This window comes from Schistocerca cancellata, chromosome 7 (assembly GCF_023864275.1).
Source record: "Schistocerca cancellata isolate TAMUIC-IGC-003103 chromosome 7, iqSchCanc2.1, whole genome shotgun sequence".
NCBI lineage: Eukaryota > Metazoa > Arthropoda > Insecta > Orthoptera > Acrididae > Schistocerca > Schistocerca cancellata.
The window spans coordinates 329019093-329163271 of record NC_064632.1 but is presented as its reverse complement, the minus strand read 5'-3'; the positions used below and the strand labels follow the sequence as shown (position 1 = coordinate 329163271).

At 43.8% G+C, this 144179-nt stretch overlaps 1 protein-coding gene across 1 annotated transcript; it reads right to left on the bottom strand.

The window, feature by feature from the left end:
• Positions 1 to 59643: 59643 nt before the first annotated feature.
• Positions 59644 to 115690, bottom strand: LOC126092752 (uncharacterized). The gene is made up of 3 exons (XM_049908478.1): positions 115477 to 115690; positions 78800 to 79089; positions 59644 to 59724 (listed from the first exon to the last, which is right to left on the bottom strand). Exons 1-3 carry the CDS (start codon positions 115688 to 115690, stop codon positions 59644 to 59646), a joined length of 585 nt encoding a protein of 194 aa, XP_049764435.1.
• Between the last annotated feature and the right edge of the window lie 28489 nt (positions 115691 to 144179).

The following is a 144179-nucleotide window of genomic DNA, read 5'->3' as shown; positions in this document are numbered from 1 at the left end:
GATACAGTTCCCCACAGTCGTTTAATGAACAAAGTAAGAGCATGTGGACTATCAGACCAATTGTGTGATTGGATTGAAGAGTTCCTAGATAACAGGACGCAGCATGTTATTCTCAATGGAGAGAAGTCTTCCGAAGTAAGAGTGATTTCAGGTGTGCCGCAGGGGAGTGTCATAGGACCGTTGCTATTCACAATATACATAAATGACCTGGTGGATGAGATCGGAAGTTCACTGAGGCTTTTTGCAGATGATGCTGTGGTGTATCGAGAGGTTGTAACAATGGAAAATTGTACTGAAATGCAGGAGGATCTGCAGCGAATTGACGCATGGTGCAGGGAATGGCAATTGAATCTCAATGTAGACAAGTGTAATGTGCTGCGAATACACAGAAAGATAGATCCTTTATCATTTAGCTACAAAATAGCAGGTCAGCAACTGGAAGCAGTTAATACCATAAATTATCTGGGAGTACGCATTAGGAGTGATTTAAAATAGAATGATCATATAATGTTGATTGTCGGTAAAGCAGATGCCAGACTGAGATTCATTGGAGGAATCCTAAGGAAATGCAATCCGAAAACAAAGGAAGTAGGTTACAGTACGCTTGTTCGCCCACTGCTTGAATACTGCTCAGCAGTATGGGATCCGTACCAGATAGGGTTGATACAAGACATAGAGAAGATCCAACGGAGAGCAGCGCGCTTCGTTACAGGATCATTTAGTAATCGCGAAAGCGTTACGGAGATGATAGATAAACTCCAGTGGAAGACTCTGCAGGAGAGACGCTCAGTAGCTCGGTACGGGCTTTTGTCAAAGTTTCGAGAACATACCTTCACCGAAGAGTCAAGCAGTATATTGCTCCCTCCTACGTATATCTCGCGAAGAGACCATGAGTATAAAACCAGAGAGATTAGAGCCCACACAGAGGCATACCGACAATCCTTCTTTCCACGAACAATACGAGACTGGAATAGAAGGGAGAACCGATAGAGGTACTGAAGGTACCCTCCGCCACACACCGTCAGGTGGCTTGCGGAGTATGGATGTAGATGTAGATGTAGAGACCAGATACCTCTCGGGCAAAAGCCGTACTTATTGGAAGACCTGATGGTACCCATCCAATCGGAAGACGCAGGAGGCGATGGGAGGATGAGCTACAGAAAGCTAGGACTCCGTGACAACTGGTTCCAAAGTGCACAAGATCGCCGTCTATGGAGGAGGATTGTGAGGTCGGCGCATGATCTACAGGGTCTTCGATCGCCTATTTGACTGATTGATAGGGGATGACAACAAATACCTAGCAACGTATGTAAGGCTTTACTGCCAGAAGTATCACACTTATTAAAACATCTCTGATTATTATGCCATGGTCGGAAGAATTTTTTGTTGAAATCCATCTCCAGGTGACATCATCTAAGGGGATTGTAGCTTTTTCGAAGATCTGTCACACTCCGAAAAAGTTCGGCGTGTGAATTGTAAATCTTTAAAATTTTATTCCAGGTAATGAAAAAAGAAAGCGTAATAATCGTGTTTCGAACATGGGGTGCTAAAATGGGACATTGCGACTTTAGCCACTGGGCTACCATTTCTCCTGAACGATTTTCCCGTAAAGCTTTTACCGCCCCCCTCAGAAACGGTCGAGTATCTACACATAAGCGGAGATACGTGTTCGCTTATTATGAATCCTCTTCTATTGAGCACAGTTTATAGGAAATCGGACATGTCTGACAGAACAGAGAACACTCAATTACATTAAGAAAAGATTCAGCTGAAATGAAATATTTGGGCTAAGCTGAACAGTACTCCCAATGAAAACGTTTGACAAGAAGTGTGTGTTTTTGCAGTGAATGACAATATAGGAGGATATTAACAAATCTCTGAGGGACATTGGGAGTGAATGGAAGAAACAAATATTGTGACTGACAATTTTTCACAAACACAACTTTTATTGATGTAAGTTCACAAGGTTGATGACTGAACAACAAACGAAAGGTAACAATAACAGTTCTAGTAAAAGTCTCCCAATTGAGGTAAACAAAAGTTCACTTCCAATTTTCCACAAAGGTTTGTGGTAACACACACACACACACACACACACACACACACACACACACACACACACACACACTAGTAAGAGTCCAATTAAGAGACGAAGACGTAATCTTCAGCAGTCGAAGTACACGAGGTCGGCATCTGGAGTGAACTTAACTTTGGGGCTGGTTCTAGCCCCTAAATAGCTGTCTCCAGCCAATCAAGTTTTGGCGTAGTGATACTTCCTGCAGGCTGTGGCTCGAGCTCCCCTTGCAAGAAGTAGTGCTCCGAATGTCTGTTTCCATTATCTTGTATGTAAATAGCCAGTGTTTACCATGGTGCTTTAGGTACGCCTTGGACATAGACAACCTCTTCCTCTGTGATGTAATATGGGTTGCCGGCCGTCAGGGGCTACCTTGGCTCCAGCATAACAACAAGAGGGATATAGCACGACCAGTTAAAAGACGGAACTGAAGCCAGGTCGAGGGGACTATTCTGTGAAAGGCAGAAGCTGAAGAAGAAAGAAGAGGAAGAATATTTAAATTAACGGCGCGTGAGATCAGTCTGTTTTACTGTCTTTTGTCGCTGGCTAGTGTATCTGCAGGTAGGCTCCTGCTGTCCAGCTGTTAACGCAGTACGTTGCTGCAGATGGCGACTTGCGGAAGCTGTGTAGCAAGCGAGCGAGCGAACGGACTCCTGTGGCGGCGAGCAGCTGGGAGAAGGCGCGCCTTGGCAGCTTTTGCAGCGCTGGCCGCCCTGCAGTAATTACAGTTTTAATTAATTCATGCGGGGCGCGCGGGGCACGATTTACATAAACAGCTGCCGCTGCCGCTGCCGCAGCCGGTGCCCCCAGTAATTGTGCCGCAAGGCCCGACCCGGAGCGGCGCAGCGCCAGGCGGCCTAGCAGCATCCTCGCCAGCTGTGGTTCCGATAAATAGCGACGGCCCGGGCCGCTTGCCACGTAACCGCTGACCGCGCGTACATCCGTCTCTCTCCAGACCTCGCAGCTCCCGCAGCACCGGGACCCTTTCCTTCGCTATTCACTCTCCAGAGGTACTGGAAGGAAGGAAGATTATGAGATATTGGTTCAACGCTCCATGCACAGTGGGTAAATTAGAGTCTTCGTACAAGTTCGCATTACAGAAGGATAATTAAAAGCAATAGCCACGTCCATTCGAAGGACAAACCCTGGACCTTGCCGCTGGTGGGGAGGCTTGCATGCCTCAGCGTTACAGATGGCAGTACCGTAGGTGCAACCACAACGGAGGGATATCTGTTGGGAGGCCAGACAAACGTGTGGTTCCTGAAGATGGGAAGCAGCCTTTTCAGTAGTTGCAAGGGCAGCAGTCTGGATCATTGACTGATCTGTCCTTGTAACACTAACCAAAACCTCCTTGCTGTGCTGGTACTGCGAACGGCTGAAAGCAAGGGGAAACTACAGCCGTAATTTGTCCCGAGGGCATGCAGCTTTACTGTATAGTTAAATGAAAAGTCGTTTCTGAAAGTATTTGTATGGAGTGTAGCCATGTTTGGCAGTGAAACGTGGACGATAAATAGTTTAGACAAGAAGAAAATAGAAGCTTTCGAAATGTGGTGCTACAGAAGAATGCTGAATGTTAGATGGGTAGATCACATAACTAATGAGGAGGTATTGAACAGAATTGGAGAGGAGTTTGTGGCACAACTTGACGAGAAGAAGGGACCAGTTGGTAGTACATGTTCTGAGGCATCAAGGGATCACAAATTTAGCATTGGAGGGCAGCGTGGAGGGTAAAAATCGTAGAGGGAGACCAAGAGACGAATACACTAAGCAGATTCAGAAGGATCTAGGTTGCAGTAAGTACTGGGAGATGAAGAAGCTTGCACAGGATAGAGTATCATGGAAAGCTGCGTCAAATCAGTCTCAGGACTGAAGACCACAACAACAACAATTGGATGGAAATAGTCCGCGTCTTTTAAAAGGACAAAGCTCGGATTGGAGAAGGATAGTGGAAGGAAACAATGTTCTGTCAAAGGACATAGCTCGGATTGGAGAAACGTAACAGAAGGAAACAGGCTGTGTTCTATAGAACAAATATCTGACTGAAGAATAATAATGGCAGTAAACAAGCTATGTCTTTTGAGAGGACAACGCTCGGACTGGAAACGCATAGTAGAAGGAATAAGGTCATGTTATTTCAAGGAATAAAGCCCGGATTGGATAAGAATAATGGGATAAAATAGACTGTGTCCTTTGAAAGGACAAGGTTAAAATTAGAGAAGGATAACGGAAGAAAATAGGCCATGTCGTTTCAAAGGGCAAAACTCGGATTGAAGAATGATAATGGAATGAAAAAAGGCCGTGTTCTTTCAAAGGACAAAGCTCAGATTGGATATGGATAATGACAGGAAACTGGCCATGTCCTTTCAAAAGCCAAAGCTCAGGTTGGAGCAGGAAAATGGAGGGAAATAGGCCACACCCTTTGAGTGGACGATGCTCGGATTGGAAAAGGATAGTGGAACCTGATAGGCCATGTCCTTTCAAAGGACAAAGTTCAGATTGTAGAAGAACACAGGAAGGTAACTTTTGTGAATATTAGATTGCATTCTCTATAGACAACTTTTATGATAAATCTGAATGGCTGGAGAGGGATTTGAACCATCGTTCTCCAGAGTACTAGTCCAGTGTCTCACGACTGCGCCATCACCCTCAGTCTTTAAGTATTGGAGACTATACAGTAGTGTTGGCACGTGCGAGAACCGTGAAATATCATTTCCAACGTGCTCTCCGGAACAGATGTCAAATAATGGAATACTAAATCCAAGAAGAAAACTTTCTGCGAAACTTGAGTTTCTCTCGTCCTTGTAATATATTAAGACAACTTTCGGTAATGTAGCCAGCCACTTCAAGGCAACTTGACTTCCAGAATTTCCAGAATTATCTCCCGCAAGTTAGTGTAAACAGTTCTTGTATCTTGCTGAAACTACTCCCCGAACTTGCCAGCTGCTGGAAGTTTTTCTCAAACTTACAGAAGTTTTGTGTTTTCATTATCTGTACGAAAACGCCTGTGTCGAAAATGAGAAATGTGCAAGGACAGATGGGCCTGAACAGAGGTACCGCATCTCGTGGTCGTGCGGTAGCGTTCTCGCTTCCCACGCCCGGGTTCCCGGGTTCGATTCCCGGCGGGGTCAGGGATTTTCTCTGCCTCGTGATGGCTGGGTGTTGTGTGCCGTCCTTAGGTTAGTTAGGTTTAAGTAGTTCTAAGTTCTAGGGGACTTATGACCACAGCAGTTGAGTCCCATAGTGCTCAGAGCCATTTGAACCATTTGAACAGAGGTACCACTGGAAACTCTGAACATACATGATAGGCCACCGTCAGCCAAAGAAATGCGAACTGAATCTACGGTTAACTTATCTTTACCAGAAGAAGAAGTAGAATAACAGTGCAGAAAACTTTAAATTGTATCTGATTATTTCAACTGGGTAAACATAAAATTAATACATTACATTTGTAATAAAAGTTACATATACTGTTCGCAAAAATCGAAAAGTAATTAAAAGGCGATCTCCTGGTGATATGACTGGTTGTATTATTTTCTGTTTCCGAATATTTTCCTGTAGAACAGACAAGAGATGTCTGAAACTGGCATACGACGTTCAAAGAAAATTTTTAATCTAAGCGACGTCCTCTGATTTCATTTCACTCCATAGTAGTTCTTGATAATGTAAATATGTATGCCTCTGTATTCGTTTCATCACCCAGACATTTATTTTTCTCAACTTTTTGTTTTCCGTCACGATTTTTCTTCAATAACGGTAATAACGCGAAAACTGTGGCAGCTGCTCTGGTTTCGAAGCTCACCACTGTAAAATTTTCTGTTCTGGAGGGACTTTCAAGAAGTTCCTGAAATGAACTTGCCTAAACGACTTGCACAAATAAACTTGCGAAAAATTTTCTTCTAATGTAAACACGTCACAAAGTGGCTGCAAGTACTTGCGGGAGTTACTTGCTATTGGACACACGCCTTCAGAGGTACAGCGGATGACACTAAATCTCCCAGTATGGACGCAGGCCCTGTAGATGCAGCGCAGAGTTTTACGTTCAAAATGGGCTGCTTTGCTGAAGCGCACAGTGTCCCTGGCAACTACGCTATTTATTGTTCGTAAAATTCTCTGTTCTCTGATGTGTATTCGGTTCCTTTGGTTGTGGAGAACAGAGTTCTCGATTTCTCTATGTTCTGTATTCTACGCGTCTGAGCTTTACTTCAGTGCCCAAGAGTGAAAAATAGTAAAACACATTTTCAAAACTTTGTCACAAACATAACAAGACAAAGCTTTCAAAAAGCACAGAAAAAGCTTTAAATCAGTGCATTGTCTAAAGTATAGGCTGCCCCAAAATGATTTTTACATCTTTGATCACATATTATTCAGTAATGGCGGTAGGTACGAAGGTTCAGTTTGCCGCATAGTGTTCACATGCACCTAACATTTTAGAAGCCGTACAGCGGAGTTCTGTGTGTGTGTGTGTGTGTGTGTGTGTGTGTGTGTGTGTGTGTGTGTGGGTGGGTGGGTGGGTGGGTGGGTGTGAGGGCGCGCGCGCGCCTACGACCTGATTAATAGCTTATTTGTCCGTCTTTGGAACGAAATAAACCACTGATTCTGCGCAGCAAGAATCCGACCGCTTGTCGGTAGGTTTATGGAGCAACAGTATGTGATGAAAAGTATCCTGACACCCCCAAAAACTTACGTTTTTCATATTAGGTTTATTCTGCTGCCACCTACTACCAGGTACTCCATATCAGCGACCTCAGTAGTCATTAGACATCGTGAGGGAGCAGAATTGGACGCTCTGCGAAACTCTCGGTTTTCGAACGTAGTCAGGTGATTCGGTGTCACTTGTGTTATACGGCTCTACGCGAAATTTCCACACACCTAAACGTCCCTATGTCCACTGTTTCCGATGTGATAGTGAAGTGGAAACGTGAAGGTACACGCACAGCGAAAAAGCGTACAGGCTGACCTCATCGGTTGAATGACAGACCGCCGACAGTTTAAGAGTGTAGTAATGTGTAATAGGTAGACATCTACCCAGACCATCACACAGGAACTCCAAACTGCATCAGGATCCAATGTAGGTACTACGACAGTTAAGCGGGAGGTGAGAAAACTTGCATTTCATGATCGAGCGGCTGCCCATAAGCCACACTTCACGCTGGTAAATGCTAAACGACTCCTCGCTTGGTGTAAGGAGCGTAAACGTTGGAAGATTAAACAGTGGAAAAAGTTGCGTGGTGTGACGAGCCCTGTGAACGTCTTCTGCCAGCGTGTGTAGTGTCAACAGTAAAATTCGGAGGCGGTGGTGTTATGGTATGATCGTGTTTTTCATTGAGAGGGCTTACACTCTTTGTTGCACTATCACATCACAGGCCTACATTGATGTTTTAAGCACCTTCTTGCTTCCCACTGTTGAAGAGCAATTCAGGAATGGCGACTGCATCTTTCAACACGATCGAGCACCTGTTCATAATGCACGGCCTGTGGCGGAGTGGTTACACGACAATAACATCGCTGTAAAAGACTGGCCTGCACAGAGTACTGAACACCTTTTGGATGTTTTGGAACGCTGACTTCGTGCCAGCCCTCGCAGACCGACATCGATACCTCTCCTCAGTTCAGTACTTCGTGAAGAATGGCCAGTCATTCCGCAAGAAACCTCCCAGCACCTGACTGAACGTCTGCCGGCGAGAGTGGAAGCTGTCATCAAGTTGGGCCAACACGATACTGAATTCCAGCATTACCGATGGAGGGCGCCACGAACTTTTAAGTCATTATAAGCCAGGTGTCCGTATACTTTTGATCACATAGTTTATGTGGCATTGGGTTGGTAGCGCTGCACAAGGCCACACGTACGGAGACAGAGCTCTCGTGAAAGATAAGTTATTTAGGTTGTAATTAATTGTAGCTGAACACTTTTAACTAATTAAATACGTTCTTTAGTGTACTCTTCAAGCTCACCATTAAAAGTTTTTCTCTCCATTGCGTAATGTTCTAGTAATTGCGAAAAGTTCGTTTGTTTACTTACTGCTGCTTAGGCCTAATTTTTCGAGTGTGCATATTTAGCGTTATACCGCAATTGAAAGTGCATTTGCTGTAGTTTAACTAATTAAATACGTTCATTAGGGTGCCTTTCAAGCTCACCATTAAAGGGTTTTCTTTATTTGCGTATTGTTCCAGTAATCGCGAAAAGTTCGTTTTGTTTATATTTCGCGGCTTTGCCTTACTTTCCGAGTATGCATACTTAGCGTTATACCGCAATCTTAAGTGCATTTGGTATAGATTAACTAATTAAATACATTCATTAGTGTGCTCTTCAAGCTTGCCATTAAAGGTTTTTTCCTTTATTTACGTATTCTTCCAATTCCTGCAAAAAGTTCGTTTTCGTTACATTTGGCTGTTTAGGCCTAATTTTTGATAGTGCATATTTAGTGTTATACCACAAATTTAAGTGCATTTGGTAATAGCTTACTTACATATTAGTTTCCAAAACGTACTTAGTGTCCTTTTGCATCTGTATTTAATATATTATCGTTATCACTTAGTATATCTCTTTAACTAATTTCCAAACTACCATGGATACTAAGTGCGTGAGTTGCAGTAGGCAATTTAGTTCAGGGGTGTTGTGCAACTGTTGTGACAGGTGGTTTCATTGGGGAAATTGTAGCGGCGTGGGAATAGGGGAAGCAAACGAGTCCCTTCCATTCTCTTGCAGGGTTTGCTCAACAGATAGGATTATAGCTGAACAGGAGGAGAAAATTAGAGCCCTTCAGGCTGATTTGGACAGAGCGAGGGAGGAATTGAAGAGGCTAAGGGGGGAGGAGCACAAACAGCGGTGGGAAGTGGTAGCTGCGAACAGGGGCCACAGAAAGAGGACAGTGTCTGACAGTTTCCCAATTGGCACAACCAATAGATTTGCCTTGCTACCACAGATAAGTAAGGAAGAGGCTCCAGTAGAAGTAGATGTAGTTAAGATGCAACAGAATCTCACTAGGAAACCACCTGTTTCAAAAAAAGTAGAAAGTAAGAGGAAAGTTCTGTTGCTAGGTAGCAGCCATGGAAGAGGTGTGGGCCAGATTTTGCAGGAAAAATTAGGTGACAGGTACCAGCTCACAAACTTTTTCAAGCCAAGTGCAATTCTTAGCCAGGTGGTAGAGGATATAGGTTCATTGTGCAAGGGATTCACAAAGCAGGATCATGTGATGGTAGTGGGTGGAGTGGGAAACAGTATTGATAGGGATCAGGGCTACAGCATTGAGTGTGACCTGGTGAAAATAGCCTCAGCAACGACCCATACCAGTGTTGGGCTGGTGCCTGCTTTCGTGCGGCACGATCAGCCCCAGTTGAACCGCTCTGTCAGGAGGATAAATATGGAGGTGGATCAGTTGCGTAGGATGGCCATTCTGTCAGACATCGGATTGGTTCCTGTCGAAGCTATTGATAGGAGGGATTTCACAAAGTATGGCCTACATCTCAACAGGAAAGGAAAGGGTAAACTGGCTGGGTTTTTAGCGAAATCTATAAGGGGGACACTAGTACTCATGGATGTACCTCTTTCTTAGGCTAATATCAGTGTCCAATGAGAAGTTCAGGCAGGCAGGTGCTAAAGAGGTCCAAAACTCACAAAATTCTCACAACATAAAATTAAATAATAATTTTACCATATTTAACCAAAATTTTGGTGGATTAAAGAAAAAAGTAGATTCTCACAAAAGTAAAGTAAAAAATAATGTTACCATTTTTCACCAAAATATTCCGGGATTGAAGAATAAAGTAGATGAGCTCCTGGTTTGTTTAGATGACATTGAATCTAATAATGTAATAGATATACTATGCCTGTCTGAGCATCACATTGTGTGTGACATGGAAAAGGTAAATATCAGTGGTTATAAAAGAGCTGCACATATGAGTAGAGAGAATAAGGTGGGAGGAGGAGTTGCCACATAGATCAAAAGTTATCACTGTGTAGAAAGCTTAGATACAAAAAAAGTTTAGTCTAGCGCAACATATAGAAGCATGTGCCTGTCAACTTAAACTGAAGGAGGGCTCTTTTATAATTGTAACAGTATATAGGTACCCTTCAGGAAACTTTCATTTATTATTGGAAAACTTGGATGCCTTGTTGTGCTATCTTTCAGATAGGGGAAAGCAAATTATTATTGGTGGGGACTTCAATGCTGATTCATTGAAAGAGTGTAATAGGAAGTATGACCTGGAAGTCTTGTTCAGTTCTGTTAATTTGACATCTGTCATTAATTTTCGTACTCGGGTAGTAAAGGACAGCAGCACATTGATAGATAACACTTTTATAGACGAAGATAGGTTTAAAAACATAAATTCTTGTCCTATTGAGAATGGGCTTTCTGATCATAATGCTCAGCTAGTTACAGTATATGACATAGCTCCATTCAGTAATTCAAAAGTACCCTCCAAAGTTGTGGGTTCAATTAATGACTCAACAATTAGAAATTTCAGAGAAAATCTTCAGCAGTTAGACTGGGATGAGGTGTACAAGGAACCCAATGCTAATTTAAAATATAACTTATTTCATGATACACTTGTAAGAGAATTTGAAAACTGTTTCCCCAAGAAAGTAGTTAAATCTAATTATAAGAAACTATGCAAAGAAAAACTTGGCATACTAAAAGAATAAAAATATCTTGTAGCCACAAAAGGGAACTGTATCTAACAACGAGAAAGGGTAATGACACAGAAACAGCCAAATATTGTAAAAACTACTGTGCTACATTAAGAAAGGTTACTGAAATGGCCAGAAGTATGTGCATCATATCCGAGATTAATACCTCTGATAACAAAATCAAAACAATTTGGAATATTATTACAAGGGAGACAGGACAACCAAGAGTACAGGATGACGACATCACCATCAAAGCGAATGGAAACTTGATAAACAACAAGCTGGAAGTCGAAAACGTTTTGTATAATCATTTTGTAAATGTTGTAGAGAAAATAGGATCTAAATGCTCATCAGAAGAAGCAAGGCAGTTAATGGAAGAGGCCTTACCCACACCATTTGATACAATTGAAATTCCACCCACCTCTCCATCTGAAATTAGGAAGATAATAAACTCTCTCAAGAATAAAAGAAACATTGGACTGAAGGCATTTAGCAGGATAATAAAAGCTTGCTCCCAAGAAATAAGTGGGATTCTTAGCCACATATGTAATAGCTCTCTGAAGCAGGGTATTTTCCCAGATAGACTGAAGTATGCCATTGTTATACCACTGCATAAAAAAGGGGATACGTCTGATGTCAACAACTACTGTCCAATCTCTCTTCTGACTGCCTTATCCAAAATTCTTGAAAAAGTAATGTATTGTAGAGTAGCTTCACATCTTTGTAAAAATAAAGTTTTAACAAAATGTCAGTTTGGTTTCCAGAAGGGTTTTCAACGGAAAATGCTATATGTACTTTCACTAATGAAATATTAAATGCTCTGAGTAACTGGAAGTCACCCGTTGGGATTTTTTGTAATCTATCAAAGGCTTTTGATTGTGTAAATCATGGAATACTTCTAGATAAGCTCAAGTACTGTGGTATGAATGGGACAGTGCTCAAATGGTTTAAATCATACCTAACTGGAAGAGTGCAGGAAGTTGACATAAACAGTTCACATAACATGCAAAAACCTGGTGATGTCTCAAACTGGGGAACAATCAAGAATGGGGTGCTGCAAGGTTCAGTCTTGGGTCCTCCGCTGTTCTTAATATATATTAATGACTTGCCATTCTATATTCACGAAGATGCAAAGCTGGTACTTTTTGCCAATGATACAAGTATAGCTATCACACCTTACAGACAAGAATTAACTGATGAAATTGTAAATGATGTTTTTCAGAAAATCATTAAGTGGTTCTCTGCAAATGGGCTCTCATTAAACTTTGACAAAACACAGTACATACAATTCCACACAGTAAATGGAATGACACCATTAATAAATATAGACTTCGATCAGAAATTGGTTGCTAAGATAGAATATTCAAAATTTCTAGGTGTATGCATTGATGAGGGGTTGAACTGGAAAAACCACACTGAATATCTGCTGAAAAGTTTGAGTTCAGCTACTTATGCTACTAGGGTCACTGCAATTTTTGGCGATATACATCTCTGTAAATTAGCTTACCACGGCTATTTTCATTCTCTGCTTTCGTATGGCATCATATTCTGAGGTAACTCATCATTGAGTAAAAGAGTGTTCATTGCACAAAAGCGTGTAATCAGAATAATTGCTGGAGCTCATCCAAGGTCATCCTGCAGACACTTATTTAAAGAGCTAGAGATCTTCACTGTAGCCTTACAATATATAATTATAATCACTTATGAAATTTGTTATCAACAATCCGAACGAATTCAAAACTATCAGCAGTGTACATGACTACAACACTAGGAGAAAGGGTGATCTTCACTACTCAAGGTTAAATCTAACTTTGGTTCAGAAGGGGGTAAATTATGCTGCCACAAAAGTCTTTGGTCACTTACCTAATAGCATCAAAAGTCTGAGAGATAGCCATATAGCATTTGAAAGGAAATTAAAAGAATTTCTTAATGGCAACTCCTTCTACTCATTAGATGAATTTTTGGATATAGTTAGAGGGTAATTTCCTAACCTCCACAAAAAAAAATTATTGAGTGTCATGTAATATATTGTCTAATGCAATTTCTTGTATAGACACCTTTTATTAACCTGACACGTTCCACATCATTACAAAGTGTCGTATTCATGATCTATGCAACAAGTACTAATCTAATCTAATCTAATCTACTCTAATCACGAAGTTTAGGCACAGGTCATGTAAATTACGTAAGTAACGGGCCACTGATTTGCCTATTCGGTGATGGTGCCCGATAGCGGCCCACATGGGTTCATACGATTTACATCAGGAGGATTTGGCAGCCGAGACATCAACGTGAGTTCACTATCACGCTCCTCAAACCACAGTAACACGGTTCTACCTACGAAACACGGACGGTTATACTGCTGAAAATGACATAGTCGTCGGGGAAGATATCAAGCATTAAAGAAGACAGGTGGTTCGCAGCTGTCAGCGTGTCTTCGATTACTTCTACATGTTCTAGGCAAGCGCAGAAGAAAGTCTTCCCACTAGGCTGCGTCCGTGGTGCACTGCACATTTCGAGCCGCTGTTCACCTCTATGCCAGCGTTTGTGCAGACGCCCATCGACCTAGTGCAGCAAAACTGTGTTTGACCCGAAGAGCCGCCACGTTTCCATTGATCGACCATCCAATCCAGAAGGTCCCTTGCCCACTGCAGTCTTAATTGACGATGTCGTTGGATCAACATTGGGAACACATAGGGGTGGTCTGTTGCAAATCTCCATGTCCTACAATGTACCCTGAATTGTGTGTTCCGGAACACTTGTGCGTGTACAGCATTGTGCTCTTGTGGCAAAGATGCCACAGATCACCATCGGTCCTACTTTACAGAGCAAACAACCCTAAAAACGCCACGTTCTGTGAAGACTCGTGGACGTCCAACTATTTGGCGCCTAGTGGTAGTTTCACTGTCTTTCTACCTCTACTCGTAATTTACCAGCACAAAAGCACTTGAACAGGACCAGATTCGCCGTTTTCGAGATACTCGTTCATAGGCTCTGGGTAATAATAGTCTGCCCTTTGTGAAAGGCAATTCTCTCAATGGATTTCCCCATTTGCAGTCTGTATCTTAACTAGGTTGAGCCCCATGCTTGTCTGCTCCGCTTTCGTACTTTTGTTACCGCATCACGCGCCCGCAGCGCTACCAGGCGGCATCCATCGTTGCCGTGCGCAGTGGTCATAATGTATTGGCTTAAGCGTGTATGTAGCACGCAGCATGTCTATGCGATATTCACGTTTCTCCTGAGCCGTGCCAGCACGTCACTGGGTGTCGATATCTGAGAGCCTTGCCGCGAGTGCCCTGTGGGGCTTGTTATCTGCGCCCTAGGCGGAAGTGCGGAAGCGTGACCTGTTGCGGACTTTCAGGCTGAAGTCGGCCTACGAGCGAGGATGGGAACACGTGGTGCGCTGGAGTGCCTTGGGTAGCAACCAGCTTGTGTGCTAGAGTTGTGACGATGATCATGAGCGATGAGGACTGCCCTGGGTCTTGCCCACCAAATGCGGACTGCTGGTTTGTGTTGGTCTGCCTGCCATTTCTCAGTGGCACGCACGCAGTACAGAGCCCGTATGGATGTTATGTAATCAGCATTGAATGCAGACTATCTGCCTGTCATGTGAGGTGGAATCCAAAATTTTCGGGACTGGTGCTGCCATCTGGAAAGTAGGAGTAGTAGATCTTTTCACCGCCAGGGGCGAGAGCTGCATATCTGATGAGTCAGTATGCGGAGTGGCATTCGGCTGGGAGAACGTGTTGCGTGTCCACGGTGATTTCCGTAATACTCTGTGTTTTGTGTATGGCGATTTTACGATGGATCTGCGAACAGAACAGTGTGTGTGTGTATCAAATTCTGTGGGAATCTCGGAAAAAGTGCTACAGAGAACAGAGCTGGATTTACGGTTATGACCCACAGACAAAGCAAGAATCGTCCCAGTGGAAGAGCCTGGGCTCTCAAAGACACAAAAAAGCGAGACAGGTCAAGAGCAAAGTGAAGAGCTTGATCATCGTTTTCTTTGATACCAATGGAATTGTGCACAAAGGATTCGTCCCACCCACCCAAACAGTGAATTCCGCGTACTACTGTGACGTTTTGCGACGGCTCCGTGAAAACGTGCGGCGACGACGGCCCGAACTTTGGCGTTTAGGGAACTGGCTGCTGCATCACGACAACGCGCCGTGTCACACGTCCTTGTTCACCAGTATCTTTTTGGCAAAAAACAACATGGCGGTTGTACACCACCCACCATACTTGCCCGATTTGGTACCTTGCGACTTCGCGCTATTCCTAAAACTGAAACTCAAGTTGAAAGGCCGTCGGCTCGACACTCGAGAGAGGATAAAAAGCATCTCTGGTGGTGATAAACACCCTCAAAGAACAGGACATCCAGAAAACGTTTGACCAGTGGCAGGAGCGCTGGGACCAGTGTGCACGTGCAGACGGGAAGTCCTTCGGGGTGCTTGTGACCTTTAGTCCAAAGGTAAGGTTTTCAACAGATGGCAGCACCAGTCCATAAAATTTTGGATAGAACCTCGTAACTTCAGTGCCGTGTACCAAATACGAGCTGGGACGGACGCTGCTGACACACTGGTAAGGGGTGTAATCTGCCGGCCTGCCATTTTCTCACTGATGTGTGTGGGGTATGGCACCTGGATCCATGATACGCCTGTCACGTCCCTATTGGTGCTGATGATAAACTGACGCCATCAGATTAGCATGGTGCTCGCTACGGCTATAGGAAATGGGTCATGTACGTGAGCGATGTTGTTTGTCGCCCATTGTGATTCGTACAGCGTCGCGATTTTTTTTATGATGTCTTGGGTGTCATGTTTCTCTAGTTTGAGTTCTGTTACTGCTCCCTGCCACGCCTGAGCTAGTGTCCTGTATAAACTGTGTATCCCAATGCGTGTGGGATCTGCTATAAGTTAGTGGAATGTTTTAGAATATGAAACACTCTTGCCGTTTGCCCCTGTTGGTTGAATTTAGTGTTTAGGTTGGAATGTCGTTGGCTGCCAGTATCTGTATCCGTGAGTGTTTCGTGCTTCAAACGACACTCAGGTTTTATTGACGCGTTAAATTTTGAATATTCCCGACATTGCAACACCATTAAATACACTCCAAGACAAAAAAAAGAAGACGCACCACGAAGGAATCATCCGAATGGTACGCAAATCGGTAAATGTGATTTACGTGTGCAGATACAGACAAACAAATGCTTACAATTTTCAAAGATGGATGATTTATTCAAGAGAACAAGCTTCACAAATTGAGCAAGTCAATAATGCATTGGTTCATCTCAGGTCCTTACGCAAGCAGTTATTCGGCTTGGCATTGATTGACAGAGTTGCTGGATGTCTTTCTGAGTGACATCGTACTAAAGTATGTCCAACTGGTGCGTTATATGATCGAAATCCTGAGCTGGCTGGAGGGCCCTCCTCGTAATGCTCCTAACGTTCTCAATTGGGAAGAGATACGGCGACGTTGCTGACCAAGGTGGGTTCGGCACGCACGAAGTGGAAACTTTCACCCTGTGCAGGCGAACATTACCTTGGTGAGATGTAACCCAGGATGGTTTGCCGTGAAGGCCAACAAAACGGGGCGCAGAATGTCGCCGATGTATCGCTGTGAGGCTTCAGCTAGTGACAACAAAGGGATCCTGCTATTGAAATAGAAATGACACCTCAGACTCCTGGTTGTCGGGTGACAGTCAGGCTGATATCCCACCTCTGTCCAGGGCTCTCTCTGTGAGAGCTCAGTGACTGGGTAGAACTGTCTTGAAGGATGAGTCCTGTTTGGAATTGAGCCCCGAAAAGCAGCTAGACTTGTCTGGAGACCCACGTTCCCCCCCTCCCCCCAACTGGCCACTCCCCACAGAGAGTGATGGGATACTAATCTGACCGCAGCCCGATTACTATGGTATGGGGTTGTATTTCTTTTAACAGCAGGCCAGCTTTTGTTGTCATTCGCAGCACCCTTACAGCACAGCGATTTGTCGGCGATATTCTACACCCTCCATGGCAAGCCTTCCTGGGAGTACAGTTCAGCAAGATAATGACCGCCAAGGCATGGGGAGAGTTTCTACGACTTGTCTTCGTACTCGCCAAGCCCTACCCTGTCAGCAAGTTTGCCGGATCTGTCCCCAACTGAGAACACTTGGAGCATTATGGGGAGGGCATTAGAAATATCTCGCTATTTTGACAGTATGTCGGGCCAGTTGGACAGAATTCGGCATGATCTCACTCAGGGGGATACCCAGCCATTATGACAGTCAATGCCGAATAACTGCTTGCATAACGCCAGAGGTGGACCAACACGTTTTTGTCTGGCTAATTTGTGAATCTCTTTCTCTGGCCTAAATCATCTAGTATTTCTGAAATTGTAATCACTATTGTTCTGAATATGAGCATCGCATCTACCGCCGACTTCCGTCCCATTCAGGTAATTTCTGTGGTTTGCTCCACAGATTTCTGAGCATTGTCCGAAGAATAATCCAGGTCGGTTTATTGTGTCGTTGTGAACATATATTGCTTAGAGTGTATTTATTACTCTGGTAGCGCTGGGGTTGTGTATTTCATGGTTCCCAATATGTAAAGCATTGACCTCAGGTTTCTACAGCTAGATTCTATAAGGTTTAGTGCGCCATTTGCACCAAGGCTATCTGAAGACTTCGATGTGATTTAGACTAATGAATGCACGTGTAATGCAGATCCTTTTTTGTAGAGTTTTATGTTTGATATTTATTAAATAATTTCTTGTCTGAAACTTCCTGGAAGATTAAAACTGAGTGCCGGACCGAGACTCGAACTCGAGACCTTTGCCTTTCGCAGGCAAGTGCTCTACCAACTGAGCTACAAAAGGTACTGGTGGAATTAAAGCTGTAGGACGGGGCGTGAGTCGTGGACGGGTAGCTCAGTTGGTAGAGCACTTGCCCGCGAAAGGCAAAGCTCCCGAGTTCGATTCTCTGTCCGGCACTCAGTTTTAATCTGCCAGGAAGTTTCATATCAGCGCAAACTTCGCTGTAGAGTGAAAATTTCATTCTAGAATTTCTTGTCTGCTTATAATTTCATCACCAGTGGTTTTTTTTAAAGTTATTTGCACCATTTGTTCCAAGGTCAATCTAACTGCTGATGAACATGAGTTGTGTGTGTAATCATTCTATGAATTTTTGACTTGAATATTTAAAACATTTGGTGATTGCTTGTACATGCCTTTCCCAATTCAAAAGCATAAATTGTCACTGGCTGCGAAGTTGCAGTAACTGCTGATTTAAATATTTCTCATAACTGCCTTTCTTTTTTTGTATTGGTAACTTAACATTCAGTTTTGTAACCACGCTTCGTGAATCATTTTGCCTTAATAGTATGCGTCTCTGAGTTTTGTTATGTTTTTTTCTATAATGTCCTTGAGACATTACAGTCTCACATATTCTGCTATCAGTTTTAAGGCCACATATTCATTTCCTTCTAAATAAATGTCATTAAGTACGTTTAGACTTGAAGTTGTGCTGTTAACAATTCCTGTCTTACAGTCAGGAATGATAAAACGTACGTTGAGATCAGCAAGTTATGAGCAACCAGGGTGAAGCCGCTCTTATAATCGTGGGTAGTGTTCAGATGAGGGCTTTTATTAATAATTGATGAATTGAAGTTTGTCAGTTAAAGTATAAACACCTTCCCCTCCTCCACTCGTCCGCTCTCTGCCGTTTCACCTCCAATGTCAGGTTGGCCCGTCCTCATTAAAGAGTGCAGATGCTGCTCCGACGCGAGCTCGCAATTTCTACAAGTCCACACTGGGGTCTGATAGACAGCATCCTGCGCAAACTTTAAAAGAAATATGTCTGGAGTCCTTGGGTGGCCAGGAAATGGGTTCTTTTCTGCCAATCCAGCTATCTGGACACGTACTGTCCAAAGCCTTCCTAGCGGTTGAATCCCAGTGATGAGAGCACCATCCTGCTGCAACGCAATATCAGGTTGTAGTTCTTCGACCTGTGGAAATGCAAATTGTTCCAACGTACCCAGGTAGAAAGTCGAGGATATTGACGCCTCCGGAAAGAAAAACTGTCCTACCAGGCGGTCATAAAGTACGCTGCACATTTACCTTTGGACTCTTGCGTACAGTTTCCATGCAGACATCAGAGTATTCGACACCTAGATCACCTCCTGTCAATTTGTCTTCCTGGACACATGAAACAGAGTTTCTTTCATGAACATCACCCTTTGGGATAGTCCGGGACATCGTCGATGTGAGTCAGGATCTCATTTGCAGATGCTTTGGGTTGGCCTGTCATCAAGTTGAAGCGGTTGCAGCAGCTGCACCTTGTAGCAATGAAGATTCAGGTTGTTGCTTGCTAACGATTTCCCACACTTTATTAGGCTTGGTAATGATTTGCGTTCTTTATGTTCCCATACTTTTGTCCACCAACTGTATGTCACTCTTTCCTATGTGTTTATATTGTAAGGCTGTCTTTGGAACCTTTTTTCTTCAATTCGTTCCTAATGTCCTTCCTATTTCATTTATGTCCCTCTCTCTTTCGTCATTTACTACAAAATATTCAGTTCTGGTTTAATGTAACTAATAGGAATCCTGTCCAGATTAGTTCAGACTTTGATATTCGTAAAAATTTTCTACTTGCCTGAAGATGACTGGATGCTTTTCTCTTAGTAACACAGGAATCAGTGGCAAACAGCAGAATAGTAGAACAGAAAGAGGGGTCAGGTAACAGAACTAAATTCTTTTTATATTCTGCTTATACTAGCCTGAAATTTAATATCTACGTCCTTACCTTCGTTAAAAGTACTGCAGGAAGATAACTGAAGTTATGAACTTTTTTCAAAATTTCATATCGAATTACAATTTTTTTACATACCGTGTGTTTCCCATGGGATTCCACTGTCTTATTTTAATTTGCTAACTTAAGACTATAATCCTTCCCATGAAAGATGGCATAATTTTTGTAACTCGTCTTCAGAATTTTCCATTTATACGGTATCGTCAGTATGTAATAGTATGTTTCTCATATTAACTGTTGTTTATATGGATCCCTTCTGGCGCTCTTTCTTTTTATTTCATCCCAATCCCAATAACATTGCCAACTCTTTCGCTGCTGCAGGCGTGCTCTCTACATTCCGTGCTGAGTGCGGCTTTCTTAATGGCTGTACTGCTCTCCAAGTGCTCGTGCCAGTGCAGATAGACGGCGTTCTGGCCGATCTGGAAAACTTATCATCCGATTTTCTTTTCGTTATCCGACATACGTACTGCGCAGCATAAAATTAAGTAAAATATAAAATATGACGAAATTTTAGAGAGCTTGCAGAGGAGCAGACGCATTGCGTAAATTTTGCGTATGGTTGATTTTAGCTGATACGTTGCAGCGAATAAAATGTAGGTAACATATCGAGATTTTATATAAAATTGATTGCATAAAATTGGAATAAAGATCAACATAAACATCATTTCCGTCCTTTTTATTGCTCATGAAAACCACACATTGCATTTTGTACCACCATACAGTGAGACCTTCACAGGTGGTGGTCCTGACTGCTGTACACAGCGGTACCTCTGATACCCAGTAGCACGTCCTCCTGCATTGATGCATTCCTGTATACGTCGTGGAATACTATCCACAAGTTCATCAAGACACTGTTTGTCCAGATTGTCCCACTCCTCAAGAGCAATTCGGCGTAGATCCCTCAGAGTGGTTAGTGGGTCTCGTCGCCTACAAAGAGCCCTTTTCAACCTATCCCACGCATTTTCGATAGGGTTCATGTCTGGAGAACATGTTGTCCACTCTAGTCGAGCTATGTCGTTATCCTGAAGGAAGTCATTCACAAGATGTGCACGATGGGGGGCGCGATTTTTCGCCATTGAAGACGATTGCCTCACCAATATGCTGCCGATATGGTTGCACTATCGGTGCATCGGATGGCATTCACGTATCGTACGGATGTTACGGCGCCTTTCGTGACCACCAGCGACCACACAATAATGCCACCCCGAAGCAGCAGGGAAACTCCACCTTCTGACATATGCTGGACAGTGTGTCCAAGGCGTTCTGCCTGACCGGGTTGCCTCCAAACACGTCTCCGACGATTGCCTAGTTGAAACCATATCCGACACTCATCGGTGAAGAGAACGTGATGCCAATCCTCAGTGGTCAATTCGGCATGTTCTGGGGCCATCTGTACCGCGCTGCATGGTGTCTTGGTGGCAAAGATGGACCTCACCATGGAAGACGGGAGTGAAGTTGCGCATCATGCAGCCTATTGCGCACAGTTTGAGTCATAACACGACGCCCTTGGCTGCACGAAAAGCATTATTCAATATGGTGGCGTTGCTTTCAGTATTCCTCCGAGCCATAATCCATAGGTACTGGTCGTCCACTGCAACAGTAGCCCTTAGGCGGCCTGAGCGAGTCATGTCAACGACAGTTCCTGTCTGTCTGCATCTCTTCCATATCCGAACAACATCGCTTTGGTTCACTCCGAGATGCCTGGATACATCCGTTGTTGAGAGGCCTTCCTGGCACAAAATAACAATGTGGACAAGATCGAGCCGCGATATTGACCGTCTAGGCATGGTTGAACTACAGACAACACGAGCAGTGTACCTGGTGGAATGACTAGAACTGATCGGCTGTCAGACCCCTTCCGTCTAATAGGCGCTGCTCTTGCATGGTTGTTTACATCTTTGGGTGGGTTTAGTGTCGTCTCTGACCAGTCAAAGGGACTGTGTCTGTGATCCAATATCCACAGTCAACGTCCATCTTCAGTTCTGGGAAACAGGGTGATGCAAAAATATCTCCGCGGCACTTTTGAATCGAGAATTTTAACAAACATTAATATTTTTAGATATAAATGAATGGAAATAAATGTGCGCCAGTGGTCCCAAATCTACATTAAAAGACAGAATTCATCTCAGATTGAATCTTTAAAAATAATGCTCACAGCACGTTACGTAATACCAATTTCTTATTTGCTGATGTATGAAGCCTAACTATTTCGGACGATTTACATGAAATATTTTAATATGAGACACACGTCAGTGTCGTGCGCGTGTAGTATTTTGTGACTAAATGTTCCTTTTGCTAGAGAAAAGTGCTTCCATCTTAAGTAATAGTTGTGTAAAATCTGATAAATGATATGCAATCTAGTCCCACTCACTCTACTTTACAACATTTCTACACAATATCAAGTGGAGTTTTCTTTAGCAGAGTGACAAATATTAGCCGGGATAATCATTTTTGAGATCAAACGAATTGTTACGCTGGCAATAAGTAACTGGTTTTATGTTTTTTATCTACCTGAAATATCATTTATAAATAATTAGTCACGAAATACGATAAACCGGTTCCGCCACAATGAGTGAAAAAATCAGAAACATGGATGAGGTTTTAATAACTACCGAGCCACTCGTACATTCGAGTCAATGAAATTCCCGTCACTTGACAAGACTTTTGAAAGTATCCAATTGCGAAGCACAAACGGCTGTAGGCGAAAACAATTTCCGTCAACAGAGCTACGAAGAGGCGTTGCGAAATCGCGTTGCAGTCACGCGAAGCAGCTGCGCCCAGCCTACAGAACATTTGTAACAGAAAATTGGCAAAATGAATCCCCCGGGGCAACGCCGGGTTTGTCAGACAGTCGTTTATATATAACAGGAACAACAGAGCGGCAGTTATCGACTGTATCTGGCTCGCAACTAACATTGTTTACGAAATGGACAGGCATAAAATTTCTACTTTAGCTCTATTGAAACGCACTTTTCCTCCCTCCGTACGATAGTCATGTTGTTCTGATGTAGTATACACAAATAAAAATTTCAACATCCACGTTTGAAACCTACGGTTACGGATAAGGGGGTGTAAGGCGGAAGATTAGGGGACCATGTACCATCACGTGTCATTTCCTGTTACTACCTTGTTGACATAATGCCTCAAACGGGCAAGCCTCTGGCAATCACAATTTCAGTTAATTTAATCAAAAAGGGAACAGGCAGGGATTCAGTAATAACAACTTTAGTTAAGCTACCGAAGCACGACTCACGCCCGGTCCTCACAGCTTTACTACTGCCAGTATCTCGTCTCCTACCTTCCAAACTTCACAGAAGCTCTCCTGGAGACGAGATACTGGCAGAAGTAAAGCTGTGAGGACCGGGCGTGAGTCGTGCTTCGGTAGCTCAGATGGAAGAGCACTTGCCCACGAAAGGCAAAGGTCCCGAGTTCGAGTCTCGGTCGGGCACACAGTTTTAATCTGCCAGGAAGTTTCAAAACAGCGCACACTCCGCTGCAGAGTGAAAATCTCATTCTGGAAACTTTAGTTAAGTGAAACTACCAAATAGAAAAGAGGCAGGCCTCAATAATAAGAGCTTGAATTAAGTAAAATTACTAAACAGAAAGCAAGCAGGCCTTTTTTAGTAACGTCAGTTAACTAAACTTACTTAAAAAAAAACAGGTAGACCTTCGCTAATAACAGCTTCAGTTAAGTAAAATTTACGAAATGCATACAGGCAGGCCTTCAATAATAACAGCTACGACCTCAAAATCCAAAATTTAACTGGATTTCACGAATCGTAGCTGAAGCTTGCCGATTGCAAAGGGGGCCGAGAATTCAACCCAGCGAAATTGGCTTCAGCTCTTTCATCGGTGTGCCACGTCCAAGAATTGGCTGGCTGGGCTACGCACGAAGACGACACTTGAAATCAGCCGCGATTCAAATCGGCCCACGACTATGCCCAGCAACCACTCGAAGGACCCCGTGCCCAACAAGCTTGCGCAAGTCTCCGCCTTGCTCGCCGGGCGGACGCCTCACACCGCCCTCCACTCCCCAGCTCGCCACGCCGCAACACGCCCCGTCGACATCAACAACCTCGAGCAAAGATCTCAGTGGCCTCAAACCAGAGGGACACCACACGGCAGATCGAAGTAGTGGCGCCATGAACTCTAAAGGTGACCTCAGTATTCCCGCCTCGGCTCAACGTTGTAGGCAGCCAACAAGGACATCGACTTCCAAAGTGTAATTCCAGAGAGTGCAACTCTAATTTACAATAATTCTCCACATAACAAAAATTATTTCATCATCTCACTTTTTGATACAAAACTAACATCCTTAATTGATCTTTGTGCTCTACGACAAGCGAAATACAAGACTTTAACCAGTAAAGTGGAAATATCTTATTTGGAGTAGCTCGAGCTGTCCTGCTGATAAGGCCAATCGAACAAACTCACTCCTTAGAAAAAACACACTTACTTACACATAGCATCGAATTTTACAGTGTGTACTTAAACTAACAAAGTATGAAAGCCTATTAGCAAACACGAAGGTTATTAAATAATATTTGAATCCAGTGAGACGCGAACAAGCACAGGTTACTTCAAAAATCTGCGTCTCTACTCATTACGCTACGCCGACCGGGAATAATACCTGACGATACTTTGCATCTTAAAATTTCCTGTAAGCTTTAATTGTACATACATTTAATTATAACGAATTGTTGAATCCTCAATGTGTCGTTGCTTCAGCAAAATGTTCAAATGTGTGTGAAATCTTATGGGACTTAGCTGCTAAGGTCATCAGTCCCTAAGATTACCCTCTACTTAACCTAATTTATCCTAAGGGAAAACACACACACCCATCCTCGAGGGAGGACTCGAACCTCCGCCGGGACCAGTCACACAGTCCATGACTGCGGCGCCATAGACCGCTCGGCTAATCCTGCGCGGCCGTTGCCTCAGCATAGCGTACTTCCATATTACGCAAGTTACAATAATTCTTTAACCACAAATGTGACGTTTCCCGTCATTTTATTACAAGAAATCGTAAAATTATCGACGGGTTTTCGATAGATCCTTATTTGATGGTGCTTTGAAATTGCATATATACATATCTTCTTCAACTGAAAGCCAATATGGCGTCTCGCGACATTTTGTGGAAGAGCGGTGGTAACATGTCCTTCCTCTCAGTCTACGTTCCAACGCACGTTCAGACTATCTGACAAGGTAGTGGTTGCTCCGCACGTTCGGAAACGCTTCCCAACATGCTTTTGCCACTCTATAACGTCAGAAACACGGCACACTCAACACTGACGTTCGAATGCACGGTCCATGTGGCGACGGCCTTAGGGAACGTTTCCGCAAGACAATACAGTTCCCTTACAAGAAGTCGTGGTAGTACCAGAAACTCAACATCCTGGGACTTCGACACAAAGCAACCGCAATGCCATACCTGTTAGGACGGTATCCATTAGGAATTTAAAGATGCAGTTAAAGGAATTACAAGGAATGACAACCACATGTAGACCTAATGCACAAATAAATGACTAAACACAATGGAAGACAGATCAGGAAGGTTATGGGCTTCAGCAGCAGATGGCAAACGGCGGAACACCCTGGAAGGATGTCCTACTGCTTCATAGCATTCAGTTATCTGAACCTGATCAAAAATACAGGGTTTTTCAAAATGAATACACGTGTTTTGAGGCTTTTTAGGATTTATTACATTCAACTTATAATTATAAATCATACATAAAATGAAATACCGGATCACACATCCTCGTTTGTACACTTGTGAGGAAAGGGAAGAGGACTGGAACAAACAAGAGCGACTGAAGAACGTGTTGAATTGGTGAGAGGCTTTCACACTAGCCCCAAAAAATCAGTTAGAAAGGCTAGATATGAAATAGCAAGTACAGTAACGTCACTATGGAAACTGCAATTGTCTGCAATTGTCATAAGCTCTAATACCTACAGCCTACGGTTTACGTAACAACTTGCAAACGAAATGCTGGTGCATGACGATGAAGATCTTCTGGATCGTGTCATCTTCGGTGGTGAATCGACGTTTCACTCAAGTAGAAATACGAGCGCTTACAATGTGAACATCTACGGTTAATCAGATTGCCACAAGATGACACAGTTGCAACGAGACTCACCTAAATTTCATGTTTTTTGTGCCACATCGCGGAGGAAACTTTGTCTTTCATTTTCTGGTGTAGCAATTATAACAGGTCTTTTTTATCTTGGTGCAGTAGAACTATGGCTCTTCCCTAAGCTGGAAGAAGCTGCGCACAGAACTTTATTTGGCAGCAAGGTGGTGCGCTGCCTCAATAATTCAGTAAGCTGTTGGTTAAATTACGCTGTACACGACCACTGGATTGGCACAAGGGGTTAAATGACAGCTTCTTTTGCATGACTTGCACATCCACACACCACCTGACGCTTTGCGATTTTTACAGTTCGGGATTCATAAAGAATCATGTGTATGTGCCTCCGCTAGTATCTGATCTACCCGACTTTAGAAACCGCATTCTTGCTACAGTTACAGCAGACACATTTTTCAAGGTTTGGGAAGCAGTCGTCTGTCGACCCGATGTGTGACGAATGGTGCTCTCATTGCATGCTTGAAAGAGAAAGTGTGAGTCGATCTTTCGTTCGATGCATTACTTACAATTGTAAGTTGAATGTAATAACTGCTAGAAAGCTTCAATCCTGTGTAATCAAATTGAAACACAGTGTATTGCACTTAAAGACCATGCCATTTGAATTCCGTGTCATACCAGTAAGCCCGAGATGATTTCATTATATACACTCCTGGAAATTGAAATAAGAACACCGTGAATTCATTGTCCCAGGAAGGGGAAACTTTATTGACACATTCCTGGGGTCAGATACATCACATGATCACACTGACAGAACCTCAGGCACATAGACACAGGCAACAGAGCATGCGCAATGTCGGCACTAGTACAGTGTATATCCACCTTTCGTAGCAATGCAGGCTGCTATTCTCCCATGGAGACGATCGTAGAGATGCTGGATGTAGTCCTGTGGAACGGCTTGCCATGCCATTTCCACCTGGCGCCTCAGTTGGACCAGCGTTCGTGCTGGACGTGCAGACCGCGTGAGACGACGCTTCATCCAGTCCCAAACATGCTCAATGGGGGACAGATCCGGAGATCTTGCTGGCCAGGGTAGTTGACTTACACCTTCTAGAGCAAGTTGGGTGGCACGGGATACATGCGGACGTGTATTGTCCTGTTGGAACAGCAAGTTCCCTTGCCGGTCTAGGAATGGTAGAACGATGGGTTCGATGACGGTTTGGATGTACCGTGCACTATTCAGTATCCCCTCGACGATCACCAGTGGTGTACGGCCAGTGTAGGAGATCGCTCCCCACACCATGATGCCGGGTGTTGGCCCTGTGTCCCTCGGTCGTATGCAGTCCTGATTGTGGCGCTCACCTGCACGGTGCCAAACAAGCATACGACCATCATTGTCACCAAAGCAGTAGCGACTCTCATCGCTGAAGACGACACGTCTCCATTCGTCCCTCCATTCACGCCTGTCGCGACACCACTGGAGGCGGGCTGCACGATGTTGGGGCGTGAGCGGAAGACGGCCTTACTGTGTGCGGGACCGTAGCCCAGCTTCATGGAGACGGTTGCGAATGGTCCTCGCCGATACCCCAGGAGCAACAGTGTCCCTAATTTGCTGGGAAGTGGCGGTGCGGTCCCCTACGGCACTGCGTAGGATCCTACGGTCTTGGCGTGCATCCGTGCGTCGCTGCGGTCCGGTCCCAGGTCGACGGGCACGTGCACCTTCCGCCGACCACTGGCGACAACATCGATGTACTGTGGAGACCTCACGCCCCACGTGTTGAGCAATTCGGCGGTACGTCCACCCGGCCTCCCGCATGCCCACTATACGCCCTCGCTCAAAGTCCGTCAGCTGCACATACGGTTCACGTCCACGCTGTCGCGGCATGCTACCAGTGTTAAAGACTGCGATGGAGCTCCGTATGCCACGGCAAACTGGCTGACACTGACGGCGGCGGTGCACAAATGCTGCGCAGCTAGCGCCATTCGACGGCCAACACCGCGGTTCTTGGTGTGTCCGCTGTGCCGTGCGTGTGATCATTGCTTGTACAGCCCTCTCGCAGTGTCCGGAGCAAGTATGGTGGGTCTGACACACCGGTGTCAATGTGTTCTTTTTTCCATTTCCAGGAGTGTATATTCCGTGATGGTCCTAAGTGACAAGTTAAAGCTCCTTACCGTACAGCACACCTATGATCAACATGTACCACACAGTTGTTTACAGCAAACCCGCAGCTGTTCGTACTACGTGGATTACTGCGAAATTACTGCCTCCTATGTTTTTTACGTCGAGTATCCGTGGTAGATCAAGTCGATGTAGTACTAATTTTTGAATCTTTCCGCTAATGCACTGTTGCTTCTGTGTTCTTATGACAGATAGCAGCATAAGGGAAAGTTCCCGAATGGCTTATGATACCGAGGTGTGTATAAACTTGCTGCTGAACAAATCGCTTCAGTTGAAATCGATCGACTCTTGCCAAAATGTCTGTGGATGATTGAGTGAATGTTAACAATTAGAGGCAGTGGGTACTGCGTTTCACTAGTAGTGAGAAGCAGGTGCACGAGAAGAGACATCCCAGAGTATCGATCGGTGGGTTATGACCAGCTGAATGGTGGCCGTAATGCTTTGTCCAAGACATATTGCATGAAGTCTTTGCGAGATGGGACCCACTCATGCTTACACAACACGAAAAAGATCATGGAATGGAAATGTGTCAGGATCTACTCGTTCCATACTAGGCCGACGGTGACACTTTTGTAAACATCAATAGATGGGACTTGGCGTCACCACTACGAGCCAAAATCCAGAAGACTGCCCATGGAGTAACGACATGCGAATTCCCAAACACAGAAGTAGTTCAAGACAGAACTATCTACAGCAAAATTACGTGCGCAGTGTCCTATGATAGGCGAGGGTACGGATCTTTCGAATGAGTGGAAGCATGAAGCAACTGCTTGCTCACAATGCAAACAGACGGCACTGACTTGGTTGAGAATTATGCCACAGACGGTTACTAATTTCTGCTTGTAATACTATAACCCCAGGGTCCCCAAAAAGTTTTGCGACCAACGAACTCACTGCAAATTTGGGAGGACTGTTCTACTATACCAACCGTACAGTCCCGGTTGACGCCTGTTCCGTTTGTTCGAGCCGATGGACTAATTGGCCAAGATCTCTCAGAATCAGATGTTGTCGTCAAAGCTACAAAACTGGTTGATATGTCTGAAACGATCCTCTGTTTAACTGCATCATTTTAGCTACAATATCTCGTGCAGAGGGTGGTCCTTAGGTCCGGAATCATCCTTCACATAACTATAAACAGAAATTTAACGTCAAGTAGTATGAGATGGTGTGACGGACTGAACTGTGCGACCGTTAACATCCATTTTGAAACCTTAAAATTTACCGTAAGTATAAAAGTTTATCGAACGAAATCACCGCTAAGCCAACAGGCGCTACAAGTGAGGGGATTTATTTCTACTAATCATAGGAACAATAATGTTGCAGAAGTTCTGTTGTTCTATGAGCCAGATACTTCACGTTGGTGCTAGTGGGATGAACAGTAGCTGATACCTTAAAGAGACGGGCGCGACAGCGAGGATACCATCTTCCGACGGCCAAAGAACACCCGGCAACATCGGCCGAAGAATATGGAACACTAATATCCAGTTCTTTTTTTTTGGATTGTATAACGAAAAGGTCGATGTGCCAGACCAAGACATTCATTGAATTAACTAATTTTGCAGTTGCAATAATTGAAGATACTTACGGTTATCCAGGGGCTGAAGAGACACAATATCTATAATTATCTTTGGACAATACATTGAAAAGCCAAAATGTGATGACCACTGCCCACCGCGACATTGGATGCCCCCTGGTAGCGTTGTGGGCACGTGACTCGGTAGCAAAAGTATGTAAGCGGAGCAGACAAGGACGGGGGATCACCCTAGCATGGAGAAATCCATTGGTATAAGCGACTTTGACAAGATCATTATTACACAGAGCCTGTATCTCGGAAACTACGACGCTGGTCGAATGTTCACGAGCTACTGTCGTGAGCGTTTACGGAGAGACACAGGACAGTGAAACTACCATTACACGCTTAATGGTTGGACGTCAACTATTCTTCACAGAACTTAGGGTTCGGAGACCTGTCTGCTCTGTAAAATAGGATAGATGGTGATAAGTACCATCTCTGCCGAAGAGCACAATGCTGGTGCACCACAACTCTTTCGAAGCACATCGTTCATCGAACGTTCTCAGCAGACCATCCTCACGCGTTCAGATGTTGATCCAACGACATCGTCAATTACGACTGCAGTGGGCGCGGGACCATCGAGATTCGACGGTCGATCAATGGAAACGTGTCAGCTCTTCGGGTAAATCACATTTTTTGCTACAATATTGTAAGGGGTTCACCAGCCTGCTGGAGCAAATGTAATCTCGATGTAGAACGACAATTCACAGGCGCTGCCTGAGACATAAAACTTTTTTCCCCCTTGTTAAAAAAGATCTTCAATAGAGTTAGAGGTCAGAGGAGTCTCTGCCGCAGTGGCAGTCGCTCGCTGCTGCTGTGTAGTTGTAGCCTGTCGCTGGTACAGCGCAGTTTACAGTTAGTAGTTGTTTAAGTTACAGTGCAGAACAAATTGTAAAATTTTATTATACGGGACTGAATAATAATTGTGACAGCCGCAGAGCTAAAAGATACCATGGAATGAGATGATAATGAATAAATGAATAATTGTTAATGTAATGAATAATCAACAATGTAATTAAGTCAACCATCTTTTATAAGGTAAATTTTATTATTTTTACTGGCATGCGCGTAGTTAAGTCACTTATCTGACATGTTAATATGAATTTGTTTCAATCTTTTTTTTTTTTTTTTTGATTCGTCAGCAACAGTTGACCCAGATTTGTAATATATTCAGTTTTCCCGTGTAATGCATTGTAGATCAATAACGTAAAAAATTTTCAGAATGTAATTTTTTACCAGTGAATTGTAAAGGTATAATTTCCCCTTTAAGTCATTGCCAGTCCCGATGCAGTCATTAATGTAAATTAAAATATTCCAGAATTTTTGTCAGATCATAGTCATGTGTTTATTTGGTAATCAGACGGCCAGCTGTGCAGCTGTGTCACTGACTAAAGTCAGTTTTTCTCGTGATTCAGATCCCAGACAAATGTTATCCAGTATTATTCGATAGGCCAGCGTCGCACTAAGCTGTGCCATTTACGAGCAGATATATAGACAGCGTTATCCGGCGACACCATCACGAGGTAAGAATTTTTCAGTTTATTTTTCACGGGGCAGATTCAGACTGATTTCACAGGGCCATGGCGTAGCGCTGCTTACGTCAAAATTTATTAATTTTTCATGAGTAAGATTTATCATTTTTTCATACGTCAGAATTTAACTATCCAAATTCAATTATTTTTATTTGTTGTTTTCTGTTCGAGAAGGTTATACATCATTATTTTATATATTTTTTTATTTATACGGGAAGGTTACACTATGTCTATGTTCGTCTCCACAAACGCCGTCATCGAGGTGAATGGTGGCTCGAAACGTGCAGCGCGCCACGGACGCAGGCTGGTTGGAGCAGTATTGTGGTGTGGGAGACATTCTCCTGCGCTTGCATGGGACCAGTGGTAGTAATCGAAGACATGCTGACTGTGCGAACCACCTGCATCCCTTAATGCTTGATGTGTTTCCCGACGGCGATGTCGTCTTTCAGCAGGATAATTGTCCATGTCTCGGATGCAAGGGATCTTTATAGTGAACTAACATTGATCCATCGGCGACCAAATTCGCCTGATGTAAATCCTGTGGAACTCATCACGCAGAATCAGTCATGTATTGCGTTCTGAAGACCGACAAACAATTAAGTAGGTACTTAAAATGTTTTGGCTCATCAGTGTATGAGATATTGAACAAGAACTGTTGTGACTTCGTGATTTGTAGGCTTACTCTTGCGTTACTGAATTGAGGTCATTCTGCAACTGATCATTGGTTGGAAGTTTGCCTAATGAACAGTGCTATTTTGAGTTAGACGTGATTTTTGCTGTACAGCACTTATTATTAGAAATTCATATAATCTCCGTGTGTACTGAACTTAACTGTCATCAGTTACGATCTTTAGCTCCACACAGTTAGATGAAAAAATTTCTGTCACGGCCATAATAATCACTAAACATCGCGCATTATCTGCGGATTTATGCAGGTCCATCCAGGTTCGGAATGGTGGGTGTTATAACCAGACGAAAGTACATATTTCTGGTCGCAACTATGGGTTCTCTGATTGCTCTGTAAAATGGCTCATCTGTACAACAACAGATGAAATATAAGTTTACTTTATAGCACGAAATATTGAAGGTTTACTTAACTTGATACAATCGTTTGCCAGATTAGTGCGTGATAATTTACGTCTGCCATTGACTATAAAAGCATTATATGATGCACTATTTAACAAACTCTTCTCTTGGAGTACAACGTCCAATATATTCAGAAAAATATTTTAGTTTGAGGCTTGAATAACTCTATAGTCCTATTCCATGACGTTTACTGCTTCAGGTGAGGTCTTGAACTGGGCAGAGCGCTTCTATATTGACCCCTGTTAGAGGGTGCTGTTGTGTGGAGAGAGAGAGAGGGCATTTCTTCTTCACCCTCTCACATTTCTCACTGCAGATAGCACTGGTACATCGTTAACGTCTGTGGTGTCGATGTGCATTGCCAACTTTAGTGTGGCGTTGCGATTTTTGGACAATACCACAGTGGGAAACTGAACTGACTTCATAACACCGGCTACAATAGTCACCTCCCATTAGGAAGTCCATCACAGTGGGAGAGCGGGAAAGCATGGCGACAATCGTACAGTCCACCACCTTGGATGCAGCTCGTGGGTTTTATATGGAAAGAGCTTCACGTAACAAATCAAACACATACAAAAACTGCTTTCTTCCAGGGGTGCTGGTCCTGCTAGTTTACCAGGAGAACTTCTGTGAAGTTTGGAAGATAGATGCGGACGTGTCGTGAGTAGTGCTTGAGTAGCTCAGTCGGATAGCACTTGCCAGCAGAAGTCAGTGGACTCGAGCTCGAGTCTCACAAGGGGACGTCGCGGCGTTGGAATCAAGGATTTACTTCAAACTTTGTACGCCTTTAGTAGACCATTAAAACAACATAATAGTAAGGTGCACTATTCTGCTAGTTCCGGGAAAATTGCAAGAGAAGCTTTACACGTCTGTAACATGTATCGCTGCGTAGGTGCCGGACGTCTGCGTTCGTGGTGGTCAAGTCGTTAGTGTCCAAGCTTCGTAAGACGGAGGTAAATGAGGCGACGGTTCGACTTCCGCTAACACTTTCATTTTTGAACTAAAAGAGTAAATTCTGCGATATTCAAACAATTTGCATCTACAATATTCGCTGTTGCTACATTAGCAACGTCTTAGCGCTACACAGGTTAACTGTCAAATAGGGCCTGCCTCTATGTGTGCAGCTCGAAGCATCGAGGTGCGTGTATAAGGGGTTTCGCTAATCGTGACAGGCATACATTTTGAAGAAAACTCTACGGGTTTCTTCGTTTACTTATCGATAGTTATAAATATTTGTTCTAATATTTTAATTTAATTAAAACTTTTAGTTAGTCGAATAACATGAAATTCATTAAAACGTCATGCAAATACACGTGGTTTTTTAAATTATATTACCTCTCAAAGGTCATATAAATTAATTAATATGACGAGTGATGAAAAAACATAGATTAATGATTAAGTGTGAGAGGGAGCCGAACCGTCGCCTCATACACGTTCGTCTTACGAAGCTCGAACCCTACAAACTTTTTTTTTTTTTTGTAACTCATTTTGATCGTTATTATACTTGATCAGGGCGGACATCCCATGCCACCGATTCCAGTTCATCGCTGATCCATTTACTCAGTATTTTTGTTGCAGAGTGCAGTTAACCCTCTGACCGGACACGCTTTTTTCCGTTATGGTTCGTTGTATTTCGTCGTAGAGGACGTCACATGACATCCGTTTAAGTTCGCTGTTGATCCTTTCACTCAGTTTTTATTTATTTTTTATATTTTTTTATTTTTTTATTTTTGTAATTGCGGAGGCCAGCCAGTTCTGATCGAACACGCTGAGCTACCGTGCCGGCTAACTCTAACGTACAGCACCTACGCACAGATACATTAGTTACATATTAGATGCGTAAAACTTCTCTTGTTATTTTCTCGGAATTGCCAAAGTAGCGAACCTTAGTGCCTGCACATTATGTTGTTTTAATGGCCTACAAAAGGTGTAAGAAGTTAGAAGTAAATCTGTGGTGATGACAACGTCGCAGCCTCCCCCTGTTAGTCCGGCACACAGTTTTCATCTGCCAGGAAGTTTCTCACTGAGAAACTGTCTGTGGCAGACAAGCCGAAAGCTCGACGATCAGAAACGGCCATTGGTGCAGCAACATCAGCTTTTGACGTAGCGTCTTTAACTAGAAGTCCAGAGCAGAAAACTCGCTGCATCTCGCAGGGAATTTTATTCAGCCATACATGAAAAACGAGAATTTTTGCCCTATGTAAGTGGGATCTTGGCAAACTGCAAATGTTATAAAAAGTCACCGAGGTCAGTCCAGATCGTTGTGCTCTGATTGCAGAATGGGTGACAAGCAAGCTAGACAAAAACTTTCATTTCCCGTATGAAGTACTATTTGCGTAAGAAGCTGATTTCTAAATGAACAGAGGCGTAAATAAATAGAATCGCAGATGCTGGACCGAAGCCAGCCCCCCTGAATGGATTCATCGAATTTAATTGGTGAATTAAAGTGATGGTTTAGTGTGCAATGTGAGGATCTCGAGTAGTTAGGTCCTTATTCAGGATGCACTAACAGAAGCCTATTATCAGCAGTTGTTGAATGAAGATCCGCTGCAGTCGCTGCTGATAAATACGGGGCATTCCCAACTTTCTCTCAGTACGATGGTGCCCCACTTCATTATCTGGGCACATTTGGATATCAAGGTTACCTGGAGATAAATAGGCCGTAGACGTCCGTTGGATGGGCCGCCGTATTCCCCTGGTGTCAGTCCATTTTAATTATAAACTGCGGGAACGTGCGAAGGCAACTGAGTATTCAGTGAAATGTTAGAAACGTTGCATTCGTCAGGGAGAAAATTGTTCAAATGGCTCTGAGCACTATGGGACTCAACTTTTGAGGTCATTAGTCCCCTAGAACTTAGAACAACTTAAACCTAACTAACCTAAGGACATCACACACATCCATGCCCGAGGCAGGATTCTAACCTGCGACCGGAGCGGTCTCGCGGTTGCAGACTGCAGCGCCTAGAACCGCACGGCCACTTCGGCCGGCGTCAGGAAGAGGATTGTTCATGTTTGAACTCGCATATTGATACATGTTGTGACGTTACCTACACCTGATGTCTAAAATCAATTAAACTCTGAGCTCCCATAAACTAAATGACGCACAAACGTATATAACGGTCTCCAACGATGAATTAAACTGACTGCAGTCCACTCCAGGGGATTGGCGAGCGAGTTCATCTGCGCTAAAAGTGCTAAGTTCCATGTACCAATAACTATGACAAATCATTTATTCAAACTACATGGTTTATTAGTAAACACAGAGAAATCAAGATTCACAATATCTACACTAACAACCATCGGCCATGTTTTTTCATTGTTTCCAGTTAAGTTCTGTAAGCTTCGCAACAGACGAAGTACTCGAGGTTATCACGACGTACCCCAACACAAACTCATAACGGCCTTGGGGCGACACTTATATATATAAGCATGCCTTTCACTACTAGTTTAGGGGATATGATGCCACAAAAACAAAGTAAAAACATGTACTTCGTAGCGGAAGCAATCTGCCTTGTACTTAGCATTGTTTCCATTTTTTAATAAAACAGCTTGTGCATGTATGTTACAATAGATATAACGTACATTAATGCGGTAGGAAAATATATTAGTCACCTATTCATTCCACTAATCGGTCTGCCGTCTTAGCGAAATAAAATAGATGTAATTTTTACAATTTGAAACTACTATAAAATTATGTGTAAAGTTTCTCAACACAAGGAAACTGTTGCTCTGATTCCGAAATTGGTGTTGGATTTTCTGAGACAGCTCTATTTCCAAATTTATAGCTAATTTTATACTGTGATTAACATTTCGTTTATATAAATTCACCTGGGGTGCTTGGATCTTTAGCATTAGTTAAATGAATTTTACTTATGAAAACATGGTTCACTTTGATATTGCACAGCGAATTCCTTTCCCAATACATGCACAGTTTTATAATTAGCCAAAAGTGCGGGTCACACATGGAACCTATTATTCTATCGTGATTACAGATCCTCAATTCGTGTAGCAAAATGTGGGATGATGAATTTCTGATTTCAACACTCGAAATATGGACTTTTTACAGGGAACTGAAAATTCCATTTTACAAGATTTGTTTCGTGTCTACAGAATAGCAGGCAATCGTCAGTGTTGTGTTGTTATAGAAAACATGTTTCGTGTATAACAAAAAATATAATTGGTGTCAGTCAGGCCGCAGTAGCCGACCGAGACAGGCACATGATCAGGGAAATACACGGCTTTTGTCATTTACGAGTTCCTAACCAGGAGCGAATTTTATTATATCATCTGTGTGCTTTATAGTTCAGTTTCTTGTGTTTCTTAGTCTAAATTTAATATCTAATAGCCACAGTTGTCGCGTTCTTGTTTGCGTCGGAAAGTAAAGCGATTTTGTGACATATTAAAAGTTCCTAGTCAGGGGCAAAATATTTAGTTTGACCTCAGTGCTTCGTTAGATAAGTTTTTGAATATCTGCGTATTACTAGACACAGTTCGTGCGTATTCGTCAGGGTCTACAGTAGAGTTGCGCAGCACGTGCCGATAGTCCGTTTATCCGCATAGTTCAGTTTTCCACGGCCTTTAGTATGGACACGGACTGCGATTGTTGAGTGCGGATGCGAGCCGAGTTGGTGACGCTTCGCTCCCAGCTTCAGGCTGTGATGGCTTCGGTTACACAGCTTGAAGCTGCAGTGGATGGGCACCACTGTTGTTGGTCGGCTGTGGGGATCCAACGGACGTCCAGCACGTCAGAGTCCTCCGATCGGTCCTCACGGATGGCCAACCCAGTTACTGCCGGCACTGAGGCTGACCCCTCACCTGTGGTCGAGTGGGAGATCACCCCGGGACAAAGCAGGTGGCGAAAGACTTCCCAGGCGGCCACAAGTAATGCCTCCTCGGTTTTTCTGACAAAAAGATTGCAGGTGCTGTCTGTGGGTGACACTGTCGCTGAGCCAGATGCTGTCGCCTGTCCTGTTTCAGGGGAAACCACTTAGCCTGCAAGGTCCAGGCAATCGCAGAGGGTGGGACCATTGGTAGTTGGGAGTTCCAACGTTAGGCACGTTATGGGGCCCCTTATGGACTTGGCTGACAAGGAGGGCAAGAAAACCAATGTGCACTCCGTGTGCATACTGGGTGGAGTCATTCCAGATGTGGAAAGGGTCCTCCCGGATGCGATGAAGAGCACACGGTGCAGCCAACTGCAGGTGATGGCTCACGTCGGTACCAATGATGTGTGTCGCTTTGGATCAGAAAAGATTCTCTCTGGTTTCGAACTCCTAACAGAAGTGGTAAAGGCTGCCAGTCTTCCTTGCAAGATGAAAGCAGAGCTGACCATTTGCAGCACAGTCGATAAGACCGATTGCGGACCTCAGGTACAGAGCCGAGTGGACGGTCTGAATCAGAGGCTCCGACGGTTCTGCGACCGTGTAGGCTGCAGATTCCTCGACCTGGGCCAAAGGGTGGTTGGCTTTCGGGTTCCGCTGAATAGGTCAGGTGTCCACTACACACAGCAGGCGGCTACACGGGTAGCAGGGGCTCTGTGGCGTGGAATGTGCGGTTTTTTTTATTATTTTTTTTAGGTTAAAGGGTCTCGGGAAAACACAAGAAGGGCTTCAGTCACACAGTGTGCAGACTGAACACAGGTAAAACGTAGATACAGGAACCATTGGTATAACAGTTGAAAATTGTCGTAGCTGTGTTTCGAAAGTATCAGAGCTCCAAGCACTAATAGAAAGCACTGATGATCAAATCGCTATAGACACTGAAAGCTGCCTAAAGCCGGATATAAGCTAAGCCGAAATTTTTTGCGAAGAACCTAACGGTGTTCCGAAAGGATAGACTAAACACGGTAGGCGGTGGCGAAATCGAAGTAGATACTTGCTGTGAGTTAGTATGGGCATTGGTCATTGTTCACAACCGGAATAAAATAATACCTGGATCCTTTTACCGACCTCCCAATTGAGATGATACAGTTTCTGAAAGGTTCAAAGGAAACTTGAGTCTGATTTCAAACACGTACCCGGCTCGTACAATAATAGTTGGTGGTGACTTTAATTTACCCTCGATATGTTGGCTAAAATACATGTTTAATTCCGGAGGTACGCAAAAAATATCATCCGAAATTGTGCTAAACGCATTCTCTGAAAATTATTTCGAGCAGTAAGTTCATGAGCCCACGCGAATAGTAAATGGTTGTGAAAACACATTTGACCTCTTAGCAACAAATAATCCTGAGTTAATAACCACCAGAAATACCGATTCAGGGTTCAATGAACACAGGGTTGAATTAGGGACATGAATACTGTAATCCCAAAATCCTCGAAAAATAAGCGAAAAATATACCTATTCAAAAAAGCAGATAATCATTCACTTGACGCCTTCCTGAGATAAAATCTCAACTCATTCCAAATCAATAGTATAAGTGTAGACCAGATGTGGTTTAAATTCAAAGAAACTGTATCGGCAGCAATTGAGATACACTCCTGGAAATTGAAATAAGAACACCATGAATTCATTGTCCCAGGAAGGGGAAACTTTATTGACACATTCCTGGGGTCAGATACATCACATGATCACACTGACAGAACCACAGGCACATAGACACAGGCAACAGAGCATGCACAATGTCGGCACTAGTACAGTGTATATCCACCTTTCGCAGCAATGCAGGCTGCTATTCTCCCATGGAGACGATCGTAGAGATGCTGGATGTAGTCCTGTGGAACGGCTTGCCATGCCATTTCCACCTGGCGCCTCAGTTGGACCAGCGTTCGTGCTGGACGTGCAGACCGCGTGAGACGACGCTTTATCCAGTCCCAAACATACTCAATGGGGGACAGATCCGGAAATCTTGCTGGCCAGGGTAGTTGACTTACACCTTCTAGAGCACGTTGGGTGGCACGGGATACATGCGGACGTGCATTGTCCTGTTGGAACAGCAAGTTCCCTTGCCGGTCTAGGAATGGTAGAACGATGGGTTCGATGACGGTTTCGATGTACCGTGCACTATTCAGTGTCCCCTCGACGATCACCAGTGGTGTACGGCCAGTGTAGGAGATCGCTCCCCACACCATGATGCCGGGTGTTGGCCCTGTGTGCCTCGGTCGTATGCAGTCCTGATTGTGGCGCTCACCTGCACGGCGCCAAACACGCATACGAGTATCATTGGCACCAAGGCAGAAGCGACTCTCATCGCTGAAGACGACACGTCTCCATTCGTCCCTCCATTCACGCCTGTCGCGACACCACTGGAGGCGGGCTGCACGATGTTGGGGCGTGAGCAGAAGACGGCCTAACGGTGTGCGTGACCGTAGCCCAGCTTCATGGAGACGGTTGCGAATGGTCCTCGCCGATACCCCAGGAGCAACAGTGTCCCTAATTTGCTGGGAAGTGGCGGTGCGGTCCCCTACGGCACTGCGTAGGATCCTACGGTCTTGGCGTGCATCCGTGCGTCGCTGCGGTCCGGTCCCAGGTCGACGGGCACGTGCACCTTCCGCCGACCACTGGCGACAACATCGATGTACTGTGGAGACCTCACGCCCCACGTGTTGAGCAATTCGGCAGTACGTCCACCCGGCCTCCCGCATGCCCACTATACGCCCTCGCTCAAAGTCCGTCAACTGCACATACGGTTCACGTCCACGCTGTCGCGGCATGCTACCAGTGTTAAAGACTGCGATGGAGCTCCGTATGCCACGGCAAACTGGCTGACACTGACGGCGGCGGTGCACAAATGCTGCGCAGCTAGCGCCATTCGACGGCCAACACCGCGGTTCCTGGTGTGTCCGCTGTGCCGTGCGTGTGATCATTGCTTGTACAGCCCTCTCGCAGTGTCCGGAGCAAGTATGGTGGGTCTGACACACCGGTGTCAATGTGTTCTTTTTTCCATTTCCAGGAGTGTATTTATACCAAATAAATTGACAAACGACGGAGCTGATCCTCCTTGGTACACAAAATGGGTTAGAACACTGTTGCATAAACAACGAAACAAACATGCCAGTGGCCGAGCGGTTCTAGGCGCTTCAGTCTGGAACCGCGCGACTGCTACAGTCACAGGTTCGAATCCTGCCTCGGGCATGGATGTGTGTGATGTCCTTAGGTTAGTGAGGTTAAAGTAGTTCAGAGTTCTAGGGGACTGATGACCTCAGATGTTAAGTCCCATAGTGCTCAGAGCCATTTAAACCAAACATGCCAAATTTAAACAGACGCAAAATCCCCAAGATTGGAGATCGTTTACAGACGCTCGAAATTTAGCACAGACCTTAATGCGAGATGCCTATAACAGTTTCCACAACTAAACTTTGTCTCGAAACCTGGCAGAAAATCCAAAGAGATTCTAGTCGTATGTGAAATATGTTAGTGGCAAGAAACAATCAATGTCTTCTCTGCACGATAGCAATGAAGATACTATCGAAGACAGTGCTGCCAAAGCAGAGTTACTAAACACAGCCTTTCGAAATGCCTTCGCAAAAGAAGACAAAGTAAATATTCCAGAATTCGAATCGAGAACAGCTGCCAACATGAGTAACTTAGAAGTAAATATCCTTAGAGTAGTGAAGCAACTGAAATCACTTAATAAAAGGAAGTCTTCTGGTCCAGACTGTATACCAATTAGGTTCCTTTCGGAGTATGCTGATGCATTAGCTCCATACTTAACAACGCTCGACGAAAGACCGGTACCCGAAGACTGGAAAAGTTGCATAGGTCACACCAATATTCAAGAAAGGTAGTAGGAGTAATCCACTAAATTACAGACCCACATCGTTAACGTTGATATGCAACAGGATTTTACAGCAAATATTGTGTTCGAACATTATGAATTACCTCGAAGGAAACGGTCTATTGACACATAGTCAACATGGGTTTAGAAAACATAGTTCCTGTGAAACACAACTAGCTCTTATTCATATTAAGTGTTGAGTACTATTGACAAGGTATTTCAGATCGATTCCGTATTTGTGGATTTCCGAAAGGCTTTTGACACTGGACCACACAAACGGCTCGTAGTGAAATTGCGTGCTTATGGAATATCGTCTCAGTTATGAGACTGGATTTGTGATTTACTGTCAGAGAGGTCACAAGTCGTAGTAATTGACGGAAAGTCATCGAGTAAAACAGAATTGATTTCTGGCGTTCCCCAAGGTAGTTTTATAGGCCCTTTGTTGCTCTTTATGTATATTAACGATTTTGGAGACAATCTGAGCAGCCGTCTTCGGTTGTTTGCGGATGACGCTGTCGTTTATCGACTAATAAAGTCGTCAGAAGACCAAAACAAATTGCAAAACAATTTAGAAAAGACATCTGAATGGTGCGAAAAGTGGCACTTGACCCTAAATAACGAAAAGTGTGAGGTCATCCACATGAGTGCTAAAAGGAACTCGTTAAACTTCGGTTACACGATAAATTAGCCTAATCTAAAAGCAGTAAATTCAACTAAATACATACGTATTACAATTACGAACAACTTAAATTGGAAGGTTCAAATGGCTCTGAGCACTATGCGACTTAACTTCTGAGGTCATCAGTCGTGTAGAACTTAGAACTAATTAAACCTAACTAACCTAAGGACAACACAAACATACACGGCCGAGGCAGGATTCGAACCTGCGACCGTAGTGGTCGCTCGGTTCCAGACTGTAGCGCCTAGAACCGCACGGCCACTCTGGCCGGCAAATTGGAAGGGTTGGGTTGTTTTGGGGAAGGAGACCAGACAGCGTGGTCATCGGTCTTATCGGATTAGGGAAGGACGGGGAAGGAAGTCGTTCGTGCCCTTTGAAAGGAACCATCCCGGCATTTGCCTGGAGCGATTTAGGGAAATCACGAAAAACCTAAATCAGAATGGCAGGACGCGGGAAAATTGGACGGAACACACAGAAAATGTTGTGGGGAAGACTAACCGAAGACTGCGTTTTATTGTCAGGGACATTTAGGAAATGTAACAGGTCTACCAAGGAGACTGCCTAAACTACGCTTGTCCGTCCTCTTTTAGAATACTGCTGCGCGGTGTGGGATCCTTACCAGATAGTACTGACGAAGTACATCGAAAAGGTTCAAAGAAAGGCAGCACTTTTTGTATTATCGCGAAATATGGGAGAGAGTGTCACAGAAATGATACAGGATTTGGGCTGGAAATTATTAAAAGAGAGGCGTTTTTAGTTGCGACGGAATCTTCTCTCGAAATTCCAATCACCAACTTTCTCCACCGAATGCGAAAATATTTTGTTGAAACCGACCTACGTAGGGAGGAACGATCACCAAGATAAAATAAGGGAAATCAGAGCTCGTACGGAAAGATATAGGTGTTCATTCTTCCCGCGCGCTATACGAGATTGGAATAGTAGAGAATTGTGAAGGTAGTTCTATGATCGCTCTGCCAGGCACTTTAATGTGATTTGCAGAGTGTCAATGTACATTTCAAAAAATGGTTCAAATGGCTATGAGAACTATGGGACTTAACATCTATGGTCATCAGTCCCCTAGAATTTAGAACTACTTAAACCTAACTAACCTAAGGACATCACACAACACCCAGTCATCACGTCCATGTATATTTAGATGTATATATGCAGACTGAAGTGACGAATGAAAGTTTGTACCAAGGCCGACATTCGAACTCGGGTCTACTGCTGCGCTACCCTCTGTGCACCAGTGGCTTTGGACAGCTGCTCGGTCTATCCTGGCATGCCTCCTTCTTCCGCGGTGGCATAGCCGTTAGTGCATCTGCCTAGTGAAAAGGTTGCCTGGGGTTGAATCCCGATCTTGGTGCAAATTCATCGCTGCAGACTACAAGTATCCATCATAGATGTTTCAGAGTTGAAAAGGTGCTTGGTATCAGTTTCATTTCATTAAACCTCCTATTCCTTGGTTTCAGATAGGACCCCTGTTTCATTCAATGCTGGGGTACTATTCTAATGCAGTTGTCAAGAATATCTCAGAGCCTCCATGTGTAATCACCAGCATTTGCCTTGTCCCGTCCAAAATATGGCACAGCTCGAGAATGAAACAAGTTATTCTTAACTGAAAGGAATCACTTTCTTTTCTCGTGTAGTTATCCTTCTGTTTTATTTGTGACATGAGCCCATCCCATTTGAAATTTATGAGTTGCATCCAATATGGCGACTTCGAAACTGGCCACCATGTTGGTAACATTGTCACGGGAGAGGTTATTCACACTTTTGGTTTACTCGAATCTGACGTCAGAATGACATGTACGTGTCCATCAGAACATTTCAAATAAGCAGAACTTCGTACTAACAACGGCTTCCCCTGTGGGTGAGTGGACCCTCGGAAATCGCAGAAACAAAAAAAATGGCTCTGAGCACTATGGGACTTAACATCTGATGTCATCAGTCCCCTAGAACTTAGAACTACTTAAACCTAACTAACCTAAGGACATCACACACATCCATGCCCGATGCAGGATTCGAACCTGCGACCGTAGCGGTCGCGCGGTTCCAGACTGAAGCGCCTAGAACTGCTCGGCCACAACGCCCGGCTCGCAAAGACAATAGCTAAATATTTCACCAGCAGCAGTTTAAGCTGTTAGCTTCGGTTCCTGCGTAACCACGCCCTCGGAAATCGCTACATATTCGGATATAAATAACCAAACATTTGTGACAAGCACTCGCAGCAATTTCAGCCTTTGTATTACTTAAGTGTTTATTCCGGGCATTCCAAATTTCGCAACCATACAGCACTACAGGTCGGCTAAGTACAGCTGGAGGTTAAAATTCCTTGAGAGACTGCGGAATTTAAAAAGATGACTCAGACTGATGTGCGATCGGTTTGAGGCTAGGATCCTCGCTTTTAGTCCTGCCACACACACACACACACACCCCAGTCCCCCCTCCCCCTCCCCCCTCCCCCCTCCCGCGTTGCGTACTCTGTAACCGACATTTACAATTATAAACCCTTTTGTTACACGATCAGGTTCCGACTACCAGCGGCTGGAGTGTGCTTCCTGAACAGGTACGAGTACTGCTTCTCATGAGACACTCGGCCTTCGGTTGATTGACAAGGAGACCAATTCTGGTTCTGTCGTTCATACGCATAAGTTCTTCCTTAGATCTGGACAACAGAGCCACATCATCGGCAAATGCAAGACGTGCGATTTTCTCGCCCTCTACTTCGGTCCGCAGAAGTTTTTATGGAAAACGTTCATCATTATCTCTTCGAGCACTATGTTTAACAATATCGGTGGCACACCATCTCCTTACTCTAACCCTGTTTTTATGTGAAAGCTCCCTATTAGTCGGTTCGCGAACTTCAATTTGCCTTCGGAACCAATGAGACAAACTCCAACTAGGGTGACGAATTACTTGGGTATACCAAACTCGGTTAGGCAATCCATCTCGCTATCCCGGTGGATGAAATGACCTACTGAAAAGCGTAATACAAAAACGGAGAAACACGACAAAATCAATATGGTGACTGACACATCGAGTGATGATACATGGGGATGAGCTTGCCCTACTGTTGGGCAACGAGAGCTTCGCTCGTCCAGACTTCCCCATAGAGAGGAGTGTCATCTACGCCTCCTGAAACTACCGCCTTGTAGTGCTGAGTGACGTCGCTTCCTAGTAAGACGAACGTGTCCTGGCTTCTCCCCATGCTCACAGGTTTTCTCCCTCGCCAATCTCATATACAGGGTGTTGCAAAAAGGTACCGCCAAACTTACAGGAAACATTCCTCACACACAAAGAAAGAAAATATGTTATGTGGACATGGGTCCGGAAACGCTTACTTTCCATGTTAGAGCTAATTTTATTACTTCTCTTCAAATCACATTAATCATGGAATGGAAACACACTGCAACATAACGTACCAGCGTGACTTCTAACACTTTGTTACAGGAAATGTTCAAAATGTCCTCCGTTAGCGAAGATACATTCATCCACCCTTCGTCGCATGGAATCCCTGATGCGCTAATGCAGCCCTGGAGAATGGCGTATTGTATCACAGCCGTCCACAATAAGAGCACGAAGAGTCTCTACATTTGGTACCGGGGTTGCGTAGACAAGAGCTTTCAAATGCCCCCATAAATGAAAGTCAAGAGGGTTGAGGTCAGGAGAGCGTGAAGGCCATGGAGTTGGTCCGCCTCTACCAATCCATCGGTCACCGAATCTGTTGTTGAGAAGCGTACGGACACTTCGACTGAAATGTGCAGGAGCTCCATCGTGCATGAACCACATGTTGTGTCGTACTTGTAAAGGCACATGTTCTAGCAGCACAGGTAGAGTATCCCGTATGAAATCATGATAACGTGCTCCATTGAGCATATGTGGAAGAACATGGGGCCCAATCAAGACATCACCAACAATGCCTGCCCAAACGTTCACAGAAAATTTGTGTTGATGACGTGATTGTACCATTGCGTGCGGATTCTCCTCAGCCCACACATGTTGATTGTGAAAATTTACAATTTGATCACGTTGGAATGAAGCCTCATCCGTAAAGAGAACATTTGCACTGAAATGAGGATTGACACATCGTTGGATGAACCATTCGGAAAAGTGTACCCGTGGAGGCCAATCAGCTGCTGCTAATAGTGCCTGCACACGCTGTACATGGTTCGGAAACAACTGGTTCTCCCGTAGCACTCTCCATACAGTGACGTGGTCAACGTTACCTTGTACAGCACCGACGTCTCTGACGCTGACATTAGAGTTATCATCAACTGCACGAAGAATTGCCTCGTCCATTACAGGTGTCCTCGTCGTTCTAGGTCTTCCCCAGTCGCGAGTCATAGGCTGGAATGTTCCGAGCTCCCTAAGACGCCGATCAATGCTTCTAACGTCTTCCTGACGGGACACCTTCGTTCTGGAAATCTGTCTCGATACAAACGTACCGCGCCACAGCTATTGCCCAGTGCTAATCTATACATCAAATGTGCATCTGCCAACTCCGCATTTGTAAACACTGCACTGACTGCAAAACCACGTTCGTGATGAACACTAACCTGTTGATGCTACGTACTGATGTGCTTGATGCTAGTACTGTAGAGCAATGAGTCGCATGTCAGTACAAGCACCGAAGTCAACATTACCTTCCTTCAATTCGGCCAACTGGCGGTGCATCGAGGAAGTACAGTACATACTGACGAAACTAAAATGAACTATAAATGGTTCAAATGGCTCTGAGCACTATGGGATTTAACTTCTGAGGTCATCAGTCCCCTAGAACTTAGAACTAGTGAAACCTAACTATCCTAAGGACATCACACACATCCATGCCTGAGGCAGGATTCGAACCTGCGACCGTAGTGGCCCCGCGGCTCCAGACTGTAACGTCTAGAACTGCTCTGCCACTCCGGCCGGCAAAATGAGCTCTAACATGGAAATTAAGCGTTTCCGGACACATGTCCACATAACATCTTTTCTTTATTTGTGTGTGAGGAATGTTTCCTGGAAGTTTGGCCGTACCTTTTCGTAACACCCTGTATAGGACCTCCACGCTAGGACGATTCTACAGATTTGGACCATCCTGTACTATCCGCAGAAATGAATGGGTGGCATTAGTTTCGTACTTGCCGGAGCCAGTGCTGAGTACCGAGTGTGTGATAGAGACGCTGGCGCTGTGGAGTAATGCGCCTGCCAGAGGAGGGACCGTAGCGCTCTCCAGTCTCCTAGCGGCGACGCGCTGGCGTGTTGCACGCCACGGGAGCCGCTGGCCGCCGACTGCGCGAATTTCATTAGCGCCCGAGAGCGGCCGCGGTACAGCTGCGCCATGCACGCCTGCGACGTGGCGTCCCCACTCGGCTTGGCGAGCGACTAAAATGCAACCGTGTTATATCTATTAGTCTTCCTTAATCACTCTGTATGACCATTAAATCAGCTGTTCTAACGTTACAGTGCATTAGTCGTATGGCATAAATTCCACGGAGAGCGGTCTTCGGGATGCAGAAAGGTGTCAACGATGCACCGTACATTTAATTTAACACAAGCGTAATTACATTTAATTTCTGTACTGGAGTGCTAATTGTAATTAAAAATTCTCCTAAAACATTAAATTTAAGAGTTGCTAGAGAGATACTCTCAAGTCGACAGTTCTGTATTTCAATCTTAAACTCTGTCAGACATTTGATGCACTCTTTTACGTTTAGGTATATGTGTTCCGATATATCAAACGCCTTCTGTACTAAAGATAATCCCATGAAATCTTTGTAGAGGCCGGTTTCGATCCTAGAGCTGTATTCGTGTTTCTTATATAATGGCAAAGGACATTCATTAATATTTGTACTGTTAAGTAGATGTCAAAATACTCAATTTTTGGAAGAGGTCTCTGCAGGATTTTTAAGTCATCTACAGCACAGTACAAATGAGGAAAATAGTTTATTTTCATTAATTAGTGAATTGTGGAATAATTCATTTTAAGTCATCTACAACACTGTACCTCCCCCCCCTCCCCCTCCCAACCACTTAAGCATGGACCTTGCCATTGGTGGGGAGGCTTGTATGCCTCAGCAATACAGACGGCCGTACCGTAGGTGCAGCCACAACGGAGGGTTATCTGTTGAGAGGCCAGACAAACGTGTGGTTCCTGAAGAGGGTTCAAATGGTTCTGAGCACTATGGGACTTAACATCTTTGGTCACCAGTCCCCTAGAACTTAGAACTACTTAAACCTAACTAACCTAAGGACACCACAGATATCCATGCCCGAGGAAGGATTCGAACCTGCGACCGTAGCAGTCGCGCGGTTCCGGACTGAGCGCCTAGAACCGCTAGACCACCGCGGCCGGCCCTGAAGAGGGGCAGCAGCCTTTTCAGTAGTTGCAGGGGCAACAATCTGGATGATTGACTGATCTGGCCTTGTAACACTAACCAAAGCGACGTTTTTGTGCTGGTACTGCAAACGGTTAAGCAAGGGGAAACTACAGCCGTAATTTTTTCCTCGAATATGCGGCTTTACTGTATGGTTAAATGGTGATGGCGCCGTCTTGGATAAAATATTCCGGAGGTAAAATAGTCCCCCATTCGGATCTCCGGGCGGTGACTACTCAGGAGGACGTCGTTATCAGGAGAAACACAACACGTTCTACGTATCGGAGCGTGGTATGTCAGATCCCTTAATCCGGTAGGTAGGTTAGATAATTTAAAAAGGGAAATGGATAGGTTAAAGTTAGATATAGTGGGAATTAGTGAAGTTCGGTGGCAGGAGGAACAAGACTTCTGGTCAGGTGAATACAGGGTTATAAACACAACGTCAAATAGGGGGGCCAAGATAGACACGAAGCCCACACCTACCATAGTAGTACAAGTTTAAATGCCAACTAGTTCCTCATATGACGAAGAGATTGATGAAATGTATAATGAGATAAAGGAAATTATTCAGGTAGTGAAGGGAGACGAAAATTTAATAGTCATGAGTGACTGGAATGCGATAGTAGGAAAAGAAGGAAAAGTGGTAGGTTAAAAAAGACCTTCAAGGGTCGACGAAGATGTGCAGCAGGTCGTTACGGACTTCTTCACGCACCACGACATGGGGTTTTACCAAATAGGTATCTTCTACCAGGTGAGTCGTTAGAGTGACTGCCCCAGTGTGCAGGGCGATTTTGCCTGGTCGGCAACCTATCCCGAACTGTACGGACTTTTTCATCGCCCCTTATATATTCTTTGATTCCACATTTAGAACTAGTTGTAAGACTTTGAGGCAGGCTTTCACGGAATACTTTCCATATGCCAGTTTTCTTTCTTTCATCAACTCCACAACACTCCCCCTAGCATCGAACAAACCAGTGACCATTAGTGCTGTCCTTTGTATACATTCAGTATCCTCCGTTAGTGCTGTTTAGTACTGGCCTTGCAAGTAGCCTGCCTGGGAAACTAAAAGGAATAGTGTCCGCTGCGGTGAACATTACGTAGCCTCTTCCTTGACTGGCTCCCTCTCGATACTGCTCAGACAGGCGATAGCAAAGCTTGTTTAACGACCATTACGTAAATTACTTACCTGAAGCTTCAGCGCTGGCACTGTCGTTGTTAGATCTAAACAACCCAGTCCCACAGCCCAGTTACACAAAGATGATAATTAACTAACAAAAATGATTTCTTCGACGTTTTTGTCTAATTCATCTGACTTACAAATACGGATATTTCAATATCTGGGGCAAAGATTGCAGATAAGTACCGCCTGTCACGACTATTTCAATAGAAGAAATCATGAATTTATAATCTTAAATTTCTTGATGTGTAAATAGATGGTTTTGCTCGTTGTCCTGTAATAAAACTGGATTCATTCCTCGCAAGAGGCCCGGGTTTGACACGTTACCGAACAAAATCTTTTTTTCTGTGATGAATGGTTCGGCGCATACTTTCATCATACTATTACATTAATAATGAAGATCTGTTCACTTTGGTAAAAATGTAAATAGATGAAATTTTTAAATGAATGCTTTTCAATAAGTAGCCAGATCAGAACAGTTTTCAGGTGGCGCAGTGGTTAGCACACTGGACTCGCATTCGGGAGGACGACGGTTCAATCCCGCGTCCGACCATCCTGATTTAGGTTTTCCGTGATTTCCCTAAGTCGCTCCAGGCAAATTCCGGAAAGGGCACGGCCGACTTCCTGCCCCATCCTTCCCTAATCCGATGAGACCGATGACCTCGCTGTTTGGTCTCTTCCCCCAAGCAACCCTTCAGAACGGTTTTCGAATATACGACTTTCATACTTCGCGAATTTTTACAAATGGACATTACATAGTTGCAATGGAGACCATATCCCAGACTTGTCTCTCCACGTATGTGCATCAACAACACTTCACATCAATTCCGCACTTACTGACTAACTTAATACCACAAAGTAAAACGAAGATATTAAGTTTCAACTGTTCACAGAGTATCTTAGATTTCGATACAATTCCATGCGGTAACTTTTGTGCAGATAATAATATTTTGTAAAATGTAAATTGTTAGGTAATTTTTGAATATAACGTTTACAACGGATTTTTAATCATTTGTATTAGGCAACAGTATGTACATCAGATGATAGCTTGTATACAAAGAAACACTGATGTCATTGGATAGTTAATGTTTTGAGAAAAAAGGCAAAAATATGAGGAAACGTATTTTTAAAATATAACGGAAAAATATGATACGATAAATGAAGTTTCAAAAAAATAAGTTACCAAATACCGCAATGAATTCGGAAACCCACAAAAAGAAAACAAGTTTTGCAAATGCCAAGAATAGTATCGAGTGGTTCATTTGACACAGTTGTATCATTATCTACTGCTGCAGAGATATCATAAAAGTATTGCTTCGTTTCACAGAGATTGTGAAGTATTGCAGCGAAGTTCGACACGTAGGGAATCGGTGCGTATACGAGTTAACGTAACATAGTTCTGGTATTATCCACTCTGTTCTGAAAATCGTTCTTTCGCCGGACCGTGCCGTTCACATGCTATTTTCTTACACCAATCGGAATTAATTTAACAGCTAAACCGCACAAGTCAATCAATCACTTTCCCGTGAGGACTATCGACAATTTTCTATTGTAATAATCACTTGCTTAGTTTCTAAATATTGTAGGAATGCATCCACGGTCATACGGTTTACTCGCAGTTAATTTTTACAATACAATTCAATATTCAAAAACATGGCTCACTCAGTGCTGTGCAGCGGCTGTATACGGATTTTGGTTATAACACGCGCAAATTTTCTTAAATCCTGCAGGAAATGTATCGCTCACACTGTTACAGGGTACATGAGGACACGTACCACCAATAATTTCCTTTTTGCCCTTTAAATGAACCCTTTTAACATAATGTTGCGCCCCTCGCTCCGACAAGGGAGCCCAGGTTCTCTGTCTCTCTTTCTCGGTGGGGGTCCGAGCACTGTTATTCCCTCATCTGAATAATAGTAAACTAGAATGAAAAATTCTCCTATTGTTAAAATAAAGGTGGATAGGCCTGGGTGTAAGGGAACTAGCTTTGCGACTTTTGATGTTCAAGTCTAAACATGTTTACATAATTGAGTTTTTGACTTGTTAATGTTAGTACCCATGTTGTGTAATATAATGCATCGTGTCAAGTAAAGTAACATGACACATGATATCATGTCGTATAACATAAAACACGCCATCATGTTCTATGGCATGGCACAATAAAAAAGAATAGTCCTGGGCAGAGTTAGGTTATAGAGCATGACGTTTATCATGGCATGCAATATGACACAAACATATTGTTAAAGTTTAGGATGCATGTCCCTCCCTCTCCCCCCCAAACACAGTCATTTTGTATTAGAAGCATCCCCACTCTCAAATACTTCCTATTGTAGATGGAACACACTCTCCAGAAACATATAAATTTGCGTCTGTTTGTTCTTACACCCCTCCTCCTAACAGGGGGTGGGCCTAAGATAGCTCACTGTTTTGGGAAGTAGGACTAGCTCGTAAAAAAGCGCAATTTTGAAATACAGAAGTGTCGCGCATAAGAAAACTTACAAAAAACTTGTAAACTGCATATAAAATCCGAATGAAGTTAGATTTCGTAAAGCAAGGTTTAAATTTTATCGTAAGAATGCATTTTTCATTTATTTGATTCACGTTAAACCGTTTCCGCGCATTCAGTTCACATCAGAAGGAATTTTGCGAGCCACATATAGCTCGACTTAAAAAATCATATCTCCGTATAAAAAATGGTTTTGGCTTTATCCGTTTCTCTATCTTCGTGCACAGCCTGAACAGATTTGTACAAGATTAAAGTATAGAAATGGCGCGCTTCAGAAACCTCCCAGAAAAACGTGTTTTCTGCATATAAAATTCAAACTAAGTATTTTTTTTCAAATGGTTGTAACTTATGTTAGATCAAGGCCCAATACACCGGTCATTAAATTTGAACATTGAGTCTCGCCCCAGTCCGGAGTTATTTAAGGGTAACTGTTTGTGCACGTAAAATCTGAACGATGCACATACAAATGGTGCCATTAGCTGAGCATTAATTTCAAACCAATTAAAATCTTTTGTAAAACAAAATAATCGATACGCGCAATTTGCCTGGGCTCCAGTTTCGATTCGTCGTTCAAACCTTTCTTAATACAGCGTAGAATAGCTACAGTAAGACAGACGTTCGAATGGCTATACAGTTGCAGCTGGTCTGACCTAAACCAAAAACCTTTCACCCAATGCCCCTATCTCAGGTACGATTACGGTGCAAAGAAAACCCTTCCCCCCCCCCCCCCCCCCAACAGCGATAATGCGATATTTCTGTTCAGGCGTATTTGTTACAACTCTCCCGCGCTCTAACGATAATTACGGATTTCGTTTGAATCTTCCTGGTACAACCAATGAAATAACCATGAAGTAAACGATTAAGTAGTTTATTGTCTCTTGAATTTCACCAGGAGAACAGAAAATAAAAGGAAGTAAGGAAAGAAGGTTAGAATTTAACGTCCCGTCGCCAACGAGAGCATTAGAGACGGAGCAGAAGCTCAGATTGTTTTTATTAAGGCTCTGGAAGCAAATCCTAAATGGATGGATTCTTCTCGGGTTATCAGCCGAGTGGTGGCGTCGTCTTGTCGCAACGTTTCAATGAGTTTCGTACCCATCATCTTCTGACGAATACCCATCATCTTCGCCAGAAGATGATGAGTACGAAACTCATTGAAACGTTGGGACAAGACGACGCCACCACTCGGCTGATAACCCGAGAAGAATTCATCAGTGGAATACGCCGAGAAAGACTTCAATCGCATAAATCGACCATGCTTTGTTCAGAGGACCCATACCGGAACTTGCGCGGAGCGATTTTTGGGGAAATCACGGGAAACCTAATCTGGATGGTCGGACGCGGATTTGAACCTCGTCCTTCAGAGTGCGAATTCGGCATGCTCTCCATTGAATAGAATATAGTCTCATTTGTGTTCGTATGTTTGCTAAAAGTGTCTCATGTAATCGGAATTTAGCATCGTTAGGGGCCTTATGTAGTGTTACCGATGCTATTTCGCCTCGCCTTCAGCCTTCATATAAAGCCACAGCCCCAGACAGCTTTTAGCAACGCCGCAGATGGATTTACCTTCGCAGGCAGGTGACTCGCCTCCTCGCTCCGATTCCCCCAGACGACTACCTGGTGGACTTGCCGCATCGCCAAAATGAGTACGGGGAGATTTGTTTCTTTCGGGAAGGTCAAAGGTCGACAGGGTCGTAATAACGCCTCCGACACCTACGCTTCTGTTTTTGGGGGTGTGGTGGAGGGTGGGGGGAAGAGGTAGGAGGGGGAGGGCGATGTGAAGCCGCGCCTTCCATCTGCTCGGATGTGCCACAGGGTGATCAGCGGGTGAGCAGAACCTTGAATGCAGGATGTAAGCCGCTCGCTACAGAGAGAAAATATCACCCCGCATGAAATCTTTGACCAAGCCGAGAATCTATGCAATGCTTAATCCTTTCACTAGCATTTGGGCATACGTTTCTCACGACAGGTCATCAGCGAACTAGTGGGAATTTGCTGCACATTATTGATGTTTATCTTGTCAAATTTCTGTGTGCAAAAAGCTTTTTTATCGTATCAAAAATAAGTGAACTTATGTAACTATCACAGGAGATATTGGAATTTGCATCTAACGGTAAAGAGCCTCTCCTATGGATAATCTACCGAATCATCAATTATCTATAATCATAAATTCAATCCAAGCGCTTTTCTCAAAATTATGTCTTGAATGAGAATACATAGCTACTTGGAAATATAAGTCCCACCCGAAAATAACAATGGGCAATGTAAGACCCAACCCCTAGGTGGAAAACAATGGCGAGAAATATTTTTTCATATTATTACTTCTGACGAAGACATTAATTAAAATAACAATACATTAATGTTTTTCACTCTGAAAAAATTAGTAGTGAAACGATTAAGTCAGGATGACATAAATAGATAATGACTCAGAGACTCCATTTCGGTATCCGGCAACAACTGGTGTTCATATTTTTGGGCCACCTTCGGATGACATGAGGCTGTCGTAACCACAGGTAAAACAGCAGAAGGGGAATGAAATATAAAATGTACGTGGTCCTCAGAACTCGTTGCATTGCAATAATCTAATTACAGCTTATTCCATTTGTTAATCCAATTATCTCATGAAATATCTTCGCAACAGAGAAAAGCCTGTAACATGTAAGCACCTAAAAGTGCAACTCAGAATGCATTGCGATGCAAAAATCCCTCAAATGCAAAAGTACTGTGCTGTGGATGCTGCACCTGCGAGAACAGCCGAGAATAATGTTATTGCCTCACTTTTCCATTCCATTCATTGGACCCACATACGAGACGCATATCGGCCAGCTCTTCCTCAGTAAACCATCCACACTGCTGTATATCACTGTTAATGTCGAAGAAACACTGCCAGAAAAACAGACCTAAGACAGAAAGGCGCAGTACGGAATACAAGCATCATGGCAAAGAGTTAAGTGGGCATTACTTTTTTCACTTTTTTCAACAGAAGTTGCCATAAGTGAGTGGCATAAGTTTGTATACATTTTATGTATACATATATTTTATGTATATATACATATATGATCAAAGGAAATGTAGTAGTTAAACAGGCACAGCTCTAGCTCAAAGTGCATTCTTGCCAGATTACAGAGCACATCATGAATAAAATCATGCACTGTTGCCAGATTTCTGACAAAGGCCAGTGGTCCAATGTATAAAGTGGTGGGAAATTTAGAAATGGTGGGAAGCTGAGAAATAGTGGAAATTAAGAAATAGTGAGAAATTGTGGGAAATTGAGAAATGGTGGGAAACTGAAAAATGGTGAGAAATTCAGTTTTTGGCAGGAAATTCATAAATAGCCCAGTTACACTGGTGGATTCCTCCACCCCACTGACACAAAGGATGTTTGTTTCCCTGAGACGTCCAATTTTTGTTTCAGAACAAATTGCAAGGTCAACAACCACCCTCCCTGTACTAGTTCTAGGACTAAAAGTGTTTGTTTCCCCTGCAGGTTCAAATATGTCTGTTGGACAAATGATGTCAATGTGCTGTTCTACTTAAGATATTGTCCTCAAGCCAGCCATCACAGAATCGTCACACACACGAACATATACTTACCAGGCAAACACGAACAACATTTCGGAATGAAACACACATATTTACAAGTCGAATTGTAACAATAAAATACCTAGCAAATACTTCACTCAGATCGCTTTTTCTAAGTATAGAATTCAAACTCGCTACCAGATTCTTGCCTGATATTACCTGCCACCTGCCCAACTTAAGGTCCAAAGTTTCAACAATTTCCTCCCACCCCTATCCCCTTAGATTCATTACGCTGCTACCACTCCATTGGCCAGGAGCTGAGCCACCATCAGCTGGCTACATTTAAACAGAGCCGTGAAGGGCCAGATCAGATGACAAGCATTGAGTCTTACTCACCTTGGGGTCATTCTACTGTCCACAGATCCATGCACAAAGATGCCACACACACACTTTTAATTCAACCGTCCCAAGCAAAGCGGAGCACAGAATTTCACATCTTCACCAGTTGTACACTGTTTGTGACAGCACTGCAACCACAGCCCTCATGACCCGAGTTAAAATGATGGGAAACGAAAAATGCAGGAATCACTCTTGGACTATAAAACATCTTGGAAAATAACGTAAGTATACACCTAAGTTGACTTTCATCTATAACCTACACATACATTCTTCAAGGAATTTGAAAATCAAGAAATGCACATTCGTGTTCCTGATGTGGAAACTTGGGCACTGGCTCTGAAGCCAAAGAATAGGTTCAGGTGTTATGCTAGTAAAAGTCACAACAAAAAATTTGGTGTAAAGAGGATGGTGGCTGTTTCCCCGGCACTAACATCGCCAGCCATCACAGAATCGTCACACACACGAACATATACTTACCAGGCACATACGAACAACATTTCGAAATGAAACACACATATTTACAAGTCGAATTGTAACAATAAAATACCTAGCAAATACTTATAACGTGGAGATCTGATATTCTCTACCAGAGTAGTGGTCAATGCCATACAAAGAACTGGACTGCCATCATCAGCAGAACCCCTCTCCATCTAATCGATGTCACATGTCGTCAAGAGCCTCCAGCAACGGCCATGTATTGGGAAGGATGTAGTGTCGTGCATTATCGATACAGCACCAATCGAATCGCATCCTGAGGTTGACAGTAAACCAACTGATGGCCTTGCCAATCTGCAGCTGTCTTGAAGCCACTCTTTCTGCTGTATGCCCAAGCTGTCTACCCCTGGGACAGCGTAAGGAAGACGCATCATCAATCACATGCAGTCTAATAGCAGAGTTCCTCGAATGCATTAGCAGAGTTATTATGATGTTTGTTTATGACGACTAGGCTCTCACTAAGGGATTTCTGGAATACAGTTGGACTTGGTGCACTGAAGTTAAGTAAATATGAGCATCACTCAGATTATGTTTTCTAATTATTTCTGCTTTGTGTCTAAGCACCCACCTATTCTTCGGCACCCGCCTGTGGTGGATCCAACAAATGATAAGAGAAAGCGCTACCTGGCTGCACAGTGTATGTATACTTCAAGTGCCACAGCCACTACAGGGTTGTGCCCCTGACTCACCAAGCGCAAAACTGACATGCAGGTTATGAGCCTCTCTGTGAGCTGCGTTGGAACACGTGCCCTGACTTCTGCCATGAGTCGCTGATGTGCTACCATCCACCAGTTTAGATTTGTGCAATATTTTCATGACTGTAACCAATTGGAATGAGATGGTAATTCAGCTATCTAATTTTCATGTCCACTTTGTGGTGCAATCAACTAATATTGTGCCTAAGTAAATGAAATTTGTACCTAAAAAAGCGTGAAGTCCCTCTCAAGATGTAATCTTCATGTTTTTTTTTTTTGCGACAAATATTGTACTGGTAACATTGAAACTTGCATTGAACATATACTACAAAATAATCAAGTTTCCACGTGAATTACAGGATTTACAAGTAATATCTACCCCCAAGCACTGAAAAATATTCGTCGAAGAATCAAATGTAATGGGTGATCAAAAAGTCAGTATAAATTTGAAAACTTAATAAACCACAGAATAATGTAGATAGAAAGGTAAAAATTGACACACATGCTTGGAATGACATGGGGTTTTATTAGAACCGAAAAAAAACAAAGTTCACAAAATGTCCGACAGATGGCGTTGGGCAGCAGAACGTCAGTGACCGCTACCGTGACGGGTGAGAGGTACGCCAATATGTTACAGAATCGCATCATCCCCAGCCTGGCTAAAAACACCTGCTGGAACGTACGATGTTTATGCAGGATGGCGCTCCACCCCATATTGCTAGACGCGTGAAAGATCTCTTGCGCGCGTCGTTTGGTGATGATCGTGTGCTCAGCCGCCACTTTCGTCATGCTTGGCCTTCCAGGTCCCCAGACCTCAGTCCGTGGGATTATTGGCTTTGGGGTTACCTGAAGTCGCAAGTGTATCATGATCGACCCACATTTCTAGGGATGCAGAAAGACAACATCCGACGTCAATGCCTCACCATAACTCCGGACATGCGTTACAATGCTGTTCATAACATTATTCCTCGACTACAGCTATTTTTGAGGAATGATAGTGGACATATTGAGCATTTCCTGTAAAGAACATCATCTTTGCTTTGTCTTACTTTGTTATGCTAATTATCGCTATTCTGATCAGATGAAGCGCCATCTGTCGGACATTTTTTGAACCTTTGTATTTTTTTGGTTCTAATAAAACCCCATATCATTCCAAGCATGTGTGTCAATTTGTACCTCTCTATCTACATTATTCCGTGATTTATTCAGTTTTCAAATTTATACCGACTTTTTGATCAAGCGGTACTTACTCACAAGGGAACCTCCCCATCGCACCCCCCTCAGATTTAGTTATAAGTTGGCACAGTGGATAGGCCTTGAAAAACTGAACACAGATCAATCGAGAAAACAGGAAGAAGTTGTGTGGAACTACGAAAAAATAAGCAAAATATACAAACCGAGTAGCCGATGTGCAAGATATGCAGCATCAACGATTAATTGAACTCAAGAGCACCGTGGTCCCATGGTTACTGTGAGCAGCTGCGGAACGAGAGGTTCTAGGTTCAAGTCTCCCTTCCAGCGAAAAGTTTAATTTTTTATTTTGAGACAATTATCAACGTTCAGGCACTCACACATAATCAAATTCCCTCTCCAAAATTCCAGGACATGTTCAGATTTGCTTGGACATATGCACGATTTGACGGTCTACACACGGAAAAATTTGAAACATATGTTTTGACAGAGCACAGGAAAAAGTGAGCGACTGCGAAACTGTTGCATTCATTTGTTGCAGTTTATGTGACAAACTCTTATGTTTTCATCACTTTTTTGGGAGTAATTATCACATCCACAAGAAAACCTAAATCGGGCAACGTAGAAGAATGTTTTTACCCATTCGCCAAGTGTACAAGTTAGGTGGGTCGACAACATATTCCTGTCATGTGACGCACATGCCGTCACCAGTGTCGTATAGAATATATCAGACGTGTTTTCCTGTGGAGGAATCGGTTGACCTATGACCTTGCGATCAAATGTTTTCGGTTCCCACTGGAGAGGCGCGTCCTTTAGTCTACTAATCGCACGGTTTTGCGGTGCGGTCGCAAAACACAGACACTAAACTTATTACAGTGAACAGAGACGTCAATGAACGAATGGACAGATCATAACTTTGCCAAAATGAATAAAAACTTTTCGCTGGAGGGGAGACTTGAACCAAGGACCTCTCGTTCCGCACTTGCTCACGCTAACCACGGGACCACGGCGCTGCTAAACTGAAATTATCCTTGATGTTGCCTATCTTCGCATGGACTACTCAGTTTGTATATTTTGCTTATTTTTTCATAGTTCCACACAACTTCTTCCTGTTTTCTCGATTGATCTGTGTTCAGTTTTTCAAGGCCTATCCACTGTGCCAACTTATAACTAAATCTGAGGGGGGTGCGATGGGGAGGTTCCCTTGTCAGCAACAACACAGAACAGCAACCATGTAACAGAATTTTACATCCAAGGGTTCCCATCTCGCCACGTAACAGACGTTGCACACAAGTCAGATGTCTCCATAGGATTTCTAAATAGAGGCAACTGGCAGTCATACAGAAAATCATTGAATGTAAATCGAAATTCGCCAGTAGTGTGCTGAAACTTTACCATAACATTTGGACCTGTTGGATGGGGTTAAATCATCATCAGCACTTTTGTATCCCAGAAGAGAATCCCGTAATAAATCCGTTAGATATGTTGTATGTGCTGCGTACAATGTAAAACATAGTTTTTGTGAGGTTTACTCAGCTCTATGCATTCCGTCCTCTTGCCACTTGCTTAACAGTTATTGAGAGACAGACAGCCAACGTGAAGATCTAGCGTTCTGTTCTGTTCCTATTTATGGTGTCAGTATGTGTACTGTTTAAGTTACAACGCCAACACGTCTTTACTGCACATATCTATTTCTATCAAGGAGTTTTGTGAAATTACTTTGGTTTTGTAGCTGGTGTAATAATTACATTTAACAACAATTGTGTCTAAAGGATTGAACTTCCCGTCAAATAACTACAGTTCTGTCAGGGCTTCATATAGTTGCTCTAATTTCGTTTGATATCTGTTGTCCTGCACTTTACATCTGATCGTACTTGTGTCCTCTATGCCATTTTTCATTTTCCGAGGACGCTCCCAGCAAATCTAAGTCCTCTGACCACTTCTCCTATACTTTACAATGCCAAAGAACAATTCAAGTTAGCCACTGTACAGCATCTGAATTGTCTGATTCACATTCTCCCAAAACCTCCTCTTCTTCTTCTTCTTCTTCTTCCTATTATTATTATTATTATTATTGATACACAAAGCAAAATTTGCATTCTTGGTTTAAGGCTTCTTACGCATACACCAAAATTCAGGATGACGACACCTTCTGTGGCAGATGTTCAATCCTGTATATAAACTTCTGATATATGCCCTATACCACGTGATACAATTAATCACAGTCACGTACAGGGTGGTCCATTGATAGTGACCGGGCCAATATCTCACAAAATAAGCATCAAAAGAAAAAACTACAAAGAATAAAACTCGTCTAACTTGAAGGGGGAAACCATACGGCGCTATGGTTGACCCGCTAGATGGCACTGCCATACGTCAAACGGATATGAACTGCGTTTTTTAAAATAGGGACCAACATTTTTTATTACCTATTCATGTAGTACGTAAAGAAATATGAATGTTTTAGTTGGAACACTTTTTTCGCTTGTGATAGATGGCGCTGTAATAGTCACAAACGTATAAGTACGTGGTATCACATAACATTACGCCTGTGTGGACGGTATTTGCTTCGTGATACATTACCCGTGCTAAAATGGACCGTTTACCAATTGCAGAAAAGGTCGATATCGTGTTGATGTATGGCTATTGTGATCAAAATGGCCAACGGGCGCGTGCTATGGATGCTGCTCGGTATCCTGGACGACATCATGCAAGTGTCCGGACCGTTCGCCGGATAGTTACGTTATTTAAGGGAACAGGAAGTGTTCACCAAAATGTGAAACGTCAACCACGACCTGCAACAAATGATGATGCCGAAGGAGGTGTTTTAGCTGCTGTCGCGGCTAATCAGCACATCAGTAGCAGACAAATTGCGCGAGAGTCGGGAATCTCAAAAATGTCGGTATTGAGAATGCTACATCAACATCGATTGCACCAGTACCATTTTTCTAAGCACCAGGAATTGCATGGCGACGACTTTGAACGTCGTGTACCGTTCTGCCACTAGGCACAGGAGAAATTACGGGACGATGAGAGATTTTTTGCACGCGTCCTGTTTAGCGACGACGCGTCATTCACGAACAGCGGTAACGTAAACCGGCATAATATACAATATTGGGCAACGGAAAATCCACGATGGCTGTGACAAGTGGAACATCAGTGACCTTGGCGGGTTAATGTATGGTGCGGCATTATGGGAGGAAGGATAATTGGCCCCCATTTTATCGATGGCAATCTAAATGGTGCAATGTATGCTGATTTCCTACGTAATGTTCTACCGATGCTACTACAAGATGTTTCACTGCATGACAGAATGCCGATGTACTTCCAACATGATGGATGTCCGGCACATAGCTCGCGTGCGGTTGAAGCGGTATTGAATAGCATATTTCATGACAGGTGGATTGGTAGTGAAAGCACCATACCATATCCCGCATGTAGACCTGATCTGACGTCCACGGAATTCTTTCTGTGGGGAAAGTTGAAGGATATTTGCTATCGTGGTCCACCGACAACGCCTGACAACATGCGTCAGCGCATTGTCAATGCATGTGCGAACGTTACGGAAGGCGAACTACTCGCTGTTGAGGGGAATGTCGTTACACGTATTGCCAAATGCAATGAGGTTGACGGACATCATTCTGAGCATTTATTGCATTAATGTGGTATTTGCAGGTAATCACGCTGTAACAGCATGCGTTCTCAGAAATAAGCACTTCATAAAGGTACATGTATCACATTGGAACAACCGAAATAAAATGTTCAAACGTACCTACGTTCTGTATTTTAATCTAAGAAACCTACCAGTTACCAACTGTTCGTCTAAAATTGTGAGCCATATGTTTGTGACTATTACAGCGCCATCTATCACAAAGCGAAAAAAGTGGTCCAACTAAAACACTCATATTTCTTTACGAACTGCACGAATATGTAATAAAAATGTGGATTCCTATTAAAAAAACGCAGTTAATATCTGTTTGACCTATGGCAGCGCCATCTAGTGGGCCAACCAGAGCGCCATCTGGTTTCCGCCTTCGAGATAGGCGAGTTTCGTTCTTTGTCGTTTTTTCGTTTGACGCTTATGTCGTGAGACATTTGGCCCAGTCACGATCAATGGACCCCCCCCCCCCCCGTATAAATGGAATTATATGTATGGAACAGATTGGAATTAAAGTGCAACAGGTGAATCACATCAGGTGTTTGTGGGAGGATGGAAGACTGCCCCTCGCGAGGATCACCCTTATGTACAGGCGGTTCAGTATGGCGCAATTCTGGACGAGACAGTACAGCGCATTAGCCGCTCGGGATAGTTTAGCACCACACCCTAACGCAGTTCGGACGGCATAGTACAGTATAGTACAGTTCATTAGCCAGACAGTATAGTACAGCGCTGTACCTGAAGGCGATGTCGGATCAATATTTTGTTTCTGCGCATTACCAAAGTTCCTCTCTTAGGCCTTGAACAGGCGATCACTCAAATGTCTCTCGTGCTAAGACGCTCAGTTTTCTATGGGAAGGTCTCATACCACTGTTTTCGGGATGATGGATTTACGTTCTAAGCACATTTTCGTGCGCTTCTGAGCACACTTTTCTTGTCAGATAATATCCCTTATCTGTGAAATTTTGTCTGTGTGAAGGAATAGGTTCACGTGTATGTAGAGAATCTTATTCAGATACTGCACAAAGGAGCAGTGATTCTGGGATTAACCTCATATGGCGAGAGGTGGGAACACGTAATGCAGCCAGGATCACTATTAATCATGTCGTTTTGGTGGTACAGATGTTACGGGACACTCACAAGCCAACGTTACTGTGACACTGTGCTCGTTCCCCGTCTGCATCTTTTCAGCGGTGCATTCGGTCCTGATTCTATTTTTATGGATGACAATGCGCCATCACTTAGAATTGCGCAGGTGGAGGAGCTATTGGAAAGAGAAGATATTCAGCTAGTACACTAGCGTACGCGTAAGGCCCATCGAGTATGTGTGGGATGCCTTTGGCAGACGTATTGCAGCACGTCGATATGCACCGGCGGACGCCCAGCCGTTGTCAACGGCGCTGGTGGAGGAACGGAATGCTCTACCACAAGGCCTGCTTACCAATCTTGTTACCATGATGGGAACACGTTGTAGAGCATGCATTGCTGTCCGTGGTAGCTTCAGTGTATTTATTATCTTTGAATAAAAGTACTATTTCAGTTCGTCTCATTGCGTGTTTCCTTCAGTTACTTTCTGTACTGTACTGTATTCTAGCCGTTGCTACTACGTCCAGCTTTCATAGAGCGGTATTACTCGGCTGTGACTCATCACGCGAAAGCTACTTTCATCTTTCAGTTTTGCGCACTAGTGTGTTACGCCCTTCTAGGAAAGAAAATTCTAAATAACTTCATTCCCCTTGTTCGTTCAACGAGGTTCCAAAGGTGAGCCGCATTCCATGACTTCCAGAAGGCATTCACCACAGTAATGCACAGTGATTTGCAGAACAAAATTGGAATTAATCATGTGTTTGGCGAATTTATAAGTGGATTCTGGGCGTCTGAGCAGGTGGAATTCAGTACTTCTCAGTGGAAAAAAGTCAACTGATGTTAAATGAAACTTCAGTTGCTGCCCAAATCAATTTTAAAGGACTGTTACTGTTTTCAACATAGGAGAATTATCTGGTGGTCTTCAGAAGTTCTGTAACGCTGTTCTCTTTGCGTAAAGAATTAAAGAGCATTTACGAATACTGACGTATTCTGGACCAAGAATGCAAAAAATGTAACACACTGAGCATAAATAGTGTCGTACGACCGTTTTGTGAACATTGTCGTGTACCATAATTAGGTTCCAATAAAATAGCAAGTGCAAGTAATCTAAAATAACCCAAGCAACAAACAATACAACAAGTTAAGGTCAGCGATTTCTGTATCCATTTACTGTATTTCTATATGAAATTCATCGGGACCATATCCCATTTTAAAGAACAAATACCACGAAGAGCTGAAGCAATAGAAAGGTAAGAATCTCTGAAGTGGATTCTGAACTCAGCAGTAACCTCACAATAAAGTTGGAGAGTTCGCAAAATCAGACAAGCAGTTGTAAATAGAGGTTTGTTGGAAACCTTGATCTACTTTTCGACAACTTCAAAATTGTCTTCATGAGGAGGTGTAATGAACACTGAAAATTGCATTAGTGGTTACAAAAATATTTTAAATAGAACAGAGTAACATCTGTACCCAAAAGATTGTACAGTAATGGTACTCACTTGGTACATCACATGCTTATTAAGTGCAATGAATAGAGCCAAATCGCTTTTCTCCTGTGAGACATCCACAATGATGGCATCTGGATTGCAGGGCTATGTATGCGACAAATAGGGAAAGTCAACTGCCCAAATATACAGGCCCTAGCACTAAGGAAAGTTAGCTGAAGAGGGCCCTAAATGGGTGAACTAAATGTAAGAAAGGCGAGTAGATTTAATGAGCAGATTATGTAATTACAAAAGAAAAAAAAAAGAAAATAGTGTGTTCTATAAGACCGCAGTTAATCTAAAATGATATACAACTAAACAAATATAAAAGTGTAAAGATGGAATGTGAAAACATTTTTGTAACATCCTAAGATAACGGCGACATTTCGCTGTACATGTAGGAAAATTGTTATTAAAAGTAATAGGTGGTGCTGTAAGGAAGTGTGAGGCACTAAATTTATTAATTGTAATGGCTAAAATGGAGAGCATTAAGGCAGTTCATAAACAGTAGCTTACAACAGAGCAACACTGCAACATTTCGCCGAACATGTAGTAAATACTACTACTAAAGGTTGTAAACAAAAGGAGAAAAGATCCAGTACTGTTCCATTACATTATTACCTCACAGTGAAAAAAAATAACAACCATCAAAGATGTGGGAATAACTGCCTGTGGCCACCTACATTTGGATGACTAGATAGAAAAAGCACACTCCAGACTGCATTTCATAGGGGAATTCCTAGACAAATCCAATAAATCCACGAAAGAGGTGGTTAACTGAAGACTCATTTTCCTGACTCTAGAGAGTTGGTCATCTCTCTGGGGCACTTCCCTAGTCGGCTTAAGAGAATAAAAACAGAAGATACAACGAAGAGAAGCGAATTTCGTCACAGGATCGTTTAGCAAGTCTGTGAGCAATCCGGAGACGTCGAATTGCAGAGGTAGACGCTACATGAAGCGTTGTGCTTTACGGAGAGGTTTACTACTGAAAGTCGAAGACAGTACCTTTGCAGATGAGTCGGATAACGTAGTACTTCCTTGTACTCAGATCTTGTGAAATGAAACTACGAGAAAATCAGAGAAACTAGACATCATACGGAGGCCCAATGACATTCGATCTTGCCAGGCACCACAACGACCTGAAGAGGCAAGGTGTGAAAAGGTACTGGTACCGTAAGTATCCCCTGCCACACACTGTAAGGTGTCTTGCTGGTTATAGAGGTATAGCGGACACGGTGGCAGTTGACGATGTTAGTGGTTAACTATGTTTAATAAATTTACTAGCTGAGTACCTGGCGTTGCCCGGGTATGGAATTATTCCAATCTTCTATTAGTGCATCTCCTTCTTCCGCCCACTCCGTGTCTATTTTCTCCTCTTTCCTTCCTCTGTCCACCTCTTCCTCGCCCGTACCTGTGTTTAAGATGTCATACATTCACAACTATATCATATATTTTTGCAGGTACATTCACTGGTGCATTTGAATCCTATATGCAAAATAGTTGCGAATAGAGTTACTAGTAAAGAAATAATAAAGGTCATGCCTGATGCGGCAGTTTTACTGCATGTACTGCGTGAATAGTGAAAATGTAGTAACCGATAAACTTTTTTCCTTTGATCATTTTGTGGGTTGTATGAGCGAGGAAAAAAATGGTTCAAATGGCTCTGAGCACTATGGGACTTAACATCTGTGGTCATCAGTGCCCTAGAACTTAGAACTACTTAAACCTAACTAACCTAACGACATCACATAACACCCAGTCATCACGAGGCAGAGAAAATCCCTGACCCCGCTGGGAATCGAACCCGGGAACCCGGGCGTGGGAAGATAGAACGCTACCGCACGACCACGAGCTGCGGTCAGAGAGAGGAAACGTCTCGTACAGGTTTGACACTACACTGACGGAAAAGATCTCAGTACCAAAACATAATTAACATCGAGTAATGAATCTTTTGGAACACATTTGTCTAGGTAGCATATTTAAGAAATTAACATTGCAAGATCATGGGTTAATGTAAGCGCGAGATAAGCCTTTGCTAAAGTGGAACGCCGATACATTAATAACCGGTGTAAGAGCCAGAATGTCGGATGCAAGCATGCAAACGTGCGTGCATCGTGTTGTACAGGTGCTGGATGCCAGTTTGTGGGATGGAGTTCCATGCCTGTTGCACTTGGTCGGTCAATACAGACACGGTTAATGCTGTTTGTGGTTGGCGCTCGAGTTGCCGTCCACTTACGTCCCATATGTGCTCGGCTGGAGACAGATCTGGTGATCGTGCAGGCCAAGGCATCATGTCGATATTCAGTAGAACATGTTGGGTTACGACAGCGGTATGTGGTCGAGTCTTATCCAGTTTGACAACACCCCCTGGAATACTGTTCATAAATAGCAGCTCAGCAGGTCTAATTACCAAATTTGCAGTCAGGGTGTGTGGGACAACTACGACAGTACTCGCGCTTTCATACGAAATCGCACCTCAGACCGTAATTCCAGTGTGTCTGGCATACAGATAGGTTGGTTGCAAGCCTCCTCCTAAGCAACACGTGGACATCACTGACACTGAGGTAGAACCAGCTTTCATCTCAACGCAACAGACCTCTACCCTGCCCTCAGAGGAGCTCTCGATTGACACCACTGATGTGGCAGGTGATGGTTTGCGACCAGTGGAAGGTACGCTACGTGGCATCTGGTTCGGAGTTGCCATTGAAGTAGCTGATTTGTAACACTTTGTTTTGTCACTATGGTAACTACTGCGGCTCAAATTTCTGCTGTATATGCAGTACAATGCGCCAGAGCCATGCACCGAACATGATGGTGTTCCATCACGGAAGTGCCATGTGGCCGTACAGAGACCGATCTTCTTGCGACTGTACATTATAGTGACCACCGTTGCCAGTAATCCTGTGTCTACATCCCTGCCAAGTCTTCCTGCTATAGAGGAATACATTATCCGTTGTCGGCTGTGTTGTGCTTTATTAAAATAGTGCTATTACCTAATTTCAGCCGTGGGCCAGTAGCTGAGAGGCCCTGCTAAACACACAGGACTGGGCAGATAGTTTAAATTGTGGAAAGGAGCAAAAATAAGCGGCTGTCAGTTACACTCGAACATACAACTTTATGTATTTGACAATACATTACCAGAGACAAGAATTAAAAAAAAAACACAACATTAATTTTTGGAACTTAATTACCGGCCGAATGCGCCATACAATCTCATACCTTAAGGGCAAGACCATATTGATTTAAAATCGGCTGAAAGCCAATAACTTAAGACTCAAACCAAAATCAGAAATTTAAAAGGCAGAAGGCCTTATCTTAAACAGTTCTTTCAATTAGGCCCAAGGCCCAAACAATTTCACACCTTAAGACCAAAACAACTTTAATTTTTAAAAAAATCGGCTGAAGGCCGATCACTTAAGACCCAAACCAAAATAAATTTGTATCTTAAAACAGTTCTTTCAATTAGGCTGAAGAGCCAAACAATCTTAGACCATAAGGGCAAAACAACCTTAATTTAAAAATCGGCTAGAAGACATACAAATACCAACAATAAGAACAAATAAGAAAAGGCAGTACACATGCTCAGGAGTTTCCGAGGGTCGACCTGGAATTCAAACACTAACGCTCGCTTAGGTGAGGCAGGCAGTCGGCCCAACCATTCTCGATCCGACGACAACCCAACCGACAGACAGTCAACGGACCACCGACAAGATAACTTCCGCTCCACCCGACCAGTTCAATGGAACAACGCAGAACGTATTGGCGCCCACAACCAATTATACATTGAGCTGTCAAACTACACACCATGCTGGACAGCAACAACACGATGAGGAAAATACACTGCCCGAATTTACGTCAACGGCCAGGGCAGGTACCAGGAACGTTAATGGCCACAAGGTAGAAGATTCCGCTGGTGCTCTTCAATTCAAAATAACCAAGTACAGCTAAACTCTACCGGAGGGTGGCTAAAATTTGCCAACTTGAAAACACACGTTGTTGCTCGCGGGCATGTCCCAACAGCCGACAACGAAATCCAAACGACACAATGTGAACAGTTGTGACTTGCTGGTAGATTAAGTCAAAGCTCAACTTTCGCGTCCAGGATCGGTGATCCACGGACCTCGTAGCAATGGGAACAGCAGCACACCTTCGACCGCGCGTGGACGCCGCCAGCGGCCTCGGCCAAACCTAGCGCCGCGGAGATTTCCTCGCTGCTCCACGCCAACCGACCAACTGCCCAGGCCCGGAAGCGGTGAAAGGGGCAAGTATACGTCGGCCGATGGGACGACCAACCGAACGACCAGCCGATGGTCGTCCCGCTCCAATCTTCTTCCGTGGGACAGTTCATATGTGACGCCAGCGGTCGGCGGGCACTAGCTGTCGGCGCCTCGCCGGCGCACCGTCCCCCCGACTTCACTGCAGCTGCGTCCCGACTGCACTACTGGGCCGTCCCGAATACAGATGGGCAAAACTGTTCTTTTCAGAGATCGGATCAGAACTGTTCACTCCCTGAAATGAATTAGCTCTTTTTCATGACTCACCACTCATTTACAATAGAAAATAAATGGAAGGCACATTGCCCTTTAAACTTGGTTTATTCCAGTACTATACCTGTATTTTGATCTTATTTGATCCCATTTTGAAGTAACACAGATAATGAGTAAGAATTTTGTATTGTTTATTGAAATTTCCATGATATGACAAAGTTTTTGATTATTGATTTATTTTACACTATCGTGGTTTTTTTGGGTGATCAGAAAATGTTGTAACTTGAGATTTACATTAACAATATATCTGGCTATAATGTAGTAAAATTTCATTAACCTCATACAAATACATCGCAAGCCATATATCTTTAAAGTGAACGTTTCCTTCTGAAGACGCCTAAAATCGCAAAATCCGTACCAGAATAAGAAAAAAAATATAAATTTGACTGTAAAACGAAAGCGCTGCATATAGCCTTACGCAGAATAAAACAAGGAAAATATTGGTGTATCACATTTTGCGATACGTTTATCGGTTCGCTCGTAATTAAAGCGTAAATTCGATTGTCCATAATAAATATCCTATAGTAAGAGGAGTCGTCAGGAACCTAATCTGATCAGTTTAAACAAATAAAAATAAAATAAAAACATATGATGTATACACAACATAATAATGTAATATACATAGCAGTATTACTACGAAGAACAATATCCAGTAGAGACGAACTCCGATGCAGAAGCACTGAGTCGAGCAGGTCGAGCTGCGAGCTGTATTACTGAGTGAGCTAAGACCGCAGAGACCAGAGTGACACCTGAGTTGCTTTGCTCAATGCTCTGGCTACAGTCGAGAACGGTGGGGTGAGCGTTGAGCGGGCGAGTTCCGAGGGTGGGGGGAGCGGTGAACTCACCCGCTCCGAGACAAATCGTCCGTTCCCTTGCGAGCAGTTGCAAGTAGTTCCTATGTTATCCGCTAGGTGGCTCTCTGTCCTGTTGCTCGCATCAACTGTCCAGAGGGCAGGACGTACGACTGAAACGATCGCCGACAGCATGTGATGCGAAGTTAAGCTGCGCCAGACACTGCACGCGGCAGACGACGCACAGAGATGTCACGGCATATGTGAAACACAAAATCCAATGGAGCACTGCACAATGCAGGCAGCCAAGGTAGAAGCAGGGCAGAGGCCGGCGCTGGCTGTGTTGTGTGGCGTGCACTGTGCTGTGACCAGCAGAGGCACTGCTGATATGCTCCATCTCTCTCTCTCTCTCTCTCTCTCTCTCTCTCTCTCTCTCTCTCTGCCGTGGGAAACGTTTGGAGCTACCGTTCTTTTTTTCTGTTCACTCCTTTGAAAGATTCAGCTCTATGAATCAGTTCAAGAGCGGATCCCCCATCTCTAGTCCCGAACTGACTGCGAGAGACACGACGACCCGGAAATACTATCGGTCGCTACAGAGACGGTACCACAGTGCACTTATCGATACACGCTGCTGCTGCTGCAGTTCGAAGTTCTGCGGGACTGATGACCTCAGATGTTAAGCCTCATAGCATGATATGTAACACAATGCATACCAATTGTGCTCGATAATGGCTCCCGGCCTAAATTAACTTATAGCACGATTTTAATATAGTGCAATAAAGCCTACAACGGACCACATTTTCTTTTACCGAACACTAAGAGGCCGTGGATCCCTAAGGAAGCAAAATCTTTCTGCAGTATCGCAGAAGGAGCATACAGCATCCGTAGCCCTATTACACGACCTTGTTCAAACTCAGTGGGGTGTTAATAACGGCGTCGTTGTCGCCTTAAAGTCATTGTTGACTAACTTCAACTCACGACATGGAATCTCAAATGTAACTGACGCTCACTAACTTCACAGTGTGTATTCAAATCAAACCTTGAATGCATACTCATAGCGGCACTACGAGCGCCAGTCTTAGGCAATTGGTGCGAAATTTGAATAGACATCATTTTAAAGAAGTGGAATCGTGACTACCAAGTTTCGTTTCTGTTGCATAACTCCTTCTTGGTGTTGTGATTTCTTTTTCCGACAGTGAGTGTGTAAATGTTGTGCCAACCCATCAATTTCTGTCATTCTCAAATACTGGGTGAATAAAGTATGTGTATTCCTGTATCGTTTGCTATACTTCTTTTTCATCCCCGAGCTCAGCCCTTTTGCAAGGTGGATGATTCTCACGTGCACAGTGGCTATTTAAAAGCAATAAGTGGTGTCTACCAAGTTTGGTAGGAGATGTGGAACATACATCAGTGCTTACATTCCCTTTTACAATATATATGGACTTTTGGAGGGAGTTTGGTTTTCTTTACATGTGTTAATAAAATAGTCGTTTATTATGTTCTGTATGACTTCGTACACAGTGGTAAGGACACTGGGCTAGAGATTGGTGCAGCAATCGTCGTTGTAGGAAAGTTTGGCAGGAGCACAAATGATAAGCGAGTAAATTAAAGTAGCAAACAGAAAATTTACTCGACTTGTATTTCTCCAAGCGAACGAATAATCATTACAAATATGGCAGCAAGAAACAGTCCAGCTATCAAAGTCAGTAAGGATGAGGGCTTCTGCAGTAAGCACAAACGATGAAGTTGAAGACTAGATAGCTTCTGCTTAGCATCAAATAGCGAAGTGAGCTGAGAGGCTGCCGCAGGCCGTCCTCTATTGTGGCGGCAGAGGGCGCTTGTAGTCCAGAGCCTCTGGAAGCGTGGCGCAGCGAGCCAGTACCATTGGGTCCGCCAGACCGCGCATGACTGCTATCGGCGTCGGAAGGAAACTTTTCATTTCGTTGCCAACATTGATACGCCGTGGGATGGTCTCGATATGTGCTATCACAGAACCTTCATCTTATTCTACCATTCTTGTGATGTGTCCTGAACTCAGATCCATTTTTGAATTGACCGACAAACACGGAACTAATCGTCTCTGTCACGAACCCTGTCACCAACAAACAACATGAAAGGCGCTGCAATTCCAAACAACTCATCGGCGATACAAAAGCCTATAACAGAAAACGTGTCGCCAATGTCACAAAACATAGACTTTGGAGCAATAGACGAATGACATTTGGTATGATGAGTATTGTTTCATTCTGTGTTCAACTTGTATTCAAGTTTATGTCCCAAGAGTGAAACATGCGGCGATTATTGGGCAGCCATAATTTGGTATTCCATGAGCCCATGATCACTCTTGCAGGTCACATTATTTCCAATGATAATTTGACGGTTTCGGCTTCCATGCTGTGGTACAGTGTTTGTTCCCAAATTGTGATGCTAAATTCCCCAGTGGTGACGCTGTGTTCCAAGACGAGGGGGCCTTGCTCCCACGACTCAAATGGTCCTTGACTGGTTTTGTGAACCCTGGCCCTGGCCACCACAATCACCACAGCTCAATATTATTGAGGCTTCATTGTCTGCTTTGGAGAGAAGGGCGCATGATCGCTATCCTTCGATCATCGTAATCAGAACTTCCCACTTTCTTGCAGGAATAATCGTCTAAGATACCGCTGAAAACCATACTGGACCTGGGTCTGTCAATTCGAGACAAATGGAAGCTGTTCTGAATGCTAAATATTTTCCTACACTCTATTAGTCAAGGTAACGTTTTACGTTTTTTGTGTTTCCATACTTTTATCCACCAACTGTATGTCACTCTTTCCTATGACTTTATACTGTAAGGCTGTCTTTGAAACCTGTTTGCTTCCATTCATTCCTAATGTCCTTATTTCGCTTATGTCCCTCTCTCTTTCGTCATTTACTACAAAATTTTCAGTTCTGGTTTAGTGTTACTACTAGGAATCCTGTCCAGGTTAGTTCTTTGATGTCCGTAAAAATTTTCCACATGATGAACATGACTGGATGCTTTTCTCTTAGTAACACAGGAATCAGTGTCAAACAGCAAAATAGTACAACAGAAAGAGGGGTCAGGTAACAGAACTAAATTCTTGTTATATTCTGCTTATACTAGCCTGTAATTTAATATCTACGTCCTTACCTTCATTAAAAGTACTGCAGGAAGATAACTGAAGTGATGAACTTTTTCCAAAATTTCATATCGAATTACAATTTTGTTACATACCATGTGTTTCCCAAGGGATTCCACTGTCTTATTTTGATTTGCTAACTTAAGACTATAATCATTTCCATGAAAGGTGGCATAATTTTTGTAACTCGTCTTCAGAATTTTCCATTTATACGGTATCGTCAGTATATAATAGTATGTTTCTCATATTGACTGTTGTTTACATGGATCCCTTCTGGCGCTCTTTCTTTTTATTTCAACACAATCCCAATAACATTGCCAACTCTTTCACTGCTGCAGGCGTGCTCTCTACATTCTGTGCTGAGTGCGGCTTTCGTAATGGCTGTACTGCTCTCCAAATGCTCGTGCCTGTGAAGATAGACGGCGTTCTGGCCGATCTGGAAAACTTATCATCCGTTTTTCTTTTCGTCATCCGACATACGTACTGCGCTGCATAAAATTAAGTAAAATACAAAATATTACACGAAATTTTAGAGAGCTTGCAGAGGAGCAGACGCATTGCGTAAATTTTCCGTATGGTTGATTTTAGTTCATACGTTGCATTGAATAAAGTGTAGGTAACATATCGAGATTTTATATAAAATTGATTGCAGAACGATATATTTCGTTCTTGAGTGATCGGGATTTACACCCGACAGAATGTCGTGCACAACGCACAGAGTTCCGTCCGTGGGGGCTGTTATAAAATACACACATCAGAGAAAGTTTTGTATCAGCTAGAGTTCCGACAATTCCGGAATCTGTAGAGAACATTGGAATGGAGATCAACATAAAAATCATTTCCGCCCTTTTTATTGCTCATGAAAACCACGCATTGCATGTTGTACCACCATACAGCAAGACCTTCAGAGGAGGTGGTCCAGACTGATGTACACAACAGTGCCTCTAATACACAGAAGCACGTCCTCTTGCATTGAAGCATGCCTGTATACGTCGTGGCATACTGTCCACATGTTCATCAAGGCACTGCTGGTCCAGATTGTCCCACTTTTTAACGGCGATTCGACGTATATGTGTCAGAGTGGTTGGTGGGTCACGTCGTCCATAAACAGCCCTTTTCAACCTATCCCACACATGTTCGATAGGGTTCATGTCTGGAGAACATGCTAGCCACTCTAGTCGAGCGATGTCGTTATCCTGAAGGAAGTCATTCACAAGATGTGCATGATGGGGGCGCGTTTTTCCGTCCATGAAGACGAATGCCTCGCCAACATGCTGCCGATATGGTTACACTATCGGTCGGAGGATGGCATTCACGTATCGTACAGATGTACGGCGCCTACCATGACCACCAGCGGCCCCACATAATGCCACCACGAAGGAGCAGGGAACCTCCACATTTTGGCATGTGCTGGACAGTGTGTCCAAGGCGTTCAACCTGACCGGGTTGCCTCCAAACACGTCTCCGACGATTGTCTGGTTGAAGGCATATGCGACCCTCAACGGTGAATAGAACGTGATGCAAATCCTGAGCGGTCAATTCGGCATGTTGTTGTGCCCATCTGGACCTCGCCATACACGTCGGGAGTGAAGTTGGCATCATGCAGCCTATTGCACACAGTCTGAGTCGTAGCACGACGTCCTGTGGCTGTACGAAAATCATTATTGAACATGGTGGTGTTGCCGTCAGTGTTCCTCCGAGCTTGAACTACAAACAAGACGAGCCGTTTACCTCCTTCCTGGTGGAATGACTGGAACTGATCGGCTGTCGGACCCCTCCGTCTAATAAGCGCTGCTCTTGCATGGTTGTTTACATCTTGGGGCGGGTTTAGTGTCATCTCTGAACAGTCAAAGGGACTGTGTCTGTGATGCGGTATACACAGTCAACGCCTATCTCCAGGAGTTCTGGGAACCAGGGTGATGAAAAACTTTTTTATATGTGTGTCCGGTTTTAAGCTAATTGCTAGGCGAAAACATTTATTTTTGCACATTTTATATTCCGATATCTTCGCTCCATGAAGGAAAATTTCTTTTCGTTATATGCTATAGTTACTGCGCTGACTCAACTTAATTAAAACTCTTCGCGAAATTTTAAACATTTTTCAGAAGTAAAACGCATTGCGTAAACTTTGCGTGTAGTTCGTTTTAGCTCATACGTTGCAATGAGTGAAATGTAGATGAGATATCGAAATACACTCCTGGAAATTGAAATAAGAACACCGTGAATTCATTGTTCCAGGAAGGGGAAACTTTATTGACACATTCCTGGGGTCAGATACATCACATGATCACACTGACAGAACCACAGGCACATAGACACAGGCAACAGAGCATGCACAATGTCGGCACTAGTACAGTGTATATCCACCTTTCGCAGCAATGCAGGCTGCTATTCTCCCATGGAGACGATCGTAGAGATGCTGGATGTAGTCCTGTGGAACGGCTTGCCATGCCATTTCCACCTGGCGCCTCAGTTGGACCAGCGTTCGTGCTGGACGTGCAGACTGCGTGAGACGACGCTTCATCCAGTCCCAAACATGCTCAACGGGGGACAGATCCGGAGATCTTGCTGGCCAGGGTAGTTGACTTACACCTTCTAGAGCACGTTGGGTGGCACGGGATACATGCGGACGTGCATTGTCCTGTTGGAACATCAAGTTCCCTTGCCGGTCTAGGAATGGTAGAACGATGGGTTCGATGACGGTTTGGATGTACCGTGCACTATTCAGTGTCCCCTCGACGATCACCAGTGGTGTACGGCCAGTGTAGGAGATCGCTCCCCACACCATGATGCCGGGTGTTGGCCCTGTGTGCCTCGGTCGTATGCAGTCCTGATTGTGGCGCTCACCTGCACGGCGCCAAACACGCATACGACCATCATTGGCACCAAGGCAGAAGCGACTCTCATCGCTGAAGACGACACGTCTCCATTCGTCCCTCCATTCACGCCTGTCGCGACACCACTGGAGGCGGGCTGCACGATGTTGGGGCGTGAGCGGAAGACGGCCTAACGGTGTGCGGGACCGTAGCCCAGCTTCATGGAGACGGTTGCGAATGGTCCTCGCCGATACCCCAGGAGCAACAGTGTCCCTAATTTGCTGGGAAGTGGCGGTGCGGTCCCCTACGGCACTGCGTAGGATCCTACGGTCTTGGCGTGCATCCGTGCGTCGCTGCGGTCCGGTCCCAGGTCGACGGGCACGTGCACCTTCCGCCGACCACTGGCGACAACATCGATGTACTGTGGAGACCTCACGCCCCACGTGTTGAGCAATTTGGCGGTACGTCCACCCGGCCTCCTGCATGCCCACTATACGCCCTCGCTCAAAGTCCGTCAACTGCACATACGGTTCACGTCCACGCTGCCGCGGCATGCTACCAGTGTTAAAGACTGCGATGGAGCTCCGTATGCCACGGTAAACTGGCTGACACTGACGGCGGCGGTGCACAAATGCTGCGCAGCTAGCGCCATTCGACGGCCAACACCGCGGTTCCTGGTGTGTCCGCTGTGCCGTGCGTGTGATCATTGCTTGTACAGCCCTCTCGCAGTGTCCGGAGCAAGTATGGTGGGTCTGACACACCGGTGTCAATGTGTTCTTTTTCCATTTCCAGGAGTGTATTATTTAAAACTGAGAGCGGAACCATATCTCTGTTCGTTCTCGAGTGACTAGATTTGATATCTGACGTACGGTCGGGCGCGACGCTTCTATTCCAGTCCTTGCGCATTGCGAACTATGTGGTCATAACAATCGTCGTATCTCATATATGATTCAGGATATTGAAACGAGAGTTTCTGCAAATGATAGCACGCAGTGAGACACATCTGTTGTATAATAAATACATGAATTTTCTTTATTTACCGAGGCATGGAAGTAACTGGTCCGGCTCAGGATGCATAGCACTGTAGGAAAATCAAAGTAGCGCATGTATATATGTCCACAGCACCTGGTAAACAGCGTATCACGACGTGTATATTCGACCACAATAGCGAAAGGGTTAACTTTTAAAGCATATTGAAAAGTGTCTGTGACAATGCTGATAAAATTTCAGTACATTTTATTCATATTTATTTCTCATTGTATAGCATTTAATGAAATGTTTACGATATTCAAAATTAATATAAATTTGGATCGGCGTTTTAATAAATTTTCCTCCTTCAAAGTCTGTGTAGATTCTCATCCCCACTACGTGTAGTATTTGCAAAACTCTATCCGTTCTTTTCGTGGAGAATCGTCATAAATGCATCACCTGCAGGACACTGCACTGTATCTCCTTTGGAAGTTTTAATTTGTCATTTTATATGCGCTTGTTCCTCTGTGCGTGATTTACTATCGGTCAGCATCGGTTTTTGTAGCTGAGCTTACTAAAACACTTCCATTTGTCTTCTCTGACTTTCCATATTCTTTACTCATTGCCTTTCTTTAGCTAATGGCCTAAAATCGGAAATCCTTCGGCACCATCTTAGCTAAATTGGAGCGCCAGTTTGTTGAAATTCCTTATTCACTTTGCTTCACCCTACAATTGATCAGGTGGTTTATTTGGAGTTTCTGTGGTTTCGGCTTTGTGTATTGTAGCCTGACCAGAAGAATTTTCAGTTTCATCGTATGACGAGTACACAATCTACGATTTTCCATAGCAAAATCATGATCACAGGTCACTTCCACATTCCTTGATTCCATTACCTGGTAGCTGCTCTGAAACAAGAATTGTGCTCAATAGAAGACGAGGTCGTCAGCTTTCCCGCTCAACTCGCTACAGTCGTCCACATTAAAAGCGTTTAAATTACGGCCACCTCTTTAGACGAATGGTTGGCGTCGCTGCCTTCAGTGCAGAAGGACCAAGGTTCCATTGCCAGTACCGGCACGAATTTTACTGAGGTAGGGAGGACTGGAAAGAGGTCCACTCAGCTTCGCGATCCCAGATGAAGAGATGCTTGAGTCAAGATGTAGCGATGGGAGCAGGATGCTTCTACTGGCAACAACGGCTGGAGGAAACGAGACGTGATGAGCACGTTTATCATAGTCATGATCACTTCAGGTACTGTTTTGTGTGCAGCAGTAGGCTAACGCCTAATCCGTGAGCGCTATTTTCACTTTTACGAATTTTGGCGTCGAATTAACCAGAGTAAGACGAATAAATAGTGACTACGAAGCGCACTTTTTCTATTTCTGTATCTACATCTACATCTATAATCTGCAAACCATCGTGAGCTGAATGGCGGAGGAGATGTCCCATTGTAGCCGGCTGGAGTGGCCGAGCGGTTCTAGGCGCTACAGACTGGAACCGCGAGACCGCTACGGTCGCAGGTTCGAATCCTGCCTCGGGCATGGATGTGTGTGATGTCCTTAGGATAGTTAGGTTTAAGTAGTTCTAAGTTCTAGGGGACTGATGACCTCAGCAGTTAAGTCCCATAGTACTCAGAGCCATTTGAACCTTAAAATTACATCGCTAATTGAATTGTATTTTATACATTTATGAAGAACTGAGTGAAAGCAATGCACTAAATAGTAGCTGATTGAGGCACCAAGCAGGGACACGAAACAGGACGGAAAATTTTGCAGACGACATGCTGTCAAAAAAGGACGAAAACGAGCACTAAAATCGATTTATAATAATACAGTTCAATTAGCGATGTAATTTTAATAAAATAAAAATTTAACCTACAGAAGATGACACTTTGGTGTCGAAACATGTCTGGGGAAATTTAAAAATGAACTGTGTTTGCATAAGGCTGATTTCCACAACAACCCATTTTTTAAATCGCAAACAAGGAAGAACGAGAAGAGGAGGTTCAAACGTTAGTAAAATGAGGACATAATTCATGTTTGAGATCCACATTCTAGAATGGGACGGACAAATATTTTGTATGTAAGAAAGGCCACTGTCTGCTCCTCTACACGTGATGATGATGATGATGTTTGGTTCGTGGGGCGCTCAACTGCGTGGTTATCAGCGCCCGTACAATTTCCCAACCTTTGCTCAGTCCAATTTCGCCACTTTCCTGGATGATGATGAAATGATGAGGACAACACAAACACCCAGTCAACTCGAGGCAGGTGAAAATCCCTGACCCCGCCGGGAATCTCCTCTACACGTGTTCCGTATTTCATGAGACGTACTAAATCAAGACGACTTTCAGCTTGTTTAATCTTTTCAGGAGTGTTTTTCTGTCCATTAAGAAGTTCATCTAGATGGATTCCAAGACATGTGACATTTAGATTGCGGAGTAGTTTCTTGTCCCCAAAATCTGGGATTAAGCGAACTGCTCGTCAACGTACATTTCTGTCCCGACGTTGTCGAGCCTGCGAGAGAAACGAGAGCTCGGGATGAGTGTATCCGCTCGAGTTCGCCTGGCGTGGCCAGTCTGCGGCCCCTGGGGACCGCGTGGACACGGAGGCGGCGGCGCCGGACAGGTGTTGCAATATTTACAGTCGTCTGCGGCGGCGGTGGTGGCGGGGGGCGGCGGGGGAGGCGCTCGTTAGCACCGGCGCCGGCGGGCGGAGGCGGCGGCGTCGGCGGCGGCGGCGGGGTGCCCGCGATCAATAGCCACACACTTGGCGGCCGGTAACGCCGCCTGGGCCGTGGGGTGCGACGCTGCGCGCCTGCCGGCGGCGCGACGCTCTCCGATTCATTTCTTTCCTCCCGCGTCACCCAGCGCGCTGCCGGACGGCTCGCCGCTGGCTGCAGCAGGGGTAGGGGTGCAGGTGGAAAGGGGGAAACTTGAAGTAATTAGTGATTTCTGAGAAAATTTCTCGTGGATAAACAGCGGTCTGGCTAAGAGTCTTTTAAAAATAAGCTAGGAACAGTGTCGACGGCAAAAACCTTTATTTCGATGGTTACAAGGCAAATAACTGTTTTTGCTCTCCAGACTGTTAGTAAACAACTTTCAAAGCACTTCAAGTAATTAGACTGGATACAGCAGTTTGCGTGAACATTCAATTCTTTATCTCGGAAACACTCCTGGCTGCGTATAGCGGACAGAATAATCCATTTGCGCGTGTTCTTCATAGCAAAGCCCATGCTCATTGCAACTCTGTCACAAACAGTGCACATCCGCCTCCTCAATGGGCCAGTATTTCGTGTTGCTTAGGCAGCAGATTACGAAACCGGCTGTAAAAGATTCAGCCCGTTGCTGTACCATTTATTTGGACGAAATCCGAACGACTGGAGGCGACGCGTGTGATGATGATGTTTGGTTTGTGGGACGCTCAACTGCGTGGTTATCAGCGCCCGTACAATTACCCAATCTTTTGCTCAGTCCAATTTCGCCACTTTCCTAAATGATGATGAAATGATGAGGACAACACAAACACCCAGTCATCTCGAGGCAGGTGAAAATCCCTGACCCCGCCGGGAATCGACGCGTGTGAAACCGGCCAGCATGTCGCGCGAGACAATCGCAGCAGAAGCCAATACCTGCTATGCAGCTACACGCTGATTTATTTCACGTGAAACTGCTCTTGTAGACGTTAATGGTAACTTAATTCTTGTTCCCTTCTACATTTATTTTTGTAATTCAATATTTCAAACAGTATTTCCGAAAACATAAAAAAAAGTTTTGCATCACCCCGGTTCCCAGAATTCCTGTAAATAGACGCTGACTGTGCATATTATATCACAGACACAGTCCCTTTGGCTGTTCAGAGGCGTCACTAAACCCACCCAAAGTCGTAAACAACCATGCATGAGCAGCGCCTATTACACCGAGGGGTCCGAATTCCGATTAGTTCCAGTCATTCCACCAGGAAGGAGGTAAACGGCTCGTCTTGTCTGTAGTTCAGCCACTCCTAGACGCTCAATACCGCGGTTCGATAGCGTACGCATTGTTACTTTGTGCCAGGAAGGGCTCTCAACAAGGGAAGTGCCCAGGTGTCAACTAAAGCGATGTTGTTCAGACATGGACGAGATGGCGTCCGCAGCTCGTGGTCGTGCGGTAGCGTCCTCGCTTCCCACGCCCGGGTTCCCGGGTTCGATTCCCGGCGGGGTCAGGGATTTTCTCTGCCTCGTGATGACTGGGTGTTGTGTGATGTCCTTAGGTTAGTTAGGTTTAAGTAGTTCTAAGTTCTAGGGGACTGATGACCATAGATGTTAAGTCCCATAGTGCTCAGAGCCATCTGAACCATTTTTTTTGGAGGAGATGCAGACAGACAGGAACTGTCGATGACATGCCTCGCGCAGGCCGACCAATGGCTACTACAGCAGTGGATGACCGCTACCTACGGATTATGGCTCGGAGAAACACTGACAGCAAAGCCACCATGTTGAATAATGCTTTTCGTGCAGCCACAGATCGTGTTACGACTCAAACTGTGCGCAATAGGCTGCATGATGCGCAACTTCACTCCCGGCGTCCATGGTGAGGTCCATCTTTGGAATCACGACCCCATGCAGCTCGGTACAGATGGGCCCAACAACAATCAGAATGGACCGCTTAGAATTTGCATCACGTTCTCTTCACCGATGAGTGTCGCGTATGCCTTCAACCACATAATCGTCGGAGACGTGTTTGCAGGCAACCCGGTAACGGTGAACGCCTTGGACAAACTGTCCAGCGTATGTAAACTGGTGGAGGTTCCCTGCTGTTTTTGGGTGGCATTATGTGGGGCCGACGTACGCCGCTGGTGGTTATGGAAGGCGCCGTAACGTCGGTACAACACGTGAATGCCGTCCTTCGATCGATAGTGCAACCATATCGGTTACATGTTGGTGAGGCATTCGCCTTCAAGGACGAAAATTCGCACCCCCATCTAGCACATCTTGTGAATGACTTCCTTCAGGATAACGTCATAGCTCGACTAGAGTGGCCAGCATCTTCTCCAGACATGAATCCTATAGAACATGCCTGAGATAGTTTGAAAAGGGCTGTTTATGGCCGACGTGACCCACCAACCACTCTGAGGGATGTACGCCGAATCGCCGTTGAGGAGTGGGACAATCTGAACCAACAGTGCCGTGATGAACTTGTAGATGGCATACCACGACGAATACAGGCATGCATCAATGCAAGAGGTCGTGCTACTGGGGTATTAGAAGTACCTGTGTACAGCAATCTGGACCACCACCTCTGAAGGTCTCGCTTTATGGTGGTACAACATACAATGTGTGAAACTTCCTGGCAAATTAAAACTGTGTGCCGGACCGAGACTTGAACTCGGGACCTCTGCCTTTCACGGGCAAGTGCTCTACCAACTGAGCTACCCAAGCACGACTCACGGCCCGTCCACACAGCTTCAATTCTGCCAGTACCTCGCTCCTACCTTCCAAACATCACAGAAGCTCTTCTGCATACAATATGCAGGGCCCGATATTAGAAGAAAGTGAAACTCTTATACTGCCATTTACGACTTTGTACCGACGTTATCAAAAGAAAATGTATAGCGATAAGTGATTAGTAATCTTCTACCAGAAAATATGCGATTGGTAACACAGCTGGAATTACAAATATATAATATACAGATTGGGAAACGTGTCTTGCCAATAGAGTAATGCATTCGGGAATAAGAAGATTTTGACTCACACAGAAAGATCCAGCCTTCAAACTAGCTGTCCAGAACGACAAAAAACACCTCTGGAAAAAGATAGCTAGAAAAGACAGGTGCGTTTCATTCTACAAAAGATAACATCTTTCTTTCAAAAAACAGAAGTGTCTCTCGAAAGTAAGAGCAGTGGCGTAAGAGCAGAGCAAAAGAGGTCTTTCCAGTGCCGCTTGTGATCGACAAGGAAACTTATCGCGATGTTGCTTGGAACATTATCCACCTTTGGGGGAAACTGCGAAACGGGTGGTGGTGTTAATCTATACCGTAGTAGAACAGGAGTATTTCACGAAGTTTAATTTCTATAAATGTGAAATTATTATTCTATTATTAGGCCTAATCAGCATTAAATAGCAATTAGTACTGTTTTTCGCTAAATATCCATGTCATTTAATTGTATATCTGCCCATAATTAACCTTATTCAAATAACTCCGGTCACTATCCGAATAGCCGCACTCAAATGCATTTTTTGCATATCGAAAGGGTAAATCGAATAACATCGTAACGTAAATGTCTGACAATTTCTCACATCCACCTGTCATATAAAGGATACATATACCTGCAGGAGTTTTTCTACAGGCGTGAAAGGAAAATTAAATGAATAATTTCCCTTAAAACTTACTCTGATAGCCCCGCTGTACCCAAACTTACGAGGGCGGTTTGAAAAGTTCTTGGAACGGAACAGAAAAAAAGTACTTACATCACTGAAACTTTTTTTATTTTTGAAGGCAGTCTCCTTGTAGATTAATGCACTTGGTCCAACGATGTTCCAGTGCCTTGATCCCATCTCGAAAATAAGTTTCCTCCAGGCCTGCAAAATAGCTGTCAACTCCGGCTATCATTTCTTCGTTCGAAGTGAATCTTCGTCCACCAATAAAAATTTTCAGTTTTGGGAAGAAATAGAAGTCTGACGGAGTCAGAGCAGGTGAGTAAGGTGGCTGTGGCAACAATTCATACCTAAATTCGTGTAATTTTGCCATGGTGACGGCACATGTGTGCGGGCGCGCGTCAAGAGTCGCGGCACGCATCTTGCAGAAAATTTTTTCATTTCTAATTCTTCAGTTAAAATATTATATACCCTTTCAGATGACATCTGGCAAGCGTAATTTCACGCACTTTCAATCGACGATCCTCCGTGAACATTTTGTGCACTTTTGCAATGATTTCAGGAGTAGTGACACGTCTTGGCCGATCACTGCGCGGATCATTATCTAAGCTCTCCCGACCAAATTTAAATTCATTTGTCCACTCGGCAACAGTTCAGTATGAAGGAGCAGAGTCCACCAGTCTATTCTGAAAATCGGCATGAACGTCATCTGCTTTCATACCTTTCTTTACGAAGTACTTAATCTCTGCTCAGATCCCGATTTTTTCCATCTTCGCAAATCACTACGAGGGAACAGCAACAGAGCCACGTCGCCTCCAGAGCTCTCTTACAAGAGCACTGCCGTGTCACGTGTTTACAGGCAACAGTCCAATGAATACCACGTGAACAACTCGTTGCGCTAGCGCTCACCTCTCGTGGTGATTCCGAGAAGTTTTCAAATCACTCTCGTACTTTCTGAAATCTCTTCGTATTACTGGAATAGTTCCTTCTCCAAAAACCCGACCTAGCGATACTTTGGTTTAGAAAAGTCTCGTATGGCAGAAAACAGAATGAATTTCTTCTCACTGAAACTTTAGGATTACTGTAAACGTGACATGAATGATTAAACTAAACATAATCTTGAGATAGGTGCAACTCCACGCGTGTTAAGTTGAAACGCACACCTCATCGCGTCTGCATCTGAAGAGCGCAGCCATCTGGGGCTGACTCGGACATTACGACAAGCGTGCCCAACCCGAAAGCTACGAAAATTCATAAGCCGTTAGTGAGCAGGTAGAGATTAATTCTTCTGCTGCATACAGCTTAGTCACTTGTTTCTGTGTGACTATCGATGCTTAATGTGAATCTTTGTGAGCAGAATCAGTGGAACTCCCATTTGTTGTTTTTTATGTTCTTATGTTAAAATTCTCACTTGGCACACACTTTTCTACACTCCAAATCACCAGTAACAATTTGATAAAGAAAGCGTGAAATTTCAGGAAGGAACAAGTTCAGTCTGTCGACGGTGAAACGTACGCCATACCGTTGAACTGTTTTCAATCCTTGACTTGATTTAGTCAAACTGGTCACCTAATTGTTCTCCATGAACTGGTTCGTTCGTCATTAATCTGAACATTCATTCATCACACTTTCGTGAACTTCGATTATCTGTCAGTAATTCTCGACAAGACCGTCTGTTTTTTTTTCTTTTTTTAAATAAAAAAAAGAAAAAAAGATAGAAGTGTTACACTAAAGCGTGGTCTAGAGGTAACTTTTTGTCGTCAGTGGTGTTGCATGATCATGCCAAATTTGTCAGATAAAACATCACGTATGGATGAAAGTTTGACAGTCTTGCAGGAACTGAAAGACGTTTGACAAAGTCGCAAAGACAAATGGGCGGGAGCTGTGTTTACGTGTAAGATTGCCGAAAAGTCTGTGCATGCAGACGCGCCTCAGACTTGTCGCTCAAAGTCAGCTCCGCTGCCTGTCTACTCACGGTGAAGGCAGAGGTTCCAACTATTACTTTAGTGCACGTACTGACGAAAGAAAAGGCACGACTCGCAAATATTTCTAGCAAGTATACTCTGAGAATTATAGAAATCAAAAAAAGCATACGCCGCTTTAGTTAATAAGTACAAGGAAGTGGAACCCAAAGCGACAAAAGAGCTGGTCACCAAAAACATCAACTCATTTAGAACGGTTTTCCGCAAAGAGACTGAAAAAATAAAAGCGTCCATACGGTCTGGAACTAGAACGGAAGAAATGTATAAAGGTTCGTTGTGGAACTTCCATTTACTTTCGTTCCTGAATGTCGAAGATCAACACCCGAAACGATCATAGCTAAGCATAGAAATCCATTCGTCCTGACAATGAATGTGATGCTTATGGGAAATATAAACCGTATAAATTACGTGATCTGACGGTGAACCAACATATGCTTGCCTGAAAGCTCATTAATAATGTTATTTTTGAAAGTGAGATGGAAGCATTAACAAAAGACATTACAGCTGTTAACTCTGCTTGTTTTCCCGGCGGACAGAGGTTTCCTAACAGACAACCATATCATTTGCTATAATTCTTAAAGAGCTTCCGACGCTTTGTAATAGATAATTTATATACACACTAAACAGTACCTGTCATATAGCACTTCCTAGTGGTACTCTGGAAATTACCCTTACATCTGTCGATTATGTTCCTGAGATGCGTAAACTAGATTTCCTTAAAGCTAACCGTCTAGTGTTTGATAATGAAGGCGTTTTCAGCCATAAAAATTTTACATTCTTAATGTTAAATATTTAACACATTAATTGCTGATTTTCCTTATTCTCCGATAAATGGGGGGGGGGGGGGGGGGGATGTGGAGCATGGGGGAAGAGTTGCGTGTAAAGTTATAAGACAATGAAATAAAATTAATAGTACCAAATGAAATGAACTAGTGTTAACTACAACGAGGAGATTAATACTCCATATGAATATAAATCTGAATTAAATTAATGGGGTCTACCTTTTGGTATTCGACCTCGCGCAGGCGCTCATGTGTGCACTTCGGCGTGTGGTGAAGCGACGTTGCCTTGTGTCACACTTGGTCACTTTTAGTGTATGTGGAAGAACACAAATACGTTCATGAATCAAATGCTGTTACAGGGAAAATGTCGGGCGGCTCGTCCTGTATTTGACTGAGTTGTAAGGTCAAGTTTTTCACATCATTAGGGAACACAGCTGTCGTACTTAATCTCGTTTAATGTTCTTACCAATAATGTTGGAAAGTACCGCCCGATTAATTTCAATTTTTACACGATTCTGTAACGAACCTTCGAACTCAGGGGAAACGTTACAAAATATCTCAAAAAGTTCTTGACTGATTTTCTTGAAATTTTGACACGATACACTAATGAATCGGACGGACTTAGGCTATATATTTTCTAATGTATATCATTTATAAATATGTATGAAATGTAAAAACAGAAACATTGTTAGCATAACCCTCGAAAATTCTTGAGAGACTTACTTGAAAGTTTTACACCATACGCAGATGAATATTCAGGCAGAGAGAGGTCCTATATTTTTAATGTATATAATACGCATGTAACATGCAAGGGTGAAGAATTGTTACCAAATCTCTCCAACACTTCATAGATTTACTTCAAAGTTTTACAGGATACTCTAGCGCACATTGAAGTGATATGCACTTTAATCTATTTCAATGTATGGGCCTCTGTTGCAGTATATGAGGGGAGAAGAGTTGTTAACAACAACGTCGCACATTTCTTACCCGACTTTTGCCGATATATGCACACTACGACACTATCTTAATTTTTTTATAATTTATCCACAGGGCAGTGACACTTTGTCATTGCAATACACTTTGGAGGTGTGGCGGTGGGACTTGCAGTCCCGTACCACCTTCCGATGGTGACAGTACTACATCAGTCAGGCAGAAAAATTTAGCCCAACATGGGCAGGTAGGGAGTGAAAGTATTGGACGTAGAATGGGGGGCTAGTCCCGCCAAATGATGCATCCGTGGTGGGCGTGCCAGGCCTATCGTTGCCCATGGTCGGAATCCGATTCCTCTAAGATGGTTAGGGAAACCGGATGCCAGCGGCGTGGAAGTGTGCTCCCAACGTGGCGTAACCCACGGACAATGTCCCGCAGGGCATCCACTATCTCATAGAGCCGCCGCGCGTTGTTGCTTGAGGGGGACGATATCCACTTCCTCGTGGAGAGTAACAATTCTCGTGAGTGGCGGGGCGTGCAGGCTCCACCTGAGCACCTTGATCTTCAGGCCCTGCAACGTTCGCATCCTGATGACACGAATCGTAGCCCATGCAGCAGAGCCATACGTGAGGGCAGGAAGGATAACTGTTCGGTAGATGCGGAGCTTGGTATGCCCGACTGCGAGAAAGAAAATTCTGTCCTGCGAAAATGTGCGGTTTCGTTTTCTTTCTTACAAGCACTTTCAACTACGATAGCAAGGCGTGTAAACCATTAGACAAATTGTTTCTCCCTTTTATATTCTTTCTCCTCACATATAATTTGGAAAAAAAATTGTGTGCACATCAATATGCTGTTTTGTTTTGTTCCTGGCCGTCGGTTGTAACGGAATATAGAAAAGCTGGATGTACGGCTTATCGGCTTATATTTAGAATACTGCTACGGAATCTGAACCGTCACACACGTCATAATCCTACCCATTTGTAGATTAAAACTATGGGAAATAGCCGGCCGTGGTGGCCGAGCGGATCTAGGCGCTACAGTCTGGAACCGCACGACCGCTACGGTCGCAGGTTCGAATCCTGCCTCGGGCATGGATGTGTGTGATGTCCTTAGGTTAGTTAGGTTTAAGTAGTTCTAAGTTCTAGGGGACTGATGACCTCAGCAGTTAAGTCCCATAGTGCTCAGAGCCATTTGAATCATTTTTTGGAAATACTGCCGTTGAAGCTACTATTCTCGCAGATCCCCACACACCCAAAGATCCCAAACGATCCACCCATTCATTAAAAAGCGCCTTCAAGTACCAATGAAAGTGTTGTTACAACAACAATACATATGGTTCAAGATCAGACAGAGGGGTAAGAGGACAGAGGGGTGAGGGGGGTGAGGAAGGGAAGCAAAGCGACATAGAGTGTTGGTAGAAGCCGACATAGAGAGACATGGGGAGATGGGGAGATGGGCAGAAAGAGAGAGGGGAAAGAAAATTAGGACGTATTTAAGAGTTGCAAAGCACTGCTCGTTTCACTAGTATTCCAGTAAAAAGCAGTCCAAATCGCAATAATTTTTATTTTTTAATTATTGTTACCGATTTCGGTCTATCTGACTATCGTCGGACCAAATAATCTTTGTGTGTAATCGTCCATCTGGCAAAAAATGTTTGTGTGGTGCTATATATTACGTGAATATTTATAAATAAAAATGTTTTTTAGTGTTTTTACTATTCTGAGAATACAGTCAACGGTGCAACACAAAGAAGCGGGAAACTCGACGTAAGTAATGTAAAATAGCTCCACCTTAGAGATTTGCTTCCTTCGTTTTTGTTCGTTATTGCATACGATGATAGTTAAAAGTAGGCCTTTTCTCACATAGTTTTTTATCGTAGCGGACCATCACCCCAATGAACATACACTGCAAAGGTGAAACACAGCCGAAAACTAATGTAAACAACAACAAATGTAATCTAAACGTGAACCACCGTCTGGAGATTAACCTATTGGGTATAAACCGGTAACGCCGTTACTTATGTCAGTAAACGGTGCCTGCTTACTGCTTTCCACTTTTCAAAAATCATCTTGTGCTTTGTTTCAAGATATCAGTTTTCGAGAAACTGAGCTCGGAAGTACGTGTGCGTACTGTCCTCATCGTTTCATTGCTATCGACGCACAAGTCGCTGAAGTGGCGTCAAGTAAAAAGTATCAAGCGGGCGGACTTCCCGAATGGGTACTCCCTGCCCAAAATGCCAAACGCACATTTTTTTCTCTCTTTCTCCTTCCCATGGCATTTCTGGCTTTATTGAGAGCGAGTAAATACAACGGAACTTTCGGATTTATTGTGAGAGGATTGTTTATTGTCTGCACGAAGTTGTTCATGAAAAATATTCTTGTGTAGATGCGATCCTATTTGACAGAATTGTACAAAGAGAGATGTTTCTCAGAAAGGAGACAAAGATGTTTCATTTGGCACGAGCGAAGCATATTGCATCGCGCGACGGTCGAGATATTACAAGGTCGGGAGCGCCAGGCAAACGGCAGAACGCGCGCGTTTCCGTGGGCTCACGCCCGGAGCCCAGCGTGCGCCACGGAGGGCGGGAACAGCCGCGGCGGGCGCTCTCGTAAAACGCAATATAACGGATTTGTCGCGTTCCTACGCCTCGGCGAGGAGGCGCGGTACCTCCTGAGGCAGCGAGGCTTTCGCGCTCCGCTGATGGATGCTCCAACACATCAGATGCTAATTACGGCCGCTGGAGCACTCTCGAGCCGCTGCCCGCTAGCGAGAGCTCTACAAAAAAGAAAAGGGAGGCACCAGTGTCGCACGAGCACGACGAAACAACTTCGTCCAGCGGCGCGTGCCGGCAGCAGCACCAACCGGGCGGGCAGCCTCCTCTCGGATGCCCAGCACGCCACTGCAATCCTTGTGTTCATACCATTACAGAGCAAAGTAATTTTTGCTCTGCTAAACATTTAACTACCGTAGTGCCTCAGAGGTTCGTCTGTCACTTCCATTACCTTCTGTATTAGTAACTATACGTTTTATTTTAATAAATTTTAGAACCTTTCCTGTCGTTTAAGTAAGAATTTTGGAAAACAATTCTACATCTACACGGATACTCTGCAAATCACATTTAAGTGCCTGGCAGAGGGTTCATCGAACCACCTTCACAATTCTCTATTATTCCAATCTCGTATAGCGCGCGGAAAGAATGAACGCCTTTATCTTTGAAAAAAGAGACAGCATTGGTCGTATATTTTTTACTATCGCAAAATCGATAGTCTATGTGATTGCCGTAAGCTTATTGACAACAGTGCATCCTAATTTAAGTTATAGAATATAGCACTGAAGATGGTCACTCAGTGACAGAAAATCGATTTTGCGATAGTAAAAAATATACGACCAATGCTGTCTCTTTTTTCAAGTATACCTGTTATCTGGTCGTAGTGCACAGGACAACGTGGAGTCGCCAATCAATAACCTTTATCTTTCCTTACGAGCTCTTATTTCCCGCCGGTCTTTGTGGCCGAGCGGTTCTAGGCGCTTCAGTCCGGAACCATGCGACTTCTACGGTCGCAGGTTCGAATCCTGCCTCAGGCATGGATGTGTGTGACGTACTTAGGTTAGTTACGTTTAAGTAGTCTAAGTTCTAGGGGACTGATGACCTCAGATGTTAAGTCCCAGAGTGCTCAGAGCCATTTCTATTTTCTTATTTCCCTTATTTTATCGTGGTGATCTTTACTCCCTATGTAGGTCAGTGTCAACAAAATATTTTCGCATTCGGAGGAGAAAGTTGGTGATAGGAATTTCGAGAGAGGATTCCGTGGCAACGAAAAACGCCTTTCTTTTAATGATGTCCAGCAGAAATCCTGTATCATTTCTGTGACACTCTTTCCCATATTTCGCGATGATTATAAAAGTAATTATAAAAGTATCTTCATCTTCTGTTGTTCTTCCTCCTAGGAAGATATTTTGAGGATTTCAGCAGTCAAAAACTGCTCCAAATGTTTCCTCCATCTGTCCAGAATTCTTTGTATGTTCGTCAGCATATTTCCATCCTTATCATTAATAAGTAACGTCGCATTTCTTTCTGCTGCCAAATATTGTCTCTGTCCCCTCTATTTTATTAATCATGTTTGTCATTAATTTTCTTTCTTCTGTCCTCAGAGTCCTCTTTGTTTCTCTTTTTATGTTCTTGAGTGCTCCCTGCTTTTCTTCACAATTTCTATCCAGCACGAGTGTTTCCTCTAGCTCTCTCCCACACCTTCACAGCTTGATCACATTTGTCATTGAACTGTTTCTTTTGGATTGTTGGCTTTCGTTCTCATATCACTGTGATTTGATGCCAGGACTTTAAGTTAACTATGCGCTCTATTATACTGAGGGAGGAAGTTAGATAACTTGGTGAAGATGTGTACAACAGAGAAAAAAGCCAAGGCGAAATATCAGAGTGAGCAATCCAAGACATTCAACGTCAGATTATGTGTGAGACAAGGTGGTACCATTTCACCATTTCTTTTTAGGTTGGTCTTGGGGAAAGTAATTCGGAAAATGAAGGTAAAAGGGTAGAGCTAAATGAAAGAATATGGCTATTGCGATACGCAGACGACGCTGCAGCCATAGCAGAGTCAGAGGAAGAGAAGACAGAAACTGTAGATGACTTAACAGAGAAAGCCAGTAAGACTGGTCTCCGGATTAATATGGAGAACACTGAAATGCGAGAATTATCCAGAGAAGCCCCTACTAATGTCCGATTACAGGTTGGAATTTGGAATGCAACCAGAGCTGAACATTTTAAATACCTTGGCAACTCGTTCAAGAGGCGTAATTACCTAAAATAAGAAATTATTCAATCTATTAGATTAGATGTACTTTCAGTTCCAGCTGATAGATAGTGAGGAGTCCTCTAGGATGTAGAACATATCAGAACAACAAGAATACCCTAAAAGTATTTACAACAAAAACAAGTACGAGTATGCTAATGTACCTTCGATAGACCACAAGTGGAATGATGGTCGTGGATGTGGAATGAGTAAAAAAATTTTTAAACATATTTTCATTTATGCGGTAATACACAATAGATAGAAATATCATTTTACAACATTTATTTACAATGATCGCTCTACTGCACTGAATTTGTGCTGAGGTCAGATTGTGTTTATATTCGCAGTATTTTATATTATTAGTAAAAACACACACAAACGCACACACATCCGCCCGCGTTACTTCTACTAACAAATTAGTCAGTTGAGTTGAAGGAGTTGACCACCAATAATAAATCATTTAGGCTCCTCTTGAACTGAACTTATTGGTAGTTAAGCTTTTTATCGCTGCTGGCAAGTTATTGAAAATGTGTTCCCGAATAATGGGTACCTTTTTGGACCAATTTCAACGAGTCTAAACCTTACTTCAGTCTGAAGCAGATATCATCATAATATCTGTCAATTAAAACCAAACTTAAAGCTTATAATGCAGCGATACTACCTGTGTTGTTATATGGGACCGAAACAGTAAGCACCACAGAAAAAAGATGAAGAGAACCTGCTGATCTTTGAACGGAATATCATGAGAGAGATCTTTAAACCAGTCCTCGAAGAGAATACCTGGAGACGTAGAAAGAAACAGGAACTGTACGACCTAATGAAACAGCCGAACATCGTGCAGAAAATGAAAGCGCGGAGAAGCAGCCTGGCAGGGCACGCTGCCAGGAGGCGAGACACGTGCCGGATCTAAGTTGTGCTTACAGGAAAACCTGATAGAACTCGTCCAGTTGGAAGACCAAGGAAGCAACGGGAGGGTGAACTGCAGAAGGAAAGCGACCAGCTTTACAAAAATTCAATGCGGGACATTTTGTGGGTGTTGGTGGTGACTGGCGATAAGTGATTGTCTGGATTGCGCTGAAATTAGAAATGAAACGTACGTTACTAGCGTTTTCGTTAATTTTTAAATTCGTATTTCTGATGTGAGTGACATTTTTGATTAATTGTCGGTTCTGATTTAGAATTTCATAAAAATTTTCACAAGTTCCCATATTAAATTTTACATTGAGCATTGCAGGTAGCGTTTCAACTTGAAGGGACAATTATAATTTAAGTCCACATGGCATTCATCAATGAAAATACTCGTTTCGTACCTGCGTTCGTCCCTGGTAAACATAGTAGATATCTGACGATGGTCAGACAATTTTAAGTGATATTTGCCGTTCATTAAGTTTTTGAACACCACCGTTGCTCCGTGGTCCACGTAATGTGAGGCGTAGCTTACTTCGTTGAATAAGTTAGCTTCTGCTGTTATCGTTGCCGTCGTAGACATCTGCACCATCAACTGTTTCTAAGTCTGCTCTACGTCACGCATTTCAGACATTGTTTTGACTCAGTCCAATTATATATTCCGATATCGCTGTACAGATGAATATATTTCTGTAGGTACTGGATGCAGCTGTGATGAAAGTTATGTCTATGCCCCGTACAATAATTTATGTCAATTTGCCCTCTCTCCAGAAGCCTTTTTAACTCATTTATGTTCAGAGGAGTATAATCGTTCTCTAAGCGTTTCGTGTACTTGCTTCTCGGATCCAGAAACAAGTGAGAAACTTTCGTAGAGCTAATTTCGTCTCCATTCATCATTTTCACGAGATCGTTAAATAATGCAGCTTGAACACGTACGAATTTCAGCCACAGCTCCGAGCGCTCATTAGAGAAGAGTGCATGTAATACAGTTGGACATTTTTCTTGCGATAAAAAGTAAGCTTTCAATGGTACTCACTTTTACAAGATTCTTTCAACTGCAGAAATAAGTGCAAACCATCTTGTTTTACAGTATCCCCAAATTCTTTTGCACTGCATCTCTGCCTCTTCACAAAAATCTTTGAGAGCTTCTACACGCACTGTGTATGTATAAAAGAGTGAATTTATGTTCGTAACCACATATTCGACTTCCACTAGTAACAAATCTGCTGATGTTTGTATAGCATTGTGTGCTGCGCACCCGACTCCGACCACTTCTCTTTCTAAGTCCTCTTGAAGTTTGAAGAAAAAATTAGATTATCCTTTACCTTAAACTCCACCAAAATTTGTATTTGCATTATCAGCACAAATTCCAATTATTTTATCTTTAAGGCCGTGCTTTTCAAGAATGTTCATTAAAAAATCATATAAGAATATTGCAGTTTCTCCTGGTAAATATTTATATTTTGACGTTAATTCCAGTTGTAGGGTGAAAGTACCGCACCAGCATTCGAAATTTTTTGATGAGTTTTTGGTTTGAAACATCTATACATATACAGAAAAATGACACATCATTAAATTCTGTCTAAAGAATACGGCACAATCGTACTCAGTACAGCTCCCTCGCACTAAGTTTTCCCGCAGCGAAACTTCTTTCCAAACACTTCTTGAATTTATTTAGAAGTGTACTCGATCGAGCTAGAACTCTTGCTTCTGACTTACCGTGTAGAAAGCCCACAAACCTTCGGATCTTGTAAGTTCTTGACCGCTGTATTTTTTACGGAAATGACAGTGCTGACGATGTACTTGCAGCGCTCAGCGCTTTTTTAATCTTGTCAGAGTATATAGCGTTTGCTACCGTGAGAGACGGACAACACCCCTTTGCGTATATTGCACCATACTTCAGAACCTGTTGAACACTTCTGTAAAAATTAGAACTCTGTTTGCAAGTCATCCGTGAATTAGAGCTTCGCTTTTTCGCAGTCCACGGCGTTGCTGACTAAAACAAGCAGATTACTTCACGAAACTGAGCGAGACAGACAGACCCACGTTAACAATGTCACGTCACAGCGCGGACTAATTCAGATTCAAAGCAATCGCTTCGCGACGAAGGTCCTGTTTTTCAGATCGCTGCCAACCTCAGTAATCCAAATGTGTTCGCCCTTTTTTAATGCTAAATAAGTTGTATTACAACACCCTTAACTCAGTTTCATTTTCTTTTTTACAAGTAAATACCGCATTTCAGTATGAAAGCTTTTATAATTCCCTTCCAAGAATGCATGTTGCTTTTGTGTGAAATTTATTCGATAGCCGCTGCAGGGTACGAGGCATGCGCAACCGTAGGTTTGCTGACGCCTGTGTTAGCATTTTCCCTCTCACGTTCCCGTTCCAAGCAAACCCAGATAACTTCCGCCCTCCGCATCCCACGCGTAACAGACTAATCGGCAAACTTTTCGCGGGAGTTGTACAGGCGCTTTTCACCTTATGCTTAATTTCTTTCTCTTTCATTTGCAATTGACGACGAATGCTGAGTCACGTAGTCGCAGACCCTGTGTTCATAAGTTGACTGGTACTTGCTATGACATATGGATTCAAATGGTTCTGAGCACTATGGGACTTAACATCTTAGGTCATCAGTCCCCTAGAACTTAGAACTACTTAAACGTAACTAACCTAAGGACATCACACACATCCATGCCCGAGGCAGGATTCGAACCTGCGACCGTAGCAGTCGCACGGTTCCGGACTGAGCGCCTAGAACCGCGACACCACCGCGGCTGGCTGACATATGGGAGTAAGGTGTGATTGGTGGAATGTGATAATTACCGGAACGGGGAATGCCGGACGTATTAGGCGGGATTGCAAGTACCACTGCGGGACGGTGCCCCCAAGATACGGGAAGGTTGGCCGTGTTAAGCAGAATGACTTTCAGCAGTTGGGTGTCTATGAGAACTGGATCCAAAGGGCACAGGATAGCCATCATGCAGGAACATTGTAAGGTCGGTGCATAATCTTCAGGGTCCGTGATCGCCTACATGTATGTGTGTACGTCTGTATGTATTATAAAAATTTACCTATGGCTTTGTGTTACAAAATTGGTTTGCGTTTCCTCTCGTATGGGCCACGCAAGCCCGCGGGGTTAGAAGTAATTTTTAATTAACCAGATGTCTGCCTGTGAGCGTCTGTTAAATCATTTGCTATTGTTGTCCTCCTTGTGATGCATTACTTCATAGAAGTTGTCCAGTCTACGAAATGAAATTCTACACAGAAGAAATCTGTCAGATGAGGAAATAAGGGATTTGTTCGAGCAGTCTTCTCATTCTGAAGACCCACCTAGTGAAGCTAAACTCTCCAGTAATGATGGTAATGAGGTAGACTTCACTGAAAACTCAGACGCACAGAAGATAGTGATGATGATCATGAAGAATCCCTTTACAAAGAAGGCTAATAACAGTTCAGTGCCAATTCTGTTGAGTGTGACATTGTTTTCTCTCAATGGGAATAAAATATAGGCTACAGTCCCTCAGGCTGGAATATCAGGTAGGCGGAACGAAAAGGATGTATTGAGAGAAGATCAAGATCTACGATGTATTCGATTAGCAGCTGTGATAATGAACAGTCTTGTTTTATGTTGTTCTTTCACGTATCCTTCATTGAGAAAGTGTGTATGTAGAACAACAAGTGAGGTCGAATCGTCTACGAGGATTGGTTGGACTTAGATTTGCATGAAATGATCCTGACTGGTGTTTACAAGTCAAGAAATGAAGATGTCAATCAGTTCTGGAGTGTTAAAAATGGCTGATCACTGTTCAATGAAATTACCACTGTTCATTGAAATTACATCTCGCAACCTCAGAGATGCTTGCACTTTGACACTGCAAAAAATGTTCCAATGTGTGTGAAATCTTATGGGACTTAACTGATAAGTTCATCAGTCCCTAAGCTTACACACTACTAAAACTTAATTATCCTGAGGACACACACACACACACACACACACACACACACACACACACACACACACACACGCCCGAGGGAGGGTTCGAACCTCCGCCGGTACCAGCCGCACAGTCCATGACTGCAGCGCCTTAGACCGTTTGACACGGCAGCCGCCCAGCGTGAACATAGGTCAAGGGTCAAACTGTAACCAATGAGAGAAGTTTTTTATATGCAGGAAACTAATCTGAGACATGATTATATTCCATAATGGGGCATAACCGTGAATCAACTGTTGGTTAGATTTCGAGGTCGCTGTCCATTTCGACAATATATGATATCAAAACGTTGTAGATACAGAAGTTTTAGGCAATTTGTGCAACAAGCTACTGCTGGAAGATGAAATTTGACAACTAGAGAATATTGTGAACACCGTGGCCGCCGGAGTAGCCGAGCGGTTCTAGGCGCTAGCGTTTGGAACCACACGACCGCTACGGTCGCAGATTCGAATTCTGCCTCAGGCATGGATCTCTCTGATGTCCTTAGGTTAGTTAGGTTTAAGTAGTTCTAAGCCCTGGGGACTGATGACCTCAGAAGTTAAGTCCCATAGTGCTCAGGGCCATTTGAACCATTTGATTTGAACACTGTGATTTTTGAACTTGAAAAATCTGGAAGTAATATTGTTTTATATTTCTTGATATAGCTCATTACTTACTGTGAAAAGAACTGACGCTACTCGCTGCTATCCGAAAATCAAAGGTGAGCTGCCTACCGAAATGACGTGACTTACAGTCCACATTATTTGGTTTTCAATCGCACGTGGTGATAGTCTCTTACGATCCTAAGAAGTACGAAGTTGTCTTCAGTCAGACCAGACAATGGTATCACCATGAGAAGTAAAGAATCCTGAAGTTACAGTGACGTGCAACGCCACAAGATGTTTCGCTGACACCATGGATCAGAAGACGCGACGCTACAGTGTGAAAAGGGATACAACTCGTTGATCAATGGTAGTTTTCTTCAGCATGGTCGTTTCAAGTGTAAGGAGTGCACACATGATTCGGATGATGCTGGCTACCAATAAAAAAAATGAGCCATCGGACTTCCATCACGAAGTTGGGAAAGCAACTAGCTGGGGTAGTCAATGAATTCATTACTGTTAACAGATCCATGGAGGGCAGCGAAACCTGCAGCTAAGGAGATGAGCATATTGTGTAGAGAAGAATGGAAGAAAAGTCAAGTTGCATGTTATAAGATCACTAGATCTGTATTGTCGTACCATTCTGTATGCCGAAACTTCATAACGTCTGCAATTGTCTGTGTATCCTGCGCAAATTTGCACGTGGTGCAGAATGAGAATCCTTAAAAAGCCACCAGTAAAATTATGCAAAATTTTGCTTCTTTAAATGTAACCTTTAAATAACTAAAATTATTTTACAAGTTTTTATACTTCATAGCTGGTTCACGTCATAAGCAGTGAAAATAGTCTGTTTATGTCAGTTTAAACAACATTTGCCTGAGTGTCAACTGGTAGGTAAAGTGATACAAATTTTCTGTTAAGCAGAGGGTTAAAGTGACCTAGCTTCCGTTACTTTTTGATATTTTTCGTAGATATGCATAAATACGAGCTCCAGTCATAAAATTTTAACTACAATGTCGACTCGGAGACCTCTGAAGTCACCTCAAATTTTTATGAATCCACAGATGATTAAAGTACTTCCCAGTAAAGTGAATATCTAAATATGCCCCTGAACTCAGTCCACCTTCGCTGTAACAGTCCGATTGTAAATGTACCGTAAAGAAATGAAATTATCAAGAAGAGCATTAAGCTCCTCTGACTATCACGTGAAAGGTTCCGGTTTCGTTTCCTTGTTGTTGTCAGCTCCTACAAGTTGACCACATGATTACGGCGTGCAGCGCAGGAGGGCGCACCCGAAGGGGCTGGCGGCCAACTCAGTGTTGGTTTCACGATGGCAGAGAACGGATCACCGACGGATGTTGTGGGAGTGTGCGCAAAAACTTGAAAGCCTTCTACTAACGTTCAAAATCTAGACTTTAGTAATAAAATGGGAAGCTATTGTTAATCAGAACTCAGGGAGAAGTTGTGATCTAAATGACAATAGGTTAATTCATCCTTAACATCACAAGACAACAAAAATGACAAAAGAAACGTCACACAAACATTTTTATTTGACAAATATTTTCACTAACATGGGGTCTATGGTGGACAAAGTGATCAGCTGGGGATCGACACACGACAGTAATCGGAACACTAATCGCTTTATCTGACTCTATATACATGTATCTGGGTTATGGCACAAAACTACGCCATCATCAAGCATCTATATTCTACCATTCCAAAAAGAAAAAATATTGTTCGAAAGAACAGGGTGCAGAGAAACATATATTGGAGCCCTACAGCGTAGCAGCAAATACTTTACCCTGTAGTGGTCAGGGCATCAAAAGGGCATCACACCACGATGATTTCGGCGACTGAAGTCATGGACAGCAGCAATCTGTTATTAATGGCGCGCGCCCGAAAAATGCAAGTACACGGTCTTGTTAAAAAAAAAAAAGTGTGTGAAATTCTATGGGACTCTACTACTAAGGTCATCAGTCCCTAAGCTTACACACTACTCATCCTAAATTATCCTAAGGACGAACACACACACCCATGCCCAAGGGAGGACTCGAACCTCTGCCGGTACCAGCTGCACAGTCCATGACTGCAGCGCCTAGACCGCTCGGCTAATCCCGCACGGCCCACGGTCTTGCGTTCAGTTAATTCGGAATGCAGGTACTTTCCTATGAGCCTCTGAAACCCCGGTGGATGCAGTGTGCAGGTGGACCCGTTTGCTGGTCTGAAAAACCAATTTGACTCCGTGACACGACTGTGCGTGATGGAGTATGTCAAATGTTTAAACAGCCGACTCATTGTGTGCGTGATGCTAGAAGCAGTACCTCTGATGGTGCAGAAGATGACTGGCACAGGCTCTAAGTGGCACATCAGCAAAGGACACAAATCTCACCATTTAGGTGGAGACCTGCAGTTCTTTACTAGCGAAGTGCCAGTACAAGAGAGAGTGCTTCTCTTTCTGTCCGCTTCCTCCTCAGCTTGGTAGCAAAAGTCCATTTACATCTTAGACTTCCCTCACTTTAACACAAGCCAATCACGAGCTGGAGCATGGCGTTCGAAGCTCTGAGAGCTGCCCTTGCTCTGCATACACCGATTTGACCAATCAGAGACTTTAACGTTAATTGGGAGAAAAAGGAAAAAAAAAAAGATTCCACTTTGTGGACTCTTTTCCACGCGTTCGCCATGTCTTTTGCTAACAAAATGACCAAGATGGAACCACAGCCCTCCATAAAGAGCTTGTTATCTCTGTTATCTCTCTTGTTGCGTCCATTTCAAAGTTTCCAAAGAAAGGCCATAAACTCACTAAAAGCCTCGTGCTTTCACAAATATGTTTTGTGACAGAGTCTGGACGCTGGGCCCCAGTGGCCCTGTCCCACAGAAATTCGCAGAATCCTCACACTTCTTTTGTCAGCTTCCTCCCTAACAAGGGCTTATCCTCTACTTTATTCCCGATCTACAATGCGCTCGCCATTGCAGCGGCGACTTCTCGGCGCTAGTCAGTCTACCTGCATGCGGCTGCCTCTCGGTTGGCGCCAACCAACGTGCCTGCACAATGAGACCGTGGACCTCGGCCGTCCGGAAATGTCTCCTCCCAGGTTCCGCAGGAAAAAAAAAAACGCGCTTCCTTCGGCCCACCGTTGCTATGCGCTTTTACTGCAGTCGTTTAAATCGGTGCCCTTTGAATGCAGGTAAAGCTTATCATTATTCCTTCCCTAGAGCATGCAAGCAAGAGCATTAACTACTGTCCACCAATATCATGATGTATGAAGTCAAAATTGCAATAATAATCATATTCTCTAAGAACATGAAGCGGTATAACACCGAATTAGAAGTGAAACTGCCCTGCAATCCCTCAAAATAATATAATTTTTGGGTAAAGACCGCCCATATTATAGTTTGTAAGGGGGGCAGGGGGCAGGACCTGGGTGTATGTAGTGTTTTTAATATTCTGGAACACGAATAGCGACTTCTGAGTAGACATAAAAAGTTTCATGTCTGACCCTGTTGAGTCCTACGTAATACTGACTTTTAAATCATTTTCTTGAAGAAAACTACCTGACTTCAGTATATTTTTCCTTACCTTGAAAGCTAGGGGTCGGGGGGTTCGCAGAACCCCTTGCCTCCATGGATTGGCGCCCTTGTTTGGAACAGAATATCGAGGGTGCATGTAGAACACGAGTATTGCAGGTAAATTAATGAAACAGTTACATTTGATTAAGTGACTAATACCAGCGATGAAAGTTACACAATCCAGTTAGTATTATATATTAATTGTTGGAACCTACAAATAAAATGAAAAATAAAAATCGAAAACTAAAAACGAATACCTGTGGGTTTCTTCTTCCATTCAATCATTTTCCCACAAAATGTCACCACCCTGTGGGCGTTACGCTCACTGCTGTCTTGAAGGTACAACAGTGTGCTTAATTTGCATGCTCCACACACCAAGTGCAGAAGGTGGATTACGACACACTGTCAGCATAAAAACGAAGGGAGTCAGTGCTCAACTAGAAATATTGCGTGTCGTATACTCTTTCACTAAGATTTCCTTTTCCAGTCAGCTTATATGATGCAAATAAAAGTAAAAACTGAAATAAACATGGAACTTAATGAATAGTTCTTACACAACAGAACAAACATTCAATGGTGAAGCAATTAATTAACGATACTATGACTGCCATTTAACTATTTGCTAGGTACATGGAGTTATAGTATACATGTCTCACCTTATCAATAAACTATTCAGAAGTTGTATCACAATTTCTTAAGAAAACGCAAACTGCAGACAGGAAACTTAATGATGTTCTCAACCTTGTTCCTGATGCTTACCTTTAAATGCAACACATTTTTCACAACGATCGAAGACACGGAATAGAGCTTGGCTGCGGAAGTTAGCATTTTGGCTGTACAGGAAATCTTCCATCTTGTTGTTCTGCAGAAGCCTGCCACGCAATCATTTCTTCATCTGAAGGAAGGGGAAAAAGTCGCTAGTTGCCACATCAGGGCAATATTTTACACCCCAAGGAAACCGCATGAACTACGGCATTGTCACAAGCAAAAGCACCTCCTTGGACACATCACAATGTTTCATCCTAACAGCCACCTGTAACGACGCCGAATGCTCCATCTTGAGAGCTTGCCTTAACCTCACTTGATGCTGCATCCTGGCGGTTTCTCATAACTCTGTATGGTGCTCTTTCTTGACAACTTCCTGTAACCTCAGACGATGTTTCGTCTTGACACATTCCCATTATCTTGTGTGGTGCTTCGTTTTTTCAGCTTCGCATAATAGTAACTATGCTTCATCTTGACGCCTACCCATTATCCTGCATGTTGCTTTATCTTAACAGCTTCCCATGGAAATGGAAATGAGCGTTTGGCGTCATTGGTCGGGAGGCCCTTTACGGGGCGGGTCCGGCCGCCGTGGTGCAGGTCTTATTACATTCTACGCCACATTGGGTGACTTGCGCACCTGCTGGGGATGAAATGATGATGAACATAACACAACACTCAGTCCCTTAGCGGAGAAAATCCCCGACCCAGCCGGGAATCGAACCTGGGCCCCTTAGGACGGCAGTCCGTCACGCTGATCATTCAGCTATCGGGGACAGTTCCCCATAGCCTTGTATGATGCCTCATCTCGACAGCCTTTCGTGACCTTACATGATGGTTCATATTGTCAGCTTCCCATAACCTCACATGATGCTTCGTCTTGTTTGTCTCGACACCACCCAATAACCTCGTTCACTGCTTCACCTTGACAGACTTCGGTAACATTGCGTGATGCTTCGTCCTGGCAGCCTACTTTAACCTCATCTGATGCTTTTTCTTGACAGCTTCCCACAACCATCCATGACGCTTCATCTTGTCATCTTCAGAACCTGCAGCCTCAGACGAGGCTTCATCTTGATTTTTTATCCGTCCTAGTAACATGGTGAAGGACCTTTAATCTTTGGTTAGGGATCTCCGCTGTCTCTGCGACGTATTTTGTGGACCTTTCTCCAAGGAGCTCCGAGGATAAGTCCTTGTTTTAGCTTTCTTTCCTTCCATTGATTGGGCTTAACTTGTAGTCGCTTTTAACTTTTTACATATTAGTGTTGTAAGGCTACGACATGAGTGCTTACGACCTAAGTTGTTGTTGTGCGCTAAAATAACCCCACACCCTCCCCAATCTTCACAATTCTGTGTAATCTCGTCAGGAGTTATGGCTCACCTCCTTAAGAGCAAAATCTCTTGCCACGACTCCGTATCCGTCGCATAAACAGCATCACCTTGTCCGATTACGGTCTTCACCTCTTTCGGCAATGGTGAATCCAATGTTTCCAATGCCTTCTTAGCTCCTTCGTTTCGGAAATATACTGATACGCCAAGCATTCTTCCATGGCGATTAGGCAACTGTAGATATCATCTCGATTGGCCCGACACAACCGCACACCTTGTTGTCTCGGTTTAATGGGCTTTTTGAATGTGTGTCAGCAGTCATCGAAATCAACAACGATGAACTTTTTACGATTATGAGAACTGATCCAGTGGCGACTTACATTTTTAAAATTATTTTATTAGGTCGCTTTCTTCTCTGTGTTCTCCAGACAAGATCACTGGCCAACGGGGTGCAATTCGAAGTGGCACTCATCACTGAAGACAACACTACCAGTCAATGAGATGATAGAAATTTTGCACTTGATTTTAAACTTATTACGTGGTGGACTAGAGACTAGAAACTTTCAGCGTACCTCATTACTGATGACAATGCAGTATTAACTCACTCTCTCGTCTGGTGTATGGCGAAACATACTTCGTCTACCACTTATTCCCCTTTTCCTACTCCCGTAGCGAATGCTTCGCAAGAAGAACGCTTTCTGGTATAACTCTGTGTGAGCTTTATTCTCCTTAATTCTTAACTTCAAGGACTTCCAGCAGTATATACATAGGAGCAAGCAGCATGTTCACTGACTCAGATGATGGAAAACTTCAATAACCCTGAAATTGTTCGAATGTGTCTTTTATAATCTAATCAAGGTGCTTGAAATCGATTCAAAAATTTCACGCGCAAGGCTAAAGAGCAGAAAATAATTATTTAAATAAAACAAATTTTGAATCCTGCACGTTTTTTTATCGAACTAAAAATTATAGGATAATATCGCCTAATCCTATACAGAGTCCTAACTCCATACAGATAGTCCTGAAAATTTCTGATGGCGAATTTATAATGACTGTGCAAATACCTCAGACAAAAAAAAAAACACCTCAACACGAAAGAATTATCCGAATGTGGCGCAAATCGATTGATGTTATGTACATCTACAGGCAGACAAAAAATGATTACAATTTCAGAATAAATTAATTACTTATTCAAGAGAACACAAAGTGAGCAAGTCCTCCTCTGGACCTTATGCAACCAGTTACTCAGCTTGGCATTGAGAGAGTTGCTGGATGTTCCTGATGGATATCATGCCAAATGTTTTTGCAATTCACACGTTAGATCAGCAAAGTCCCGAGCTGCTTGGAGGGATCGAAACGTTCGTAACTGGGGTGAGATCGGCGATCATTCTGGCATAAGTAGGATTTGGCAAGCACGAACACAAGGGGTGGAAGCCTCCAGACAAGATCACTGGCCATCGGGGCGCAGTTCGAAGCGGGACTCATCACTGAAGACAACACTACCAATCAATGAGATTCCAGGAGCAGACGTGTTTTGACCGTCGCTGCCAAACGATCTAACAGTCAGGACTGATGGTCTGGGGTGCTATTTCTTTACATAGCAGGACCCCTTTTGGCCGGCCAGGGTGACCGAGCGGTTGTAGGCGCTTCAGTCTGGAACCGCGCGACCGCTACGGTTCAAATACTGCCTCGTGCATGGATGTGTGTGATGTACTTAGGTTAGTTAGGTTTAAGTACTAAGTTCTAGGGGACTGATGACCTCAGATGTTAAATCCCATAGTGCTCAGAGCCATTTGAACCATTAGGACCCCTTTTGTTGTCATCCGCGGCACCGTTAAAGCACAGCGGTACGTCAACGATATTCTACGCACTGTTCCGTTGCCCATCATGGAAAGCCGTCCTGGTCTTACATTTCAGCACACGGTGAGAATTTGTACTGCTTGATTCCATGCTTATCAAACCGTACCTTGGCCAGCAAAGTCACCAGATCTCTCCGTAGTTCAGATCGTTGGACAGGGCCGACCAGCCAAATCGGATTTGCAGTAATGGTATTGCGAACGGTTGAAAACAAGGGGAAACTACAGCCGTAATTTATCCCGAGGGCATGCAGCTTTACTGTATGGTTAAATGATGATGGCATCCTCTTGGGTAAAATATTCCGGAGGTAATATAGTCCCCCATTCGGACCTCCGGACGGGGACTACTCAGGAGGATGTCGTTATCAGAAGAAACAAAACTGACGTTCTACGTATTGGAGCGTGGATTGTCAGATCGCTTAATCAGGTAGGTAGGTTAGAACATTTTTAAAAAGGAAATGGAAAGTTATATATAGTGGGAATTAGTGAATTTCTGGGGCAGGAAAAACAAGACTTCCGGTATGTTGAATACAGGGTTATAAACACAAAATCAAATTGGGGTAATGCAGGAGTACGTTTAATAATGAATAAAAAAGTAGGAGTGCGGGAAAGCTACTATGAACAGCATAGTGAAGGCGTTATTGTAGCCAAGATAGTCACGAAGGCCACGCCTACCACAGTAGTACCGCATTCTGGCTATGGGGTACCAAGAGGCCATTGCGATGGACCTCGATTGGCCGCCATATTCTCCGGATCTGAACACATGAGACTCCTGTTTGTGGGGCTACATTAGAAACGAAGGTACAGCAATAATCCCAAAACTATTGCTGAACTGAAACAGCCATTCAGGAGGTAATTGATAGCATAGATGTTCCGACACTTCAGCGGTTCATGCAGAATTTTGCTATTCGTCTGCGCCACATCAACGCCAATCACGGCAGGTATATCGAACATGCCATAATCTAAATTCGAATATCTGTAGTGACGTTTACAACTTGAATAAAGTCTGTGCACGCTGTAGTTTGTAACTAATTTACGTTTTTCATATAGTTCAATTATTGTCACCTTGTATTTACAGCGCAATTGGGGCCCTGTGAGTAGATGTACTTTAATTGCGAGTATCTGGTATCACCTTAACTATGCACCATGTCATGAGGGTCAGCATTGTAAGGCCAGTTTTTGTGATCAGTAACTTTCCCAAAATAGTCTGGCCTGCTCAGAGACTCGTTTGGATACAATGAAACACCTTTGGGATGAGCTACAACGTCGACTTTCCCCACACCCCAGAGTCCAATAACACCACTCTCTCTGGTTTCGGCTCTTGATGAAGAATGGGCTCCCATTCCTCCATAGATGTACAGGCGCCTCACTAAAACTGTCCCCAGCAGAGTTCAAACCCGTGCGGTTCTAGGCACTTCAGTCTGGAACCGCGTGACCGCTACGGTCGCAGGTTCGAATCCTGCCTCGGGCATGGAAGTGTGTGATGTCCTTAGGTTAGTTAGGTTTACTTAGTTCTAAGTTCTAGGCGACTGATGACCTCAGAAGTTAAGTCGCATAGTGCTCAGAGCCATTTGAACCATTTTAGAGTTCAAACCGCCCTAAAAGTGAAGGGTGGGCAGCTCCCCAATTAATATTCACAAACAGATGTCAGGATACCTTGAATCACACAGTATGTAGGAACCGTGGTAAGACAGCGACGAGTTTCTCGCGAAATCTTGTTAGCTAAATTTAGAGTATAATCGAAGACAACGGTATCGCTATTAAATTTCGAGAAGTCACCAAGAGAATAAAACAAGGAAGATGACAGCACTTACTGAGGTCTTCAACAGCCTTTTTTTCGCTCGCTCTATTCGCAAATTTAATACGGCAGAAAACCGTTAGTATTTGTACAAGATACATCTACATCTACATGGATACTCCGCAAATCACATTTAAGTGCCTGGCAGAGGGTTCATCGAACCATCTTCACAATTCTGTACTATTCCAATCTCGTATAGCGCGCGGAAAGAATGAACAGCTATATCTTTCCGTACGAGCTCTGATTTCCCTTATTTTATCACGGTGATAGTTCCTCCCTATGTAGGTCACAGTCAACAAAATATTTTTGCATTCGGAGGAGAAAGTTGGTGATTGGAATTTCGTGAGAAGATTCCGTCGCAACGGAAAACGCCTTTCTTTTAATGATTTCCAGCCCAAATCCTGTACCATTTCTGTGACACTCGCTTCCATATTTCGCGATAATACAAAACATGCTGCCTTTCTTTGAACTTTTTCGATGTACTCCGTCAGTCCTACCTGGTAAGGATCCCACACCGCGCAGCAGTATTCTAAAAGAGGACGGACAAGCGTAGTGTAGGCAGTCTCCTTAGTAGACCTGTTACAGTTTCTAAGTGTCCTGCCAATAAAACGCGTTCCTTACATCGCCTTCCCCCACAACATTTTCTGTGTGTTCCTTCCAATTTAAGTTGTTCGTAATTGTAATTCCAAGGTAATTAGTTGAATTTACGGCTTTTAGATTAGACTGATTTATCGTGTACCCTTTTAGTACTCATGTGGCTGACCTCACACTTTTCGTTATTGAATATACTTTGCATCATGCACTGCACGGTCACTTGCGGCTTATGTACGTAAATACAGATGGATGTGGTGTGACATAAAAAGCGAAGACATTGGCGCTGGAGGCTCTGCACGTGCGTGGAACACACCTGCTACTTTACCTAATGAGTCAAATGCTGGTGGCGGGTAACCCTCTTCCGGTAAGCTGCCCCTCTGAATATCGCAGCTGACACCAGCTCAGGTGGGTTCATCGTTCCTGGCAGGCGAGCGGCGGGGACGGAGCGAAGCGTGGCGATTGATCATCCTCGGGTAGCCATCGATCACGCGCCTATTTCTGCAGCCGGTCCTTTCTGTGTGCAGCCGCCGCCGCGTATTCCCGGCTGCTGCTGACACCACGCCACGTCGCCCCTGCGTGGCCAGGAGCGTCTAAGCAATAGTCCAGTTCCACAATCCAGGGAGTCTGTAATAATTTTGTTTATTTCCGTCTATGATCACAAAATGTTATATCCTCATACTAACGCTTTCGGTTAATAATGACCATCTTCAGATTTGCAGCAAAACATGGGAAAAACAAAAATACAGGGTGCATCAAAAAGAATCATCCGGTTTTTAAAAAATCATAACTATTATGTTATTTGAGAGATGTGCTCGAACAACATTCTGTTGGAAAGAGCAAACTCTCGAGTTTTACATGGTTCCCAATAGCAGCAACCATTTGAGTTTGAACGAACCCTTAGAAAAATTATGAGTGACTGTGCTGGTAAACTTCTACGTTATTTGATTTTCAAGCGGCTGAGCAAAACTCAACGTACTCAAACGGTTTTCTCTTTACTTATTCTGATCATTACTAAACTGACACACAACATTTTTAGCGCAACACAATCTGACTTTCAAAAATCTTTACAAAAGAATGGCCGTGACTAACAATAACCTATGCCTTTCATGACTCACTTACCTCACAAAAATCTTCGTTACTCGAACTACTGCAATGTAGCGAGCGCCAATACTGCCAGATAAATAAAAGATTCTAACTACTGAAGGCACTAACTACGGATAGGCATAGTTAGTAAATGAAAGATTTTGATAGAGAACAAACAATGTATTTACCTTAATAGTGTTCAAAAGTCATCGTGTATATATCTATCAATTCATTACATCCATCTTTACAAATTTACTTTTCTGTCGGACACACGTCCATATCGTCAGCTTATAGTAACCTCTCAAAACTCTGGCATCTCTCTCCCCACATCCACCCCTGCTGGCGCCTCACCTCCAACTGCGCAACGCTACGTGCTGTTCCCATCCAACTGCCCAACACTACACAAGCGAATATTCCAACAATCAGTCAAACCAGCCACAGGCTGCACACAGCACAGTTAGTGATTTTCATACAGAGCGCTACTTGCCGTTACCAACATAAAAACCTAAACAGCCTACTTACAAGTTCTAGTAAAAATGGTGTCGGGACAACAGAAAACGTTATGTGTTCTACGTTTTGCATTCTACGTTTTGCGCAATGCTGATCAGTAATAGCTGTTCAGCGTGACTTTCGTGCTAGGTACAGCACAGAGCATTAGACGACGGCATTTATTTATTTATTTATTGCCAAATTATAGACCTGTTACCTGATGTTTAAAACAGGTCGTACATCTTACAATTTTCGTTTTTCATCTTTTTACAGTTTTCTTTCCTTTTGTTTTATCTAAAACATTTACAAAGAATTATACTTTTCAAAATAACAATAATTTATGGTTGAAATATATATAAATTTTGTTGTTTAAGAAGAATATAAAAAGAAGATGAGAGATTTGTTAGTACCATCACCGAATGTGACTGACGGTGAATACCTCGGAATGGTTTCTTCGACGGCATGAACAATCCCGAGACACAGGCTGTTTGTGTAAAGGCAAATCGCCGGGCCGTCCCCGAGTGTCTGACACGGATGTCAAACGCATCCGCCATAGTTCCACAAGTTGTCCGCAGAAATCCGTTCGCCATGCAGCTGGACAGCTAACATGCCCCCGATGTCCGTCTGGCGTTTGTTGCGTCGACGTTTAATCATGAAACCATACAAAATTCAGCTACTGCAAGCTCTTCGTGAAGATGGCAAACAACAACGTGTGGAGTTCTGCAATTTCGTTCTTAGCAAGGTGGAGGATGACAGTTTAGTGTTTAGTGACGAGGTAACATTCCATTTAATTGGAAATGTGAACTGCCATAATGTGATACATCGCATAACAGCAACTGTGGAGTCTGTAACTCAAGACCTGCTTGCTGCAGTGTGGGAACAATTTGCATACTGCATTGACATATGCCGTGCCCCTCAAGGTTGTCATACTGAACACCTATGAAAAGGTATTAAAAAAATTTTTTTAGCTTCCCGTTTACGAGAAAAAGCAAAATTCGTTGTATATGTTTATTAGTTTCAGAAATATAGACGTTCCAAGTCTGATGATTCTTTTTGATACGCCCTCTACAGGTACTGCGTTCCCTACAGCTTGAAACAATAAAATAGGCCATAATGAAAAGTATTACTGACGTACATGTGAAAATTATGTGCCGGCCGGTGTGGCCGTGCGGTTCTAAGCGCGTCAGTTTGGAACCGCGTGACCGCTACGGTCGCAGGTTCGAATCCTGCCTCGGGCATGGATGTGTGTGATGTCCTTAGGTTAGTTAGGTTTAAGTAGTTCTAAGTTCTGGGGGACTGATGACCTCAGTAGTTAAGTCCCATAGTGCTCAGAGCCATTTGAACCATTTTTTTTAATTATGCGCTTTAACTATGACGAGGCATAACTGTCTTAAAAATATGTCGTGATGTAACTGAGCCATAGCGCCATCATCAAAAGATAAACACAAAATCATCTCAGCATCGTCACAAGCATAAATGAAACACCGCATGTAGTAGGGTCATCTCGTTAACAGCGCTACTCTTCATAACAAACTGCCGTACAGTAGCCACTAAAAGTTTGTGTCGCAAACTGGACAGATGTTGCTACCGTAGGCGTACACCTATTCTTAAAGTATATAATTGGGTGATATGGAATAGAAAAATAATATACACGGCAAAGCGTGTATTAGGTTTACATGGTGTATAAGTGATGACATTAATTTGTTTTTCTTTATTGTTACTTCATTCTCCCCCGCATCATGTACCCTATGGAGAGGGGGAGGGAGGGGGCGGGATCTGACAGTGGTACAAGTAACTTGCGCTTTTGCAGTTGAAGGTAATGCTAACGTAGATGCTAAAAACAAAAAAGGAGACAGATGTATCAAGAATTTAAAGTAATTGAAAAGGTGACGTGAATGGAAGAAATGTAAATAACATAATGCTGCCTTCATGAATCGTTTTGCAAACAGTGATGTAAACATGGACAGACAGCACAGTTAAAAACACCTGAGAAACACTTGAACGCTAAACACTTAAAAAGGAACTGGAAAAACACTGAACACGACAGAGGGTACACTGACCATTAAAAAACAGAGTAGAGTACCGTGCATTTTCACTATAATTGGAAAAGCAAACGTTTTGAACAGTAGTGCTGCCGACAAGATGACTCTTGTATACACCATTATTTACATACGTTTGACGATGCTGGCGCTAATTTTGTATTTAGCTTTCGATGATGCCACTATGGCTCCAGTATATTAGGACATGTTATTATAAACCAGATCTAAAGATGGTCATTATAGACCGGTACCGGTAGTCTGATGATATAAAAATTTGTGACCATAGATGTGAAGTAGAGGAAATTTATTCTATTTTCGGGTCACTGTTCAATTCGCGACCACGACGCAGCTTGTGATTATTGTAGTGGTTTTCAATACCGAAGGACGGTAATGTTGCATTACGAATTATTTGGTATATGTATATCCTTGATTGCACTTTATTCTAATAGTCTAGTGGCAGCCACGAAAGCAAAAAGGTGAGACAGTGCAGTTCGGATAATAATCCGTGTTTGTTCTCTCAGTTTATCTTCATCTCACCACAGGTGTGCCATTTATGCAGCCCAACTTACAACAAGGGATCGGCAAAACACAGTGCCTAACCAGAGCATCGATGCTTGAACTAGAATTTATTAAAGCGGGTGCAGATAACGACGTACCGTTTGCAAAGCGGCCGTCGGAGTTTACTATTCAAGTACTCTTCTTAGTTACCCTTTGCGAAAGCACTTGACCGGATCCACAGAAAAAAAGCTCTGATCGCTATTGAATGAAAGAGGTTTCTTTGGACATATTTTGAAAGTACGCCAAAGTTTATACAATAGTTTATTAGAACACATATTGGCAAAGAGCTAATACCAGAAATGAATATAAATCAGAGAGGAAGAAGGCAAGGCTGAACAAGGTTGCTGAAGTACTGCAAAGTCTACATCGACGAACTGGTCAGGGAATGGATGATGGACAGTATACCTCAGGTATAAGTACAGGGCCAGGGAAAATTTCGAAATACAGTGGTTTTTGCCGACAACCAAGTAATTGTAGAGGGCAGTCAAGACAAATTGCAAAAGCTTTACGTAGATTAAACAACGTAAGCCTAAATTATAATCTGAAGATATCAACAACATAAACAAAGAAAATTTCCTTTTAAAGAAAGGACTCTATAAGGACTTAGATTATCATCAGTAACATAAGAGGTGTCCGGTGTGCAGTATCTAGAATGTGACATAACTTTTGAAGAAGAGACAGACAAAAAAAGTTACCACCCGTCAACACTTATGTGGCACAGTAAGAACAACAGTGTATAGTAAAACTAGAAGAGGAACACAACTGAAATTTTATAAAGTCATGGTACCTACAGTACTAAATGGAGAAGAAAGATGAACATTAATATCAAAAGAATTAACATCATAAATGAAATTACTTACATCAGCGAAAGGATGTAGAAGAGAAAACAGAACAAGAAACGAAGAAATAAGGGAAGAACAGGGGTAAAGCCATTAAGTGAAAAAATAATTCAAAGAAACAAGGATTGGAATGAGCATGTACTACGTATGTCACCTCAGATAATTCCTCGAATGGCAATGGAATACAAACCCTATTAGAAGAAGAAATGTGCGAATGCCGAGACAGTGAAGGTGAGACTTTAACAGGCCTAATCCTGGATTGGCACAAAAAGGATGAGATGAAGGAGAATTACCAGCTATGACCATGACCATGTCAGATCCCAAACGCTATCTTAGAATGAAAATTTTATAAGCACATATAGTAAAAGCACTTTACTTGTGTGTGCACCATTTGGAAATTTAAATAAAGGAAAAAAGTAATTTCGATTATACGATAACTTGAAGGATGACGTAGGCATTGTCAATGTCTTCCAGCACTTCTTTTGCATAATAACAATTCTACATGTCAACAGAAAAGCAATAATACACACATTCGTTGAGCTACATTATTAATAATGCACAAAAATAACAGTGAGAGCGTTATTGAAATGTATTGCGCAGCTAGTAAGATTTTGTGAAATGACTGTGTCTTCAAAGAGCCAGCGGTCAGCAAACCGCGGCTCGCAAGCCACATGCGGCTCTTTGGTCCCTTGAGTGTGGTTCTCCCGCGATGGTTCTCCCGCGACATAACATGTGCGGGTGCACACATACACTTCCATACGCACAAAATATCAACGCGTATCGTCAAGTCGCACCTTCAACAAACCGTGTGTAAATTACGACCACAGCAAGAAACGAGGTTTTTGGTCTTTTAAACGAAAAATTAAACTCGAGGTACATACTTATCATTGCGTCATTCCTCAAGAAGGGCTTTGTACGCAGACATTTCCGAAAAATGTTCCGAAGGTTGTTGAATTTGTGATCAAGATCTAACGGTTCTCTTTTAATATTCTATATTGGTTTTATGCTTTTTGATACCACGTAAGATAAGAGGTTAGCATTAATTATTTTCTTTACGTAAGTGAGACAGCTAGAAGCAGAGTATCTTACAGGAGGCCAAAATAAATGTTTGTTTTCAATTTAAATGAGTGCCAGGCTCCCTACAAGATTATCATAACTGGTTTTCATTTAAATACAGTCAAGGCCAAAGTTCACAGATCTACGACAAATGGTATAACTGAAAGTATTTGAACTCTCGCAAAATTATCTCATGGAATTATTAAGATTTAAATTAAATAATGTTTTAAAATGATTTCATCACTTCTGCTCTTGTGGAAAGGTGTAAGAAAAGTTAATATATTAAGTCCGCCGCGTAATGGCGGTAAATTGTAGCCAGTCAGCGGTCACTGCTTTCGTCTTCTTGATTGCTGAAAAATACTAATTATTCCCTCTTTTCAGTTAAAACAATGCAATTAGTGGCTGGCATGTTATTGAAATAATACAATGAACACACTTTTACACATATATTTCCATCAATAACTTGATATACACCTTTTTTATTGTCTAGCTGAAAAACAAAAAGAACATCTGCTAGCGCTCGACGCTACACACAATATCTGTCTAAGAAGAGTAACATGAAAATCAAAAACAGCAGAAGAGCGAGTAATAAATTATGTTTTCCATCTTCTATAGTTACATAAAAATAAAATATTTTATTTCACCCTATTCTTTACAGCGATATTGTTTATCATTGTTACTTTCTTTCCCTGCCGTAGTATCGACGTTATATTTTTTGTAAATAATTTTATATTTTTTTCCCAATTGATTTTCAGTCTGGTCTGTTTGGTCTTATTCAATATTTTTGTACAAACTTCACACGCATTATTCTTAAACATCGCAAAATGGACACTACAAAGGTTATCGGCTCCATTATATCTATAGCTCTTAATCATCGCCAGTTTGAAGAATCCTTGGTTTAAATGGAGAATGAGAACCAAGATCTTTTACTGGCTATTTCACCTTGAGAAGGTAGTTGACCATCCATAATTAATGAATGATCAGTGAATCCAAAAATTTTGTTTCATGGTAGACGATACGTCCCATAGCAAGCAGCTTAATCGTAAACTGCGGGGGAAAGGAACTAAATCTTTCGATGTCAGATGAAGTTCAAAGACAAATCATCGTTTTGCTCAAGTCTCTTAGAGAGTAACTGTGATTCACTTTCCAAGTTTGCTTATATGCCTCCAAGAAAATAATTCTGATACTGGCATTCGCTGTTTCAAAACTACGTTTTTGAGTTCGAAGGAAGCTTTCCAAACAGGTTTCAGGAATTCATAAGCAGCAAAGCGACGCTGTCTTTTCTTAAAAAACTCTTGATGCTATTGTAACAGAATTAAATTTTTCTCTTTGATAGTAACATGGCAATTTTTGAAATGCAGTTGCTGGATTTTAAAAAAATTGTGGAGCTTGAAGTTTCAACGTCTTTGTGCTGATATAGAAATACTGGAGAAAAACTACTAGGAACTCATTGCACAGCACAAATGGTCTGCTTTGAAAGACCTGAAGAAGGAAGAGATAAAAGTGTTTACCACCTGTAATAGCATTTCTCATTGTGGAGTCAACTTAAAAAATATCCTTTGCTGTTCTTTCCTTGCGTACAATCATTTTCAAGCATGAGCCTTATAGAGTGTAAATTTAGAAATCGTCTTATTTATTAGAACTTGAAATCGCGCCTAAAAAAAAATTGTTCCCATTAGCGTTTCTGTTAGTCATTGTCCTAATTTAATTTTATGGATACCTTACAGTTTAATTTTGACAATAATTAAAGTCGCTATTAAGTACAATATCGAGTTTTATTCACAATTTCTGCAGTTTAATTCAGATTTTAAACTGTAAGTAAAGTTTATTAAGTTAATTTTGAGGAATATTGGCCGGCCGGTGTGGCCGAGTGGTTCTTGGCGCTTCAGTCTGGAACCGCGCGACCGCTACGGTCGCAGGTTCGAATCCTGCCTTGGGCATGGATGTGTATGATGTATTAGGTTAGTTAGATTTAAGTAGTTCTAAGTTCTAGGGGACTGATGACCTCAGATGTTAAGTCCCATAGTGCTCAGAGCCATTTGAACCAAGGAATACTGTGGACTAAAAGGAGATGTAGTGGCGAGTACTGAGAAAGGTATGCTGAGGTGGTTTGAACATACATAGTGGATGAACGAAACGAGATAAACAAGTACTCAAGATAAGTGTGAATGGGAGACTTGGAAGAGGTAGACCTCAAACAACGTGCCTCAGTCAGACTGAGGACATTTTTAGCAATGTCCAGCTTATAAATACTGTAATTAATAATAATGTGTCAACATATATACTATAAGTTTTAAGAAGTTGGTTGTCAAAATGAATTTCATTTGTTGTACTGTTAATATTTGGCTCTGTTGAGTAGTAAGATAACCGACCATTGGCGTGTACCAATGATCCCAACTGATTACCCATTCATTTTAAGCGACTTCAGTTTGGAATCAGGATTTTCGTTGGCAATAGCAATAAGCAAGGCTCACGATTAGAGAGCGCGGGAGGGGAGGAAAGGAGATTGACAAAGGGGGGAGGGGGGTAGATATGGATGTAGGGAAGGAGAATGGGGAGGTGGAGAGAGAGAGAGAGAGGGGGGGAGAAGAAGGAGGTGGAGAGAGGTAATGGGGTGGAGGAGAAGATGGAGAGAGAGAGAGAGAGAGGAAAGCAAGAGGTGGAGAAGATGGAGAGAGGGAAGGAAGAGGTGATGGAGAGAGAGGTGGAGGAGGAGGATGATGAGATGGACAGAGGGCAAAGGTGCCGTAACAGCCCCTTGGTGTACGCCCGCGACCAGCAACTGATTCATAGGGAAGTTTGTCCCACGTGGTCGACCCGCCGCGGTGCGCCATCGCAGGCCACGCTGAACACGCGGCTATACAAGCGAAGAAAGGCGGCCAGCTACAGCTAGGCCCGCGGCTATCGATTGGTGCAGCGGGCTGCCGCTGCCGCCAGCGGACTGTACTGTGACGTCACAGGCGGGACTGACGTCAGAGGCTGTGACGTTGCTGGCAGCCTAATGACTCACAAACCCGCAGCCGCCGCCCCCACCCGCAACCGCCCGCACAGCGCATGCGCGAAGCGTGGCTGGAACAGTGGGTCGCCCGACACGCTGCACACTTGAACGCCAGAACAGCTTGCGGTCGGCTGCGAGCCCGGCGAGGGAGATCTCTCGCGCCACGTGGGTAGTCGTAGTCTCCATCCGGCCATCAGCCCGCGAGCTGGGCCGTGATTCGCGTCCCGCATCTGTGGATCTCGGCAGGCTCTAAAGGTAAACTGCTAGACACCCTCCCCCCACCCTCCCCCAACCCCAAGCACAAAACGTGTTTCCCTGACTGCCGAAAGCTCAACTGAATCGCTACGCAAGATGATCCTCTCTGCCATAATTCTGGCATGGTCATCTTTCTCCCAGGTGCAAAAAATGAAAACATCTCGTTTCATAACAAACAGCCCAAAATTCCGATTGTAGAAATAACTGGTTTTTTTTTCAGCCAGGCGTCCTATTCGTTCGTACCTGCTAATAAAACAGTCGTGGATAGACTGTTCTTCTGTATCGTTCCCACTATCTTTCATCTGATGTACATCAACGTACACCAAATATTTTGAAGCCTTCTGCAGATTTTTCATCCTTCTCTTTTAAGTCATTCAATGCAAGCCCTTTTCTTCGTACCCATGGTTTGGAGCAGGCTCTAATGGCAATTTGGTGATCACTCTGACCTCCATGTTCCCAAGATTATAAAACATCCAACCAGATCGTTACATAACATGATCCTGAACTATTCTGTCTGCTATGTTCCTCGCATGGGTCCTATTGTCTTCTCTTCACAAAATAATATGAAAGAAACATACCTCGTATCATGACCTAGCCCTACAGTGTGACTATAGAAATTATTGGTTTTTCAATCACATGTCTTTTTTCTTCTTTCTAACGAAACTATCATAGATACAAAAGAGTGCTGAAAAGTAACGCCTCCAATTTTTTTTTTTTTATTTTGTTCTCAATATCGGTTGAGATATAACCTGTCATGCGTGTTACTCTGTCGTCTTCCCCGCTTCGCTGGCAGAAGTTACCAAACCTCCGCCGATAGAGGGCTCTGAATCGTAGGGTGTAATATGGCGGTGTATGACGTAACTGTGTCGGTGCGTGAGATACAACGTGCTGTAGTCGTGTTTCTGATCACAGAATAATTTGTCCAGACATGCAGCACACCCTCCTTCTGCACGGCAATGCTAGACCATGCACGGGCGCTGCGTCATCTGCTGCAATCCGACGCCTTGGGTTCACTGTCATGATCATCCTCGTTATAGTCCCGGCTAGGCCCCATCCGATTTTCGTTTGTTTCCAAAACTTAAATAATGTCTTGGAGGACATCTCTTTGATAGTGGTCAAGTGGTAGAAGCAGAAGTGGTGATGTGGCTCTGTCAACAGAGACTTCACCTTGATTGTGATGAAGCCTTACAGGCAGACATGAGGCTATAGTTCCGTCAAAAAAGTCAAGAAATTCTACAGTGAAGATATCAAGAAACTGGCCTTCCGTTGGGAGAAATAAGTTCTTTGCCAGGGTGACTATGTCGAGAAATAAATATATAGGCGTGAGGAACAAAGAGGTAAAAAGTTAATACAGTTTGTTTTATTTAAAAAGCTTGAAGAATTTTCACATAAAAATTTCGGATGTATTACTGTCCAGTACGCCCTCGTACATTTATCCTTATTCGTTCTTCAGTACCATTCCAGTGGTTTTGCATCAAAGAAACTGGACGGGAGAAAGGATGACCATCAGTTTCATACCAGAAGGTTGAAAGCCCCAGTGATTCAATTTAGTCCCATCGTCGGCTTAGCAATGGAAAGGAGAAATTAAATGTGTGATACCTCATGTACATATGACGCATAGCATGTATGTTCAACCCTTCTTCATATGTTTCATCTTATTTAATCAACGCATGCCTTTCGTAACCCCATAAGTAACGAATATTTATTTTATTATAATTCCAGTCACGGACCACAAGTGTATATAAATCAGGTTATTAATTTCAGTCAAAGATGATAATCTTCAGACTTGGGTAAATGGTCATCATTGCCTCAATTCAGTAATCCGGTTCATAGACACTTGTGGTCCGCACTGGAAATTTAAGAAAATAAGTACTTCCTGGATCGCTGGAAAATCTTGTTGTGACTAGGTTGCAACTCGTCAATCAAATTGTTTCCTTTGTATGCTTGTTCGACGTATTTCGTACGCGAACACACGGGAATATTAACAAAAATGGTTCAAATGGCTTTGAGCACTATGGGACTTAACATCTGAGGTCATCAGTCCCCTAGACTTAGAACTACTTAAACCTAACTAATCTAAGGACATCACACACATCGATGCCGGAGTCAGGATTCGAACCTGCGACCGTAGCAGCAGCGCGGTTCCGGACTGAAGCGCCTAGAAACGCTCGGCCAAAACGGCCGACGAATATTAACATTCTCAGCATATTTTTGCTCCTGTTGAAATTAATATCACGTCACCCAACAGTACGTGCTTCGTTTATCCCTGTTCCTTCCCTCTGATCTGTGATTTTCGGCCTCGTTCATTGGTCCAATCAAGCCTACGTGGAAGTAAGATAATGGACTCCGTAACGGTACGGTCCTACTAATCAGCTATTAAGATACATTAAAAAAAGCTAGTCACTTTTCGTTGTGTCTTTTGTGCTCCTCAGAGCATGACAGGCTCTGCGAGTGGCAACTAGCAGATTGCGGTGCCACTTATAGGTCAAAGACCACCGCTGATTCTCGGAAATGACCACGCTGAAGGCCGGAACATTTGTACAGATGGGTTTACGCCAACAGCAACAACAACCAACAGTTTTACAAGTGGATGGCTAGCAAAGGCTGTTCTTCAAATACTGTCTCACCAAATCACAGGACACAGATTATCAGAGTAATACATGGTGGAGATACACTCATGCTCATAAATTAAGGATAATTGCAGAATGGGGTGCCACACAACGTGGCACTACACAACACTGACGCTAATAGCATATGCACATAGGGAACACACGCGACACACATCTGTAACTCCACGGTATTGGTGGTAAGTTGAGAAACCCGTCCCGAAACAAATGTGCTACAAAACGCTACTATTTCCTGTGCATGTACCCCGACATCAATATGGGATATGATCACCATGCACAGGTACTTAGGCTGCACAAAGGGTTGGAATACTCTGGATCAGGTGGTCGAGCAGCTGCTGGGGTATAGCCTCCCATTCTTGCACCAGTGCCTGTCAGAAGTGTCCTAGCGGTTTGAAGACGTGCAGCGATACGTCGACCGAGAGCATCCCAGACGTGCTCGATGGGGTTTAGGTCTGTAGAAAAGGCAGGCCACTCCATTCGCCTGTTACCTTCTGTTTCAAGGTACTCCTCCACGATGGCAGCGCGGTCGGGCCGTGCGTTATCATCCTTCAGGAGGAAGGTGGGACCCACTTCACCCCTGAAAAGGCGGACATACTGGTGCAAAATGACGTCCTGATATATCTGACCTGCCACAGTTCCTATGTCAAAAACATGCACCAATCATAATCCCACCCCACACCATCAAACCATGACCTCCATTTCAAGGATATTAAGGGGTTGGTATTTGGTTCCTCGTTCACGCCAGATGAAAACCCTGCGAGAATCACTGTTCAGACTATACCTGGACTCGTCCGTGAACATAACCTGGGACCTCTGTTCCAATGACCATGTACTATGTTCTTGATACCATTTTGGAACCATTAATGGCTGCAAATGGTCTCCAAGTAGCCGAAAATTACCATTTCCATTCAATGATCGGTTCAGTAGGACTCCACGTAAACAAAGCACACACCATTACGTACCGACCACCAACTTGCACAGTGTCTTGTTGGAAACTTGGATCCATGGCTTCGTAGGGTCTGCGCCACACACGAACCGTACTATCAGCTCTTACAAACTGGAACCGGGAGTCATCTGATCAGACCATGGTTTTTCTGTCGTTTAGGGTCCAACCGATATGGTCACGAGACCAGGAAATGCGCTGGAGGCAATGTCGTGCTGTTAGAAAAGGCATTCGCATCGGTCGTCTGCTGCCATAGCCCATTAACGCTAAATTTCGCCTCGCTGTCTTTACGGATACGTTCGTCGAACGTCCCACATTGATTTCTGCGGTTACTTCACGCAGTGCTGCTCGCCTGTTAGCACTGATAACTCAAAGCAAACACCGCCGCACTCACTCGTTAAGTGAAGGCCGTCGGCCACTGCGTTGTCCGTGATGGGAGGTAATGCTTGAAATTTCGTAGTCTTAGCACACACTTGACACTAGATCTCGGAATACTGAATTCCGAATTTCCGAAAAGAAATGTCACATTCTTATTACTCCAATTACCATTCGGCGTTCAATGTTTGTTAATTCCCGTTTCGCGGCCATAATAACGTCGGGAACATTTTCAGATGAATTACCTGAGTACAAATGATATTTCCGCCAATGAACTGTCAATTTATATTTCGTGTAGATGACACTACCGCCATCTTTATACGTGCATGTCGCTTTCCCATGACTTTGTCACATTAGTGTATATCAAGTTATAAGTTAATGTACAGTGACAGTAACACCCACGACAGTCCTGTGGACATCGTTTGTTAGAAAGTTCAGTATTACATCTTATCAAGTTGTGATAAAGTGATGTAATATTTTGTGTATGTTGTAGTATCAACAAGGCCTCCCTGGCCGACGAGTGTTTTTTCGTCCAGCACAACAGCCCCCCTGACCAACGAGTGGTAGTAGAATGGAAACACTTTTAACGACATGCGGAAGATAAATAACGAATAAACCACTGAAAGAAACACATTTTAATTTCCACAGGCGACGGTAATATTTGTTACGAGGGGCGTTTGAAAAGTCCGTGCAAAGTCCGAGAGATGGCACCACCAGCGACTATCGAGGTCATGTTTAGTCAGTAGCATCTTTGGAAATAACACACACCAAGTTTCAGCCATATTGGTATATTTCTTTGTGTTTGGCATTCGTGTGAATCAAGGAAGTCGAGTGATTGTCAAAAAATGGACGAAAAAGAATTTCCTGTGGTGATTAAACTTTACTTTATGAAAAGCAAAACGCCTCAGGAGACTAAATAGGAGCTTGATAAACATTACGGTGACTCTGCACCTTCGATTGTTCCGAGATTGCTCACGCTAGTCCAAAAGCGGAATCGTGTGAAGTGTTGCAAGGATTGTTTGCAGCTGTTCAAGAAGAATCCGCAAGACTTTAAGCGTCGTTTCGTCACTGTTGATGAAACATGGATACATTACTATACTCCTGAGACCAAAGAACAATCTAAACAACGGGTTACCAAGGGAGAATCTGCACCAAAAAAGGCGAAGACCATTCCTTCTGCCAGAAAGGTTACGGCGGCTGTGTTTTGGGATTCGCAAGGGATAATCTTCATCCAGTATCTAGAGAAGGGTAACACTATTACAGGTGCATATTATTCTTCGTTATTGGACCGTTTTAAAACCGAGCTGCAAGAAACACGTCAGCGATTGGACCACAAAAAAGTCCTTTTCCATCACGACAATGCACTAGCGCACACCTCAGCAGTTGTGTTCTCAAAATTAATGAAAATAGGATTCCAACTCGTTTCACATCCCCCCCCCCCCCTATTATCCAGACTTGGCTCCCTCCGACTACTATTTGTTCCTATTGTTTCCAGTATTCTCAGTCATAACAACAGAACTTCATCATTTTTTTACGGCGGCCTCTCTCAGTGGCAATTCCTAAACCGCCAATTAATTCGAACTTCCAAATCACGTTTTTGAACCCCGGTGCGTATCGAGGACGTCGACGTATCCTTTTAACGTGTCGACACTCGCGAAGAGCGGCAGCCTTATTGCTGTGTTTTGATAAAACATCTTTACGAATAAGGCCCTGCTCACATTGTGCTGACCCATACTGAAGTCTGCAACTATAATGCAAACTGATACTTGTATTTCAGCCCTACATCGCCGTACCAGTAGCGACGCCTAAGGGCAACTAATGGCACTAACACCATTAAAAACGCAAAAACTGCAGCATTCCTATTAAGTTGGGTACCCGTGCAGTAAATAGTTTTCCGTGTACAGTGACTCACGAAGCGGAAGTCTGATTATAACTACTCTATACTCTAGTAACTGAAACTAACTTACAGATGTGAGTATTGTATTGTATTGAACTGGGGACCCAGAAACGACGGAGAGGCTTCGCCCCCGCCATGCAACACAGCACCTCAACAGACCACAGCAGTCCACCCACCCCACCGCCGCCGCAGGGTTATTGTGCAGTTCAGCCCCCAGTGCAACCTCCCCCGCCCCCGCCCCCGCCCGCCCCCGGGGAACGTCTCACACCAGACGAGTGTAACCGCCATGTTTGCGTGGCAGAGAGTAATGATGGTGTACGCATATGTGGAGAAAGTGTTTGCGCAGCAATCATCGACATGGTGTAACTGAGGTAGAATGAGTGGAAGCAGGGCTCATTCGCCGAGGCAGATGGAAAACTGCCTTAAAAACCATCCACAGGCTGGCCGGCACACCGGACCTCGACACTAATCCGCCTGGCGGGTTCGTGCCGGGGCCGGCACGCCTCCCCGCCCGCAAAGCTGTTCGTTAGACCTCGCGGCTAATCGGACGGGCTTAGAAGTGAGTAATAAAGCCATATCTGACTGCGATAAGAAAAAAAAACAGATTTTAACTTAAGCCAATTTTAAAAAGTAATAGGCCGCCTTGTGACATGTTGGATCGTTTCTTAAGAAATGCCGACTTAGCAGAACGTGCCTTCCTCCCAGGACTCCCTCACACTTTGCTGTGACACACCTGGTAAAGTTCACACCTAGCTGGTGTTGGATTTGACATCTAATGTAGGCGGAGTGGCATGCCGTCTTAGTAGTTGGTAGCAATGTTGACACGCGTTTCTCTCCGCTAAATTTAAGACATTTATATCTTAATACAGCGGAGAGATTTTTTCGTTAGAACTACTGGCGGTCACGTGTTAGAGCTAGTAGGTTATTACACGTACTGACAAATGCAACAGAGCTGCTGATGAAATTCTTTGTTTAAAATCCACCTCCTGTCGACAGGATGCATTTACAGCATCATTATAGGCGATTATAAAACCATGAATTTGTGACTTACCACATCGTAATATAAATTACATCGTCAGTATAACTGTCCAGTGACCACCGCCTATACTCGACATAAATTTTCAATAATCACTCACAGACGGTAGGTCGCGCTAGCAGTAGAAGGTATATAAATGGTGTCGGAGGGATGTGGAAAATAGTGCAGTCGTAATGCGGAAACGGAGCGATATATTTGACTTCCATAACGGCATGATCATTGGCTTTCGGGCCAGGCTTGGAAGCTCTTCTGAAAAGTGCGAAAAGTGACAATTGAACCTGAATAAGGAAAAGTGTGAAGTTATTCACATGAGTACCGAAAGAAATCAGCTAAATTTCGATTACGCGATAAGTCACTCAAATCTGAAGGCTATAAATTCAACTAAATACTTATTAATTACTTATAATTACAAATAACCTAAATCAGAAGGATCACATAGATAATATTGTGGGTAGAGCAAACCAAAGATTGCGATTCATTGGCAGAACACTTAGAAGGTGCAACAGGTCTACTAAAGAGACTGCTTACACCACGCTTGTCCGCCCTATTCTGGAGTATTGCTGTGCGGCGTGGGATCCGCATCAGGTGGGACTGACGGATGACATCGAAAAAGTACAAAGAAGAGCAGCTTGTTCTGTATTATCTTGACATAGGGGAGATAGTTTCACAGACATGATACGTGAATTGGAGAGGGAATCATTAAAACAAAGGCGTTTTTTGTTGCGACGGGATCTTCCCATGAAATTTCAATCACCAGTTTTCTCCTCCGATTGCGAAAACATTCTGTTGGCACCCACCTACATAGGGAGAAATGATCATCACGATAAAATAAGAGAAATCAGGGCTCGCACAGAAATATTTAAATGCTCGTTTTTTCCGCGTGCCGTTCGAGAGTGGAATGGTAGACAGACAGCTTGAATACTCTGCCAGGCACTTTGTGACTAGCAGAGTAATCACGTAGATGTAGATGCACGTAGATGTAGAAACGTCTAGGTTTGTAAACTGCTCGCGTACTGCCGTGGTTAAAGTGTACTTGCATGGTAAAATGACGTTACCCAAAGCCGCATCCTAGGCAACTGTGGTGCACCACGAACCATAGATGATAAGGGTGAAGAACTGCTGCGAAGATGTATACGGGTGAATGGACGTGAAACTGTTGGACAACTAACAGCCCAGATGAACAATCGGGCTACCAACAGCGTCTCCTCAATGCCCCGTTTAGCGAACGTTGCCGCGTTTGGACCACCACAGCAGGTACCTCGTCCATGCACACATGCTGATTGCTGTTCATCAGCGACAAAGGCTGAAATTTGTACGCCATTACCTCAACTGGACATCTCTGAGTGGCGAAAGGTGGCGTTTTCAGATGAGTCACGTTTTATGCTCCTTTGGGCAGTCGATCGTTGAATCGTCGGAAGGGTCCAGGCAAGAGAAGAGAGGTGTTTACCCTAGAGAATGTTTTCCTGACATTTCCTGTGTGATCTGTCATTCTGGAAGACACAAGGGATCTACGCAAGTGTGCATCTATCCTTGGGGAACATGTCCATCCCTACTTGCAGTTTGCTTTTCCTCCGCACGATGGCATCTACCAGCAGGACAATGCAATTTGTCACAGAGATCGCAGGGTACGTGCGTGGTTCGAAGAGCACCAGGTTGAGTTTACCGTAATTCCCGTGGCCACCATAGTCCCCGAATTTGAACACTGTCGGGAATCTGTGAGACCATCTCGATCAGGCTGCTGCTGCCATGGATCCTCAATCGAGAAACCTAGCGCAGCTGGCCACGCTGTTGGGATCAGCGTGCCTCCACGTATCTGCCGGTGCCTTCCAGAATCTCATTGACTCTCTTCCTGCACGTCTCCCAGTCGTCCACGCAGCAAAAGCTGGTTACTCAGGCTTCTGACTAGTGGTCGCATTAATGTAACTCAACAGTGTAGTTCAGGAGATATGACGTCATAAACATCGAGATGTGTGAAAAACTAGTTTGTGCTTTAAACGGAGCACTTAACGTCTTCCACATAATTTTCTAAACTTTTTCTCGGTTACATCGTCAACGTAAAAATGTACCGCCACAGACTCTTTTGCAAAGCATTCAGAAGTTTGAAACTTTTTTATGATGAAAATTTGAGTCTTTAAAGAATGGGCGATTTACTACGCTATGGGCTAGATACAAGCAGACGTACTAAAGCTTTTACCACCCGAGCCAAGTTACTTTATTAACATACAATCGCGGGAATGGCGGTTCAAATTCCCGTTCAGCCAACCTCATTTATGTTTCTCTTGTTTTCTCTAAATCACTTTAGACAAACGCCTGGATGGTTCCTCTGTAAACGACATAATCGACGACGGATCGTTAAACGCTGATGTTCGTTGTGTTACACGTCTTGAGTGTCAATTATTGTGTTTCATATGCTTGTATAATGATTCGTTAGCCGGCCGTTGTGACCGAGCGGTTCTAGGCACTTCAGTCCCGGAACGCGCTGCTGCTACGGTCGCAGGTTCGAATCCTGCTCAGGCATGGATGTGTGTGATGTCCTTAGGTTAGTTAGGTTTCAGTAGTTCTAAGTTCTAGGGGACTGATGACCTCAGATGTTAAGTCCCACAATGCTTAGAGCCATTTGAATGATTCGTTAAGAACGTATTTTTCGACGAAATACAAGTTCAATGTGGCGGTGTGTATTGCTTCCCTCGAATTTTCATCACTTTCCTTTTTTTCTCAGAATTGTTTGTATCAAGGTATCATGTTTCTCCTAAGTAGAAATGCTCCCACTTGCTGGAAGAACGATCAGCATTCAGTAACACCACACTGTCTTCATGAATGTGTACCATCTTTACATAGAAGTCACCAGCAATGACACGTAGTGGAGCTTAAAACCAGGATGCTGATGTTCCATCATTTCGGCATATCATACCAAACAGAACAACGCTCCATTTAAGAAAATTGTACCAGGATGCGAGTTGGGCGAAAATGAAACAACCACCCAATGGCGCAGATTTAGACTTTTCGTGCGCCGCGCGGGGTAGCTGCGTGTTGTGAGGCGTCTTGTTAGGGTCCGAGCGGCTCCCCCAGTCGGAGGTTCGAGTCCTCCCTCGGGCATTGGTATGTGTGTCGTCCTTAGCGTGAATTAGTTAAAGTTAGATTGAGCAGTGTGTAAGCTTAGGGACAGATGACCTAAGCAGTTTAGTCTCACAAGACCTTACCACAAATTTCCAAATTAGATTTTTCGTGTTTTTCCAAAACTAATTTCGGCGTTGTTCTTTTGCCACAGATACTGACGATTCTCCTTCAGCGATTCTCCTCACCTTACCTGTCGTATGCGTGCCTGAGCTTCCTTCCTAATGTCGGCGTAGTCGACAGGACGTAAGCCTAATCTTCCTTTGGGGCACATTTCAGAACTTAGTCTTGTGGCTAAAGCTCACATTTGGATGTGTTTGGTTCCAAATATATAATTATGGGAATTGGTTTCTGCCTTCAGCAAACGCACATTCTTCTTGTTGACCACCCACACATGGTTCGGTGGAGTTTCGCCAACAGTGTATTTATTTTTCTTGGTATTACGTACTGACACGTATATGGCTGGCTGACATTTGCAGTATAGCTATTTTTCTTACTAAGAAACTGGAGCAAGCAACAGATGTACTGCAAATGTCAGACAGCCACATGAATAACACTGTACAAAGCAGGTCAGACCACGTCGTGACAAACATCACTATGGACTAGCGTGCGGGCCACGGGCGGGCCAAGGCTCTGCCTGTATCGCCTTTGTTCGGTCCTTCCTGGAAATACTCAGTACAGCGCGACGTTTCAGTTGTTACTGTGCTGTGGGATTTTTCTGTCGGAACAACTCTGTTCGGCACAATCTTCGTCAGCATTGTTTACCCCGCGCTATTTGTTCGTGGTATGAAGAACGTTCACAGGTCCGGTAATTTGTAAGCAGTTGTATGGAGTTTAAAATATTCATAACTTGGTTTTTACTTCGTCATTGCGAGGCTTTAGCATTTGCAACTGTAGGCTGTTTCAGCGTGTCTCCTACCAGGTCTCGGCGTTACATCACTAGAGAAGCACACACAAACAGGGGCGCCGATTTCACGAATCTTTTGCACGATTTGTAGTACATAAAATAACTGATCAAAAATAGCCGAATGCTGAATTGACCACTAGTTGTTGTGAGAGGCAGACACGCAAGTGTAAAAGAAGATGAGATATACGTTATCAGTAGAGAAGCGATGCCAGAATAATGGGTCGGTCAGGAAAATATGGAAATGTCACCGCATGACGAATCCAACACGGACATTTCAGTCGTTCCAAATCAGCCCAAGTCGACTGTTGGTGATGTTATTCTGAAGTGGAAACGCAAAGGAACAACCACAGCCGCCGGCCGCGGTGGCCGAGCGGTTCTAGGCGCTTCAGTCGGGAACCGTGCCACTGCTACGGTCGTAGGTTCGAATCCTGCCTCGGGCGTGGATGTATGTGATGTCCTTAGGTTACTTAGGTCTCAGATCTTAAGTCCCATAGTGGTCAGAGCCATTTGAACCATTTTTGAATGACAACGAGCAAGAGAGAGATCAGGACGAATATACGAGATATGCAACCGGTGAAATTTGCACCCAGTCAGAAACCTGTGAAAGTTGCACCCAGTATACCTGCTCACAACGACACGGCACCCCGGATCTTCAATCATCCGCATCCTATGCCCTCGGTAGAGTGCTGTGTGGCCCTGTCCGAGTCCTGTCAACACAGCCAATGACAACGTAAACAAAATATCCTACTTCTGGGAGAAGAAGAAGACTGCCACCAATTGCTGTCTACATAAAGCTATACGATACTCCCTCTTACAAAAGCACATGACACTGCCTCTACTTGTTTTAACATTTATATCCTGCTTTTCGTTATTTTATGATACATGCTGTCTTAATATGAAAAATTGTTGAGCACTGATACCTCAAATTTCTGTCGTAAGACGTGATGTTCCTTAAGGTCGATGAAAAGTCTGTTTTTTTTTAAGTGTTTCTTACTTAATACACAATTTGATAATGCTCATTCACCTCATTAACGACAATTTTACGCAGACTTACCCGGGATTATCGCTCCTACGTTGTTATCGCACCACTGCAGAGATGAATGATGTAGATTTTAGTGTAAGTGATGTTGAGAACAAACTGAAATCGTAAAATTTTAACAAGGCTTCTGGACCAGATAAAATTCGCATCAGATTTTATAGCAGAATTCCGTTTGAGTTAGCCCTCTTTTAACCATAATCTATCATAGATGCACAGTGTTTCGAAGAAAGCACAGGTCACAACCATTTACAAGAAGCTTATCAGACATTAACCACAAAATTGCCGTCCAATATCTTTGAGATGTTTTTGTTGTAGAATCTTAGTACATATTCTGAGCTTGAACATAATGAGGTATCTCGAAGAGAATGACCTCCTCCAAGCCAAACAGCATTGTTTTCGGAAACATCAACCGTGTGAAACCAACTCGCAGTTTCTTGTCACACCACATGCTGCAATGTAAAACTGTGCTCTTCACAGAACGAAAAAAGGTAGTATCCTATGCCTATAATACCAATGTCAGCTGTAATCGCTCAACTCACACAAATATCTGGGTTTAACACTTCGTTAGAATATGGAATGGAACGACCACTTAAGCTCAGATGTGTGAATGTAGGAAAATGCAATCAAAGGAGATTGCTTAAATATCGCTGGTGTGATCTATCCTATAATGTTTCTCAATTGTGTGGAACCTGTACCAAATAGGACTAATAGAAGATATTCAATGTATGCGCAGAAAGGCAGCACTAGTGGTTGTAGGTTTGTTTGACTGATGGAAGGGTGTGACGGAGATGCCGATCAAATTGGACTGGCAGAAGCTTGAAGATTGAGACAGACTGGTCCTAGAGAGCCTACTCATTAAGTTTCAAGACTCTGCTTTAAATGAAGATGGTATCTGTTCTTTCAGACATGTCCGAAAGAACAGATACCATCTTCATATAATTAAGGGTAACCGGCCTTAGACCTCCTTCTGTGCGGGTGCACACGCATTGCCCAAACTGTTACGGGACTCGGTAACATTGTCTGCCGCGAGTAATGAGTGTAGTGGGCAGAGGCACTGCGAATATAGTGTGTGGACATTAAGTTGGGAATGTGAGTCTCACGGGGAGCGTGCAAGCGATAAACCCCTGCAGACGCACTATCATTTGTGGCCTCGGTGGCTCAGATGGATAGAGCGTCTGCCATGTAAGCAGCAGATCCCGGGTTCAAGTCCCGGTAGGAGCACACATTTTCAACTGTCCCCGTTGATGTATATCAACGCCTGTCGGCAACTTAGGGTCTTAATTAGATTATCGTTTCTGCTTTAAATATTGAATATATGAACCCCCCTACATATCGCTCCCATAGGGAGACTAAATTAGAGCGTCCCACTGAAGGGTAAAGGCATTCATGCTTGCAGCGCTTCATACGTGAATGGAACGATAAGCAACCTAAGCTGGTACAGTAGGAAAAACGAACTCCTGCGCATTTCACTGTGGTCTGCACATGATGGATGTAGATGTAGATCTATTGCTATAAAGAAAATTGTTTTGATGTTTTTTTTTTTAATCATGTATAAAAGACGCACACATGTAGCGCGAGAAGTGGGACAGGAAGCTACGTACAACTATCTATCTAAGGTTAGCAGGAGAGCTTCTGTGAAGTTTGGAAGATAGGGGACGAGGTACTGGCGGAATTAAAGCTGTGAGGACGGGGCGTGAGTCGTGGACGGGTAGCTCAGTTGGTAGAGCACTTGCCCGCGAAAGGCAAAGTTCGCGAGTTCGAGTCTCGGTCTGGCACACAGTTTTAATCTGCCAGGAAGTTTCATATCAGCGCACACTCCGCTGTAGAGTGAAAATTTCATTCTAGGAACTATCTATCTATCGCTTGCGCCTGTGTCCCACATTTTGCGCGGGTTTGGCGTGGTTAAATCGGATTTGACATGTTAATTTGAATGGGTGGCCGGACGCCCTTCCTGGACCCACCCCATACCTCCCCCCCCCCCCCCTCCCCGGGACGCCTGGACGGAATCAGAGTACCCCATCTGTCTGCGCCTAGTGTACATCATGGAAAAGTGCGGATGTGTTTTAAGTGTCTGTGAGTCGTGGAACTGAGGCGGGACGTGGGGACCAGCCCGGTATTCACCTACAAGGATGTGGAAAACCGCCTAAAAACCACATCCACGCTGGCCGGCACACGGCCCTTTGTCGTTAATCCAGCGGGCGGATTCGATTCGGGGCCGGCGCACCTACCCGAGTCCAGGAAGCAGCGCATTAGCGCTCTCGGTTAACCCGGCGGGTCCCGGAAGCTACATACAACTGAAGTCACCTATATAAAGTGAACCAGAAATCCAGCAACAAAATTCGTTGCCCAGGTATAGCTTGAGTGTATTGGTACAAGGCACCTGTGGTCTACGGTGACCTGTTGCAGCGTAATAATGTAATTACGCTTTATTTGGCTTTGTTACCAGAATTAGACTTGTTTCTTTGTTTCTGTAAAAATATTTTCACAAGAATGATAAATAATGTAATACGCAATCAGCAAAAGCACTAACGCGGAAGGATTCGATTATTTATGGGCACAGAGAGTGAATGGAACAACTTTGGCCGGCCGCAGTGGCCGTGCGGTTAAAGGCGCTGCAGTCTGGAACCGCAAGACCGCTACGGTCGCAGGTTCGAATCCTGCCTCGGGCATGGATGTTTGTGATGTCCTTAGGTTAGTTAGGTTTAACTAGTTCTAAGTTCTAGGGGACTAATGACCTCAGAAGTTGAGTCCCATAGTGCTCAGAGCCATTTTTTTTTGAACAACTTTGTTTCCAAACAAGACACACAGTACATACCATCGAATTGTCACTGTTACGTGAATGTTTTCACGCCAATGCCGATATAAGGGGTAAGAGGCCAACTGTAATGCAGTTACTCTGCAACGAGCCACAGGCCTTATACCAAAACACTCGGAAAACATTGCCGTACAACTTCGTAAACTATGTCGATGTCGTTCTGGTTTACCCTGTACACATGCATAATGACCTTTTGCGTCCTATGTACATTACAATTACCACGTACTGACCTATGAGTATAGACCACATTTTATTTTTAAGTAAGCTTAGTCGAGTATAGAAGATACGATTTTTAAGATCCTTGTATATAATTTGGTTTTAATGTTTTCCATTGTATTTTTTGAAGATCTAACATTTTTGTTGAATCCATAAAATCGAAAAAATTGTAACAACAGAAAATTGTAAAAATTTAGGCATTAGCTCCAGTGTTCTTCATCAGTAAAGCACGTACGGGCGGGCCAGGGCGGGTCCTCGGCCCTCCTACCGACCGGGCAAGTCGCGGCATTGGGACGGGGGGGTGGAGATCAGTGGACCCTTCGCCGACCTTTCCTGTATGCAAACTTCATTGGGCGTAGATTTCACTGGGTGCAGTTTGCAGGACACCGATAGTGACAGTGGGAAAGACAGTAGCAGTGGGAAGAAATGAATGAGACACCAGTACTAAGAGCTACGAGAGGGAGGCAGAGACAGTGAGAGGAGGCAGAAATTGTAGGACAGAGCGAAGGAGACTGTGACTGTGAGGAGGCGGTGACAGAGGCACGAAGAGGTAATGACAATGGGCCGGCCCGAATGAGTTAGTGAGAAAGGCAACTGGGAGTGGATGGACATGAGCAACTTACAGCGATGGAACAGTGGGTGTGAACGAGCTACAGTTAGGGGAGTTTGTAAGAGTGAGAAGTGATTTGCATGTTAAACAAAAGCGCGAATATGTTTGCACGCCAGAATTTTTGGGGACTAAGATGCCGAGGAGGGTAAAATGAGGCCGCTGGTACGCCACTTTTCAGTCAGTCTTTTGAACAGGCGTATATTCGTCTTCTTTAAGCTCCAATAGGAACATTTTCCCCTGATATTGTCATATACTTTTCGTCAAATTTTCTTACGTGCTATCAATGAACGAGATTGCATGAAGCGGCGTAGCACATCTGCTGTAGTGACAGCTGAGAACTCCGCTTATGTTTGCACAGATAAAGCGGGAGTCTGTTTCGATGCTTACCTCCCGGCTACGACCGCTTTAGCTGCACACTAGCCATCTGCACCTGGTCATGGAGCGTTGCCTGACTGTCTTCCGTGCAGTCTGTGGAGTACGTTCCCTGGCCGCTTGGTACCTGAGAAGTTGGAGCTGACCAGTTTCTGGTGCCTTCAGGTAAAGCTATGTAAAGACAAGACAACCACATAAAGAGGGCGTCAGAGTAAATATTAGTGAGAATGATTTAATAACATCATAGACATAATTTCGTACAAGATGAAACAAAGTGATTTCATATAATTGTGGGAATTCAAACTGGAATCTTCGATTTGGGTGAAATTTGCTTCTGTATTTGACGGTAATGAAAAAATCAAATATATGGTGCCTTCTTTTGCATGAAAAAAGTTGTGTTCTTACACTGGTCAGGAAACTAGGGCTCCAAATTTGTTAAAACATGCATGTGAGGCTGGACAATCTACTAAAATTACTTTTTTAAAGTCCGCCCCAGTAGCTGAGTGGTCAGCGTGACAGAATGTCAATCGTAAGGGCCCGGGTTCGATTCCCGGCTGGGTCGGAGATTTTCTCCGCTCAGCGACTGGGTGTTGTGTTGTCCTAATCATCATCATTTCATCCCCATCGACGCGCAAGTCGCCGACGTGGTGTCAAATCGAAAGACTTCCATTCAGCGAACGGTCTACCCGACGGGAGGCTCTAGTCACACGACATTTACATTTTACTTCCTTAAAAACTGAAAGAGATGTAAAAGTTTCCATAGTTTCAACAAATTTGAAGGTAACTGCGACAAAAGACGCATCATCAGTCTTGTAAGCAAAGCCATTTTACCTTTTGAATTTGTGTGTGGGAATGGATTTACCGAGACAGCACAGTCCCTTATTGATGAGGGGGGGCCAAATATGGAATTATCTCGCCCAACTACATTTTCGAGAAAGTTAAAGGAAACCGCTGATCGTCTGCGTGAAGCTGTTTCTGGAGAGGTGGAGTATGTCAGCAGATAAAGTGGAAGGGACGCTGGCAGTCGATCTATAGAGTGGTGCATATCGCAAAATAAACTACACAGGAGTGACTGCACATTACGTTAGTCATAGCAGTACCAGCGCATTGCCAGGAGTGGGGTGCGGGGGCACCCTAACACCACATTAAAAATGGTAAAAAACAAAACTAATTAATTGTTGACTTACATTAACAACACACTTTGTAAAGAGGTGTTAATATCTAGGTTGGGATCAAAACCCAAAAATATCTGTTAGCAATACCAATGGACTTTCAGTAAGATGTAATACCAAGAGGGGGGAGGGCATTTTATTACCACCACAAAAAAATAAAAAATAAAAATTTAGTTAATTGTTGCTGATTTTTACTCAGAACATTATTTTCAAAGAGATATTGATGTGAAAGTAGCGTGCTGAACGTGAAGTTATTGAATACGACATTCATAGGGGAAAGTGACATCTGCTAGTAAGAGTCATATATTTGTGTTAAGTTAAACTGGAAAATTTAAAATATTTATAGAATTTGGTAGAAGACTATATTAAAACAATTTTTTCAAAGTTTTAAAATATAAAGTAATTGACTAAATTACAACACGTTTGGAAGGTGGATGCAAAGTAACCCCCTTCCCCCTGGTATTGCAAAGGTTGAAAGGAAAAGGGAAAATTTCAGGATAGAATGTTGTGTATCGGAGATTTAGAGCGTGAGAGTAAAAGAAAACTAGAGGAAATATTGGACACGAACTGAAAAAGATACTGTGGTCATTTCATGTATGCAGCACTGTAGCAGCACTTCGTTAATCGAGACTCTCATCCTCAGCGCACATCGTCGATACTGTGCAGGAGCACATCACTCTAGAAGACATCAGTGATAAGAAGAGTGACGTACAGCAGTTTAGAAGTTCTTGTCGAGATGTCGCAACCTTTTTTAAGAATAACTGCTTGCAGTTTCGAATAGTTCCTGTTCAGCAGTGTGTGCTGAATGGTCTGCTCGTTCGCAGACATGAGGCCTTTGTCAAAGTTTCTTAAATCAACGGCTTTTACCATTCCGCAGCTCACATCGTCACTAGAATGATTTACCATACGTCTCTGATCCGCTTTACACTGCGGTGACAAAAGTCATTGGTTGCCTTCTAATGTCGTATCTGACACCCTTTTGCCCGGAATAGTCCAGCAGCTCGACGTAACATGGACTCAACAAGTCGTGGAAGTCTCATGGAAATGGAAATGAGCGTTTGGCGTCATTGGCCGGGACGCCCCTTACGGGGCAGGTCCGGCCGCCTTGGTGCAGGTCTTATTACATTCGACGCCACATTGGTGACCTGCGCGCCGGATGGGGGTTTAATAATGATGAAGACAACACCCAGTCTCTGAGCGGAGAAAATCCCCGACCCAGCCTGGAATCTAACCCGGTCCCCTTATGATGGCAGTCAGTCACGCTGACCATTCAGCTATCGGGATGGATTTGGATGTCTCATGCAACAGTACTGAATCATCCTGCCTCTGCGCCGTCCATAATTCCGAAAGTTTTGTCGTTGCTGGATTGTGAACACGAACTGATCTCTCGATAATGTCCCATTAATAATCTATGGAATTCATGTCTGGCCAAATCATTCATTCGAATTAGTCAGAACGTTGATCAAACCAAACGTGAACAATTGTGGCCGAATGACACGGCACGTTGTCATATTCCGTCCACGAATGGCGTAAAATGTGAGAGTAGCCGAACATAACCGTTTGCAGTCAATGATCGCTTCACGCGGACAGCTCACACCATTACAGACCCAAGAGCAGCTTGCTCAGTGTTTTGTCGCCAATTTGGATCCTTGGCTGCGTGGGGTCTCTGCCAGACTCGAACCCTACCATCAGCTCATACCAACTCAAATCGGGACATGCTTTTCCTGTCGTTTAGGGTCCAACCGATATGGTCACAAGCCCGGGGAAGGCGCTGCTGGTGATGTCGTGCTGTTAGCAAAGGCACTTGCATCGGTCGTCGGCTGCCGTAACCCATTAACTCCAAATTTCGCCACTCTGTGCTTAGGAATACGTTGCCCATGGTGAGAGATATTGCTTGAAATTTGGTAGTCTCGGCACCCACTTGAGACTGTGGATCTCGGAATACTGAATTCCCAATTTCTGAAAAGGAATGTCCCATTCATCTAGCTCCAAATGCCATACCTCGTTCAAAGTTTGTTAATGCCCGTCGTGCGTCCATAATCATGTCGGGAAACTTTTCACATGAATCTCTTGAGTACAAATGACAGCTCCACCAATGCACTGCCCTTTTATACCTTGTGTAAGCGATAGTAGCGCCATTTGTATATCTGCATTTTGCCATCCTTTGACTTGTCACCTCGATGTATATTGTCATATCGAGTCATGTGCCTGCAACGTCAACAGAGGAACTCGGTCTTGCAAAGGGCACTAGTCAAACGGAGTTAGAGGATCATCTTGATGCAATGTTCTTCAGGCGAACGTGATTGGTATGACATTCACTACCGTAGTATTAAAAGAAGAAGTCACCATTGGCTATTGGTTTAATTATTGCTAGGAGCTGGAATGGCGTGAACAGGAAATATCTGTCTGACGTCGTAGGATGCGGAGGGGGATCAGGGAGTGACAATAAAAGAGAGAAAGCTAGGGAAGCAGTGAATGCATTTTAAATCTTTCCCCGGTGCTGGTGGTTTTGACGAACACGTTTTGTCGGACTTAACTGACTCCTTAGGCTGCGCTGTATTACTACATAAAATAATTGAATCAACGCAGAGCAGTCCGAGCAGTGTATGGTTGGGTAGTAGCTGCTCACCAGTACAACTGATCTGTACAACTGGGCGGCCATTGCTTACATGAAAACGTAATCATTCCGATCGCCCACTGATAGGTAACTCATTAGTCCTTCTCTCCACAGCATAAGCTATGTGGGACTCTGCTGACACCCACAATTATGATAAACATTATAAAGTCGATTTAGAGGTTTATATTCTGACATTGGAATAAATTTCCATTATCTAGATATTAAAAGCAATCAGTGATGTGGAGGTGATGTGCACTTCATTACTATCAGAGGATGTGCTACCGCCCTGTATTTAAGTGAAGTCTCCCAATTGCCTCATTTACGACACTGATTATTATTCATAAGTGGGGAAGTCATTTGAACTTATCCATCGTGTTCATAGATTCATTAGAGTAAATTTGGCTGTATCAAATCGTGGTCAACATAGTATTTACACCTGCGTTTAGAAATTGTACCGTATGCCTCTAATAAATCTGCATACCCTGGTATAAAATGAGAGAAATATCTCAGTACAATTACTTCGCCATTAAAGACATCGAGTAGTCAACGATATCTGAATACAGATGTATGTTCATTAAACTGCGTTACTTTATTTTACGTTTTGTACCATACATCTGACTAATCAGCTTTCATAAATTTGAATGCAAATCGTTTTAAATGGCACGCTTGCAATTCGTTTTGCAGCGGCAGTGCGCCGCATGCCAAACTCAGTAATGGTGGCGTAACAGCGCTGCTGAATTATTCTGTTTCATGTTCAGGAAGGGTGATCAAACGCCTCGGAGACCAATAAAGGCATTGCCACCAGTTCCGGCGGTTAACAGAATTATCAACCACTTCGTATGTGTCTCTCTCTCTCTCTCTCTCTCTCTCTCTCTCTCTTCCTGTGTCTCTCTTGCCGACATGGAACTGGGACTGCCGCATTGCCGTCTGACTAATAATGGTAACCCGTATGAAGCGCAGCAGGTATCCGCGAATTACTGCTAAAATTGTCGCCGCCCGTATTTCATTCTCCGTTTACGAGACGACAAAAGCTTCAGGCGAGGTCACGAAATTATCTCTACGGGCTCGGGTCAAGCACAAAGGACAGGGGTTACCTCCATCCATATAGTGCACCATATCTCTGGGTTCTGCCACGCTCAGCGAGTCACAAAGAATATTGTGTGGGTCACAGAAAAACGTACATGTTAAACACACGGGAAAAACCAATGCATTAACGCTGGAAACGTGTATAATGTCGTCGGAAGGGGGATCAAACGCGTAGATGCGTAACCAAAAACGCAATTTCTTTTTTCCGTCGTTCTGTAGACTTAGAATTTCTCCTACGTGACTACTCAACCACTAGTCAATGCGGAAAACTGTACAGCCTTATATATACAACAGAAAATACTATTCACGACCTGAAATCTATTAAGTTTCTATTATTGTGTACGCATAATTTTGCGAAGTGATTACTCAATGTTGAAAAATTTTGGCTATCATTCAATCTTACTGTAAGAATACATCGTGTGGCTGCAAACATTGCTCTATTTTTTCCCTGTTCTTAATTTCTTGATAATTTTGACATTTTATTACCTTCAAAGGGACTTCTGCTGTCTCCATTCTTCGCTTTGCCTGATTTTTTTCTACCTTATTTCTTATGTTATCCAACCACACGTTTTATAGAATCCTTCTCTAACACACTTCTCAAACGCTTTGATTCTCTTCTTTTTCGGTTTTCGCACAGTCCGCGATTGTTTCCTTATTGTGTCTAAATAGGTACCCACGAAGTTTCGTTTCCCTTCCATAGCTACCGCGAGTTTCTTCACTCATTCTTTCAAAGTACCTCCAACGCACTTTATCTCCGTCCCCGTTAGCCTTCTCCATAACTCCTTAACTACATGTTTGTTTATCTTTACCAGTAGCACTGATAACCACACAGCAGCACACTTCATAAAAATATTTTGATATTTCTTTTTTGCTTTTCCCTCCTCACAGACTTATTCGCTAATAGTTGTCTTCTCCCACTGAAAACACGGTTTCCTGCTCCACCTCTTTTGACGTCGTCATGTTCGATTCCAAGAGAATGACTGCGCCCTTCGACCATAATGTAATCCACGACAGAAAGAAAGTCAACATCGGTCACAATACAATCATCTCTTGTTTGTTGCTGGTCTATTTTGCATCTAAGAGTGCAGCTATCAGGAGTGCATTACAAGCAGTCATATAGACTCAGTGAAATTTTAAAAATATGTTTTCCAATACGAGTTAGGCAAGTACAAGCATCAATCCAACTAATTATATGATATGACGACTGAATTTTACCCTCTTTCTGTCCTGTCTTCTGATTTCCGTGCAGCGTGTGTCGTGTTCCTTGACTGAAGGTAACAAAACAACAACTACTGTCGAATTCTTATACATTTTCTTTTTTATGCCAGGTGTTCTTCTCATATTTGATTTGCTTACCATCACAATCTTTTACAGTTAATTGTAAGTTTGATTTTTTCCATAACTGTTGTCAGTGTACATAATATATTCTGCAATTACGTAAAATTTTATAGAAAGTATATATTTACCAGAGCTAAACATTTCTACGTGGCATAACCATTATCCCACAGGGTATGTCTCAAGGGCCAGCCGTTGTGGCCGAGCGGTTCGAGGCGCTTCAGTCCGGAACCGCGCTGCTGCTACGGTCGCAGGTTCGAATCCTGCCTCGGGCATGGATGTGTGTGATGTCCTTAGGTTAGTTAGGTTTAAGTAGATTTAAGTCTAAGGGACTGATGACCTCCGATGTTAAGTTTCATAGTCCTCAGAGCCATTTGAACCATGTCTGAAGCTTCCAAACTTCCTTAGCTTTATGACCGTCGTGCGTAACACACCTAGATCTATAAATTAATGGATATTTGGGGTGCAAGTATAATCCAAGAAAAAAAATCGCACACCACGAAGGAATTACCCGAATGGGGTGTAGACCGAGTGATGCGAAGTGCATGTACAAACACACACATGATTACAACTTCAGAAAAATTGGACAATTGGTTCAAGAGAATGATCTTCAGAAATTAGCAAGTCAATAACACTTTGGTCCAGCTCCGACCCTTTTGCAAGCAGTTACTCGGATTGTTATTGATTGCTAGAGTTGTTGGATGTCCTCCTGAGCGACATGGTGCCAAATTCTGTCCAACTGGCGCTCAGATGGTCAAAATCGAGCGCTGGTTGGAGGATTCTGCAAATGACGCTCCAACCGTTCTCAACTGGGGAGAGATCTGGCCAAGGAGCCGTTTGACAAACACGAAGACGAGCAGTAGAAACTCTCACATCTTACTGAAATGTAAGTCCAGGATAGCTTACCATGAAGGGCAACAACATGAGGTGTAGAGTATAGCTGGCGTACCGTTGTGCTGTAAGGATGCCGCCGATGAAAACCAAAGAGATCCTGCTATGAAGAGAATTGGTATCCCAGACCATCACTCCCGGCTGTCAAACCGTATGGTGGACGACAGTTAGGTTGGTCTCCCTCCGCTGTCCAGGTCGTGGAGGAATAGGAGATGGAGATTATTGTTTCACGTCCCATCGACAACAAGGTCATTAGAGACGGAGCACACGCTCTGATTAGGGACGGATGGGGTAGGATATCGGCAGTGCCCTTTCAGAGGAACCATCCCCTAAGCGAGTTAGGAAAATCACAGAAAACCTAAATCAGCGTTTGAACTCTTGTCCTCCCGAATAAAAGTCCAACATGCTAACCACTGCCCCACCTCTCTCGGTTGTCCGGGGCGTCTCCAGACACATTTTCACTGGTCATCGGTGCTGAAATCCAAACACTGCTCACCACTGAAGACGATTCTACTCCAGTCAACAAGACTGCAGGCCGAAGACATGTCTGGAGACGCGGCGGACAACAATCAGGTACCAACCTGCCTGTCGCCTGTCATACGGCCTGAAAACCAGGAGTTATGGTCTGAGGGTGCCTTTTCATTTCATAACAGGACCCCTTCGGTTGTCGTCCGCGGTACCATTTGCTTTGATCTTCTGATGACTTTACCTGACGATAAACAGCATCATCTGCAAACAACCGAAGACGGCTACTCAGAGTGTCTCCTAAATCATTTGTGTAGATAAGGAACAGCAGAGGGCGTACAACACCACCTAAGGAAACACCAGAAATAATTTCTGTTTTATTCGTCTTACCGTCAGTTACTACGAACTGTGACCTCTCTGACAGGAAATCATGAATCCAATCACATAACCGAGACGAATACCATAAGCACGCAATTTCACTAAACGCCGCTTATATGGTACAGTGACAAAAGCCTTCTCGAAATCTACAAATACGGAATCAATTTGAAATCCCTTGCCGGCCGCAGTGGCCGTGCGGTTAAAGGCGCTGCAGTCTGGAACCGCAAGACCGCTACGGCCGCAGGTTCGAATCCTGCCTCGGGCATGGATGTTTGTGATGTCCTTAGGTTAGTTAGGTTTAACTAGTTCTAAGTTCTAGGGGACTAATGACCTCAGAAGTTGAGTCCCATAGTGCTCAGAGCCATTTGAACCATTTTTTGAAATCCCTTGCCAATAGCACTCAACACTTCGTGCGAGTGACGAGCTAGTTGTGTCTCACAAGAACGATGTTTTCTAAATCCGTGTTGCCAGTGTGTCAGTAGAGTTTTCTTTGAGCTAATTCATAATGTTCGAACACAGTATATACTCCAGAATCCTGCTGCACATCAGCGTTAATGATATGGACCTGTAATTTAGTGGATTACTCCTACTACCTGTCTTGAATATTGGTGTGACCTGTGCAACTTTTCAGTCTTTGGGTAATGGTCTTCCTTCGAACGAGCGGTTGTAAATTATTGTTAAGTATGAAGCTATTGGATCAGGAACCTAATTGGTATACAGTCTGGACTGGGAGACTTGCTTTCATTAAGTGATTTAAATTGCTTCTCTAGTTTGAGATACCTACTTCTAAGTTGCTCATGATGGCAGCTGTTCTTGATTCGAACTGAAATATTTACTTCATCTTCTTTGGCGAAGGAATTCCCGAAGGCTGTGCTTAGTAACTCTGCTTTAGCAGCACGGTCGTCGACAGTATTTCCATAGCTATCGCGCAGAGAAGGCATTGACTGTGTCTTGCTGCTAGAATTCTGCAGACACAATCAGAATCTCTTTGCATTTTCTGCCATGCTTCAGGATAAAGTTTCTCTGTGGAAACTATTATGAGCATCTCGCATTGAAGTCCGTGCTAAATTTCGAGCTTTTGTAAAAGATTGCCAATCTTAGAGTTTTCGCCCTCGATTACATTTGGCATGCTGCTTCGTTGTTTTTGCAACAGTGTTCTGAACTGTTTTGTCTACCATGGGCGATCGCCTCCGTCGTTGTTTAATTTATTTGGTATAAATCTCTGAATTGCTATCGATACTATGAATTACATTGTTAATCTGGAAGTTGTGGAGATCATCCCTCAGGAAGGCGTCAAGTGAATTTTTATCTGCTTTTTTGAGTAGGTATATTTTTCGTTTATTTTTGGAGGTTTTGCGAGTTACAATATTCAGTTTCGCTACGACAATCCTGTGTTCAGTAATCCCTGTATTCGTTTTCAAAAATGGTTCAAATGGCTCTGAGCACTATGGGACATAACAGCTATGGTCCCCTATAACTTAGAACTACTTAAACCTAACTAACCTAAGGACATCACACAACACCCAGTCATCACATGTATCCGTTTTGCTGCTCTGTTTTAGCTGAGGATTATTTGTTGCTGTGAGGTCCTGTGTGTTCACAATCGTCTATTATTCCCGTGGGTTCATGAACCAACTACTGGAAATAATTTTCATAGAATACGTTTAGAACGATTTAGGATCATGTTTTATGCTTACCTCCGGATTTAATCATGTATTTTCGTCAACATATCGAGGGTAAGTTACAGTCACCACCAACTATAATTTTATTTCAGCAACATAACGCCCACTCTCAGACAGCGAGAATTTCTACTGCTTGTTTTCGTACTTGGCACAACGTACCTTGGCCCGCAAGACCGCCGGATGTCTCTCACATTGAGAAAATTTGGAACATTGTGGACAGGTCCCTCCAACCAGCTGGAGATATTCTCGATCTAACACGTCAATTGGACAGACTTTGGCATCATTCCCAACACGAAGACTGCGAGGTGCCGGGGCAAGCAGTGTATTTAACACTAAACTCTTCTAGAATCTACATATGTAAATGATGCTCTAAGCCCCCCCCCCCCCCCCCTATTCTAACTCCGACTTTTGCTGTTGCACGAGGATTTAAAAAAATACGCGAACTGACTCTAATCAACCCTGCCAGTGGAGTAGAAGAGAGTTTGGCACCTGCAATAATTTAATTTGATAAATAAGTTAAATAAACGAAGGTTTCATTAACATAGTGAGGAATGATAGGGTTGCTCTACCGATTAACAGAATGAAAGTTCTGTCCAAAATAACAATATGATTTATTAAGACTAAACACAAAATAATAAACAAAAACACATGAAACATTTACAATACATCAAATTGGCTCAAATTGGATATTCAAACAAACGCTGTGAATGTGAAGTTGTCCCTAAACTACACTCCTGGAAATGGAAAAAACAACACATTGACACCGGTGTGTCAGACCCACCATACTTGCTCCGGACACTGCGAGAGGGCTGTACAAGCAATGATCACACGCACGGCACAGCGGACACACCAGGAACCGCGGTGTTGGCCGTCGGATGGCGCTAGCTGCGCAGCATTTGTGCACCGCCGCCGTCAGTGTCAGCCAGTTTGCCGTGGCATACGGAGCTCCATCGCAGTCTTTAACACTGGTAGCATGCCGCGACAGCGTGGACGTGAACCGTATGTGCAGTTGACGGACTTTGAGCGAGGGCGTATAGTGGGCATGCGGGAGGCCGGGTGGACGTACCGCCGAATTGCTCAACACGTGGGGCGTGAGGTCTCCACAGTACATCGATGTTGTCGCCAGTGGTCGGCGGAAGGTGCACGTGCCCGTCGACCTGGGACCGGACCGCAGCGACGCACGGATGCACGCCAAGACCGTAGGATCCTACACAGTGCCGTAGGGGACCGCACCGCCACTTCCCAGCAAATTAGGGACACTGTTGCTCCTGGGGTATCAGCGAGGACCATTCGCAACCGTCTCCATGAAGCTGGGCTACGGTCCCGCACACCGTTAGGCCGTCTTCCGCTCACGCCCCAACATCGTGCAGCCCGCCTCCAGTGGTGTCGCGACAGGCGTGAATGGAGGGACGAATGGAGACGTGTCGTCTTCAGCGATGAGAGTCGCTTCTGCCTTGGTGCCAATGATGGTCGTATGCGTGTTTGGCGCCGTGCAGGTGAGCGCCACAATCAGGACTGAATACGACCGAGGCACACAGGGCCAACACCCGGCATCATGGTGTGGGGAGCGATCTCCTACATTGGCCGTACACCACTGGTGATCGTCGAGGGGACACTGAATAGTGCACGGTACATCCAAACCGTCATCGAACCCATCGTTCTACCATTCCTAGACCGGCAAGGGAACTTGCTGTTCCAACAGGACAATGCACGTCCGCATGTATCCCGTGCCACCCAACGTGCTCTAGAAGGTGTAAGCCAACTACCCTGGCCAGCAAGATCTCCGGATCTGTCCTCCATTGAGCATGTTTGGGAGTGGATGAAGCGTCGTCTCACGCGGTCTGCACGTCCAGCACGAACGCTGGTCCAACTGAGGCGCCAGGTGGAAATGGCATGGCAAGCCGTTCCACAGGACTACATCCAGCATCTCTACGATCGTCTCCATGGGAGAATAGCAGCCTGCATTGCTGCGAAAGGTGGATATACACTGTACTAGTGCCGACATTGTGCATGCTCTGTTGCCTGTGTCTATGTGCCTGTGGTTCTGTCAGTGTGATCATGTGATGTATCTGACCCCAGGAATGTGTCAATAAAGTTTCCCCTTCCTGGGACAATGAATTCTCGGTGTTCTTATTTCAATTTCCAGGAGTGTAGATTATGAGAATTATGACGAAGTGGTATGTGCAGCCAATTCCTTGCAACTCAAATCTTAGAGAAAACACATAGCCAAACCAACATTAATTGCTGCTACCCAAGACAGAACAAAGTTAGAAAAAGACGAACAGGCGCGCTCTGCTGAGCTCTGATTATCACCTAGGAAAATCCCTGTCTGCCGGTGCTGCGGACATACCTTACCAAACTGTCTTAACTGCCAGAACACGATCTGGCGTACCGGAGCCGATGGCTGGTTGCTTCGACGTCCTTGACCGAAAGGCGAGAGCCGACTACCCACAAGAGCATCCGTACAAAACCGAACACAAAACATTCCCACCCCCACGACAGTGGCCGTGGTTAACCGTTCCAATCAGCAACTCTAAAACCGGCGGAAAATTCCACTCCATTGCTGGAACACTACCATTCCACCAATGGAGATTCTTGGCGCCAATTTCTGCGCCGATTTTGCTACGTCACGGAGCTATGCCCTGAGCAAGCCAACCACAGTTACGATTTTGCAGAAAGCGCGGGAATTTGCCCGCCACAACTGCCCGGGTACACAAGTCATTCCCACGCCTTGCTGGTAGCCCGCCAGAAAGTGTTTTCGCTAAGTTTCTGCGAAGTAACGGAACCTCTAGCCCAGACGATACTTCAGGCCCCCGCGAGTGTGTCTGCCGCTATTGTACAATGTCGGCGTCTGGAAAGCATTCACTCGACTCCCTCACACCCGTCG

Bases quoted from the DNA above. Each gene is read 5' to 3' on its own strand.
- LOC126092752 (XM_049908478.1), bottom strand. From the start codon at position 115,690: ATGCGGGACGCGAATCACGGCCCAGCTCGCGGGCTGATGGCCGGATGG. The intron at 79,090-115,476 runs GTTTGTGAGTCA...AATTACTTCAAG, and splicing joins GGTGGGGGCGGCGGCTGCGG to TTTCCCCCTTTCCACCTGCA. The intron at 59,725-78,799 runs GTAAATATTGCA...TAATAATAATAG, and splicing joins CACCGCCGCCGCAGACGACT to GAAGAAGAAGAAGAAGAAGA.